The sequence below is a fragment of the Cinclus cinclus genome, chromosome 12 (genome assembly GCF_963662255.1).
Source record: "Cinclus cinclus chromosome 12, bCinCin1.1, whole genome shotgun sequence".
NCBI classification, from domain to species: Eukaryota; Metazoa; Chordata; class Aves; order Passeriformes; family Cinclidae; genus Cinclus; species Cinclus cinclus.
The window spans coordinates 18,658,581-18,801,343 of record NC_085057.1 but is presented as its reverse complement, the minus strand read 5'-3'; the positions used below and the strand labels follow the sequence as shown (position 1 = coordinate 18,801,343).

The 142,763-nt window shown below is 46.0% G+C and overlaps 2 protein-coding genes across 2 annotated transcripts; one reads left to right on the top strand and one right to left on the bottom strand.

Moving 5' to 3' along the window:
- The first annotated feature begins 38,948 nt into the window (after window positions 1-38,948).
- Window positions 38,949-102,319, top strand: FBLN2 (fibulin 2). Its single transcript, XM_062500633.1, has 17 exons — window positions 38,949-40,272; window positions 73,927-74,038; window positions 75,596-75,725; window positions 79,934-80,120; window positions 81,024-81,230; window positions 83,243-83,359; window positions 83,784-83,885; window positions 85,220-85,360; window positions 90,604-90,738; window positions 91,857-91,994; window positions 92,284-92,427; window positions 95,728-95,856; window positions 96,333-96,458; window positions 97,063-97,179; window positions 98,082-98,210; window positions 100,387-100,510; window positions 101,962-102,319. The coding sequence occupies exons 1-17, from the start codon at window positions 38,949-38,951 to the stop codon at window positions 102,317-102,319; spliced, it is 3,720 nt and encodes a 1,239-aa protein (XP_062356617.1).
- Window positions 102,320-114,483: 12,164 nt separating this feature from the next.
- LOC134048680 (histone H1-like) lies at window positions 114,484-115,242 on the bottom strand. The gene has a single exon (XM_062500605.1). It carries the CDS (start codon window positions 115,240-115,242, stop codon window positions 114,484-114,486), a length of 759 nt encoding a protein of 252 aa, XP_062356589.1.
- Between the last annotated feature and the right edge of the window lie 27,521 nt (window positions 115,243-142,763).

The following is a 142,763-nucleotide window of genomic DNA, read 5'->3' as shown; positions in this document are numbered from 1 at the left end:
TAATGACTTTTTTTTCTGATTAATTCAGCAAGAAAGCAGAGCAGATCCTAAAATTCAGGTGCCTGGTGCCATCCTTCTGGTAAGAATCCTCCAGCTGTGTGGAAGCTGCCTGCATTGTAACACAACCACGCAAACGCCTTGGTGAGGGTACCCAGCTGACAGATGCTGCCAGTGAGGCAGACTGGTGAGCGTCATCTTACCAAAACCAGCCCGGGCAAGACAAAACGTGCAACTCATTAAGCAACCCCCTATGATCTTCTGAGTTCCAAAACCTCTTCAAATCCGAGGAATTCCAGTTAGGAGGAGGGTTTGAGTTAGAAGGAATCCTGTGGTTTGATAGAGCAGAAGGAAGGAGAGCTGGAAGTCCCCAGGCAGGGCTGTACTGCACAGCAGTGGCTGGAGATGCTGCTGCAGAGATGGTCTCAATGTGCCTATGGACAACTCTCTGGGAAAAGTTTTGTTGCAAATTCTAAATCAACACAAATAACTTGTATGAGTTTCAGAAGCCATGCAGCCTCCCGTTAGTGGCTGCATATGTCACAGATGCCTGGTGAGGATCCTCTCTGTCACACTCCAGGTGAGCCTGCAGGGACCAGACAGCCTCAGCTGCTCCAGTCACAGCCACTGCTTCCTCTGATGGGCACCAGGCACTTCCAGTATTCTGTGGGTACCCCTGAAATTAGGTGTTTGGAAAAACTTGACAGTATGAGAATATACTGGAACATTTTTTGGATCGGGCTGTTGCATTACTCATGTGTCATTAATTCTCCAAATATTAAGGGAACATTTCCTAATACTGGGCTGTAGCCCGTTAAAGAGATACAGAGCAGCTTGCTCAAGTTAAGCCACCGATGTCAGACAGGGCCTTGGCCAGGCAGCTCCAGGGCAGGAGGGGAGGGAGAGCCCCAGGTGGGGCTGCTGCTGCAGGGAGCCCGGCTGAGCTCACACAGGTTCCTATTTCACACTGCAGACTGTACACATGCACGTTTTACCAGCCCCCACTGCAACATCTCATTGTTGATGCTCACATTGCCTCACTCCCAGGCAGGAACCTCTGTTGTCACAGCAGGCCAATTTAATGCTCTTTTTGGCATTCCATCTATAACTAAAACCAGCGCTAGCTTTGCCTGAGTTTGCAGGGAACGCAGCACTGATGGCATTGGCACTGCAATCACTATCTCTGGTTTCTAGTTTCTGCCATTCTGGTGAGATTCTCCTCTTTTCTGGCCTTAGAGCTGCCCTGACACTTCCACTGCATTTGTTATTGCCATGCCAGAAGCACAAACAGAATGTCAAGTGAGCCTCATTTACTCTCTTCTCTATGTTGGTCCAAAATGCTGTTACTCACTGCTTTACTGCTCGTGCCCCAGCTCCTGTGAAACTGATAGCTGGGCACAAAACTCCAGAACTGAGGGAGGCTGGGAGCATGTCAGCTACCAGCTGCTTTATTAAGTTATTTTCCTGGATGGGTGAAGCTGTCCCCTGCATTTTAAGGACATTTATTAAGATGGAGTGTGGAATTGGTAAATGACAGAAGAAGGGACCTTGTAGAGAGGCTACTCTGAGCTAAGCATGCATTCCCACTGCCAGAACTGTGTCATATTTTGTTGCATATAGGTAATATTTTATAAAAGAAGAGCCTTATAAAATCAGGCCTTACTCTACTGATTTACCAGGTAGCCTGTGAGTCTCCATAAGAAAGAATCAGAGGAATAAAAAGCAGTTATTATATGAAACTATTCATTCTGCATCTGTAAAACACAAGAAATACATCCCATGTGAATCAGTAAACAAAATATGTAAACTACCCAAGAACAGAGAGGTTGATAAATATATAAAATGCCATTTACTAAACAATAAATTGAGTAGCAAAGAAGTTACAAACCAATTAGAGTTATACACAAGGTCCTGAAAACTGTATAAAATGGGCTATAACATTAAGATTGGCTTTTTCTACATGAGAAAAGAAACTCAATCCCATCTGCTTACTATTGCAACAATATTCCATGGCTTTCTCTAGTTTTTAGATGCTTTGTAGGTAGATACCTATTTAATTACAGCCCGAGATGGACATGGAAAGTAAGAGAAATGGCAAGGGCCATGTATGCAATGAGGGGAGATCAGCTAGAGATGGCTGGCAGTGCCCAGGAGGCTGGAGGTCTGCAGCACGTGGGGCCTGCCAGAAGCTGCCTGTCTTCCCACGGGGCCCTGGGAAAAGTGGAGAGCTTCTGCCTTTGGGATCCACCGAGGATGGAACCAGCGATGTGTGCAAACCAAGCCATCCCCAAGAGGAAATGTTCACAGCTCTGCTTGGTCTCGCTGAGCTAAGTGGCAGTGGGTCTCTGAGCATTCCCCAGTTCCTATGGGACTGCAGGCTCCTGTCAACTCGAGCACCTTGAGCTGGTGCAGCCTCCTGTGTGGGGGATGCAGAAGCAGGAGGGAACAGGGAGTAGGACAGGTTGGATAAGCCAGGTAATCCCTGGGCTCCAGGGACTTTCCTTCTGTAGTAGAGTGAATTTTGCTGTAAAAACTTAGCATCCTTATTTGCCCTTGCATATAGAAGACACTAGTTTGGAGGGTGTTTTTTTTTTTCTTTCTTCTTTTATTTTTAATATATTTTAGTGGAATTGCTTATTATAGATATCCTGGCTGGCTATATGCAGAAATCTGAAAGGAAAGTATCTCTGCTTTTGGGAGCTGATGATTCTTTGTCACAGCACCAATTTCTTGAAGCACAACCAGTTTTCTATTTAATCCTTCTCATGTGTTATTTCTCTTTATGCTGCAATGTTGGTTTTTTTTATGGAAAGGATGCTCTTGTGTATCATGTACAAAGCAGACTTTAAATCAGAAGATAATTTCAGTGCTTACCAGATGGAATTTGGGAAGCACAATGAGGGCAGGTGAAAAGCTAGAAAGCCCCAGTGGCAGGGGTTTTGTGGAGCTTTTGAACCAACTCTCCATCACTACAACCTGCTGCACAGTTAAAGCTTGTCAGCAGCAATGGAACTACAGAAAGATAAAGTGAGAGACTCCAGTGGGAAACCTGAAGGTGGGAGGGAAGACTGTTCAGCACCATTTGATGAGCCAGGAAATTCAGTTTCTGCAGTTTTCAGGTTTTTTCAATTTTTTTTCAATTTTTTTTTTTCCAAATTTCAGTTTTCTCATCTCTGCCATGTCAGGTGGGTGTTAACGCTTCCACGTTGTTACCACCACAGGGATTTGCTCTGAAGAAAGAAGAAATCTGTGACAGCAGCCACAGCCAGGTGTCAGCAGCAGAGGACCAGGTGGTGCAGGGTGGTGCTGGAAGGGTCCTGCCTCCAGATCTGTCATCAGGCTGCAGGACAGGTGAGAGGAGAAATACAAATAGCCATGGAAGCAGTAAAGTAAACAATTTATATGGAAGATCAAAGCTGCTTTATTGTTTTTATCAGCCAGATTAGGGTGAAAAATGAGACATGCTTGGAGTGTTCCTGCAAATGTTGCACAGCTCTGGGGCTGTGAACTATACACAACAGCCAGGCCACCAAGCTCTCCAGAGTTCAAGGAGAGTCTGGAGAATGCTCTCAGGCTCATGGTGGGAATCTTGGGGGTCCTGTGCAGAGCCAGGAGTTGGACCTGACATTTTTTGAGTGTCCCTTCCAGCTCATGACACTTTATGACTCTCTGACTTGGTAAGTGGTGAATTACCCATGTATTTCCTGGGCTTGTGGGCTCAGCCTGGAGTCTTAAATGGCTGTGGCAGAACTTCCTTAGCACAGACAGCTGCTTCATTTCCTCAGTAGCTTTTCCAAGCAGCACTTCTTCCTTTCCCACCTTCCCTCTGTGGGCTCCGAGGCTGCTGAACATATTTAAGCACAGTTATTTAATGTGTCCCAGGAGCTGGCTTAGTCATTTAATGATTTTATGTATCTATAGCTCTTTTCCTTCAGGGAAGAGGTAAAATATCTGTTATTCTGTCACTGTGAGAGGCATGATCCTGTGGAACTCACCAAGGGGATTAGGGAACCTGCAGAGACTTCAAGGAAAAACTGTCAGGGAGCTTAAACCGGAGCTGGAGGTGGCCATGGGACCTACAGAGTAACTGCCCTGGGGGTTGCCCTGGGCACCCGGGAAGCATCTGTGTCCCTCAGTGTCCCCTGTCACAGTGAGCAGCACACATGGTGCCTGTGTTAAGCACCTGTGCAGGCTGCTCCTCCCTCCCCTTTGGGCTTTGCCCCTTGCTCGAGCAGGATGTGATCTCATCCAGCAGGAAGGATGTTTCTGTGAGCCTCACTGGACCTGAGACAACCCACCCAGAACATGAAAACCTGGAGGCCACGAGTCCTGAGGCACCTCCAGGAAATATTTGAGTTGTCCTCGAAGCCTTTCCTCTCCAAAGCCTCTGCTTGGCATGAAGGTGCATCTGACCTGGAAAGAGCAAAACAAAGATGATCATCACCTAAAACCTCCTTGGGATCAAAGACCTGCCCATCAGGCATTATCCATGATGTGGATAATTCTGAATATCAAGACAGCTCATCTAACACCCCCTGTCCTGCAGATAAGAAGTGCCAGCAGGGATGAAGGATAAATAAGTGTGTCATTAAGCTAATGAGACCCATATGCTTGTGCAGTTAAAGAAAAGTGAACTAAATACATGCAAGAGCCAAACAGCAGATTAATTAACCATGACAGACATCCTGAAATCATGTTGAAAAGGCAAATATTGATATTTCTCACGCTTTTCTCCTGTATGTAAATCACATCTCAAGAAGGTGTCTGATAGAAGAGAACATATTTTGCCTTTGAGCTCAGATGCAAACGAAGCAAACCCAGCTTGAGAGAATACCTGGAGGCTGCCGTGATTCCTGGAGACCACAGACACTTGGGAGTCACAAACCAGACTTGCCATCATGATAGATGCTGAGCCTGAAAGTCATTTATATGCAAATCTGTACAAATTAATCAGAGGTTTGTTTTTTTTTATTTTTTGTTTGTTTGTTTGTTTGTTTTATCCTAAAAATGCAAACCACACATTTATCTCCTGGGATCAAACAGCAAATGTTGGGTTTGGGGAATCCAGAAACAGTTGCAGTCAGAAAGCACTTCAGTACCAAAGAAATTATCCTCTTTCTTCTGTTTCCACATTACTTATACAGAAGGGGGGGGAAAGAAAAAAAAAAACTACCAGCATTAATGAGCTTGCTATTATTTTTCAGTAGAGGTGTAACTCAGGGAGATTTTTCACTCCTTTGTGAAAGGTTTGGCTACTCATTGCAATCACTTGCTCTCTATTGCTGCTGGAACTGACATTTATTACGTTGCAGGTCTGCAAGATCAGCCCACCTTTCTCCCCCAGTGACATAATTTAATTGGGCAAATTATGTTTTATACATAGTGCTGGCAGAGGGCTACGAGCCTCAGGCTCCCCTCCTGAGAAAATGCCAAAATCCCTCTCGTTGCCTTTGAACGTGGCGCTTCGAGTGCATGGAGCTCCCAGCTGAGTTGGTGTGGGGTGGAGCAGCTCCTCTGCCTGTGAGAGGCTGTCATTACCCCAGGCATGGCTGTAATAGCAGAGGCTCATGGCTGCTACTGCTTGAGAATAAGATTTGAATTGTGAATTTGGGGCCAATAGGTTTTAAGGTCTCTTCCAACCCCAAACATTCTGTGAATCTACAATATATCACATGCCTGGGTTATTGGGAGCAAGCTGAGGGTGCTAAAGAATGTTTGGCTTAAGGGCAGTCAGATGTGTTTTCTTATCTGCTTTACTTCTCATATATACGTATTTTTGCCTTGTGATGATATTATTATTTTTCTCACCACCCTTTCAGGGAACAGGAAGAAAAGAGACACCCTTTCCCTCGGCTTCCTTTTGGCCTATCTTCCTGAAAGGCCAAAAGCTGTGAATGCTCATCAGATGGAGTTCAACTGCCAGCGCCCTCCCTCCAGTGCTGGAGGGCTGAGCAGGGCAGCAGGTACGGACACGCTGTCAGAAACAGACTCTGCACCAGCACCCACAGCAGCAAGAGATGGAAACGTCTGGAAAAGACATTTGTGGGTTTCAGCCGAGCAAAGATTTTCACAAAACACAGTTTCAGGCTGGTAGCCCAGAGTTTACAGACTTTCTGCATGTTGAAGTGGAAAGGTAGAGCTTTAAAGCTATGAAATGATGATAACTGAACCCAAAATGGAGAAATTGAGTGTAGAAAGAGCTGTGCTGGTTAGCACCAGCTAGGGACTTGCCTCCCAGCTCCTCTGAATGATCTGATTACACAAGTTGTTGTTGTGGTTTGTGTTTGTTTTGTTTCTATCCCTGCTGTCCTGGGATTTGACCACATTGCAACATCTCCAGCTCGGTGCCTGCTGCAAAGGGCTCCTTGTGGTCCGCAGCGCTCCTCTAATCACTGAAATATGACCCAGCACGTGGGATTAGGGAGGGTGCTCCAAGTGTGACCTAAGTGCTGCTTCTCAGACACTTCTCCAGCCGAGCGCGGCACTACCCCGTGCTGGCATCAGCTGCCAGGCGATTACGAGACACTCATAACAACTCCCTGCCCTCGCTTCATATCGTGAAGGCATTAATAGATCACAACGATTGCCCATATCCCACTTAGCAGGTGGAAGGAAATCCCTCTCCTCCAGATAAAGTGAATTAAGATGGGAGTGACATTCCTGCTTCCCCGGGACTACGACAAAAGCTTTTTTACGGTTCAGGATACAGAAGAATAGTTGCATCTTCCCATTTCTTCTCACGCACCCAAAAGGTTCTGTTTGGGAGCTCCTATTAACCAGCCTCGTGAAGTGTACCATATGTTTTAGTCTTTTTTTTAATTACTGTAGCCTTTACAGCCTCAGCTAAATGTCATACCTGGTGCTTTGTTTTACAATTAAATCTCTCCTTTGGGGAGATCCTAAAATCTTTTTCTCTTGTTGCCTGTGAAGTGTAAAGGAGAACTGCAAATTTACATTACTCTGGGCTAACAACAGTTCTGTTTGGAAAATAAACTTTAAAGTATTATTATATCAAGATGTTTTGCATTAAATGCTGTGTTGGTGGCACATAACAAGAATGCAGGTGGTAAAGGATATTTTCACTCTCTCTTCATTGCCTTGCATAAGGCAAAGTGTTGGTTTATTATTTGAAGATAAAGGTCTGCAAAATAAAATATAAAAAAAAAGCCAATATCAACTCAGGTCTCCACACGTTCTAAAGATCTCACTGCTAAAAGGATGAATTTACATCTCAAGCAGACTGTTAGTTATTGCTGAAGGATTCGGATCTATTCACAGCTCTCTCCCACTCCTCAAACCCACGCACTCTTTCTGCAAAGACCTTTTTTTGCCCACTGATAAGTTTCATTAAAATAAAAACTAAAAAAATTTCTTAATTAACAGCAAGGTTAAATGTAGCCCTTCTGAGCCTCCTGTGGAGACTGCTGAAGGTCTGCTGGAGCACTTTCACTCCAAACCCGAGTGCAGGGCTGGGAGTGTGACTGTCCTTGGCTCCAGAGGCTCCAGAGCTGCTCCCAAGCTCTGACCAAACATCAGAGCTTCCTTGTAGGGTAGAGAAGGGATTTCCCCACACCTTGAGGCCATCCCCTCGGGTGGGATGTAGGGTGCTGGCCCTGGCATGGCTTGTCTGGCACCGTAAGGAGCTGTGGCCACTCATCACAAATGTCACCAGGCTTTCTGCTTGTGGCAGTAATTCCTAACTATGTTTTGTGCTACTCTGTGTACATAACACAGAAGAGGGAAATAGCCATTTTCCAGTTTCTCTGTGAGTGGTGCTGATTTGCCACAGAAGCATTAGCACTGCAGTTTGGGGGAAAACCAGTTTAATTTATTGCTGAGTAAAATAGAGATTATCAGAAACAAAAACATAAAACACCTTCCTCCCCCTCCTCTCTCCTGGGTGTCACTGGGCTGTTTCAGACTCTTCTTTCGTCACAGCCCTGTGGCATTTTAATCCTTCTCTGCTTCCTCAGCATCAGGAACAGGGAAAAGGGATCATTTTTGTGTGTGGAAACCACAAGAAATGGAAACTGCCATGCTGCTCTGAAGGTGTTTCCAAAGAAGAAAGCAGGAAAGCGGCGTGGCCACAGGGGTCTGTGCTGATGAGCAGCTAGCCCAGTGCTTTGGCAATCCCAGTATTCAGATTCACCTTAAGGACAACAATAAACAAACACAGTTTCCTCCAGGACCCTTTATTTTTCTTAGAGATGGTCATGGCTTACACTGGAGACCACTGGAGTGGGAGCTGTAAGCAGCAGGGATCTGCCCACAGCTGCCTGCAAACCTCTCCAGAGCAGCACTGCCCCAGAAACTGGAACGTGCTGGGGGAACAGACAGAGTTATTACAGGTCAAACCCTCACTGCAGGGGATTTTTTCCTATTTATTTATTTTTTCTTTCTGATGGTTATAACACCAATGGGCCACATTTTTCATCCTCTCTGGCACGTTTAATGAGAAACAGGGATATAGGAATATCCCTAAACAGTTTACATGTGTGTTCTGAATCTTGAAGTAAACACCCAGCCAAATTTCAGGAGAGAGACTGGAGACAGCTGTGAAAGGGGTGTTGCTGCTGTCTGATTTACAGGGTCAGCTATTCCCTTCAGCAGTAATGGGAGCCATGCCCAAGGTGACCATGGGCCAGCCTTTGGGTATGAACTAACCAGGGCTGCACAGCAGCATCCATAAATTCAGCAAGGAAGGAAGTGTTGTATGTGGATGCCTCCTGCATGGCTCCAGCCCTAGTGCTGCAGTTTCAGCTAGGGTGGAAAAACAGAAAATGAAACATCACAGTTGGGTTTTCCAGAGCAGGTAACATAAGGAGTAATTTTTAACTTTGAACTGAGATGATTTTGTGTGAACTGGGACTATTTGTGCAGGATGACATGTCCAAATAGTCCCTGTGGGGCTTGTGAGCTGGTTTTGTTCAGAACTTGGCTGTCTGTGCTGCCCAACAACAGGGATGTTTGCCTTGTGTTTCATGTGTTGTTAGAGATCCATCATGGCAGAAGTCAGAACTAACCAGCTCTCATGGCCTTCAGCTTTCCAGGATTTAATCATCAGGTTTCCAGACTGGTTCAAGTTGTTATTAGCTCCACACCTTATCCAATTTACAAAGCCTCTAATGTGAGGCTTTCCTTCTGGCTGGAGGAAGGAGCTGGTCTGCCAGCACTTGGTGGCTGTCACCCCTTCTCCCACAGCAGTCAAAACATGGCTTTACTTTTTGCTTTGGATCATTTGCATTTTCAAAGAAGTGAGGTGATAGCAATGACAATAACTGCATATTCAGTAGCAGCTCTTTAGTTTCTACCCCAGTTGGTTTAACAGAAAACTGGTTTTCTGTGGAAGAGGTGCTGTGAGCCTGAGGCTGGGATAGCAGGGAGCATCAAAGAGGAGCTTGTGCAGAGGGTAACTTCATGACATCTGGGGAAACAGCCATTCTGGTAGTTTATTTGTGTAGTAGGTATTTATTACCATTGCAGGATGTTGCTTGGCCTCAGACCCTGCATTCTTGGCCTCAGTGCAAACACTTTTATTTAAGCCATTCACCAGAGGAAAACAATGATCTGTGACGAGTAATTTCAAGGGTTTATGCACTCCTTTGTCAAATGGGACCTTGCTGTACCTTCCAGCTTGCCAACGACCCACACTCACTGGCAGCAGGTCTCTGCCTGTGTGGGCTGAGCTGGAAATCTCTCCTCAACAGTGACAGCCCCTCCTGTGTCCTGTGTATCACCTGGCTGGGCTCACTCTCAGCAGGCTCCTCTCAGAAATGCAGGTGCTGATTGGGACAGACGTGTGTCTGTGCGTGTGCGTGTCTGTCTGTGTGTCTGTCTGTGTGTGTCTCTGTGTGTGTTTGTGTGTCTGTCTGTGTGTGTCTCTGTGTGTGTCTGTGTGTGTGTGGACAGAGCAGCGCCCAGGACTGGAGGTGATGAGTCAAAGCCACAGTCTCATTAAGGAGGTGGTGTGAAGTGCTACTGGGATTTGAGATCCTGCTCCAGAGCAGGGAGCTGTGGCAGGCTTGAGCAGTGTTCCCCTCTGTGTTTGTGAGCACTGGAGATGAGACAGAGTCCTGTTTATGATTTGAGTGGTTTTGAAGGGCTGATGTTTCTGGTAATTTTCTGGTAGTTCAGTAAATGGGCAAAGGCAGCGGGGAACTCCAGACAGCAAAGCAGAACCTGGGAGATGAAACTTCCCATGCAGTGAAATGCAGAAATGGCAGATGGGAATCACACCTCACCTCAGGAATGAAAACACAATCCACTCATTTTGGGGGGGTAATGGAGTATGTTACAGGGGAGGTGAACTTGCAGCTGCAATCTAGGTGGGAATATCCAGGCTCATAATGATGCCTTCACACATTTCTAGACTTCCTCCTGCTTGCTGTCTTTCTTCCTCTCCGCATCCCCTCTGGCTTTCCCACTGGAGTCTCTCCTGTGTCCTACCCCCTGTTATACCCAGCTGACAGATCTCTGCACCCACAGAGGATCCTGCTGATGGAGCAGAGCTGGCTGTGGGTGCAAAAACTATAAAAACAGCCCACACAGAAAGAGCCCGTGGGCTCTGAGTCCTGGTTGGCAACCTTAAATGTTTGTGAAGTTCTGCTGAAATGGGTTTTCAATACTTTATCCTTACTAAATTAGGAGCATGTTTCAGAGTCAGAACAGCAGTCATGACTCAGGGAGTGGCTCCACGGGATGCAGCCTGCTGAGGGTCACTCTTATCTTGGGTGTTTGTTTTGTTTACAACCTGCATGTAATGTGCTGTAGCAAATCTAAAGTGGATTTTGACAGTCTGCATTAGTCACCTCATCCACCACAGAAAGAACCAGAGCTTCTTCCTGTTCCTTGAAAATTTTCAAGGTCAATACTGAACAGTTTCAAGAGAAAACAATAAGAAGAAATACATTGTTTCAGTTTCATCTTCAACTTCCTCACTCTCAAAATGTTCAGGTACAGAGGATCCAGTGAGAGGAACTGGGATGGCCAGGAGGAAATGGGAGATACCAGCAGGGGTGACTGGGGAAAGGTTTGCCCACTTACTGAATGGATGTCAGATTTGAGCCTCTATTTGGAAATCAGTCCAAATAAAGTGTGTTTGACATGCTAGGTTTGGGTTTCTTGGGAGCTTTAAGCGTGACAGAAGTGAAGGTAAGCAGCTCTGGCAGAGGGGCTGTTCCTGCAGCTATGGGGCAGCGGGAGGGCTCGCCTTGGCTGTCCTTGCAGCCTTTGCCATCTGAAGGATCCTCACTGAGGTGACATTTGCTGGCCTCAGAGTGCTGATTTCCATCAATTACCAGTGAAACAGCTGGAGAACCAGGAGCAGTTTCAAATCAGGCTCCAAGATAAAGATAATTTTCCTGCTATTTCCCTTGAAGAGCCTTTTGATGTTAGATTTGGGTATACTTCTCAGACATGGGCATTAAAATGTCAGAATCTGAAAGAATACTTTATCAAATACTGCTTATAAGTGCCCTTGCCTTGCCAGTACATTAAATTAATGGCAAGTCACTGTCAGGCACACTTGTTCCCGGCTTGAAGAATTAGGCTTTACTCTGTTTCACATGTACAACCTGATTTCCTCTCAGGGCACTGAATGGGTGTAGCAGAAAGTGAATGTGACCAAACACCTGCAGAAAAATTGATAATGATAAGGCTAATGATAAGGAAAGGGAGATGCCGTTTCCCTCCTAAACTGCTGGAGTGGGTCGTTTTCACACTGCAGGAATTTTCTCACGTTAGCTGCTTCTTTACCTTTTCCCTGTCACAAATTCAACTGTGCAGGTCCCAGCAAACCTTTACAAGTCCTGGTGATCAGAAATCCCCAGAATGGTGTGAGCTTCTCTGCATGGGCTCAGAGTATGCACAGACTGTCATTGATTTGTTTGGATTGAGCTAGTTGATTTCTCTTGTATGAAATGTGCTAGAATAGTGACTGTCTGGTATTTTAAAGCAGCAACATCTGCTGAAAGCTTTTCCTGTGTGAGCTGTGCATTTCTTATGTTTCCCAACCATACAATGCAATGAAAGGCACGCTGTGGAGTGGTCTGACTTTGGCCAAGGGGACATTGTTTTCTGTTGCTTTGTGACATCTTCCCAAATTCTGAAAAACTGTGGTTGGATGAGGACACGCAAACAAATATTTCAGTCTGAGTCTGCTCTGCTCCATAGCTATTCAACCAGAGTAGCACCACTTGAAAGTGGGAATGCCAGAGCCATGTGGAAGGGAGGGTCACAGAAGAGATGTGGCAAAACAGTTCCTGCAATTTACAGGGGCAGAAGAAAGAGGCAGAGGACACTCGTGGTGTCGTTCCCCGGTCTGAAGTTAGGAAGCTGTAGCTTAGCAATCACTAGAGACTTTATTTTTTATTTTTTTTAATCTTGGCTCTGGAATTTTAAAATGGCATATCTTCTGTCTTCTGGTTTGGTTTCTCTTCCTTGGGACTTTTATTTGGAAAATAAGTTGTTTCTAGGTGGGTCAAGGATTAACTACCCCATGTACAGAGGTTTCTCTGTGCTCTGGTTCCCTGCCTCTCCCTTGGAAGGGGGCAGTGCTACCCTCTCCCATTTGGTGCACAGTGCAGAGCTCAGAGCTTCAGGAGAGCTGGAGATGCAAAAAAAGGGCTGGATTCAAGTCCAATTTTTTCTCCTGAGATCAGACTTCCAAAGAGTTAGTTTTGCTTTCCAAAGCTAGTCCCTTAGTGGGTATGTGCTTCTCCCACCAATGAGGACGCCGGCCACGTCTTTGTGTGCGTTCACACAACCTGCCACATGCTTTCAGTCCCCAGATAATGTTGTCAGTTTTCTTTCATTCAGAAATGAGGGATATTTCCATTTAGCCTCACTTCATTAAATCCTGGATGTATTAGTTCTTCAGTGTCACTTGAAGTCAAAGCAAAATATTTTAAGTGATCTTATGTGGTTAAAAATATTGCTCAGAAACAGAGTAATTTTTTTACTTGGATAAATTGAGTGAAAGCACTGCCTGAGGACAGGCCACCACCATAGGGCTCCAATTTTGGGGTTAGGCTTAGGACTTCCTGAGTTTATCCAGGTGTGTGGTACACTAATGAGGTGCAGCTTGCACCCCTTCTTTGATCTGAGGAAAGATTTGGGCACCTGAAAGCTGCTGAAGTATCTCCCATGTTTATCAATTGGTCCGATGAGAGAATTTAAACCTACCTACAGACTTCACCTTGCTTAGGACATCATGGCTTTAAGAGGAATATCTGTTGGGTTTTTTTTTTTTTTTATTTTGGGAGCCTCCTGTAATTCCTGGTTAAGTTTTATCACAGTCCTAACTCCTTTGGTCTCTCCTGGTGCTCCTCAAACACACAGCTCAGGGTGCTGAGCTGACAGACGTGGGCTCTCTCTCAGCTCAGCACAGTCTCAGTGCAAAGCCCAGGTAAAGCATTACCAGCTCTGCTGCTGCCCTCTGCTCCTGCCACAGTGGGGGCCAGCAAGGGGCACTCACGGGCTGTCACCAAACCATTTAAGGGGACTGTAACCTTGCTCTCAGTGCTCACACTGCATCGCCACAGAGGGAGAGAGAACTCAGAGTCTTCTGCTCTTTCTATGCTTTCATTTTTCCTCCAGATGAAATTCAAGACTGTGTAGGAACATTTTGGGAGGGCTGGTTGTTTGCTTACAAAGCAAATAGCATTTTTCTCTCTGGCTAAAGTTACACAATGATTTTGTGTAGTTGGTCCATCCCTCAGGGTGTCCAGCAGCAATCGGCAGGACCTTTCCCACATACACTGTAGCATCACACAATAACACAGTCCCACTTTCCCGGGCACTAGCTGTGTTGGAGACAGGATACCACATTTCAGAAATGGAAACTCTTACCCTGCTACTTTTCCCTAATTGTATGCACATTTTGTCTGTGCAGACTTCAGTGTTGCCTGTGAATGGGAGTTGAGAGCCAGGGCGAACTCCAAAGTTGCCTCAAAATGTTGTATTTGTAGTGTCACAGATTGGGTCAGGCTGACTTTGCTATGAGGAAGAGGAGGAGGAAGGTGACCGAGGGAGATACCACCTCCAATTGTAGCTGTGGATTCTGCTGCATCCCTTGGCTCTTGGGAGGTACAAAGCTGGCAGCCAGGCCATGGATGCTCCACCAGCTGTTTGCAGCTGTCCCCAGGGTGCTGCAGAACTGTTGGGCTGCGGGCTGGATGGGTGGCCTTGGTGGGACACGCCGTGCTCCTGCTGCTCTTCCCTGCGGGCTTGGGCAGAGCTGTCCTGCCAACAGCTCTGGGGGCACCAAACAGGGTCTCTCCTTCCCAAATGCCTGAGAAGACAGAGGGGCCCTGCAGTGTAAAAACATCCCAGCTGTGTGTCTCAATGCTGCCTGCCCCAGGGACAGAGCTTCAGGGCCGGCCTGGCGGCCCGGCTGCGAACAGCTGGGACTGAAGGGACAGAAAGGCAGGGGGAAGCCCAAAGAGAGGTGCCAGAGCTCTGGACCCAGGACAAGCAGCTCCCTCTGGCTGAGCCCCTGAGCTCACAGCACAGCCAGTCTGGCCGGGAGCATCACGGCGTTATTCCTAAGACCCTCCATGCACAGATGCTTTCCCGATGACATAGTGTTTGTTGCAGGGATTTCGTTCGTCCCAGGGACTTGTCTCTAATTCATCCCAGGATGGGTTTCTATTAACAGTCGCTATTGCCTCATGACAGCGGGACTCTGCATGAACAGACCGGGGGCCGATCACCAAGCGCTTCCCGGGGGGTTACGGCCAGGTGAGTCTGGGGCCGCTCACGTCTCGGTAAGCAGCTGTGAGACAAAAAGAAATTGGAAAGCTCTTCTCAGAGAACATCCTCGAAGCCACCTTTAGTGGACAGGGCGAGGTTAGGCTGGGCAGAGCCAGGTGAGGCTCCTGGGCCCCGGGGCAGGCGCGGCGCTCACCTCTCACCCCCGGCTTTTTCCTCGGTAGCCGCGGTCCCCAGGAGCCCGTCTGGGGGCCGCTCCCGTCCCCGAGAGCCTCCCCGCACAGCCCATCCCGCCCCGTCCCGTGGTCCCGGCGTGTCCGGCCCCGCTCCGCCGCCGGGGCTCCCGTCCCGCCCGGCCGGTGTCAGGTTGGACAAACCCCGCCGCAGCTTTCCGGCCCCTCCCTCCGGCTCCGGGGTCCGCGGCCCCTTCCCCCGGAGCGGAGCGGAGCGGAGCGGAGCAGCAGCGCGGCACGGGCGGTAAGTGCGGCCGCAGCGAGCCCCGGGCGCTCCGGAGCCGCCGCAGCCCCTCGGCCCAAAGCCCCTTCTGGACAAATACGCGGATATTTCCTTGCGCTGTTCCTCCTCTCTCTCTCTCTCTCTCTCTCTCTCTCTTTTTTTTTTTTTTTTTTTTTTTGGTGTGTGTTCCTATTGGTTTAAAATTGTCAAAGGGGGGAAAAAAAAAAAAACAAACTTGCTTTGTGGATGTTTTCAGTTTAATGAAAACAACTCGCTGGGTGGAGGCGAGAGCAGCCCGCGGGGCGGTGGGAGTGTTTGCAAAGCAAATGTCACTTAGCGCTGGGGGAGAGCTGGCCAGAGTGCTCCTCAAACGCGTTCCCCTGTGAGCCTCCCGTGAGCCGGGCGAAAACCAAGGGGAAGTTCGAAGGGAAGAGGAGAAGGTATATGGCAGAGCTGAGAAAAGCGCTCTCTGCCCGCTTTTGCTGGTATGCTTGGATTTCTGGAGCGAGCGGCGTTTAAATGCACCGGGGAGGTTCGGTGGGACAGGGGAGGGATGTGCTGGGGAAGTCTGGGGACCAGGCTCGAAGGATCAGTGCAGAAATCGAGCACACGGAGTGTGTGCAGGGCTGAGCCGAAGCCAGCCGGTTCTCCCCCGTGCCCTCCCCTTTTCTATTCCCCTGTGGCTCCGGGCCTTGTGCAGAGCCGGGGTCAGGTCGGAGGAGGAGGGTTCGGGCACACGGTCTCTAACACCTGCCCGAAGGGCCGTGGAGCTGGTGCGTGCCCCACTGGTATCGAATTTTCTCTCTCAACCTTTGGTTTGCTTTGGAAAGGAAAGCTGCCGGTATTGCCAAGTTGTATTAGTATCGAGTTTGGTTTCTTTGCACCCACAGGCGATGAGTGGAGGGGCGGTGTTTGGAGTTGGTGCGGCTTTCTCACACATCATCAGCACCTGAGTTCTCTCCTTTCCTGCTCCTCCTCGCGACATATCTGTGCTTTAGGCATCCCGGTCCTTTCAGATGCAAAGGGAAGCTGTGGGCACATCCCATAAATGTGGCTTTACTTGTAACTTACGTCATTTAACAACAAAAACTACAGCTCGTGGTATACAGTTAATGGGGGTAAAATTGTCTGAGAAGATTTTAGACATAAACCCCTCTTATTAGTGGAATGGATAAAATTAGTTTTATTATGAAAGATTTTCCCCTAATGACAGAATGGAGCCTATAGATGCCAAACCCTAGTCTTTTAACTAGCTCTTCTCCCAAGTGGCGTCAGCTGGACCTTCAGAATCACTTTAAAGATAGTTATACCAGCGTTAATAAGGCTGATGTTGGCCTAAAAAAAAATCCAGAAATCACATTCTTAATTGGCATTGCTTTGTTGGCAAAGCTTTCACAGTGCTGCCTTACTCTTCAAGAACCATGTTATTTTAATTGCATCAATGTATTCGGTCACGAAGGCAGAGCTCTGAGCAGGGTTTATTGAGTTTAGTGTAGAGCCTGGAGCTTTAACTTCTCCACTAAAGACAAGAAACTGATGGCAAAGCCGTGGATCTCTTCATCCCTGGGAGCTCCTCAGCGGTCCCACTTCTTTGGGACTGCTTCTCTGAGTACACTGCATCAGGCTACTCTGCAGGTGATACTGGAATAAATAACAAACAGTAGTCTTGCAGTGTATATAAATACTAGGGAAAAAATGGTTTTCTTTCAGTTTAACCAGTTTTTGTGATTGAAGAGATCTCTTTCCATCTGTCTGTCTATCCATCCACTTTAATACCTTTCCAGTTGCATTAGATTATCATATGATATTGTATACTTCTAAATTTCTCTGATCTACTGGAAACTGGAAGAAATGGTGTTCTGCAGTTTTGTGCTCTGAGTGTAGGTGGCCTTTGATAAGTGATGATGGGCAGAGTCCCCCACAGTGCCAGGTGGCATTAAAGATGAAATTCCAAACAAAGCTCTGTCTGTCCTGTTCAGGCAGGAGTTCGTGGGAGGGCAACAACCACCCCCATCTCTGGGGGCTGGGGGGTGAGTGTGGCTGAGGATCAGCTGGATCCCCCTGGAAGAGGCTCCCAGAGTGTTCCTGAGTGTCGCTTGACTGCTGCACGTGTGTGAGGTGCAGCCCACCAGGCACCCCAGGCTGGGTTTTGGGGCTCAGCTGGTGGATGCTGATGGAGCAGCAGCGCACTGAGGAAGTGGCATCTTCTGCATCTGCTCATCTGTCTCTGGCTGGGATGAAGTCTTGGTGTTGTACCAGCTGGAAACTGGTTTGCTGGACAGGTTCTCAGTTCCAGGAGAGGACAGTGCTTGGGCTTCCATGCTGTCAGAACCCATCCATCACTGCTGAAGGACATCCCTTCCTCTGGATTTGCAGGAGCAGAGTGGTTACAGCCCTTCTGCTTGCACTCCATGATTTTGTGTCTTTGTTGTGTGTACTGGAAGCTCTCAGGGCTCCTGTTGCTCTCGCTGCTGTTGTGTCTGGTGACTCAGGTCTCACAGGCTGTGTGGAGAGTTACGGGGTGGAAGGGACCTTGGCTGTCCCTCTCCATCATCCCTGTACCCCCAGATTTTGCACCCCATGTAAACCAAGCCAAGCCTCCTGCCAGCCACACTTCTCTCCACTGCCTTCTTTCCTTAATCCAGAGAGGTGAGAAATCTTTACAGGGTTGGTTTTCTCTCTCAAACTGTTCTTTGGAAACATATCCATGCCTGGGAGTTTCTTCCCATAGTTTGTGGGTACGCAGTGGGATTTAGCTGCTTCTGCCAAAACCAGAAGTGTGTCTTCCATTCTGCAGAGATGGTGGTGGTTGCTGAAAGACTTGAAGTGGACACATGCTTTCCTCCAGCTGCATTCTGGCTGTTCAGCAGAAGAAACCAGAGTGCTGCTGGCTGGGGCCTGCCTGCCTCTTCCATCAGCCTTCAACCTTGGGCCCCCTGTGATCTTGGGTGGCCCCAGAGTGCCCTGGGAGCTGCCCTTCCTCCTCTGTCCCAGGGCTGAGTGTGCTGAGGTGTTTTTCTTAGTTGTATGCAGATCCCCAGTGACAGAAAGAACCACGACTCTTAATTATTGTGTCTCTTATCTCTTTTTCGATGTGCCACCAGCCCATATGTTTAGAATAAGGCTCTGATCTCATGATACGGGCTCATGCATTCACTTTTGTTTAGCTTTTCCCCCCATTCTCTTGCATTAGGAATTTGGATTTCCTTCCAGCTCACTGGCATAACATTAACCTTTCTTTCTGCTGGAAGTGACATGTTGCCTTTAATAACAGGGGCCTGTGTTTAGTATCCCAAGAGGTTCTTTCCAATTCCATGTTCATACAGATCAGCAGTTAAACAAAAGAGCCTTGGAAAACGGGTTTCCAAAAGGTGGTTTGTTTCCTCCTGCTTATGTTATTGTGGTCTTTCTCTTGGAAACCAAGCAGTTGAAACAAACTTGGGTATGAAGAAATGCAGCTCACTTGTGTCCTCCTGCTGAACATGACCAGAGCAAGACCAGACCCTTTGAGCTAAGTTTTCATTCTTCAGTGTTACAAACCTAACATATTATTTATGAAAATTAGGCTGCATTAATGACATCCCCTGGTTTGCATTAAGGCACAGGTACGTTCCTGTCTGTCCTGTCTGCTGACGAGCTCTGTGGATGGGATCCAGAGAAGGGAGAAGTTGAAGCCTTGTCCCTGGTGCACTGACTTCACCGTGCCGATGTGACCTGGTGTGGGCAGGCAGTGCTGGAGCAGAGATGTCACTGGCATTCACTGCTGGGTGCAGTGGAGCTTTCCTCAGCATGGTCTGGTTTTTATGAATGAAGGCAGGCAGGGAGTGCCCAGCCCAGCCCGGTGCCAGGAATGCGGTGTAGGAGGGACAGGGGCATGGCACAGCTGCACGGACAGATGGACAGCCAGCTGCCATGGGCTGGGCTCGGGCACTCCCAGAGAAATTGCTGCCAGCAAGTCTGAGGAGGTGCCCCTCCACACCTCACAGACTTTCTGCCTATTTTGGTAGGATTTTTTTTTTTGTGTGTGTGTGTGTGTGTGTGTGTGTGTGTGTGTGTGATCCTTGGCAGGAAACTTCTTAGTTTAGTTCTGGTTTATGCTCCTGACTCTACTCGCTGAGAATACCTTGGAGACAAGGAGCTAATTCTTTCCTGTATCCAGAAAACCTTTTAGTAACTGCTAACCCCTTACACCTGTACATGAAAGTCAAGAAAGGATCTTAATGCAGTTTTGTCTAGACTGGTGATGGAGAGAGAGAGAAAAAGCAATTCCTGGGGCAGGCATACATGACATTTTGGAAATAGAAAATACAGCCAGCAAAGATTATATCCCCACCAGAGCTGGCAGAAGTGGTCTTATGGGTGTTCTTAATGCACCTCACTGCAAATCCAGCCAGGTTAGCTCAAACCGCCTTTGTTTTTGACTTGAATTAGCTGAGTCTGCACTAGCACGGTGAATGTTCCCTCTGTCCCTCCTGCCAGGTGTGTGGTGGGGGACTACCAGCCAGCTGCTGGTCCTCAGCCAACTCCTGCTCCAGCCAGGGCCAGAAGACACTGTCTGTGTGTCCCCAGGCTGCACTTAATAACAGCTGGGCTGTTTGGGGCTCAGGGTGTGCCCCTTACACTCTGCTTGTGCTGTCCTAAATCCTCTCAGGTTTGTACTTGTCCCCCAGCTCATAGGTGTTCTTCCTGGGAAGTTCCACACATCCCTGGTGCTCATGGTGGGACCAGCTGAAATCCTTCAGGGCATCTCTGTGGTTCCCATTGAACAGGGAGTGACAGACCTGTTCTTCTACCTGAGCATCTGTGAACCTCTTGGGATGATCCTTAATATGCATGGACAGAGTTTTAGGGGATGTCTATGGCATCTGGATTCCCATGACAAGGCAATTTGTTTTGAGTTTCTGTGGCAATCACATTTGAAGTGTTTTCTAGGAAAAACTTCTAGGACTGATGCTTTTTTGTGCTATTCTCTGGGCTTTGGAGGTGAGGTTACTTATAAAAAAAATTAAGGTGAAAGCTGGAAAAACTTGCTGGTGTCATGAATCAGATCCGAATGAGAGAATACATTTAAAATTCTGAAGTGAAACCTTTTCACAGGAGAGTTACTTTAAATATATGTCTGGAATGGGGAAAAAAACCCACTTCTGAAAATTGTTTTTTAAAAAATAATAACATTCCACTGTTTAGAAATGACTAATTATTGTAACATGTGAGTGCTGCAGAGTTTCATCTATTCACAGCAGTATTTCAAATGATTTAAAGTTGTTTGTTCAAGGTTTGCTTTTAGTATGTCATTAAATGTCATGGATTTATTCCAGCTGTCTTCTACAAATGTATCACTTGTGAAGGATTTTGCATGGGAACAGGGTGCCAGATTTTAGTTTTGATAGCAAAACTCAATTTTGTTTTATTTTTAATCTAGTTTTTGCTTTGCTAAGTGTATTACCGGCTCTAAATGGAGTTGGCAGAGAAGGTGGTAGCAGCTCTGCTGGGCAGAGTTACTGGACTGGTGTGCACCTCCTGAAACCCCTGCGCCCGGGGTCAAGGGTGGGCAGCTTGTGCAGACCCCTGACCCCACTGACCACTGCCACCCTCCCCTGCTCTGGGCCCTGCTGGCCACTGCCTCTGCACAGGTCCCACGAGCCCTTCCTAATTTGCTTTAGGCAAAACCAAGTGGATTATCTCGGGCCACTAATTAAACTGTTGAAGATAATCCTGCTGCCTTTTGGGTTTGTCTCTTTCTTTCCTAGAGTGAATCAGAGAGGACTGAGAGGCTGCTCCTCCATCCATCTGAAGGACCCGAGCTGCCGAGCCTGCCCAGTGGCTCTGCCAGCTCTGTGAAGGCTCACTTTGTTATTTATTCAGTTTTCATAGCCAGGACACTCACATCTGGTCGCATGCCACGTTCTGTTCTAATCTCATCTGCCTCATGCGTGGAGCTCTGCCATACAATCAATACAACCTCCAGTCTGATGGTCCTGGATATAGGATCTTGGGTATGATTAATGTATAAAACTTGGATGGCCATTTGGAAAGGTTATAATGGGATGCAGAACAGATTGGTTTGGGGGATTTACCCCTCAGTTCTGAGATGGTTAAGTAGAGAAAATGGCTCTGCTCAGGGGAACTGCAGAATGCTCCGAAACATTCGTTTGCCTTTAGAGCAAAACCAAAAATGCAGTCTGCTTTCTGACACACTGTTTGGTTCCTGGCATGGCTGCCTGCATATCCAGGAGGATATGTCCTGTGGAAAGTGTGTGTAATAATTTGTGAGCTTTTGTAAAATGCAGATGTTAACAGCAAGAGTGCACGATAAGCAATCTCTCCTCGCTTTTATTAAGATGTTTGCATTCTTCTCAAGGTGTTGACATAGCACACTATGCCCTGGGGTGCTGCAAGTGTCTGAATATTTAGGATGTGTAGAAGAACAAGAACATTTAATAATGTCTCTCCAGTCTGGGCGAACAGGTTAACTTGAGTGCATCACTTCTATTCCTGCATTTAAATAGAACTGAAGCGAAGGAAACTCACTGGGGTTTACTTCAATTTACTAAAGTCTCTCTTTCTGTAACGATTTAAAAAACAAATCAGCACTTTATGGTGTTTGCCATGAAGATGAAGCACATGTCTAGACCAGCCAGCTCGTGTGTTTAATTCTTGGTTATGTTTCTGTGGTTTGGGGTTGCTTGTCTCCAAGGATAGAAACAGAGGTGTGTTTGTTGTGTGTTTGTGCAGTGCTGGGTACTGTGGCACTCTTAACATGCAGCTGCATGAAGTTCCATGTTGCTGCCACAGCTGGGGGATGTCTTTGCACTGGGAAAAACCTCACTAACTGGGAATTGGAACTTGATAATTGTGTTGGATATAGATGATCTTTAGGTCCCTTCCAACCCAAACCATTCTGTGAAAACAGGCAGTGAAGTGTGTTAGGCAAGCATGTGTGTGTTTCACATAATCTCCACTGGGTTCAGAATGAAATGTTTCCATTTGTTTTTAAGCCTGCTTTTCTAAAACTCATTTAAAGTGCCTAAATAACGTCTGCCATCAGTAATGTTTGTCCTTAACAAAGGACAGGACTCTTTTGTTGGTGACTAAGGTGGCTGCAGAGCTGGGTGCTCTCAGGAGCAGAGCCCAGGATTTCTCTAATTCATGAGTAACAACTTCCAGTTTTCCCTCGATGCTGTTTTTTTCCTGATGGGTAAATCAAGCAGGTCTTGTTTCCTCATTAAAAAGAAAAGCTAAGTTAAAGAAGAGAAATGCTTTCTGCAAAACATCCTGTTTTCATCTTTATTTAATTAGCAGGTCTTAAGTTGCAGAGTGACTGTCATCCATCTGACCTGCCTCCCATCCCCTCCCCTCTTTATTGACACTGATATTAGAAGTATGGGAAAACTTAGACTGCTGGCAAAATGGGTGGAAAATCAAATGTTTAATGTTTTGCTTGAACATTTTGTGGTTTCTCCTGAAATTCTTCGTCTGAAACAAAGGATGTTCTTTGTTCTTTATTGGGAGGCTTTCTTTTTACTTGAAAAAAAAATACGCAATGTCATTGTGGATTGCATAAATTTCTACAGAAATGACATGAGTTCTCTACAAAAACATGTTTTAAGACATGGAAGAAAAGGTGACAGCTACAAACTGCAAAAAAACCCCCAAAACCCAGACTGGTTTGATGTTTTTTGGCAGAATCTTACAAATACATTTAGAGTCAAAATGTTAGTGATTTGGAAAAAACTTGAAATAGAGTAATTTCACATGACCCCCTCTTGGAAGCTTCTAGGTTTTGCATTCTTTGCTCCAACACAATTCCCACTGAAGAAATACTTTAAAAATATGATTATGGGTTCTTTTAAAAAATGTCATTCCTTGCTTTTTGGGTAACTTCACTAATTTGTGTTTATGTATCTTAATCTTACCCTGATTTATAAGATCAAAACAAAGCATTCATGGGTTTGTTTGGAGGCTGGAAAGGTTGTGAACTGAACCATGAGACAGGCAGAACTGTCAGGCCCTGGGTGCTCAGCAACTCCAGCTGGATGTGGGAGTGCTGTGGGATCCCCTGGGCACCCCATCGCCAATCCCTTGGCAAACCCATCCCCTGGGCAGCTGATCCCAAATCCCTTGGGATCCTGTCCCCTGGGCACCTGATCCCAAATCCCTTGGGCACCCCATTCCCTGGCTCTGTGGCACCACAAGGGCTCCCTGTCCCTGCACAGTGGGCACAAAGGTCTGGGAGCAAGCAGTGTTGGTGGTGATCTGAAGTGGGGAGGAAAAGGTGGCTCAGGGACGATGTGGTGGTCACACACCTCCTGCCTTTCCAGCCAGGCTGGCTTTCACTGCCATGCCTCTGCTGTTAAATAGCTGGTAGTTGTCACTCCACGAGTGTTCCTTTGTTATTTGAGAATTACTGAGACACTTAATTGGCTGTTCATTAGCTGCCTTAGAGAAAAATAAGATTTGATTAATCATCATTTCAGCAAATTATAGCCCGTTCTGCAGGCTAAGGAAACCAGGCAGCGAAGAGCCGTGCAGCCTTGCCTGGCCTCACCTGGAGGGCTTGGGGGGGAACAGAAGTCAGGGGTCACGGACACAAGTCCGGGATGGGACCTGGGCTGCCGGGGGTGAGGCGAGCACCACGGAGTGCTCTGGGCTGCAGTGCAGGGGGTGCCTGGGGCTGTGGATTCCTTACAGGCCCTGGCACAGGGTGCCCAGAGCAGCTGTGGATCCCTGGATCCCTGGCAGTGCCCAGGGCCAGGTTGGACACTGGGGCTGGGAGCAGCCTGGGACAGTGGAAGGTGTCCCTGCCATGGTAGGGGTGGCACTGGGTGGGCTTTGAGGTCCCTTCCAACTCTAACCATTCCATGATTCTGTAATATAAACACAGCCATCAACAGAGACAACTATTGGCCTCCATTCCTAACCTTTGAGGTCACTTCACTTCCTTTCTGTTGCTTTTTTTCTTTTTCGTAAGCAATTGTCATAACTGATCGAGATCAAATTTCTGAGCTGAGATGTTGAATTCATCCTTGAAGAATATATATTTTTCTCTGAAATAATTACATTATTCTAAGTTTTACCTTACTGACATGCTAATTTCAAACAGAACTGGGTTTAGTAAATGATGCAGCAGGGAAGATAGAGCTCTCACCTTTGCTTTAGAATAAAGGTCAAGTGTTTGAAGACCGGAAAGCTCAAACATGCAGAATGCAGTTGTTAGAAATCCCACACAAGCTATTTGTAGATGTTAAATACCAGGGCAAGGATTTAACAAGCAGGTTCCTTACGTGAAATTGCTTTGCTGCCTTCTGGCCAAGGGTTAAAGTTCCCCCAAAGGCTTTCTGTTTTCTGCCATCTTTTTGTCTTACAACTTTTTTCTTCCAAGATCCCTGACTCTTTCTTCCCTTTAATTTCTTTTAGGGGCCCTCTCTTGGCTGTTGAAGAGCAGCTCTGCCTGTTCCCCCATCTGCCCAGGGCTGGTGGAGAGAGTAGCAGAGACCTCCCTCCCTTGCCAAGTGGGGCTGCCTTGGCCTCCCTGACTTGACTGGGCAGTGGTTGGGTCATTGACGATGTTGACATTGGGATTAAAGGGAATTTGCTTGACAAAACCTGGGGAGAGTAGCACAACCCTTGTGAGTTTGCACTTCACCTTCTCAAGCCCAACCACTCAGGAAATGCCTGTGCCAGGCTGGTGCTGGTTGTTATCCCTGGGGCTGGAGCTCAGCGTTTGGCACCTGAGCGTGGGGCTGGGGCTGGGGCTGGGCGAGCAGGGGTTACAGGATTTCAGGACTATTCTCCCTCTTCTCCTCTGCACCTTCTCAGGTGCGTTTGTGCTTGGCAGCTTCACAAGGGGTGCAGCTCTCCCCTGTGCAGAATTTGGGAAGAAGAGGAATTTCCTTCTTCTCTCAGTGTAGTGTTCTTGTCGAGCATGATGATAATTGCAAATTCAAACCAGAAGAAGATAATAACAATAGAAGAATATTAACAGAAGAGTTACTTGACAAAGTTTCGAGACTTGGTTTTTGGACACTGTCAATTGCTAAGCTGATGGCAACATTGGAGAGGAACAGATGGGACTCTTCCAGCTCGCCTTGTGTAACATCTTCACTGCCGAAGATCTCAGACCAGATGCCCAGGGCTTTTCTGGGTCTCGAGGGGCCTCACCAGAGCTACCTCAGTGAAGAGCCTTGACTTTGGCCATGGGGATGGTGGTGGTCCCAGCACTGTGGTGGTAGCCCTCAGCAAGGAGGGCTGGCCCCCTCTGTGTTTAGGACTGCTGTCCCTGCTGCACCAGGCACCCAGGGGAAGGCAGACCAGAGCCTCGGCAGCCCCTGGATGCCCCCCGGGCCTGGGAGGGGAAAGGAGCTGTTCCAGGGTGGGGTGGAGGGGGCAGCCCCGGCCTGCCCTGCCCCTACCTGGGTCAGGCAGCCCTAGGCTCAGCTTTGAAATGCGACGCAGCTTCCTTAAGCATTGCAGGGGGTAAAAAGTGAATTAACCATATCATAGGCACACGGTACTTCCCTGCTCAGATTACACTACAAAATCTGGGCAGTTCCTAAGATAGAGCTGGAGAAGGGGATTTGGGAGTGTGAGCAGCACTTGGAGCAGAGCGCAGCTGACATGGCTGGGAACAAAAGGTGACAGGAGAACTCGCCACATCTGCGTTGCTGCTCGTACCCAGGTCAGCACAAATCTTTGATAGCTGGACATTTGCTGCAAATTTGCTGGGAGGAGTGTAAAATAACTTGGAGTGCTGGCTTTGCTTTGTGCCTTGTGTTCTGCAAGCTGCAGAGCTTGTATCTGGCTGGGTTTCACTTTGATTTTTGTACTTTGTTTTCGAGATTTACTTTTTAACTATTCTTTAGGCTCTAAAGCTGTTGTTAAATATCTCCACTTTGATGCAGTTTAAAGACTTAAGTAGAGAGGGGCGGGTTTGCTTTGTTAGTTAAGGCTGCTAAAGCTGGGTCTTGGCTGCTCGTGGACAAAGCTTTTTGCTTTTTTACAAAACGCTCCATAAGCAACACATGTGTTTGTGCTATTAGTCAGATCTTCACGGGCTTTTTTTGTTGTTTTCTCCTCAAAGTGAGCTTCTTACAAAGTTATTTTTAATTCCACTTCTGGCTTTTGACTGGGAATTCAAAGTTTTACCTCACAGTCTGGAGCAAAAGTTAGGTTTGTTTTTGTTAATGCAAGTCAAGGAGTAGCAATGATTCACTGTGACAGACTGAATGTGAGCCATATGAACCGAGCTGCGCAGGCATAAAGGAGGATTGTGCTGCGAAATATCTCCAAGTAATTTAGATTTTGACGCACTTACCACTTCTCAAGTTGCATTTCCCCCTCTCCTCACACTCCTACCCTTCCCCCACCATCCATGGTCTGATGTGATGGAAAAATATAGGCATTGTCTCTGGGATTAGGAATGGCTGAACTAAAAGTGCTTTGCTTCTGCAGATTTTATTATAGCAGTGTGAGACCTTCCCAAGGAGATGGTAATGATTATGTACACTTCCATACAGGGTCCTAAATGATGACCTTCTGGGCTGAAAAAATTGAGTTTTGAGGTGATGGCTCCTATCCCTGTGAGCATGTGCTGGTCTGTGTCCCTGGACAGTCCGGGCTGGGCTCCTGTTCCCCAGGGTGGGAATTGCAGGGATTTGCTGGAGCCCAGTTCCCACAGCTGTGGGTGACAGGGGACAGGAGACCCAGGGAACTGGGCACGGGGCCACTGTGTCCCACTCTGGGGACAGCATTCTACAGGGCCGTTTTCTTCCAATTAAACACTATTGATTTCTTTTGTGTGTGTTTTGGCTTTTTTGCTGTAATTTTCTTCTGTCCCCCTCCTCTTTGTTCTGTGGTTTTCTTGTATGAATAGCAAATGAAGGCTGTTTTAGTGTTGACTCAGATGATGCATACTCATAGCACGACTTAATGTACAGCCTTTTTATTGATTAAATGTCATAGCATTGGGGTGTAGAAAGGAATGACCAATGGCAGTTCATTTCTGGCTGGGGTTTCTTACCAGTGAGTGAAAGGCAGAGTGTGGAGCTGTGTGTGAGTGCAGTAAGTGTAATACCTATAAAATAAGACATGTTTTAATGGCTCTTAAACTTGAAGATTGAATTCTGTTCTCTTAGGAAGCGTATCCTGCAGCTACAACAAACACACGCCAGGGGAAAGGAGAACAGAATTTGGTGTTGCAATGAATTTGTTATAACCCAGTTGCCCACTCTGAGTGTCTCTCCCTGAAGTTCTCCCACAGGATCCTGCTGGAAGTGGGGATTAAGCCAGACATTAAGGTCACATTGTGACCCACCTTTGCTGTTTAATGTCAAATGGGAAGTTTTAAAAGCAAACCAAAAATAGTACATTGGATGCTATTTTTAAGGCAAAACCCCAGCGAAATGTCTGTCATCAGGTTCCGAGCAATGCCTTGCTTCACTTTAACTATGAGCTATCCATTATATGTTCTTAATTTAAGGAGTGTTAAACAGTTTCTGGCATTACTGTGCCCCTGCAGGAAGAACAGATGGTACTTTTGAATGAGTTTTGCTATGGGATAAAATGTTCCAGGTCTTCAACAGATCATATCTTTCTCTAAGAAAGAAATAGATAGCATTTGTGTAAAGTAAACAAGATAAAGTCAAACAACTCAAAATCTCCTGCTGAAGGGAAAGAGTGCCTGTGGGCTGAGGTGGTAGTACAGACTGGAAGGTCATGTGGAAAGGTACTGCTCATTGTTATTTTAAAGGTGAACACCTTTATCTTTGGGAAACGTCCAAAAAGGGAAATCTCCTTTATCAGTCCTTGAGAGGCGGTGGTCAGGGTGTGACTGACAGGAGCCTGTGTATAACTAGAGCACATTATTTTTATATATTGATTGATTGATAAAGCTTTGGCTCTCTAAGAAGAGCATGGAAAGAATGAAAGTCCAGATCCTGACATTCCTTATTGTGCCCATGTGTAATGCGGCCACCCCCACATTACTTAGAGGAGCATTGCCATTGGGATGCACACCTTGCCCCCTTCATAGAAGTTTGTCTTGTAGGTGAAACAGAGGATTGGCAGAATTGTGAAATGTCACATCACTTTCCTTCTCCATTCCTCTGGATGACCAGGAACTGCTGGCATGATGGAATTCATCATTCTTTCCAGTGCTCTGCTGGGATTCTCCCAGTTGATCTCTAAGGGAACGATTGCTTTCTCCTCCCTGGCCTCTGCACTGTTATGGTCCACACCTGGTGAAGGAATATCCCCTTCAGTTTGTGTTCCTTACAGTTCTGTAAGTTTTGTTCATATTCCCCATAGAGTTCTCCTTTGCAAAGCAAAAAAATCACAGGCTCTGCAGCTTTATCTATCCCAAAATAAGGTAATTAATCGCGTAGAGTCTCTATATGGTGCATGATTGTGGAGTTCCCATCCCTGCAAGTGTCCAGTGCCAGGCTGAGCAACCTGGGGCTGTGGAAGGTGGAACTGGATTATCTTTAATGTCCTTCCCAGCCCAAACCAGTGTGGATTTCTGTGGTAAAGCTCATAGCAAAGAACAATCCATCCATCCCTCCCTCCCTCCCAATTTATTTGGGGTATTAATTGCCCTCTGAAGTCTTACCCAGCACTCCACTGATTGTAGAGAACCTCATCAGCGAGGTGAATTCTAGAAAACTGATGTTTAACTGTACCAGCGACCTGAGAATTTAAACTCCTGGACCTCTTTGTTGTGTTCTTGTTCTTTGTGCTTTGGGTACCCAGGATGGTGGTATGGGTCACTTGCTCTCAGAATTGAGTCTACAAAGTCAAAGTAGGGTTTATTACTGAAAGCAGTGAAGATCTTCCCGGTGCCAGGCTGCAGCTCAGTCTGGGTGTGCACGTCTCACTGGGCTGTCAGAGCGTTTCCATCACGGCGGGGTGAGGCAGGGTCCTGCCACAGGAAGGCTCCCTGCAGGTGCCTCAGCCCAGCCTTGGAGAGCACTGACAGGGCAGTCTGCAAAGCTGAAATACCTCCCACTACAGCTCCTCTGCTTTCCTTGGTGGGGCTTTTATCCTTCTTTTACTGTTTAAGAAATTGAATATTCTGTACTCTTGGGAGACTTTAGTTAATCTCTCATAACTTTTCCATCTTAATTTTCCTTCTCAGTCATATGCTGGACTGTACATAACTAATGTGGAAGGAAGGACTACAAACTCATTCTTTTTCTGTTGTACTAATTATTTCCACTTGTACTAATTATTTATTTCCCCTTGTGTGAATTATCCTTACAGTTACAGGATTTCCTCAGGTGGAAAATAAAATAGTTTCCTTCCCTTCCAGAAGATCATTGACCCAAAACATAAGTATGTATTTTAATGTGCCAAGACCAAACAAATTGTTCACACTAGTCAATACCACTTTAGGTGCAGTATTGTTTGCTGTGATGAAAATCAGATTGCATTTACTGTTTTGTCAGTGTGTTCAACAAAATCAAGATGATGTTAAAGGAAAAAAAGTATTCTTGTTTAAATTATGTGTGTGTCTGTAAAGTAACATATACAATTATTCCATCAGCATTTTTTGTTAATGCTGGTTTGCTGGGATTTCTATTTTGAATGTTCCACCTGTAGTTGCAAATGATCATGGGTTTACTTGCATTTAGTGATTGGGTTGCACACTTATCCAGCAGATTATACTAACTTCCTATGGTAATAGAAAATGTAATGTATAATTTACAAAATAAACAAGAGTTGATTTTCTAATCTCTGGTTTGTAGATTGAATATGGTGCAGAACCACAAATTGTTCTGAACATAGAAGAAGTGCACACATGCATCTGAAGGCAGAAGCTGTCTCAGTGCATTTGGACACTCAGCAAACTATCACTGAGTATGCCAGCTTGGGGTTCTGTGCAGAAAGAAGGAAAAACCTTTGCTCCTATCCCCAGGAAATTATTCTGCAAGTTAAGGTTACCCCCTGGAGAACTGGGATCTGTTCCCTTTCAAAGGAAGGGAGTCAGGATACAGGATTCCACATTTGCAGCAGGCAAAAGTGAAGGATAAACCCGAGGAGGAAGATGGAGGTGGTGCACAGATGACTTCTGTTAGCTCCACCTGGAATGGTTGTCTCTGCATGATGGGCTCCGAGATGGAATAGCAGAGCAGGCTTCTTTCCTTTTCAGTTTGGTACCCACCAAACCAAATTAATTCCATTAGCTTTTATGGAAAGTTTGCGCAGGAACACTTTGAATTGATGGATTACATCTGTGGCTGCTGACTGATTAGCAGCATGATAGATGCAGCTTCATTTACAGAGATTTACTTTCATTCATGAGGAAAAATTGAAGGTTTCTTTCCAGCACTTTTTTTTTGTGTTAAAACTTTTTGAAGTGCTCAACAAATGGTAGGCTTTGATTTCCATTTGTTTAATGCCTGTGGTAATTAACATTTCTATGAGAACATTTTAACCAAGTGTTCTAGTTTTTCCTCCATTAAAATAATAATTTTTTGCTTTAACTGAAGAATTTAATTGCTAAATAATAATAACCCTGATACGGGCTTTCTTTTGTCACCATATGAGAGGAAACTGTTCCCACGGAATGATCACTGCTGCTTTTTCTGGATTTTATTAATTTATAACTGGCAATATGCCTCGTGGTACGTCCAGTCCATTCTCCAGATATGCTCTTGTGTGCAGACCATGGAGGTTGAGAAGGCACGTGCATGAATGCTGAAACGAGTCTGACTTCCTTTTCTTTAGACCAGAGAATACGTGGGCAGATGCTCAGCCAGATTCAATAATTGGGCATTTTTCAATGCCCAACAGCTAGACTTTCACCATTAATCACGGTAGTGACAAAGTCAGGGAACAATCACAGAAAAATTATTTGCTACAAACTTGGTGTATTGCCATTTTGTTTTGACGCTGATTTGGAATTAATTGGCAGACTGAAGCAAACCCCTCTGAGTTCCTCTGGAGAGTCTCAAATGTGAATCCTCAGCTCTGAGGCTGAAGTTCAGGTAATGGAGGCAGCACTGCTCCTCTGGCTGTGAGCAGCTCTGCCTCAAAAGGTACAAAAACTGTGCAAAAGTACGACTGTGCATAAATCTGTGCCTGGTAGTGCCCTTCAGCCTTTGCTGTATGGAAACCATTGTTAATTATTTCCAAATTGCCCCATGGCAGCACACAGGGCAAGAAAGGCCACTTGCTAGGCTGTCAGTTAAGTAGTAGGCTTTCATTGGCCTAATTTGGATTATAAATGGAGGTGGGGGAATTTTCAGTTTGAACTGTTTGGAAAGACCTTCCTGAAATAGGTAGGGAATTCCCAGATCTTCCAAACAACACATTTCCCAACAAAAGTCTGTAGTGCTGTCACTGCTTAGGGCAGCAGGGTTCAAAGTGCAGAAGTCTGGATTATGAAAAAGAAACAAACCCAAAATTTAAATCTGCTGCTTACAGAGAAGTCTAAGTGGTGTCCGAGTTCTTTCGTGGAGGAAAGGAGAAAGGGGAGAGGGGATCACAGAGGGAGTGGGAATGACATCTGAGGTTTTGCATGCTGCTGTCCCTGCAGCAGGCTCTTTCCTTGGTGAGAGGCACTGCAGCCCTGCAGAGGGGAGCTCTGAAAACTGGGGGAAGGGCTGGAGCATCCTGGAGGAAGCTCAGAGAAAGGAAGCAGTGAGAGACAAATCTAATCCAGGATCTTGGAAGGATATGTTTGAGGGGTATGGTTATGAGACTCTGTGGGGGATGTGCTTGAGTTACTTTTGGTGGGAAATGGTAAATATCTAAATAATAGGGAACATCTTGGAAACTAGGAATTTGTTCCTTCCTGAGAGGGAAGAGAGGACTGCAACTCTTTAAATAAATGAGAAAGAATTCTTTCTTTCACTTATCAGAGCAGCCTCCAGTATTGACAGTGCTCACCAGAGCCAGGAGCTGGTGCTGCCCCATCTCCAGGCTGTCTCCACATGTGTGCGGCTGCTCGAGGTGCTGCGGAGCTCAGGGACCTGCCTGCTGCCAGAAGAGCTCTCCCTGTGCAAATTAGTTCATAACTTATGAGCTTTGACAAGTTTTTGTTGGCTGTGCCTTGGGAAACATTTTTGAGTGGCTGTTGCTGAGTTTGCTTTAATCTTTTCCCAGATTTCTTTGGCCAGTGTGGAAATAGCTGGATTATATAATTGTGTTTTTGAGGAGTATATATAGTCACCTGAAACTTGGTGATGTAAAAAGAAAAAACCGTGTCAATAGCAAACAAGTTTATTTTCACTCAGTGTAAGAGTTTGGCTGGCTCCTTTAGCAGCAGAGCTGTGATCCTGACCCAGCTGCCAGGACTTGCTGAGCCTCCTGTGCATGGTCCGGCGGGGATCTGGCCGTGGTCTGTTTGTCAGGGATGCTGTGGCAGGGATGCCCTGGGCCTGTCCCTGCTGCTCTGGTCCCTGCACAGTCCTGTGTGAGCTCTCCGTGTCCCATGTGAGCCCTTCCTCTGCAGCTCCTCAGCAGCTGCCCTGCTCCCACTGAGTCACTCTGGATCTGCTGCACCGGTGACTCCCAATGACACAGAATTTCACTCCTCTGGAATCCAAGTACCTGCCCTATTGTTTTGGGTTGGGCTGGGCTGGACTGAAGGGGAGCACTGACACAATAGCCCCAAGACAGGATTCTCTCTTCCCTGGCTCTATCATTCCCTTGGAAAAAGGCTACCTTCGCTTTCCAGGACTTCAAAAACCTTCAAACGCTGCACGTTCTGGAAAAATAAATCCCAGAGCTGCCTGGTCACTTCTGTTAATGCTTGGCTACTTCAGCTGAAATACCTCGGGTGATGCTTTTCCAATACTGTGTGTCAGATTCCTGTTAGGATTTGAGCATGGGGAACATCCTGGAAAGCTTCTGGAGCATCTCTGCCTGAGGGTGCTTCTGCTGGGAAGGGAGTTCTTATCGCAGTTCTTGGGGAGGCTGTGTGAGTTTTGTTCCCTGCTTTCCTCTTGTTTGTCTCCTCTTGAGTGTGCTGTTGAATTAGGTAAAAATCCTCCAGACTCCCAAATGTCCGTTTTTAAGAGCTTTTCCATGAAAAAGGGGTTAATGATAACTGATTTCTTACTGAAAGCAAAGCTGAGGAAAACCACCTGCAAAATGAGTCCTGAACAAGGGCTTGTTTAGCGTTGACAACTCCAGAGTGCTTTACTTTCAATAACAAAAAGCAGCTCGTTGGATTGGGATTTACCCTGATGTTTATCCTACCCCTCTGGTCTTTCTGCCCAACAGCTTAGGGACTCAGCTCAGCTCAGATTCCATTAATTTGCAGGCAGGGATGATGGGCCCTGGGCCTGAGTGTTGCATAAGAGCAGTGGTGGAAACACTTCTCCCTTTTCATTCATCCTCCTGGTGAATAGCCCTGCATTCCCTCTGCGAGGAGAGCAGCAGTCCAGTCCCTTCCAGCAGCACTCCCATCCAGCAGCCATCCCTTCCAGTGCCTGGTGAGATCACAAGTTTCCGGATTGAGAGGGTGTGAAAGGAAGATCTAATCCATGGGCTGGCGCAGCCCAGTAAGTAGTTACTGGGTTTAGGGTGTTTTTTTTCCTCGTTTTCATACAAGATTCAAACACTCTCACAGATTTCCATTTTCTCCTGCATTTAAAAGGGATTGTTTTTAAATTGTTATTTCCTTCCATCCCCTCCCTGCTTCCTCCCTCAGTCTAAGCTGTGACCGCAGGCAGCGAGGAGCTGCTGGCAGCTGCAGCAGCCCAGAGCTCTGGCTGGGGAGAGGTGTGAAAACGCTCAGACTGGGGAAATACATTCCCCTTGCTCCTCAGGATGGGTGTGCACATGTGCTTCTGCCTGCTGCCCCGCTTTCTGCAGAGCTTTCACCGCTGTGAGAAGAGATTCAGCCTCACCAAAAGATTGACCAGCACAGAGCAGGGCTGAGTTTGGTACCTGTTCATGTACAGCTTGAACCTGCAGAGCCAATTTCAGCTGGCTGGCACTGGCAGATCAGGACAATTGATCGTGGCAGCTCTGTGGGCTGATGAACTTGCTTTGTGCCAGCCCTGCGCTGGCTTTCCCACAGGCTTTTTCTGAGTGTGTGTGAAGCTTAGGTGTGGATTCAAGGGCAGGCTCGGGGGCTGCCTCCAGCTGCAGCCAGCTGTGCTCCCAGTACCCAGCACAGGAGGGATGGCACAGATGGCTGCCACCTTCTGCTTGTACATCAGCCTGGCACCTGGCCCCGCACACTTCCAGAAACAGAAGATACAGATCAGAGCAGCATTTCTGTTACTGTCATCACTGAAAGTGGCAATTTAGTGAGGGAGTGAGAGGTGGGACAGAGAAAAGAATTGCTCTGTCTAAACCTTTTCACAGAGATCTGCAGCTGGTGAAATCGCAGGTACATCTTAAAGATGGAAGTCAGTGGGTTCTCCTGCAGTGCACTGGGTTTATTCTCTTTACTGCTTTTTGTTTATAAATGGCTGCCTCCTTCTGTTCAGGGAGAATTTGGCAGAATGCTGTTGCTCCTGTGGGATCTCTCCCACATGTGCCCACCTTCTGCATGTCTCTGGGGCTCCCTTCACACAGAGAGGCTGTCTGGGTGTGAAATCCTTGCAGGAGAGTGCCTCCTGTCACCTCTGCTTACCTAGCATAAGCTTTCTGGTTCAGCACTGAAATGAAGCCATCTGGAAAAAGAATCTCCCAGTAAAATGCTCCTCTTAATTTAAAGAAGTTGCACATTTAAAATGTCTAGATCCTCTGCGGGAACACACTGGTTTCATCAACATTTTTGAGTAATACGTTTGAACAATTTTAATCAAGTCAACATTCTTCCTTTTGGTTTTATGTTATGGCTTTGATTGAAGTAAATCACTTGAAGTATATTGTTTTGCAAAAAATGTCAAAATTTATAACTTTTTGGCCCCAGACCGAATTGAAATAATGAAAAAAATCTTGAAATCATGTTTTATTCCCCTGCAAGGAGACAGGAATATGATGTTTTTCAGCCAGGACTAGTTATAATCTTGATGGCTGCTGCTGTTAGCCTTGGATGTCCCATCACAGAGATACTAGTTTCATCTGCTTTCCTTTCCCATGGAAATACGTGCCTGCAGAAAATGCTTATTTGGACTCTCTTTAAAGCTTGTTTTCCATAAGGTGTCTTTACTCTGCCTTTCCTAGGAATACTTTTAAAGAAGGAATTGAGGCATAAAGAACTGCGGAAGTGTGACCATCCATTGTTTACTGCTGCTTTACCTCATGTTTACCTCACTCACTCTCAGTCCAGAGCACTGCCCCACTCTTGCATGGGCACTCGTGCTTACTCAGGAGGCATTATGGGCACAGGAATGGCAACAACTTCTTTAATAATGGCCCAGTAAAATCTAGTAAAGTCAACAGGCTCAGCCCTTGAGCCAAAGCAGAGCAGGATAGATGGGTTAGGAAATTCCACAATGGACATGAATGGAGTTCTCCTGGGCCATGAAGCAGTGCATGAGGGCTGGCACAGGTGGCACATGGTTCCTTGCTGTAGAGCTCTGCAAAGCTTTCAACAGAGCATTTGAAATACATTTATTTTAGGTGTGCAGGGCTTAATTTGTCCTTCAACAGAACAGCAAAAGTCCGTGACACTGGTAAGAGTGGGTGAAGGATATTGGTGAGAGTACAAAGGAGCAATTCTCATTCTAGTGAAGCCCTTGCATGTTACCCCAGTTGTGTAAAAGGACATTAAGGAAAGCATGAAAATAGTTAATGGAAACAAATTATTGCCATAACATCTGCTAGTATTAAACTCCCCTGTCCTACAGAGATAGTGCATTTTTCTTACCCTCTTGGTTCAGACACCTTTATTTACAGCTCCAGCTTTTGATGGTGTTCCCCAGTTATGAGCTGCTGCTGTCTCCAGAGCATCGCTGCAGTGTTGGGGAAGGGCAGGGATCCAGAGGTGGAGCACATCAGCTGCAGGGCTGGCAGGAGCACAGCTCTGTGTGCAGGGATGGGGCTCCATGGGGCTCAGCAGCCGTGGCTGTGCTTCCCTCAAAGATGGTTTTCTCTGTGCCTGAAGCAAAGGCTGTTTCTCTGATATGTGCGTTTATGGGCCGGGGGGAGTGATGACTGTGGGAAACAGATGGAGAAAGCACAGGAAAAAGCAGCAGTTTAAAGGAATACAAATTTACTTTTTGTTGGAGTCATTGCACCAGAAATAAGGAGCCTCTGAGGAAGGAAAGTGAGCCTGGGGAAAGGGAATGTTGGGGTGTCATTGATGAAGGAAGGGTTATAAGGATTTCATCCTTATCAGTTAAGCTTGAAAACCCAAATGCTGAGGGAGGTGGAAAGGGCAGGGAGAGGAAGGCACGAGGGGACAGAGTAGGGCATGGAGCAGAAAGTGTGAGAGGCAGGGAGCAGGGACAGGGCTGGCCATGAGCAAAGGCTTTCCATGGGCAAGAGGCAAGGGAGCAAGGATGGGAGCAGAGGAAGGACTGGTGGTGACCTAGACAAGCAAGCAAACCCTTGGACCAAACTGTGGTGAGGGGGGCAGGAGGTGACAGCACAGGGGGTGCTCCTGTCACCAAAGCAGGACTGACCTGTGGCAAGCCCTCTGCTGTCCCTTAACACTCTCCCTGTGAGTGACGACTGCTTTCTGCCCCTTGCCTCAGCACAGGATCAGTGGGGTTTGTGTTGGGAGTCTGAGTCTGTGCTCAGGAGCTTTGGGGAAGCTTTACCTGGAGCTGTGCCCCAGCAGGGCAGCATAGCTGGCTGGGCTGAGGGTGTCACACCAGCTCATACCTTACCTGTCCCTGGTACAGGTGGTGCAGCCACAACAGAGGCTGCCAGACCAGTGCCTCTGACACCCAAATGGCCCGTGCTGGGTGCTGGGGCTCACTGGGAAGCCTGATGTGGAAGAGAGGATATGGCCAGGGCACAGCTGAGCTCATGTGCCTCCCCATGGGGTTTGCCCAGGGGACACACCTGCAGTGAGGCACCATGGAAGGGGATGTGACAAAATCCTGCTGTCAGCGCCTTACAGAAGTTACCTGTAGTTGTTCTCCCATTCATTATTTCCCAGCTAAAACAATGTGGCAATTACAAATTTGGATTACCTGGAAAAGCTGCTGAAAGCAGGATAAATTATTAATTCCCAGGCTGCATTCTGAAGAATTAATTTCAGCACCACATATTGAAAATTCTCATTCATGAGAAATAGCCTGATTTTTGAGAGCAGCAAGATTCTTCCAAGCCATTATTGTATTTTCTGACAATTTTATTTTTCCTTCAATCACTCTTCTTTAGCACACTCAGCTAATATACTCAAATTACTAGTAGGAAGCCTGCATTTGTATGAATTCTGTCTCTGTATAAGGTACTGAAGTAATTGGGATTCCAGGGCAGAACCGTGGAAATTCTTAGCACAGTTTTTCCATATCTTATCAGAACAGGCACACTTTCCCCAGAGCCTGGCCTCTTGTCAGAGGGACTGAGCAGACTTGTTGGGAGCCCCCTTTGAATGGGAGAAGTAATCTTCCTGAATGAATTTTCTGGCACAACTCCTCTTGCATGTGTGGTTCATTGTTCTGGGTGATGTGGCTGTATTTTACCCCCTAGATAAATGTTTTAGGGTTGTTGTTTTTTGATGAAGGGAGGGGTTCTGGGAAAATAATCAGATTGCTGGTTCTATAAGATTCTGTAGGCAAATTGTTTTTCTGTTATAAGTGGTTTTCCATGTTAATTGTGTGGCTTTGTGAGCATAATTTTGATATAAAGGACAACAGCTGATTAACCCTGGAACTTTTTGATGCTCAAAGGGCATAGTAATTAAAAAGCAAACCATTTGCTCTTCAGTGCATTTTAACAAAGTGTTATTATGTCAGTTCATGTATGTATAGATGTATGTTGTGTATTCATAGTATAGTAATTCACTAAAAAGTACTCCTGGTGGTGTCAAAACTAAAAGAAGTGGTTGCCAGTGGTGGCACATCCTCAGCTGTTGCAAATATCCTCCAGTGAAGTTGGAGTTGATCCCTCTGTGCGCCACAGTCTTGCTGTGGAGCTGTGCCAACCTCGGATCTGGCCCTTAATATGTATTACAGGATAGTTAATATGATGTGTAACCACAAAGTAACCGCAACACACAAAGAAGATCTATTTTAGCCCCGATGGAGCAAAGAAATAACTGTTAATGCTGAAGCCTGAAGTGCAAGAGATTGCTCAGGGGGGGAAGGAGGCTGAAAAAAAATTCCAGATTTTGAGTTCACATGTGTACAGACAAATTCTCACGTCCCAAGGCTAAGTTTTGTCTATAAAAATTCCTTAAGATTTAAGTCTTTGTAATTAAAACATAAAGAATAATTATCTTAAGCTCATATCTGCAGAGGAAGAACTGTATATTTACTTACTCTCTGCCAAAAAATCTTTTTAACTGGAAAGATTAACAAAAAGGCATTGAAGTATAAAAAGGAGCCTTCTTTTTATTGAAATATGTATGTTTTGTCAACAGATCCAAAACAGAACAGTCACAACCATTTTTTCTTCCTTTCTCTTTCAAAATAGGGGTGGAGGAACTCCAAACTTAGTGCCTCTGACGCTTGGAAAGCATTATGATTAATTTTTGTCCTTGGGTTTCCAGATGTTGGATTTCGTCCCAACTTTTAAAGACCTCTAATGTTTAACAGGATATGTGCTGAGTGTAGTCTTTAACAGAGTTTTCTTTCATAACTCCAGGATCTATGAGAAAAGGTAACTCAGGAAACCGCTGCAGATTCGGAGCGGAAGCCCCAGCCCTGCAGGAGAGCAGCCAAGGCTGAACGTGCGAGGTTGGACCGGAGCCGCGTTCCCTCGGGAAGACGATGGCCAGGGCCCGGAGCTGGCAGCAGAGCCCTTGGGATGTCGTGCTCCTGGTGCTGCTGTGCACGGGCAGCTGCCAGGCTCAGAGGGACTGCACGGGCGCCGAGTGCCAGCCGCTGGAGAACTGCATCGAGGACGTGCTGGAGCCCGGCGAGTGCTGCGCCACGTGCCTGCAGCATGGCTGCACCTGCGAGGGATACCAGTACTACGACTGCGTCAACGTGGGCTTTGTCAACGGCAAGGTGCCCGAGGGACAGTCCTACTTCGTGGACTTCGGCAGCACCGAGTGCTCGTGCCCCAAGGGAGGGGGCAAGATCAGCTGCCAGTTCATGCTGTGCCCAGAGCTGCCCCCGAACTGCATCGACGCGGTGGTGCCGGCGGATGGGTGTCCCCAGTGCGGCCGCATCGGCTGCCTGCACGAGGGACAGAAGTACGTGGCGGGGCACACCTTCCACATGCCCCCCTGCAAGGTGTGCCACTGTCCCAACGCCGGCGGGGAGCTGATGTGCTACCAGCTGCCGGACTGCGACGCGTTCTCCCTGAACACGGCCAGCCCGGGGGACGTCGAGGACGGAGAGCCCGAGAGGCACTACGACGATCCCTACAGCTACGACCAGGAGGCCTCCGAGGGAGACAACGCCCAGGTAGAGTCTCCAAAGAAGTACAGGAGTTACTCGTCCCACCTGGAGCACGAGAGCGTCAGCCAGGAGCAGGGCGAGGACTACGACTACCTGGTGGCCAGCGTGGCTCCCTCAGCGCTGGCCACGGCCCACCCCCACACTCAGGGCACGGCGACACCCGGCCCCACCCCGGTGCCCAGGGGCCCGGCAGAGCCCCACGGTGCCACGGAGCGCGGCCGGAGGCTGCCCCGCACCACGGCACCCTCCCTCCAGAGGGTGACACACGAGGAGGTACCAGCCACCACCGGGGCTCCTCCACAGCACACCACGGCCACCACCGAGACACCGCAGCACCTGGAGGAGCTGGAGAGAAGGCCAAAAGGGAACAAAGAGAGGCACGAGCAAGAAAGAGCCCCCCACTCAAAAATGAAAAAGCATGCCAGGAAGGAAGAGCCAGAGAACAGCATGTATCAGGGCTTGAAAGAAGTGAACTTTACAGAGCCGAGCTCAACAAGGCCGTCCCATGAAAGCCTCGGGGGGAATGATTTCCCCAAGGTGAAGTTCAGTGCAACAACCTCTCCTCCTGTGGCACTAAAGGAAGACCGTAGCCAGTCCTCCCCAAAGCAGTCGCAGACGCTGTATCGTTACCATCCTGAGGAGGATGGGGACCCCAACTCCATCCACGCTAACCCCAGGCTGCCAGAAGGTAAGAATGACCTTACCCAGTGTGAGTGCCTAGAGAACTCTTACTCATTGGTGCTCGTCCTCTGCTGTGTAGTTCTGGTGCTGCACATGGCCTTGAAATCAATGAAACCACCACCAACCTTCTTCCAGTCCTTCAGGAGGTGGTTTGTGTTTCGTTCCACAGAACAGGTACCATTTCACTGTTGCCCACCTTACTTTGATTTCACACACAGTGGATGGGGTTTTCTGGTATTTTAACTTCATTTCAAACGATGATTTATGTAACTCCGGCATTTTTCTTCAATTACTTGCTTTTAACTTCTGTTGTGATGTTAAAGAAACATCTTCCTCTACACAGAAGGATTTAATTAGTTATCTCCAGTTACCAACTTGGTGTAATCACATTTGTAGCTTTAGTCTTCTAATGGGAAGGAGGAGAAACAGTTGTGCTGTCACTTTCTAAATAAAAATATTTAGAGCACTTGTAGTATTTATCTCATGGTTGAAAGCCTGTCTGAGCTCATTACTTCAAGAACTTGAGAGATACACTCAAATGCCCCTGTGGGCTAGTAGAGAGGAAAAGGGCTCTTTCTTGCTTTATGTTTTTTTGGGGCTGGAAGTTTATGATGTTTATGATCAGCTGTGGCAAGTATACGTATTTTCTCCTGCCTCTGGATTCCTCTTGACATCTGCAAGGAATGTTGATTATACGCTTTATGCAATGCTCATTACTGTAATGAATGCAAACTTCATTGCTGTAAATTAGCACATATACAGCTCATATTTCCAATTCATTTTTCATCAAATCAGGAGCAGTACCTCCTCTTTCAAGATGTGGCACAAAATGTTCTCATGAGACTCAGCTGGGGGATGCTTGCAGAGAATACTGATGAGTCCCTAGGCAGTGGTGTTTCTCCTGGGCTCTGTAGGTAGCCCTTAAATCTTGAGCTGTCAAGTCCATCTCCTGGAGAAGTTTAAGGCAGATGGGAGGAGGAGAGCAGATTTGGAACTCGGACTCTAAGTTCCAACACCAGCAGCACCTCGTGGCTGTTAAAACAGAAAGTGTGCCAGGTGCATGGATGGAGATGGCAGCTTTTTCCTTTTCTTTTGATTTCCCTTTTATTTGCTCCAGCCTACCTCAAAATCTGAGCTGTGCATCAAGGCTGTGTATGATATGTGGCCCTGAGTTAGGACTGACACACAATAATCTGTTTTCTGATGTAACTTTAAAGAAGAGATGTTTTAAAAAATTAAATTTCCTTTTCTTTTTCTTTCTAAAAAAGGAAAAATGGGTGGAGCACCCTGAAATTTCCAATTAGAGGATTTGAGAAAGTCTGTCAGGATGAAAGTGTTCAGCAGCAGAGCTAAGTACTGGATTTTAGAGTCTGCTTGGGTGATTTGCAGTTTGTGATTCCCGGGAAATGCTTGGCTGAGACAGGTCTGGTTGGTGGGTGGATTGGGTTGAGGTGCCTGGAGCAAGATGTGATGGATGGCATGTCAGGCATGAATTGTTCAGCTGACAGAAGCAGGCTTGGCAATCACTGAGTCACATCTTCCCCTTAGCTGAGATACCTACAGTTTCCTTTAAATATTACAGAGGCAGAAATTAAACAGAAATGTCCCATGGGAGCAAGGAACTCCCTGACTTGCTGTAGATGCTGCAGCTCTGAGGCTGCTGCTTCCCTGTCCCAGGGAGCTGCTGTGTGTTTTAGGAGGCAGCACTGGTGCCACCACACCATGTCCATCTCCCACAGTCCTTGACAGGTGGGACCTGCCTGGCAGCCCTGATCTACCCCTCCATTCCCATCAGGAATAGTGGTGGAAGATCTGTGTGGAACTACAGTACCCTCTCCAGAAATGAGGGCTCTCTCTTGCCATGGCCAGTGCTCGTGCCTAGGGATAGCAATGTTTCCACTTGTTCTGCTCTTTTAATTGACGTGCTTGTGATTCATGGGAGCAGCTCCACATGTTTCGAGTAATAGAACACATACATCTTGTGTCTTTGGTGACTCCTGAGCCAGTGGTGGAGGGGGAATGAAGATATTTGTCAGACTTGAAAGAAAAATTAATCTCAGTTACAGGTACAGAATGGAAACATAAATTTTGTGCATGTATTTCCAACTCTAAAATGATGAAATCTACCAGAATTGCTAGATAACTTCTTTTCTCCCTTTGGGAATTATCAGCATGATGTAAACTACATCAATCCCCTGATTTTCAGAGCCTGTGGGGCTGTAGTGCTGTTCCCTAATGAGGCTGCAGCCATGCTAGCAGTGTGCAGGGTTTTGTTCAACCAGTTCTCAGCAGAGTGCTCTGGGGTACATTTCTGTGACTCTATGGCCATATTTTTATGTTTTGATAGTGTTTCTTTTTGCCCAGCATTTAGAAAAGTTAAGAGAACTATGAGAGCTTCCAGAGAGGCTTTCAACCCAAGTTAGGTGGCTGTTGCATTTGTTCCTCCTGTAGAGCTGTATCCTGCCCCCAGAAGTCTTCTGTGGTTGGATCCTGATGCCTTTGGCTAAAAACTTTGCTTTATTACTTGTATTTTACATATCTTGCTTTGGTTTTATACGTAGCTGAGTTTTCATCTGCCAGATCTCTCTGCTGGTTCACATGTAATCTAATGGTAGAAACAACATGGAACACTTTAGTGCTCAGGAAAGGTTAATTTCATGGTTTGGTTTTCTTTCTTCTTTTTAGCATTGTTCTTCATCTGTACTATTGCCCTGTGCTCAGCTACTCTGTTCCTAGAGGAGCTGTCAGAGTACAGCAGAGGTAATTACTCAGCTGAGGAAGTGTAAATTAAGTGCTTTCATCATGGGAAGAGATGAGATTAATGGAGGCTGTTCTCTTTATACAGTCTCTCTCCAAACATTGATCTTACCCTGTCACTTAACTGCAAGAGCAGCAAACGAAGGGAATTTTAATTTCTGTATTGCCTATTTCCTCATCCTAAAAATGCCCTGATCAGGGCAGGGCTGACTAAAACATATTTAGAGAACTTAGCATCAAATTCTGTTACGATTTTCCCGCTTCCTTCCATTTCCCATGCTCTTGGCAGTGGAGTGCTGTTCCTTGGGTAAATGTAACTCAGGTAGCAAGCAGCCTCACTGTGGATGTTTTATGATTTGCATTCTGGTTTGGGCAGGCTCAGCAGCAGTTTGGGTCTAGCTGGACTTGTCATGTTTCAGAGTGGAGGTGTTTTTCCACTTAAACTCCTCCACGACTGGTGATTTTTTTTTTTTTTTATCATGGAGGCTTTTAGAGATAAAGATAATTGTTCTTGAGCTGGAGTGAATTGCACCAACTGGGGAGCTGAGATCAGTGAGAGTGGCATTTATTGCAGGTAGATCCTGACCAGGCAGGAGCTACTGGGGGTCTCCTGTGAAACTTCTGAGGATGTAGCTGTGATTTCAACCCACCCATCCGCTTCATGTTTGCTGATTCTGAAACTTCTGGAAAAGGATGACCTTGAATTTCCGAAATGAAGAACAAACAGATCCACGTGCAGGCCCAGGAGTTGGACTTGATGATCCTTTTAGTCTTGTCCGACCTGGATATTCTGTGATCCTGTGAAAGCAGATCTTCAGTGAGGGCTTGGAAGCATTTCCTGAGCACACCCACCCTTTGTCCCTCTTACTGACTGGAGGTGGGAGAATGCTTGCATGGTCCTTCAGAAACAAACTCTGTTTGCAGTTACTTTGGTTTTTTTGCTATCAGGTGAATTGTTGTCTCATTTTTACTTGAATTTACCTCAGGCTTAATCCTGTGTTCTCTATTCCAGTCCTTTCCGTAACAGAAAGAAATCAGCTGTGAGCCCTCAAAATAGGACATCTGAGGAATAAAAATAAACCTCAGGAGACCAGTGTGCGAGGAGAAAAAGCCTCTGGGCCAGCAAGTGTGAATCAGCATGAATTACAGTCCCGGGTGACAGTGGTCAGGGGTTTCTTTGGTAGCTGGAGTTCTGAGGTAGCATGAATGACAGTAAGGCAGGCTGAGATACTTGCAGAAAGACGAAGACTAAAATGCTATAAAATGAAAAAATGTCTATCTGTTCTGCCAAAAATGGCCTTTGTACTTTATTAGGCAGCCAGATGCTAGTTTAGGAGGGAAAAAAGGAAATAATTCAACCATTTCTATTAACGAAAACATCCCATGTCTTCATTAATATGAATATCCCATATGTGGGGGGCTGATTCCCTCATGGCTGCTAGTGTGCAGCCTACCCTGTCCCCCTTCCCTTGTCACCTCAGGCATGGATTTGTGAGCAGAGGGTGCAGGGAAGACCCAAATCTGCCCAAATGACACAGAGGAGTGCTCTCAGAGTAATTGTTCGCTGACTCTGAAATAAACAGTAGCCAGAGTATCCAATCTGCAGGCACAGATGGCCAGATGTGACCTGGCTCTCTGCTTCTTCAGCTCCTCTGCTTTCAGTGGAGGCAGCAGCGGGTGCGTGTGCGTGTGCGGTGCTTGGAGCAGTCCCAGGTGAGGAACGGGAGCGGGCACGCTGGCAGCAGCCCACTTCCAGTGCCCAGACCTGTCCCAGCCAGGGCTGTGCTCCTGGGGTCAGTGCCGGGGCTTTGGGGTTTGTGTCTGCCTGATGGCTCTGGACATGTTGCTGCATGGCTGCTGCTTGCCTGGCTGTGTTTTGGGAGCTGCTCTGGGTCACATCCTGCTGTTGCTTTTCCAGCTGTCTGGGCTTCAGGGTGCCTCTCAAGAGCTGCAGGCTCTGCGTTGGGAATGTTATTCTTTGCAAGAATTGCCCAAACCCTCTTCACCAGTATACTTCTCCCACTCCTCATGTGCATCTTCCTTCTAAAACTGAGATATTAACCACAGGTCATGAGCTCCTGGCTACCAGTGTTTTTATGTCAGGCTTTTATGGGGTTATTTTGCCCCTTATTTTAAAGAGCATTTTACGCCATAGCTGTATATTGAGCTAGTTGTCTTTAGTTAGAGAATATAGGTTAGATGATTCTTTTTAAAGCTGCAAAGATCTGTGCAGTGGCACAAGCCTGGTATGCAGAATGCCAAGACTGGGTGCCGTGCTTTGCTAAAAGCTGTGTAGCCCATCATAGTCAGATGTCTGCTGACTTTTAAGAGCATAAATAATACAAGAAATGCTCAGATCTTGAGTTCTTTTCAAACCCCAGTACCTGCCAATCTCATAAACACAGATGTGTAAGAAGGGGGCTCTCCATCTTCCTATGTTACTCATAAAATTAAAGTAGCAGCTGCTGCCTTCAGTGTGAATTACTGGGGCCACAAGAGGCAGGTACAGTCTACAAGGTGGGACAGACATGTATTCCTGCAGCTCCTGCCAGCCTTGCCTCCATTAAATACCCTCTGAAGAGCACAGTTCTTGTCCCACACACAGCCCTGGTGTGGTGGTGAGGTGCAGTCAGACTTCCCTCTTCTGGCAGTGCATTATACCCTGGGCTGATGCTGCAGCACAGGGAGATACTCACATAGCTGGCTGGGAGTGTTCTGCATAAGGAAACAAATTGTGTTCAGTGCTGGCACCAGGGGAGCCTGCAGAGGATGACTGAAGGTGGAACTGGATGGAGCATTCACACCTGGCTGGGGTGTGCAGGGGAGAACATCTCCCTGCAGCACAAACCCAGGGGCAGCGCCTGCATGGCACAGGCTTTCCACAGGGACTCTGTGCACAGAGGGACTTCAGATATCCTTGGCTTCATGGGGTTTAGTTACTAAGACAGTTTAAATCTCAAATTGTTGCCATAATACAACTGGAGTTGTGTTCCAGCCTAGGATGGCATCAAAATACCGTCGAAAACCCATCTCATGTACCTGTTCTGTAGAGGTAAAAGTAATTATTTGTGCAAAGTCACTTCCATCCATGGTTTGCAGTAAGAACATTGAATCTCGGTTCTGAAATTCAAATGTGCTGCAGACAAAGTATAAAAATAAGATGGGAGTTTTCTTGTATAAATTAATTACCCGCTTGAATAGACGAGGCTGTTGGACTCACCAGGTTTCTTGAGGGGACTCCATTTGCTGGTTATTAATAGTAAGTATCCGAGAGAATATTTTTTTTGGTATGCATGGTTGATACTCCTTCAGAAAACAGAATTTAAATGAGACTTCTTTGCAGTAATGTGTCTGTGATTCTAATCAATCACCAAGGAATTAAAACAGACTCTGAATATAGCTCCTTGTTAGAGAAAGGAAAGTATAAGTAGTAATTCCTGATCCAGATTTTGTGAGACAATAACCTTTTGAATAGTTTCAAATATGTAGGCCAAATAAACGTAGCTTTCTAGCATATGCTTACTCATGAAAGGATTTGTAATTTCATTACCCTGGGCCTCACAGTGAGCAATGTCTCTTACCTCTCAGGGATTCTTAGGTAACATGCCAGCAAGTAATTGGAATTTTATAAAGATCCCCTTATGTGTGAGCAGGTTTTATGTTTTCTTGACTGTTCCCAGTCTGTGTGTGCTGTGCTTGAGATGACCAATTCCTTTCCAAAGCCACCAGAAAGTCCTAAATCACCATCCCAAAGCACCCAGGGTGTTCATGCTCAGCCAAAGGCCGGGAGAGGGGTAGGAGAAAGAAGTATTTATGCTGTATTTAGGGCCAGCAAATCTCCTCTGCACATTTTCCCCTTTACTGCCTTTGCCAGGGGCCAGAGAGCTGCAGAGCCCCCAGGAGCCACCTGCCTTGCTCCACCATTACCTGTTTGTGTCTGGGACACACCAGGCAAGCTCTCTGCAGGTGTGTAAGCAGCAGCATGCCAGTCACTGTGTCTGCAGCCGGTCACTGCCTGCTGGGTTTGCTGCTTTCCCTCCATCCTGGAATGCTCTGGTGGTGATGGGGTGGATAATGGTGATGGACTGAGATGGCTGTGAGATGGTGGCAGTGGTTCAGGTGGGTGCAGTGGGGTGGGAAGGGAAGCTGGGTAGGCAGGGTGTGCAGGGGACTGATGCTGGGGTTGCCCTGTCTGCCCTTCTCCAGCCCTGCCCTTTTCCAGCCCTGCCCTTCTCCAGCCCTGCCCCTGTCCAGTCCTGCCCTTCTCCAGCCCTGCCCTTCTCCAGCCCTGCCCCTGTCCAGTCCTGCCCTTCTCCAGCCCTGCCCATGTCCAGCCCTGCCCCTGTCCAGCCCTGCCCTTCTCCAGTCCTGCCCTTCTCCAGCCCTTCCTACACCAGAAATGGAGCCATTCATACAAACCCCCAGAGCAGTCACTCCTTCCTCTTGGTGTCTGAGTGCTGCTTGCTTTTTGTGGTGCCGTTGTGAGCCACACTGAGGCCTGTTGTGTTCAGAAGGGCTCAGAGTTGTTTCACCATGGTTTTGAATTACCAGGTACTAAAATAAACGTTTATGGCTTCAACAGCTCTGAGTTTAAAACCTTTTAACAATATAAACAGTTGCCTGAAAGGGGAGGATTTGCATCAGTAACTTTTAGAAGGTGTAGTAAAAGTTGGTGCTCTTGTGAGCTGCTCCTGTGTGCAAAATCTGTGTCTTAAAAATGAAAATCATCAGATGAGATCTCATAGCCTTACTGCTGCCATGCACAGGGCAAGTGACTCCTTGCAGCTGCAGTGACCTGTACTGCCCAAGGAACAGTGTGTGACAGTCCTGAACACCCTTCCACCAAGGTTACTGAATTGGGCATGTGAGGGTGGCTCAGGGCTAACGAAGGTGAATGCTTAGGATGAGCTTTGTTTTGTATGAGGTGACTCTGTAGAAATGTTATTTCTAGAAGCTTGGAGGAAGTGGGGAGGGGACTGCTGCCCAGCATGGGGACTTGGTGTGGCCAGGGCCCTGCAGCCTGGTGTTGGCCACCAGACACTGGGGACTAGAACAGGAACTCTTCTGGGAGAGCTGCAGGAGAGAAATGCAGGCAGACATGCCTCCAGTGGTGTAAGGGAAGTCAACAGGTTACCAAAATCCAAATCAACTGGAAAAGCAAGTGTGTGTTCAGTATAGGATCATCAGTGAGCGCTTTTGAAAAGGGGCAGAGTACTGCATGGGAAAAAGGGAATTTTCCATGCATTTCTTACATGGTCCAGAAAATTTTCAGCCAATTCGATGCAATATATTCTGGTCTCGGAATAGCACTGAGATGCTCTTTGTGTAATAATCCCCCTAGCACCATGTGAGGGCTCCAGTCTGGCACTGATCTGTAATAGCACTCACTTCCTTCTTACATTCTCTGTGAGCAGCAGCATCAGCTGTGCTTGGAGCAGGGCAGCTGGGGTTTGACTGGAGCTGGCTCCTAGGCAGGGGAAAAGAACTGAGAAGATGAACGAGCACTTGCAACAAGGACATCTGGCTGTACCTCAGTTTCCTTCTCTTCTCACCTCTCACTGTTTTATGTTTATTTCAGTCTGATTCTTCAAAGGCACTGTATGTGCTACTTGCTGGAATCATTTTCTGAGCACAAGTTAAAGTGATTAATATTAGAGAGTTATACATATTGTATGAAGTGAATCAGCTAAAGTGCTTCTTGTATTCCTGTTCTGACAAAGACATCCTGCAGGGACTTAAGAACCAATTACATTTTATCAGTGGTTTGTAGCACAGCATTTGTTACACTCAATAGCAAACCTCCTGTGTGCCAATGGCACAGGGAAAAGATGTTCCAGGCACACAAACCTTGCTATGGTGGGGAGGAGAATTCCCTGGAAAGCGAATGCTGAGCAGCAAAACACACCCTGTGCTCCGGCCAGCTGAGCTGAGAGAGCAGAGCCTTTATCTGCAGGGGACTCGTGCCCAAACTTGTCTGGTCTGTCATTCCAAAAGTGAACGTCGTGACTACGAAATGCAAATCCGTGAAAACGTATCTTTGTAATGAAAATGGGGCTTATATAATGGTGGTTTCCTATGGTTCTTTCCATAAGGTTAAAGAGTTCTTTTGTGTTGAACTAGCAGAACAAGAAGCTCTGAGCAAGTTGAATGGTGTTTAAAAAGTCTTTTTTTTTTTCTTTCTTTCTTTTAATAATGATTGTGAGATATAACTAGGAGGAAGACTTTTGGATAAGAGTGTGAAGGCAATGCACTGTGTGCCTGGTGATACAGAATGCTGTACACCCATCCCACATCCCTGCCAAGTGCTGTCAGGGTTTGGTTACCCAGCTTCCAGCTGATTGCTTTAAAGCTTCCTTACACCCAACTGTAATCCTGCAACTACATCTATAAAACCTCTTGTTTATGGCCTATAAGCAGCTGAAGATTAATATAGTTCTCCTTCTTATCCAAGAATTCTTCCTCTGCAATGTTCATTAATTTTCCTGGTTTTGGAATTGCTAGTAGTTTTCATTCCCAGATTCAAACCTACAATGTTCTAGCCAAATGATTTTGTAAGACATTCACTCTGAGGAACTGTTTTCATTGAAGATAAAATACACTTAAGTAATGTCTCATGTAATAATGATAAAATTTGTACTTTTCCTAGTTCTGGATCAAAGTTGATAAGTATTGTCTGAACTCATGGCATTGAAATAAAAAGAAAAGCGTAGTGACCATCAGTGATGGCTGGCTTTATATTAGAAGGTTCCATAAATGTTGAATTTCAGTCAGTTTGGATTGACTATGGTGGTTTTGCTGGTGGAAGATAAATACGGAAACTTTGCAAAATCTTGTGCTGTGGTGTCAGAAGTTTTGGACAATGCTTTTAAAGTGATGAATGTGCTGTGCATGCGTTCTTGAAGTAGACCTCTGCCTTGCTCAGCCTGTGGCCCTGGGAAAGTTTTCCTGGTGGTTCCTGTGCTCTTTCTTGTTCATCCTTGGCCCCCAGGGACAAGAGGAGCAGGATTGTGCTGAGGCGTGGCCAAGAACAAGTTGTGGGACACGCAGGGACTCTCACTGCTGTCGTACCACATTAAGATAACCAGCTGAGATGGAAAAAGAGCTATACTGCTGATTTTCTTATTCTTGAGTTTCACCAGCCAGTTAAAATGAACAGGAGCTTTTGGAGTCAGCCAGTTACCTTTGCTCTTCAGTGTGAATAATTTGGTATGTGGAGAAATTGTGGCATGTGGCGGAGAGGGCAGTTCAGGCTGAGCACTGGTGCACTCCTGTGGGCAGGGTGAACGAGTTGAACACTGCAGGGCTGAGGCTGAGCCTCCTTTAGCCTTCAGTCCCACTCTGGACCATGCAGAGAGCCAGTGCATCATCAGCGCTGCTGTTTGTTTGCACCCCTTCAGCCGTGGGATCTGACCTCTATTAGGTAATACTGAAGTCTCCTCTTGGTATGGTGAACAGATTTACACAGCTTTGAAATCTGACCCTGCTATTTCAGAAAGAGTGCTGGCTTGTTATTCAGCTTTTAAATGGAGTCAATAATGTTCCCTGGAAAAAGACTTTGAAGGTCAGACCCTGTCTTGTCAATGCCATGCTAACCCCATTAGTTTCAGTGAGGTATACACTCATTTTAGCTGTATTGCTCCTCTGACATTACTTTAAAATGGTGAAGGGCAACCGTTAAGCATTAGAAATTTTAAAAATGAAATGCTGTCTTAAAGAAAGAACTCCTCACATGTCAGATGGACATAACAACAGTTGCTCTCGCTTCACAAGGCTTCCTTTGCAGTAACAAAGCACTTACTTGTTTGTTATATTTTTTGGTCTGACTCAAATTCCTGTCCCAGAATTTACAGTTAATCTATAGTAAACGAATACCTCATAAACCATATGATCACTATGTAAATACATTATTATAGCCGTTTGTCCTTTTTGTTTGTAAATTCCCCAAAGTGAATGTCTGGGTAATGGGCGTTTATGGCCATGCAGCTGATAGCACTGAGCCCCTGGCACCACACGGTGCTGAGGGTCACAAATAAGCTCCTCTTCCCATGGCATGCAGGAAAGGACTTGATGCATGCTCATCCAGCATCACCAAACACATTCCTTTGGGAAAGAAGAGCTGGTGTTGATTGATTAATATGCTTCCCCCACTCTTTCCAGGGTCACAGAACTGAGATTTTCACTGTGGTGTTTCAAATGTGGCACAGACAGTTTCAGACTCCCACAGAAAGTTAATCATCCACTTGAACATAAATATCTGGACTACAGTCAGTTTTGTGCCATATGGCCAATTTTAAACCCAGAGGAATCACACGGTTTTTTTAAATATTTAGCATGAGAATTGTTCTTGTGTGCTTCATTCATACTAGATCAGAATGCTGCTTGTCTTGGAGAAAGTCTTGGCTTAGTTTGGTGTAGTCTTGGTACTAGTGAAGAAATCTTCACAGCAGTTTCCTATTTCCTATTTTAAGGGCAAGAAACATAAATATATATATGTAAATATATATAATAGTATCAAAGAATCAGTAAGGTTAGAAAAGACCTCAGAAGTGATCACATCCAAGCTCTGTCTGTCTCTCGCTCTCCTGCAAGGCTCAGGACAGGACAGAGTCCATTTCCTGGAGGGCCAGGGACCACCCTGCTGAGGTGGGGAATGAGCTGCTCCCTACCATGAACCAGGGTGCTTTCCTGACTCCCTCTCTTTGTTTTGACTGGCTGTTTGCTGCCACCTTGCTGAGATTTTAATTTTGCTGCTTGAATCTGCTCCATATACAGAAGCTGAAAGCTGCCAAGGCTGGTGGCAAGCGAGGGAACAAGTGTTGGTGCAGTGCAGGGGGAAGGCAGGTTGACAGTGGGTGCTGAGGATGTTTTTGGTGGAGTGGCCCACGGCACTCTCGGTATGGGGTGTGTGTTGCCTTATCTGTACATTGTCCCAAGGATGAAAAGCAAATTATCTGCTCTCATAACATGTCCCCTCTCTGCTGCTTCGTCACTTCTAGTGTACAGTACAGGTTTGTTTGGCACTGCCTCTCACGGGGCAGAGAAGGTAAAGTTTTGCCATTATTAATTCAGTATGTTGGTCTAATTAAGAGAAGGTGGCTCCATGGAGCCAGCTCAGGGGCCTGGCTGTGCAACTGGGGGAGAGGCAGGATAAAGCTGTACCCTTGTGTAGATGTGCAGAATGGGCTCTAGAACAGCACTTAAAGTTGGTGTTCAGTACAGCCACCACTCACATCGTGCAGGATGAGTGTGTAAATACAGCCAGCACTGATGGGCACAGTCACTGTGTGTGTGTGTGTGTGTGTGTGTGTGTGTGTGTGTGTGTGTTTGACTGTTGGGTATCAAATGCCTTTAAAGATCTGCAGAGGAACTTCTGGCTGTGTGCTGAGGCTGGAAAATGCCTTTATCTTGTTTGCCCTCTTTTCTTATTCCCTGGTAATAAGAATTGGTTGTTGACTTTCAAACTGCTGAGCAACTTTTAACTACTTGTGTGGACTAAAAACCCACCTTCATCAGATGCTAAAATAGCTCCTACACATTCCCTGAATTAGTCAGTGGAGCAGGGGAGAGTTCAGTTCTGCAGCAGTGATGGCTCTTTCCACAGTTGATTGAAATTGAAAATAAAATGTTTGTAAGCAGGAGTTTAAAAGTGGCAGAATTGCTCCACAGGTGTGTGGGAATGCTGGCTGGCTCAATGTAAACTTGGCATGTAGACAGATGGACATTTCTGCACGTCCTTTACAAGTGTGGTGCTGCAGAGGCAGGGCTTTGGTCACTGGAGGTCAAGCCAGGGGAGGTGTCCCCAGTGAAACCGGGAGCCTTTGCCCAGGGAGCTGAGCTGAGCCCCAGGGCTCAGAAAATCCTCAAAGTCATGCAAAGTAGGGCCTGGTTTGCAAAGCAAACACAGCACAGCAGATGCATTTGTGACTGTAGCTTGATAACAAGGATGTGTGAACAGACTGCACCTGGCTTCCTGCTTAGCTGCAGCACTCGCCTTCTTCCATATTCCTCTTCCATAACTGCCAGTTATGCAAATTGATTAATTCCACAGATTTCTGCCTTTTACACCAAGTCATGTTCAGAACAAGGAAGACCATTAATCTAGCAGGAGGTTAAAGTTGCTTGTAAGGTGTTGTGCTTATAAAGAAGATGAATAAACTCTTCCCAACATGGAAATTTATGCCTTGGATACCACCTACAAAATTAAAGGAGTGCCAGATTCTATAACAAGTTTCAAATAATCCGCTATTTGAGGGTATTTGTAAGGTTCCATTCCCTGGAGCCCCGTGGCTGCCCAAAGGCATCACCTTTCATTTAAAACATGTTTTTTAGAAAAACAGGAGGCTCACAGTTTTCCTCAGAGAGAAAAACTAAATCTCAAATGTTTAAAACCAACCAAAACCCACCCACCCTGTAAGGAGAGAGCAGCTTAAAAGCTATTAATTAGACTTTACTGTTTAGATGAGATGTTTGGAAGGAATTCCTCCCAGTGAGGGTGGGCAGGTCCTGGCACAGGGTGCCCAGAGCAGCTGTGGCTGCCCCTGGATCCCTGGCAGTGCCCAAGGCCAGGTTGGACATTGGGGTTGGAACAGCCTGGGACTGGGGAAGGTGTCCCTGCCATGGCAGGGGTGGCACTGGATGGGCTGTAAGAGATCCCTTCCAACCCAGACCATCCTGGGATTGTGCGTTCCATGTTTTTGCTCCACTGCTGTTGCAGTTCTTCCCCAGCCACCAAAGCCCCCAGGCAGGGTGGGGTGGTGGCAGGGCTGGGCTGGGGTGGCCAGGAGCCTGGGGAGCCCTTTCTCAGCAGGAACCTTTCCCAGCAGGGTCTGGGAACTCCTGTCCCAGCAGTAACTTTGTAAAGGTGATATTTGCACCGCCTAATTAGTGGCTTATCTGCAGTTTCTTCTGTCTTCAGAGTCAGGCTTAAAAACACCGAGGAGACGAATTTCTTGTGTTTGGACTTGGTTGTTTATTAACTCTTACCTAAAGTACAGAGAGTTTTGCAACACTTCTAACCACCAGCTAAAACTGAGCAAAATGGAAGTGAACCTAGCTAGTTACAAGGTCGTTTAAAGCTAAGTAGTCCAATAGAGAGTTAACACCTGTATTATTTACACTTTTGACCCAATAACCAAACACCTGTGACCTGCAGTGCAGACCTAGCTGTCCAACTAAAAACTTCTACCTGAAATCATGATAAAGAAGGAAGAAGACAGAAAAGAAACAGCGCCCAAAATCCTCCATCTTGCCCCATACCTCTTACTTGTAATCTAAAATCCTTAAATTTAAAGCCCTTCACCATGTGAAATTGCACACTTCTATTTGACTACACACCAGTGATTTTAACTCCATCACTCAAATTTGGAAGCCTTCTCCGAGGCCTCAGGTCAAAAGCAGTGTTCTCCAGGGGGTCAGTGCCAGAAAGCTCAGAACTCCCAGGTTTCTGGGATGCAGCAGAACCTCTTGCAGCAGGGTCAGGGAACACCTCTGTCTCCGCAGTTCTCCTTGGGTGCACCTGCAGCTCATGAGGTCACTGCAACAAGGAGGAACTGAAGAGGAGCCAGACAGCTTGAGGGGATGAGAGCCAAACCAAGGCACTTCTCTTGCTGAGACCCACAGAAGTCCCTGGAGAGGGCAAGGGAAGCCTTGCTGGAATGTTGTGCAGGGGAAGGGAGAGGAGTCCTGCTCTGTCACATCCTGAGCTATTAGAGGAGTGCCTGATGGGGCAAGCTGGGCTTTTTGTCGATTTAGCATTCAGCCTGGAGGTGGCTAAATAGGAATGGTGTAAAATAACCCCACAGTTGCCATAGATACTTGTTTAAATTGTAAGTAGAAATCTGGCCCAAGCTTGGAGTGTGTCCTCCAAAGCCAGCCTTGGAGTGGGCTGGAGGAGCCCCACAAAATGTGGTGCTGCAGGGATTCAGCCCAGGATGGAGATGTCTGCATGTGTTTGATGTCACCATGCAGCTCCAGGAAGGCTTTGCTTGGGCCTGGAGACTGGGAAGGGGAAAATCCTTCATGCTTTCAACTTCATGCTTTTCAACGCTTTCCTCCTTTTTTTTTTTTTGCCCAGGGAGTTCTGTAGGGCTGGGGGGGGGGAAATGCCGTGGAATGCTGCTTTCCTGGCGCTGGGTTTGGTTTTTATTTGTGAAATGTTACTGTGCAACAAAGCAGCAGCAAATTTAAAGTAGTTCAGCTGGATAAAAGCATCCTATTAAGGTAAATTTGGTTTATTTGTCCCAGGAATGTGTAGCAAATGCGTGTCTAATTGCAGATAAGGCAACTAAGCCTTTCATCTTCTTCCAGTGAAAAAAATAATGTGGAAAATGTTTTGGTAAAATGAGTGAAGGTCTTTTCAAGGATTTGGTTATCACAGATGAAAGCCCCACGGGAGGGAATTGGGAATGTTTCTCCCTGTCCTCCTGTTGGATTGATGTTTCAGGACAACTGCAGCTGTCTCTGGAAATGCCTCATTTTGAGATAATCTGTCCCTCTGCCTTCGGGGATCTCTGGGGTCATCTCTGGGTTTGGTCTGCAGTGCTCGGTGAGGATGATGAAGATGCAGGAATCTGACTGAAAAGTGCACACTTAGCAATGTGCCATTCTTCCTCCCCCATTTCTCGCTCTGTAGGTGGTAGAGAATTAGTGATTAATTACTTGCAGGCTGTGGACAACAATCACCCCCCCTTAAACCGTTTACATTTCTGGGTAAGGCTGGAGCTGGATATTCTTTGAGGTTCAGTCCTTCTCAAAATCTGTTGGAGATTTTATTTATAGTGGCTGTTCATCTTTCATACCAAGTACTGAGATAAATGTTTCTTCCCAAAGAGCTTTTATCTATTAAAAACCCCAAAAGTCTGTTCATCCACGTCTGCATCCCGTCACATACGATAAATCCCATTCATGCCATTCAGCTTCCCAGCCTGTGAAAAGGCCCAGTCAAGAGGCTTGTGCAACTGGGGAGTGCAGAACTGAGCAGAAAATCAGATCCAAGGTGGAGCTGGAGTTCTAGACTCACTTGGATACAAGAAATTATATCTAGCAAATTTCATTTGAATAAAACATTAATTTCCCATTATAAAACATAATGTTGCTCTGATAATGGTTCCTGTTTTGAGTAATCCTCATTTCCTGCGTCTCTCTGGTGACTCATCACAGCAGAGCTCTCATCCATTCTGTTCTGCAGATGCTCTCAAGCTGTGTATTCCCATCTGACTCAGCTCCTGTGTATCAGCATCTCCTCCCATTGCTGTGGAGCTCTGGGAATGTTTGCCTGCAGAGCCCTTCAGCCTCCCTCCAGCCTAAAAATGACTGGTGCTCCTGGCTGTGCTTTTAAATTTAACTCCAATTTTTAACAAGTGTGTGGTTAAAATTTCACATTTTAAATTTTCAGGTTGTCTCAAGTCTTGAGTCTGGAACTGAGAAGCCCAGATTGCAGAAATGTGTGTGTCTGTCCTTGTGTGTGTCTCTGAGAGGAACCAATCTTTCTTCCTTTCGGGTTTTCAGTGACTGGTTGCCTGTATAAAACATCCCTAATATGATGTGTGCCTTCTGCACCTCTAATTAAACTTCAAGGGGTTGAAAGTGAGGGGAGACTGTGCCTCAGCTGTCGCATGTGTAAGGGGGGGCTGAGCTGCTGCTACTAAGTTTTATAGCTAAATATAAACTTTTAAGAAGGCTGATGGGTGGGAGGTGAACTAAGCAACAAAACCACGGGATTCAAAGAATTTTTTGTTGGAGCTTGGAGGGCTGCAGTGCTCAGAGGTACCATAAGGTCCATGCAGAATGTTCCACGTGTGAATTCGGAGTCCCCAGAGATGGGGTAGAGCTCTGTGTGTGTGACAGGGGAGGTGCCTGGGGTACAACAGAGCTTTTCTGACTCTCTCTGACATTCAGGCTAAGGGAGAGGAGGTTGGAGGTGTTACCACGTGTCACTCCCATCAGAATTACCTGGCCATGAATAGATGTTTAATACTTTTCTCTGCTTCTTGTCTTGCTGCTCTAAGAGAGGTTTGGGCTGGAGGTTCATTCTCCAATTCCTGGCTAGTTTTGAGCTGTGCAGGGGAGTTTTCTTTTTCGTTTTGAAGTCAACCTCAGCCTCCTGTGAGCAAAATGGAGCCTGGTGTTCAATAAATGGTGCACTGCAGTGAATATACAATTGGTTGTGCTTGTCTGGGGCTTTCATTATTCAGGTTAAGCCCATGGCTTTGGCACTACCATGGAGCTGCCCTCCTGTCACCTGTACCACAAGATGTACCTGGGACTCAGTGCAGCACAGCCTCTACTTTTAATTGACTTTTCCACTTATTTCTGGCAGTTATTTAAGCTTCTTAGGTCATATTTGGGTAAAGTTTTCCTTTCCGTACTGAAAGCAGTTTCTAGTATTAAAAGTTGTGCATGGATGAGAGTTTTTCACTGAATGAATGATGAGAGAGAGGGGAGTTTTGGGACAGTGCCATGCTTCATATAATTCTTTAGATAGATTGTCATGAGGTGGTTACCTCAACTGTCAGTCTGTTAGGATTACATAACATTTTAAAATTATCTCCTTTCCTATGGCCAAAAAATGATTCAGCCCTCTTGCATATTGTATTACCTCGAGCTCTTGGTATTTATTACATATGCAGTCAAGAAAGTAAGAGTCTGAGGCTTGCAGAGATTTATTTAGGAGCTGTTTGCTAGTAATTTGGTTCATCAGAATGAGGAATTTATTTCTGAATTGTCTTTTAATGACCACATAAGCAGGTTTCTCTATCACTCTAAAATTGTGGGCTGGCACTTAAGGGCTTTGTTTTTACAAATGGAAGTTGTTATCGCTTGGATAGGAGGTATCAGACTGCTGTGGTAGTTTCCACTGGTTTTAATGGAGCTTGAGTTTAAGTACCCCAGCTAAAAGAAGGATAAGAACCTTTCTCTTTGGAGATATTTCTTTTACTGTGTATTTGGTGCTTGATGGAATTTATGCAGCCATAACCCTAAATGATTTTCAGTTCTATGAATAGTGACTTTTTACTTGGGTAGATGGTGATGGGACAAGGGGGAATGGTTTTAAACTAAAAGAGAGCAGGTTTAGATTTAATATTAGGAAGAAATTGTTCCCTGTTAGGGCATGCCTTATGACACCTGGTTTTGGAAGGGCCAAGGTAAACAGAGGTATTTTTTTGTGACAAGGATTTATGTGACTGAAGCAGAGGATGAACAACATGGTGTTTCTGTGTGGGAAATAAAAGTGGTTTATTAACTGATGAACTAGCTGGAATCTAACTTAGTGCTGCTGAAATGCTGCATATGTGCGGCTAAAGTTGTCTGGAAAGAAGGAAGGGAACTGAACAGAATTGCAGGAGGTGAATTCAGCACCTGGGCTCTCAGTCCCTCAGTGCGGGTGTTACAGATTCCACAGCAGATCAGAGTATCGTCTCCATTCCCGGGAAAACAGCCTCGGGTTGCACCAGGGGAGGTTTAGGCTTGATATTAGGAAAGATTTCTTCATGGAAGGAGTTGTCAGGCGTGGGAACAGGTTGCCCAGGCTTAGTGGTGAGCAGGGTGGTGGTGCTGGGCTGAGGGCTGCACTTTCCCAATGGTAATGATTCCCTGATTCCTTCTGCCAGAGCCTGGAGGCTTTTCTGTGGGATGGGATTTCAAAGCCAGGCAAAACTGGTGTTCCTCCTCTAGGCTCTGAATTGAACACAGTTTGTGAAACTGGAGCTTGTTTTAGAGACCTGCAGCTCTGTGGGGCATTTCTCTTTTACACGAGGTGTGGAAGGGAAAAAGGCAGAAGAGCAGAGGAGAATCCGTGTGCTGATCCAGAGAGGCCCCCAACAGCTTTAGTTTTGTTCGGTTTGTTTTTTTTTTTCTTTTGTCTAATTAGAAATTTAAAATGAAAAGTCCGTGCTGCAAAGCCTGTAGGTGACACGAAAGTTGAGGAAGCAGTGAGTACCAGGGAAGCCTGCACAGAGCTGTGTGAATTGCTTGCACTTTAGCATGCTCCAGTGAAAGGTCATTCACCCAGGCTCTTCAGCCAGAAAGGAAAAGGAAAAGCTGATTCTCTCCCAGTCTGGGAAAGCTACCAGCATTTCATCACACAGGGCTTAGAGCTGCCATGAGGCTTATGGAATAGAGATTGGGGTGATGGAAGGTGTACTCAGCACCCCTAATTCAGCTGTCATTCAGTTTTAAGGCTGCTCTTCCTACCAACAGTTAATGTACACAAAATTACTTACCTCTGGGTCCTGGGTTATGACAACGTCAGTCCCTACAGGTAAAAAACCCTCTTCTGTCATTTGCAGCTTGTGAGACCGTATAGGAAATAGGCAATGTAAATGAGTAGTGGGCTAAGGAGATAGAAATGGGCAAGTAATTGCAGCTTCCTCTCTGTTATACAAACACAGGCATATTTGGCAGTGCAAATTCTCAGATATTTTTAAAGAAACACAGAACAGTATATAAAGTGTGGGGGATTTTCGGTCAATATCCAATTTTAAGGAAGTCAGAAAGAAATACAGCAGTAGTACATGTAATTCTTACTTTTTTGTTGGCTTCTTGCCAGGGCATTGCTCTTCTTTTTAACCCTTTTTGTCCTTCTGTTTACTCCACTTACAATTGATTTACAAATTGATTCCTCAGGAATGTCATTCAAAAGCCATGTGGTATGAGACAAGGCAGATTTTCACTTTTCACACTGTCTGTTTAAGCTGTAGAAAGTGGATCAAAGACAGTGCATGGCTGGCCTCTTAGTTTGTTTTTTTTTTCTCCTCTGCTGAAATAAATTAGATGTGTGGAGGTAAATCATCACTTAGAGTGCTCACACCTGTATGCAGGTAGAGCCTCACTAGGGGTGCTCACACCTGTGTGCAGGTAAATCCTGACTAAGGGTGCTCCTGCTGGTGAGCTGCAGCTGGCTGAGCCACGTCTCGGCGAGGTGGGGATGTTGCTGGAGTTTGATAAATCCAGCAAAGGATGCGCATGGCTTCTCCTTAGCTGGGATGGCTGGAGAAGGACAACTCCGGTGGGGGGAGGTTGATCTGCTGGCCCCCTCCCAGCTGCAGGAGGAGTGCGGGCTGCTCTGGAGCTCTGCAGTGTCCCCAGCCCTGGCTGGGGCTGGACTCCCAAATCTGGGGTCCTGGACCCAGCACTGGGCTCCTAGTGCACAGGAAGCGTTCCATGGTGGAGGGTCATCCCAGGACCTGGGTGTGTCCGGCCACGCAGCTCCAGGGAATTTTGGCACTGCTGTGCAGAGCTGTGGCTGCACCTCCCCTCCCTGTGGTTTGGCACCAGCCGGGCTGGCAGGCATCACTCTGGAGAATGATGTGGAGCAGGAGCTCCCCTGGGATGTCTGGCCTTGCTGGCTGCAGGAGCCTCACCCTCCCGGCTGCTGTCAGAATCCAAGGGACATCAACTCCACCACGTCTTCGTCTTTTGCCATCGTCCCTGCACCCTGCATTGCTCAAATCCTGCCAGCTACAAAGAGGAAATGAATGTGGTTTTTGAGTAGTGGTTGGACTTGATGGTTTTAAAGGTCTCTTCCAACTGAAATGATTCTGTGATTCTGTAAAACATGAAAAATCACCCTTGTCTTATATGGGAGAAGAAAGATTAGAAGGGGGAATTTGTATGGCACCAGCTCTGGTAAGTGAAGACTACCGCTATTAAGAGATAAACCAGGAAAAAAATATCAAAACTACATGTTGCCTTGTGTCCTACTTTGAAAAAGAAAAAAAAAAAAAGTATTCTGTAAGGTAATGTGTGATGAACCCATTTGTTTATCTGAGGTGGGAAAGGAAGGAAAAAGTCATCTGAGGTCTGGCTGATGTGAAGATGACCTGATCTGTGCTTTACATATCTTTAGAGATGGGAATGATACTTCTTGCTAGCAGCCAAAACACTTCTTAAGGCATTGAGGAGATTTTTAAGATATGCATAAAGAGAGACTATTGTGAGTTAGACTTCTGGGATTTAAATTATGGCCATGTTGAAGGGAAAGCATCCTCGCCTTGAAGCTGTTCTAGTTAATGTCTGGTCTATCTGTCCTCAGAATTGAAAGTCATAAAATGGTTGCTAAAAAAGTGGATGCATTCTTGTGTGGAAGAATCAGGACAGGCTGGGCATTTGTGGAGGTGTGACTGGAGTTACAGCTGCAATCAGTAATTTAAAAAATTATCATTGATTATAGCTCAGAAAAATGTCAGGTCCTATGCATTCCTCCAGCAGGACTGCTGCTGGATGGTGCTGGGTACACAGTTCCTAAATTCAGTTTGTAACTTGTTTCTGTGCACCAAAGAGGATTGGGAAAATACTACATAAAGAGTTAAAAAGATTGAGTCTTTCTTTTTAGCAAATATCACTGGATATCAAGCAAACATATCAAGTTTAATTGACTTTTTAAACATATGAAGTATTTTGGAGCTATTGTGTGGAAATAGCATTTAGGAAGTTTTACCTGTCCATGGTGTTTCTGTTTGAGTTGGATCTACATGGTGCTGGCAGAGAACTGGGCCGTGTGGGCTTTTGGGGGGATTCTATTTGAAGGCAGTTACTGACTCTTGGGAATTAATGTAACCTTCTATGTTTAAATACCAGGGTGTTTTCCTCATTTGCAGTTGGTTTTTATGTACCAACTGTACTGTACAGAGGTTTGCAAAAAAAAAATAAATCCAAAAAAAATTTTTTTTAAATCACCGATTCTCAGTGACAATTGATGTCATTAAACGTGTTTGTGTCATTGTAAATTGACGTAAAGCCTTGGAAAGGTGGAAGTGGCTAAGCAGTTTTCCCACTCACAGGTAATTAGGCAACTATAACATGGGAACTTTCATAGAGATAAGAGGATGTGGAAAGCAGAATTGTATTTAGGCGGCTCGTTTTCACTCAGTTCAGTACTGAATATTACTTCCTAAGGAAGTCACTTTCCTCCACAAATCAAGTGCATGGAGTTGTGCTAATCATGACTTTAACAGATGATGGTGAGGAAAAGTAATTAGCCTTCAATCAGAAATGGTTTTATTTCACCAGGCAGTGGTGCTTTACGCTGCATGCACTGTAAACAGAAGTCATCTTAACATTGCTGGGAATTCATGAAGCTCAGGTTTCCATGTTCTCTCAGGTTTTTGAAATGTTAATTATTGGGTTGTAGTGCCAGTCAGTTCCTGTGCTGACAATGGGGATTAGAAGTCATTGAGAAGTCAATGAGGCGCAACACAGGAATGAGATCTGTTCCAATTGCATGAATTCAGTGCAAGTGCCATTATTCTGATTTCATCCCTTGGCTCCAGGGGCTGCACACAGGAATTGTGCTGTGGGGTGGTGCAGCACAGACACAGCACGTGCTGGTGTTGTGCAGGATGAGGGATCTGCTCTCCAGCACCTGTGGAGCACTAGCTTAGGGTTCATGGCATTTGGAGAGCACTCTGAGCACTGGTCCTGACTGAAAGCAGAACCTCTGCCGAGTCAGTGAGATGTGCACAGAGGTTTGGGGCTGGAAAAGGCAGACTGGGTGAGAAATGTAACATCAGTAGTGGTGGCTTTGCTGGACGGTTGTTTTGTGTCCTGACTGGGAGGCAAATGGATTGGTTTGAGGTTTTTTTTTTGTTGCTGGAGATTTTCTGAAGAAATGCGGGAAAAGAGATAGCGTTTGAGGGGGAGATAAGGAAAAAGGGTCAAGAAAAACAGGGGTAATGTGTACAGGTAGGAAAGGGAGAAGACTAAGGGACTCTAGAGAGGAAAAGCAGTAGTGAAACAGGGAATCCTTCTACAGTGACAGCTACAGGAGTCCAGCTGGACACAGATAACAATGTAAGTGCTGTAAGGCTGCTGTACTCACTCCTGTCTGTACCAGCAGCTGGGTCACTACTGCTTTTGTTACTATGGGGCCATCCTTATGTGACAGCCCTGCCTCTGCCCCTGCAATCTGCCTCACACAGGAAGATTAAAGAGGGGGTCCTAACCTGGAACATGTGGATGGCACTTTTCTGTTCTTGAAAATGGAATATTCATATTTTTTATGAGATCTTTTCTAACAAATTGCCTAGAAAGCTTGTGATCCCAAGAGGGTTTGTACTGGCTTTTGCCAGATAGCCAGTCTTTTCATTATAATGTGGTTGCAGAACATTTTACTCGAATTTATAAACAAACAACTCCTCCCAAAAGCAGCCTTGCCAATGCACTCTGTTGGTGGTCCAAACCCTTGCTGAAGGGAGCACAGCTCGGAGCTCTTGTCCCACAGCTTTTGAGCTGACCCTGGCCTGGCAACTTCAGCCTTTAACTGTGCTGCTGTTACAGAAAAACCTTCTCCCATGACCTTGTGCTGAACATCAGAGCCATAGGGACATTCAGACCTCAGAAAACTTTATCATGTCTATGGGAAGGAATTAAAAATCTTTAAAATCAGAATGCACCTTAGATACCTGTAGCTTGTGCTGGTTGGGTCAGTGAGCTTGCAGAAGATAAATGTGTTGGAAGTGTTGAGATTTTACTTTAAATTATTATAAGGATTCACCTATCTGATGTGAGAAGGGTTTCAGGCTATTGTTGTGGTTTGCAGAGACTGCAGGGATATGTGTTGATATGCTGTTATCACCATATATACCTCACCTTATATGCCATCTGTATCACCATATATACCTCACCTTCCCTTCACCCCTCTTCTTCCTCATTGTAGATTTACAGGGAGTAGCCAAGGATTCAGATTGTGACCTGCATTTCCAGCTCTGCAGTGGAGGGGAGCAAACCCTCACCTCTCCCCATGTGTGGCCCTGTTCCATGTGAAAGCTGATGTCTTGCAGTGCTTGGGAAGCAGCTGACAGTTCACCGCCGGTGTTTGTTGGCTGGGAGAAGCAGCAAGCTCGAAGCTGACCCTCTGCCCTGATGAGGAATGATGATGTAAGGATGATGATCCTTACAGGGATCTGGCTGGTGCCCAGCCCCTGCCCAGAATGTGCTGATCCAGGGCACCCCACACATTGCTCCCAGTCCTTCCCACTGAGCTCTGGCCAGCTCAGGGCTGAATGGGGCAGGGGAAGGTGGGGAGCAGTGTGGCAGCTCGTGGGTGTTAAGGGGCAGCCCATAGTGCCAGAGTTCATGTCTGCATCACATCAGGTTTCATCCCTGAAGTCTTGAAGGGTTTGAGTTTTTCTGCTGTAGGAGAGGATTTCCCATCACAGGGTTGAGTATTGAGATGAGGGTCAGTGGGTTTGAATGTGACCTGGAGCCTGGCTGAGGTAAGGAGGGTGCTTCTCACAGGAACCCACTTCCTTTCCTGCCTCCAGGATCCTTTGTGGGATGTGCAGGATGTGCTTCTTGGTTTGTCAGAGCCCGTTCTCAGGATAAGAGGACTTGAAGGAGATTAATAGGAAGAAATTGCATATGATGAGGAAAATGAGGGGATGCCACTGGCACTTTACTGAGATCTGTCGGTTACCTTGTCAGTGCTCCCTAGTGTTGCATCTTGCTTTTAAAGATCATTTTATATCCATTTGTGGTTGCGGACTCAGCAGAGACAGGTGTAACTGCTGAACCCAAATAAAAACACGATAAGATCTCGGCACCAAGAAGCCAAAATTGTAAAATTACTGGAGAGAGCAAATAGTGTGCAGGGTCCTGCTTCTATGGAGTAGTTAATAAAAGATCTGTTTCTATGGAGAAGTTTCTGAAATACCTATTTTGTGTTATTGAATTAAATTCTGAGAAAAATGTTAAGTATTGTGGCCTTCCTGTTGTGCTTGTGTGTGTGGGTGTGCCCAGTTTGGTGGTGCTCCAAACCCACCCAGAGCCCAGTGTTCCAGCCACTTCTATCCCTTCTTCTGGCTGATGGCTAAGCAAGTTATTGTCTTTTTCCAGCAATGTCCAGGCTTGTCTGCCTTTAAGTATCCTGACACTTTATTCCTTTCTTATTGCTGCATCACCACAAAGAGCCTCATAAGGATCTTATTTTCAACAGCCTCTGGGCAGCACTAAGGCTTTACTCTCATTGCTAGCTGTTAGCACCCTGAATTAGAAATCTAGGTAAAAAGCTTCACAATTCAACCATCCTGATATTTTGATCATTCAGGTATAATTTGCACAAGTGCTGTGTGGGAATGGATGTTGCTTTCCCAGCGTGTGGTTGAATGTTGAAAAAGAGAGAAACTGAGAAGTGCACTCTACTTACTTACACACAGGAAATAAAGACTGAGGTTTTTTTGAAAAAGTGTTGACGAAATGGTATGTGAAGTTCTATCTCTTTTAGTAGTTTCCTTTATTCTGTTTTAGGCGTCTCCTGCAGAAAGTAACAATATTGAGTCTTTGTGGGAGGGATGAAGAGACTCCTCCACCCTTCATTAGAATTTGCTGCCTTTCCCCCAATGCTCCAAAATACATTTAAATCACGTAATTGTAGCTTTTCACAAGTCAGTCCCTTTTCTCCCTTGTCATCTCTGATTCCAAACTGAAATGTGAGTGTAAGTGCCTTTACAAGTGGCTGCAGCCTGTGTTGTCCAAGTAGGAAGTGTGAGCCAGAGTGCACTGCAGGAGATGGAGCTCCAGCTGGGGTTTAGCTGTGCCTGTTTCAGGTTGTACATGTGGGGTGCAGAACCTGCCCCAGAGCACATTGGTCTGTCTCTGGCTGCTCAGGACCAGCAGGAGGAATCTGAGCTGAGCCTGAGCCTGGCTCTGTCCTTGCAGCTGTGGTTGTGCTCACTGCAGTGGTGAGTACAGAGAGGGAGCTCCCAAAAACCACTGAGTGCTGAAGTGGCTGAGGAAAGAGTTTCTGTAGAGACAGACAGGTTGAAGTGCTGCTCTTCCTGTCCACAGCATCCTGCTGGTTTTTTCATACTTTTTTACCTGCAGGTGTTGTTTGTTAGCTCTTCCCTGCAGGAATCCCTGTCCCACCTGTTCTTGCTGCACCTCAGACAGGACTGGGATCAGCAGTGGCCTTCAGCACGTGTCTGAGCTCCATCAGTGCTACTGCACTAAGGAGTGCCCTAAATATTAATATGTTTTTATTTATTCTGCGTATAAACAACCTCAGGCTGAGCTGGAGTTGCTCAGCCTGCAGAAAAGGAGGCTCAGGAAGAACTTTCTGGTTCTCCACAACTCCCTGACAGGAGCGGTTGGGCTCTGCTCCCAGGGAACAAGAGACAGGACAAGGGGAAATGGCCTCAAGCTGTGCCAGAGGGGTTGGGATTGGATATTAAGGAAAAATGAGATGAGATCAAGAGATGGAGAGGGTTGACAAGCATTGGGAAAGGCTCCTCTGGGCAGTGGTGGAGTCCCCATCCCTGGAGGTGTTCCAAAACAGGTGTGGGTGCAGCACGTGGGACATGGTTTAGTGGTGGCTTGATGGTTGGACTTGATCTCCAGTCTTTTCCACAGAAGCCTTAAGGGTTCTGTGATTCTGCATTCAAGGGCTTCGTGCCTGAATTTTTGGTAAAGGAGCAGGTAGTGCCTGTAGGCTTCCGTGGGCACGGGGTCAAAGCCCAGCTTTAGGTGAGAACAGCCACTTCTGGCTAAGTCTACAATTATTTTCAGGGGTTGCCTTGTTTGAAGGTGACTTCAGTAGCAGTGCTGGCAGGTATTACAGGAGAGTCATTTGTCCTGATGAATACATACCTGAGTGACTCACTGCTTTTAATTAGGAACCTAGAATTGAAACAAATCATAGGAATTTTGTGTGTGATCTGAGTGCTGTAGATTTTTGACCGGGAGGAAGGATTTAGGGGATTAAACAGTTCAAGTGAATGTTTCTCTTGGTCTGTTGTGGGTTTACACTGAGCTGCACCCTGGACAGTCTGAGCTGGAGGCCAAGCCTGAAGTGAGAATCAGCAAAATGAGTCACCCAATCCCTGCTGTGAGAAACCACAGTAACAGCATCAAACAAGGTGCTTCATTTAGAAGTTAAGACCTCCGTTTTCCTCATTTCTACCTCAAACCACTACTTTCTTAGGGAACTAAGCCCTCTTGCTTCCAAACATCTGTGGTTCTGAGGCATGCTGCATGGCAAAGGAGAGATTTCCTGCTGTGCTTCCTGCTAGGGCTGCTAAATTCCCCTGGAACAATCTAAACATAATTATCACCCCATTCATATTAGTATTTCCTCCTACTTTTGTAAGGGATAAAAGGAGGTTTGTTTCGTTGCTGTTGACTTAAGTGTCCTACTGAAATTCCTTCACAGTAACTGCTCTGGCACTGGGTGCTCCCTGAGGTTACTGGATCCAGGCAGAGCTGGGGGTAATCAGCTCTTCCAGCCTGTCATTAATCCAGGAAATGCCCTGGGCCATAATCAGTGCTGCTGAAATTCTCGCCCAAACCCTGATTACAAAACTTTGTAAAGCCTGAGGAAATGAGCGATCTCTTCAGAACATCATCATAAAATAAAGGTGAAATGTAATTTATGATTACAAACCTGACAAGGACTAGCAAGGAGTGCTGGAGGGTTCCCAGATAAGGAGATGGAGCTCTACAACAGCTCTTCTATTCAGTTAAGCATCCCTGCTCCCTAGGTAGAAACTCAGAGGTTTCTCTCCTCTGCTGTTCAGAACCTTTTTGTCAAGTGCTCAGCCAAGCAGAGCTGGAGGGCTCATTCTTGGACAAGCACACTCCCGGGGCTGTTCAGGCCACTGACTGCTGCTGTCATGTCGTTTCCTCTCCATCCTTACCTTCTCCAGGTGTGCACGGCTCGTGCTGTGGCAGAAAGCTGTGCTGAGCAATGTGGCAGAGCAAGTCAAACAAGCTGACACTAGCGGCTGAGGCTGAGTCAGGGGCTGAACCTGCCCAGTGTTTTCAGTGATGTTCTACAGAGATGAACGCTCACTTCACCCCTCTGATGAATTTTACAGTTTTTCTACTTCAGATGAATTGGTCATGAGGAAAATGAAAATTTTGGGGTTTTTTTCCTCCACATTGATTTGAGACTTTTTCTGTGAACAATTTCTAAGTGCGTTCTCCTGGGGAGCAGCTGAGGTTGTGTATTTTTAGCCTGTGGTGCATGTGTTGAACTGGTGGAAGTGGACTGGGCACTGGGCAGGTGCTGGGGATTTTCTTTTCAGTTGCCAGTTACAAGCCTCAAAACCATAAAGGCTCACAACAGCAACCTGAAGGATGTTTGCCCTTTGGGGTTGGCTTCACAGAGCATCCATCAGCTGCTCCCTATCCCATGTTTGCCCTGCTAGGGGTGCATGATGCAGATCAGATGTGGTTCAGATGTAAAAGTACAGTCCTCCTTCAGGCTTCAAACAAAACTACAATTTCAGTGTGACTGGTGTGAGAATGAATAATCTGTCTATATGGATTGCATTATTAAAGTGTGTGTGGTGGTTTTTAGGCAGTTGGGCTCTAAAATGGCACAGTAGCTTGGCTTGTCCTTGATCAACACTGCCAGTCCAAAACGAAGACCTTTTTACCTGCTAAACTTTTAAAATTTAGAGCAGAAACATGTCTTAATGGATGGCTGTCCCTAACACTGCAGTGTGTGGGTGTGAATGGGTAATGGTGAATTTAATTTTTCTGTAGATAAACACTCAGACGTAAGGGGAGCATATAAGCTACATGAAGGCATTACACATACATCTATTTGCTTCTTTGTGTTTGTTTGCCTTTATATTTTTTAAGAAGAAGGAATATTGTTTTTTGTATTTTAATTACCATTCCAACCCCTGCTCAATTTGTAATTGGTTAAGAACATCCTAGAAGTGCTTGGTTTACTCAGTGTTTGAGTTGCAGCAGATTCAGTGATCCTGCCTAATTTTCCCAAGTGTTCTGACTGGCAGTCCCTGACTACATTCCCTGATAAACACTGTTCCTCTGAATTTTAACTTTAAAATTAAACAGGGCTGCTGGGAATGCTTTGAAGAAAGGAGCCTACCTGGCCACAAAACAGTGCATGCGAAGAGCTTGCTCTCCCCAAGATAAAATTCTTCAGACAGGAATTACAAGGATAATCGGAACCAGGCTTTCCCAAGCCTCAGCTCTTTTGAAAGTTAATAGCTAGCATAAATATACTCCATGCAATATTTGGGGAAGGAGGGTTCAGGGGGAAAATACAGCCAAGGCTGTGATGATGGGCAAGAAACATTCTTCCTGCTCTGAGTTATTATTATAATTAGATAGAAGGATGCTTGTGCATTAACTGATCTTCTTCAAACTTCGTGACAGAAAGATACAGAAAAATGAGACACATTTTGAAACAGCAGGAAGAAGACTGCTTGGGTTTGTAGCTGGTGAAAAGGGTTAAAGAATTTATTTTGTTGTTTCTTACCCCGTCTTCCCCCCCGCCCCCCCCTTTCAACCTGGACCTAATAAAGGATGCTGTCATGGAAACGTTAAAGACCAAACATCGTCTAAATTATCTGGCCTCTGCCACAGGTAATAGATGTTTTGACTTACAAGGATTATCCAGAACTAAAGCCAGAGGGAGTATAAGGTTGCTATTCATTCACACTTTGAACTAAATCTGCCAAACAAGCCTGGCTGAGGCTGTGTTGATATATGTCTCCATTGTATGATGCACAGTAAAATGAACGTTCAGCTTGGGTAATCCAGGTTTTCATTGTGCCTTGGGGCAGACACAGCTCTCTATGTTTTCCCAAGCAAGCCAGCATAAGGAATTTATGAACAAAGAATCATTTAGGAAACGGAACATTTTCAGGTTGAAATAGAAAGCAGATGCTTCCCAAGGAGGGAAGGCAATATAACAGGAACTTGTCCTGGATGAGTGGTGGGATGGATTCCCAAAGAGGCATGGGTGCCTTCAGAGGATGAAGGAGTGCACAGAAAACCATTTTGCTGCATGAGGTTTGAAATGAAGGCAGGCTGCTCCAAATGTGAGGGACCTGCCTTACACTGCTGTGGTGATGGCATGGGAGGTGGGAATTGAACAGGGCAGTGAAAAAGGATTAGGCACTGAACTGAATCAGTGAGGTGTATGCAGAATGTTCAGCTCAGCCGGTATTTCTCCTGCAATCTGCTTTTCCATCATTTCCAAGGAGAGAAGCCTTGAAGACTGAGGAGAGCACGTGGGTTAAACCCCATCCTGAGCAGTGAGCTCACTGTGGTTTGGTCATGGAAACCCCCGAGCACTGCCCTCATTTCTGGGAGATTTAGAGTCAGACATGTCCTGAGCACTGAGGCGCTTGGAGGAGCCTGCAGGAACCTGCACAGAGTAAAACCCTCTGCTCATTTATCTGGGAACAGGTCCTGGGGAGAGCTTAGCCAGCCCCAATGACGTAAGTGATAACTCTGTTTGGAGTGAAAGCAGCTGGCTGTGGGGCTCTGCTGTCACTCTCCTTTCCCCTGGCTTTGCCAAGATAAATGTTCTTCTTCTCTTTACCTTACTCATTAAAACGTCTTCCCAACCATCCCAGATAAATCGAGAGCATGTTACAGTGCTCACCTAAATGGTGAAATTCATTGAGGGAATTTAATAAAGCCCCTTAGGCTGTTGATAAGATAGGAAATGACAACCTGTTAAGGGGTAAAGCTACAGTAGTTTGTTATTTATTTATTAGGGCTTTAAACGGTGAAGAGATTGGAGCAGAAAAAAGACCCACTGGAAACAGTTACTTTTCAGTATTTTGAGAACTCCACCAAGTTGTTCTGTGATGTTTCTGTCATTATTTTGCATAATACATGGTTCTATATTGTCAGGCAGATACTAAGTTCTTGTTAAGCGTTTATGCTGAGTGCAAGTGTAAATACTGTGGTTTTGGGGAAGATAAACTACTTTCCTCAGGTGTAAGAATGGAAAAGGAAGTCCCATGATAACAGCAAGAGCTCAGCTCAGTTTTGGGAGTATGACCTTTGCCTGTCTCACATGAGTGCTGATCCAGCAATTAACAGCTTGAATTAAAGGCAGCAGTGGAGAGATGTGGGTGCCCTGGCCCCAATGCCCTGGTCCTCCTGGTGATCCGTGCAGTGCTCTGGTTTACCCTGGCTTATAGATAGTTGGGTTTGGGGTTAATACTAGTTTTGAACTTCACCTCTGCCTGAAGTCATGTGATTCTATCCAGGGCCGTGCACTGTGTCTGCCTTACATTGTAGTTAAAGTTACTATCTGAGCCTCCTTAATGTCATGGCTCCTGGAGTAATTTTAGTAGAAAGGGAAATAATTGTGCACTCCTGGGTTGGTTGGTGTAATGGATTGGTCCTTGCTGCTCCTATTGTGTGAGGAATCACAGAACAGTTTTTGTGCAAAGGGGTTTAAAGCCCATCCAGTGCCACCCCTGTCCTGGGCAGGGACTCCTTCCAGTGTCCCAGGCTGCTCCCAGCCCCAATGTCCAACCTGGCCCTGGGCACTGCCAGGGATCCAGGGGCAGCCACAGCTGTTCTGGGCACCCTGTGCCAGGGTTTTAGCAGGCTCAGTGAGAAGTGCTGATGGCTTAGGACTTGTCTTTCTGCTTAGACAAAAGAACCACTTGGAACGGAATGATGGATAAAGCTGCTGACAGCTCAGTCAGGAGTGCTGCCTCCAGAATGGGCATTTGCATAACGAGTTATTCAATCGATGCAGATGCTCCACAGAGCTACAGACCTGAAGTGGGAGTGGGAGGAAGCAACGAAATTGGAGGTGTTAAAGGTGTGAAATGGTCTGAGTGGAAATCCAGGTGAAGCTGAAATCGGGGAAACTTCAGTGTCAAAAAAGGTCTGGCAAGAAACTGAGATTTTCTATCCCTTCTTGACCTTCTAGAGCTGGCTGATTTATCATTTTGGAAACATAATTTATGAACACTGGGAGGGAAAAAGGGGGGGAAAACTTATGAAAATCCACTTTGTCACCTTTGCTGCTCTAACAAACTCACGGTTCACTGTGACAGGGGGAGGAAATCATTTAGTAGCCTTTAACTGTGTGTTTTCCTCAGTTTGAGCTTCAACTAAACTTTTTGAAATACACAGATCCACCCACAGCAGAGTTTTGTAGCTGACTGCTGAAATTCTTAGCATGTAAAAGCTGTGTGGGTATCATGTGGCCATGGAAAACCTGGCTGTGCCCCTGGGTCAGCTTGAGGCCATCCCACTGCTGCTCAGGGCTGTGTCAGGCACTGAGACAACTTTAAAGCACAGGCAGGGAAGAGTTAAAATTATCTGAAAAATGTTTTTCAGAATATTTGAATTTACTTTTAAGTGTCTTTAAAAGACAATACACAATTTTTTGAGGTTAGGCCAAAGTTTGCTGTAGTTCATATCTTCAGACTGATGCAGAGTGATAACTGCTGGTGGCGAGTTTCTGGATTGCAAACAAGTGAGGAAACTGCTGCTGTTCTATAGTGCAGCCTGATGTAAATTGCCTTTTTTTCCTTAGTGAAGAAATCTATACATATCAAATTATCTATTATTAGGTGGGTTGTGAAATTACTTTAGGAAGTATCCAAAATTCACACAGTATATGAAAAAAACTCGGGACTGCAGAGTTCTCAAACAAAATTACTTTGTTTTCCATGAGCAGATGCAAATCTGCTTCTAAATCTGCTAATATCATGGAAGCCCCAAATAAACAAAGCTCTATTTGAATGTTTTAGTATTTCCAAGTGTGTTAAACACAGAGCTGAAAATCTCTGTACCCCTAGAAGCTCTGTGATCCTCAGTCCTGTGCATGTGTTTAGTTGTATATATTTGTTCTTCCTAATGGAGAATTAAAATACCATAAATCCATGCTAATGTCTGTGAGTCCTATTATGAGTTATTCCAGGTTTTAAAAAATTCCTGATGAAGACAAAATGCAGCAGTTTGTTTATTTTATGATAACTTAATTCTGGGTTTAATTATTCATAAGATCACAACAAAAGGCAATGTATTTTGCAAATATGACTGATTAATAGTATGACGCTTCAGTAGAGCAATCTGATATTGAATCTTCAGTGAGAAATTAGTAACTCGCTTTTATTTGAATACTAAATCATGTAGATTACTGCAGTATAGATAGTTAAATTCTGCTCTATTCTCATGTTCCAGCAAGAGCAACAAATGTATTTCAGCACTTGGTAAAATGAATGGACTTTCCACCGAGGGAGTGAATTAAAACTATGTTAAAATTTCACTGTTTTATAGCAGTGTGTTGTAATTATCTGGTACTGGATGTATTTCCTGCCAGTTTAACTGCACAGATCAACCCTCCAATGTCACAGAGCAACTCTTACACCTATTGCAGCTCTCAGGACTCAAGGATATTTTAAGATTGTTAATGTGCTGTATAAAATGAAAGCATTGCATAGTCTGAGGGCCATGTGCAGATTGTTGTGGTGCCAGTGCCCCGGTGTGTGAGCAGGATCTGGGCAGGGTGGGGGGACACTAATGGCTTTGGTCATTAGCCCCCTGCACCTGCGGTGGCCCCAGGTCAGGTTTGGGCTGTTCCTTCCTGAAGGCTTGAAGAGAACAAAGTGCCCTAAGTCTATGCAGTAGACTTATATATAATAAGGTACAGAGGATCCAGCAAAATCCTATCTCACTGCAACCTGCAAGTTTACACCTTCCATGGAAATCCACAAAGAAAAAGGTGGGAACTAGAGCAGCATTTTCCACGTCCATCTCTCTTACTGCATCTTAGTGCCAGTGTTTCACAGCCATGAAACATCTTGGGTGACATCTCCCAAACCCTTTTTATTGTATTTTTAAGCCAGCTGAACCATCTGAAGCTGGGGTACTCCATCTATGCTAACCCAGCCTGTGTAGTGTGGGCACTGTTAGAGCAGCATAATGACTAAATCAACTTGTATCAAGTGGTCAGGCGTGATTTTTCAGGGATTTTGTTCAGAGTTGTCAAATATGGAATTTTCTTCAAACCATTTAAGTCATTTATAGCATTTAAAACTCTTAACTTCCTTCTTCTGTTCCCCCCTGAAAGACATCACCAGTGATCAGTTATGTCAAGATGTTAAGAAGCAGTTATACGAAATCCATTCCATACAAAACAATCTAAAAGAATCTGTGTGTGTGTTTTGTACAGGTTCCACGAAGGAGTTGATTGAGAGCTGCTGTGGAGCTGGCCAGCAGTGGGCTATAGACAACGGGGAGTGCACAGAAATCCCTGTAAGTGGAATGGATGGTGATATTTGCAGGTACGTAAGGTAAAACTGAACATTTTTGGGTTAGCATAAAGAGTAGCCCTTGAGAAGAATGTACTTCGTGGGATGTCCTGGAGACTGGAAACTGTCATTCATTGTCTGAATTATTCATAGACTGGCAATACTCACAGCCAATTAGAAGCCAGGATTTCCCCCTCCATTTGCCAAAAATCTGATCTAAACGAAAGCTTTTTAAGGTTTCTTTTTGTCTCTCCTGAGAGCAGAGCACAGATTTTTGTTTCCCATTTTCTGCCAGTCTGTGGAGTTGCAGTTAAATGGGAAGGCAGAGCTTGGCTTCCCCTGGGCAAGTGCTAAATGCAGTGATCATCCGTGTCAGTGTCAGTGTCATTAAGGGATGTGTTTATGGTCCTCTGTGAGTGGCCCCTGGTTCTGCTGGAGGGGGGACCACACGCCTGACCCTGCTGCTGCAGATGTCAGCAGCACCTGGTCTGGGAGGGAGCCAGGTGTCCTCTGCACAGCAGGAGGACAGAGATGGCTGCAGGACAACGTGGACCCAGCACCCCACGAGCTGCAGTTCATCCCATTCCCTTCTCTCGAGTCTGGAGCAGCCTCTGGGGAGGGATGCAGACAAACTCACTGCAGACTCACATTCTCAAATGATCCTGTCATTTAGAGCAAAACCTTGGCATAATCCCTTTTATCAAATTCAGTATCGCTGCACCTTTCTGAAGTTACTGAGATTTAAATCCTCCCCCTGGGACCTGGTGTGACACAACTGACACATACCAACTGTCTGTGAAGTAAAGGCACATTAGCAATTCCAGCCTCAGCCTAAGTAGGTGCAAATCCAGTACATTAATGAGTTGCACCTGCACATCTGAGGCTGGTTTTAGATTAAAAAGCCAGATCCTAAATGTTTTAGTCCCTGTGAAGCTACTTGGATTTAAAGGAGTAAGAGATTAGGGTTCAGTTGTCTCACTTGTAAAATTTCAGTTGTGTCCCTGTTTTAAAGATTTAAGCCTGCCTATAAACATTATGTCTAAAGAAAACATTTTATGTAAAAAAGTATTCAAGTACGTGGCCTCAGAGCCTGGAAAACAAGGACAAAAACCTGCTGCTGCTACTGGGAGCTATGCCAGTGGGCAGAGCTGGTGACCCTGCCCCTCTCCAGCCCCAGGGCACTCTCTGTGCTGGAGCCCTGCAATTCCTGCAGCTCCCGAGTCTGCTCCAGCTCAGCTCACTACCTAGAGATTGTGAGAAGCAGAATCACAAAATCCCAGAATGGTTTGGGTTGGAAGGACCTTAAAGCTCACCCCATTCCACCCCCTGCCATGGCAGGGACACCTTCCACTGTCCCAGGCTGCTCCAAGCCCCAGTGTCCAACCTGGCCTTGGACACTTCCAGGGATCCAGGGGATAAATATACAAAGTAGATACTAGTTTAAAAAGTAGTTCCTGTTCAGCCAGGATAGTTTCCTGCGCCTGTTGGGGTGTTCCAAGACGGGTAGTTTCGGTGGCTCTGGGATGTTTCCAGGGGGTTTCAGAGAGCCCTGCCCCGGCAGTGTGACAGAGTGGTGACCTGGCCTTGCAGGATTGCCCAGAAGCAGTGCTGCGTGTCCACGGTGAGGGAGAACAGCTGCCTGGCCGGGATGCTCGCTGCCAAGGACGGGGACACGTGTGGCCCCGAGGACGGTGACCCCTGCACCGGCTCCTCCTACAAGGTGAGCTCCTCTGCTGCTTCTGCAGGTGTGCCAGCTGTCCTCACTGCCTGCCTCCAGCAGCATCTGCTCCTGCGTGACTGCGGGGCATCCCAAGGATGAAGTTGCAGGAATGTGGCAGTGAAATGGTGCTGTTTGCATTTCAGTTTGCAGCCCCTTTTAAAACTTCACAGTAATGTTATTTTGAATTGATTTCCATCTCCATTTCGTAGACCTTATTGGCTGTATTGCTTCTGCTTCCCCGCTTTGGAAGGAGCTGAAAAGTCCATTTTAGTTTTTTTATATCTATAGTGTAGAAGAACTTGGAAAATGATAGGGCACAATTTAATTGAAGATATAATGTGAAACCCATTACCGGGCAGTTTGCTTGGCTCCAGTGTTGAATTGTGGCCCCCTTTCCCACTTCCACACAATGCTGAACTAGAGGAACAAGCATTTAGATGATGATGGAAGCTTTTGTTCATAAATAGAGGCAAACCATTAATGTACAGCACAAACCACAAATCCTGAGCCACAGCCTCCGCTTAGATAAATGAGATTTGCTTTGTGAAAACCAGTGGAGCCAAACCAATTTAAAACCAGTTTGAAGATTCAGCAGCTGGCTTGTCCTGTTTTCACCAGAACAGTGCCTTTCAGAATTCATTTCCCTCTGATCATAATTTACATAGCTATAGCTCATCTTAAGTGCAGCTTGGTCGGCTCAGCAGGAACCTGATTAGTTCTGTCTGTTCTTGTGCACCACAGATTCTCACAGGTAATTGTTCACTGGAAAAGCAGAGAACGTGGACATCCACTGCAGGGTTTAAGGTTTAATTAGCTGTGCTGGTATGTCATCTTCAGAGCCACTGTTAATTTGGGTCCCAAGTCTGTCGTTAGAGTAAAAGGAGAATTTGTGCATTTGGGAGAAGACATTAATATGTCTGAAATGTGACAGAATTGTTATTCTGAGATTTTCACCAGGGGTTGTTTGCGTGCCAGGCAGAGCCAGGCTGTAGAGTCAGCTTTATTACACATGCCATTGCCCAGGCAGAGGTGGGGAGGGAGAGCTCCATCATTCCTGGCTGAGCTGAAACCAGTGACAAAATACTCCCATGGAATGGTTCCTCATGCCAGGTCCAATGGGATTTTTCCTTTAAGATAAACCATCTGAGACAGTAAAACTACTGAACGGCTTTGCTCACCTGTTTAGCTCATTTAGCTCTTGAGTCACTGCAGCTACTGCTTGAAAAAAAAATAAATCAATAAATATTGAGACTGTTGAGATTTTGTATTACTTTAGCATTATGGTATGTACTGCTGTAATACAAAATAATCCAACTTCATGCTGCTTTATAATGCTTTGTGTTACAAGAAAGGTTCTCTAGTTTTATTATGGTTAAGCATTGTTTCAGAGGGGATCTGGCAGAAGATGCTGGCAGTCCATAGTGGTGTTTCCTCTGATCAGTCTGCTCTTAGTAAATGCTGTGGCATAAATAAAAAAAAAATTCTCTGGTATGTGGAAAGATTCATTAACTGCCCCAAAACCCAGCAAGATACTTACACTGTTTTACCAAAAGCCAGGGTTTTACCTCCAGGTTACAAAGAGTTGTAGGTCTTCAGGCATTTTAGATGTTTTCACCTCTTGCTTCAAGGTGAATGTGGCAGTGCTGGTTTTGCAGATCCAGGAGTTCAGCCTGTGTTAAATCAACCTGTTTTAACTGTTACTTACTCTAACACAAAAAGCACAGCCTTAGGAATTTTTCCTAGTGGATGGAGACTCCACCATGGTAAATCCAATTATGCAGGATTCCAGCAAAGGAAGTTTTGAGGGGAATGAAGAAAGATGTGAGCCAAAGAGTGGTTCTCAAGGTGGGTTTCTCAATTGCAAGGCAAAAATAGTCATATTTGCTATTAAATCAGTTGTAGAATTCCTGGGGGGTTCAAAAAGCATCTAAAAAAAGGTCAAGGCATTCCAATTGTTGCATTTTAGGAGGAACTTTACAGCGAACAAGTTTTTCCACTGGAAAATTAGACAGTTTTGCTCACCTGGAAAATACGTGAGCCCAAAGATGTATGACTGATTTAATACTCTCTGTCATACATGCACACAGGATAAATTGTGAATCAAACTGTGACTGAAAGATGCCAGGGTCTTCAAGGCAAATATTGCATATTTTACAATGCTTAAGTAAAAGCATGTGTTATCTTGAACTTCCTCTGCTTTGCATATTGAAGGTGACAAAACTGAGCTAAAAGGAAAAAAGTGCAGAAAACTGAAATTTATTTTTTTTCTTCATAAAATTTTGAATTTGAGGGTTCTGGATTTGGGAAGGATTGCAAGAGGAATTTCTTCTAGCATGGCCACAATTCATTATTGCTAGATTATTTTTAATATTTTTTTGAAAATATAATTTAGCCTATTTAGTATGCAAAATAATTCATCCTCTTCAAGCCCCATACTGTAAATTTTCCACAAATGTATTTGGGCGTGTGAAGGGAGCTCCGTATGGCTGTGCATATTTGCAGATGTGAGTAATGTCTGCTGTTTATGATGTTTGGGGATTTCTCAGATTAGGAAGCAGGGCCATAAAACGTGAGCTGCAGCCATCAGTGCTGGCTGACCATGCCAGGCTGTGTGCTGAGTGTGAAATGCTCACAAAACCCCAGTGCTGTCCTGAAAAAAGGGACTCAGCAGAAGAGTTTCTGAGCATTGAGCTGGCAGGGGATGTTTCCCTGCTGGAGACAGGCTCTGAATTAATGGGGATGCCCACCTAGGATTTTTAATGATGAAAAGTGATCCCTCCCCATTTCCATACTCCTCACAACACTGCCTCTCTTATCTACCCTGCTCAGGTCAGGGATCTCCCTCCTGGGAGCTGCTCTGTCCTTGGGCTTTCTTTTGACACAGCTCCTGCTGCCAGCTTGAATCCTGCCCCTCACGTCCTGTGTCTGACACCTTTTCACAGGGTGAATGTTTGAGCAGAATGGAGCACAGATGGTTCCAGTGTCACTGTAAACTCGCAGTGAGTGGATGACTTTCAGAGGAGTTGCACTGGGAAAAAGATTCTGCTTTTCTGTCAGTGGAACAGATGTTTTTATAGCTAAAATACATGAACAAATAAATAAATGAATGAGGGGTGAGAGAACACTTAAATTCAAATGCACAAAGGCCTCTCCAGCTGAGGTGTGACCCCAGTTGTGTCTGGAGCAGACTCCCAGCTCCTTAGCTTCCCTACTTGGGGAGGTACCCACTGTGCACCCACAGCATAGACTTTCCGAGTTTGATATCCTGTATCTGATGCCCTTCTGTGCCCCGACTGTGCAGTAGATTTGTCTGGGACTGAGTAAAGCAGCACACAGTTTTTGTCTGCCACCTGCAGCAGAGCAAACTGCAAGAAGTGGGAGATGAATGTGTCAGCAAAGCTGCTGTTCAGATACTCTGAGGAAGGAAAGAAGAGGCAAGTAACTCATCAAATACAACCTGGCCTCCCTCCAGCCAGTCTCAGCAGGATGCTGTCCAGCACAGCCAGGTAATTAAAGGTCAGAGCAGGTTTGCAGGGCAGCAGTGCAGAGAGGAGAGGCTTTACTGACACCTGACAGGGCTGAGATGCTGCTGACCCTCTTGTCTGCACAAGCTACTTCTAGTTCCTGACACATTGCTTCAAACTGATCCTGTTTTGAGCTCTAATGCAACGAGGTGCAGATCTGTGTTATTTTTGTTAATAAGTTTTGTTCATACTACACACAAGCAAGGCTGTGAGCAAAAGCTGGGAGGAGCTGATCTTCAGGACCACTCCTTCCTGGTGTGTGGAGTTGCTGAAATCACTGGCACAGCCAGACTTTGTGTTTGTTGTGGCTGCAGTTGACCCGTTGGTGCAGAATGGCAAAAACAAGCACAAGTAAAGCCTTGATATTTACAACTGTCAGCGCTCCAAATGCTTTTCCAGATGCTCCACTGCTTAGGAAAGTGCAGATCGGTTCCAGGTGTGTGTGGGCTCATCCCTGAAGCTGTTTTAGATCGCAGAATAGAATTGTTAAGGTGGGAAAAGACCCCTGAGATCATCAAGTGCAGCTGTAAACCCAGCACCACCACCCTGCTCACCACTAAACCATGTTCTCAAGTGTCACATCCACACATTTTTTGAACACTTCCAGGGATGGGGCAGTTTTTTCCGTGGCAGTTTTTTCAGTGTTTCCGCGTGCTGGATGCTGATGTTCCCCTTGTCTTGCAGCAATGCTGTGATTGCTGCAGCCTGGGCCTGCGCCTGAGGAGTGAGGGGAAAACCTGCGAGTCCAACATCAACCTGGGCTACCCCTGCAGCCACGTGCTGCTGTCCTGCTGTGAAGGGGGGGATCACTTCGTGCATCCCGAGATCAAACGGCATCCTGAGCCTTTGCCAACCGTGACCCCTGAGAAGGGTGAGTGTCCACCTGTGACTGAGACACTGCAGACAAGGCTCTGCCTCTCACACACCTCCAGCGGGGTGCTGGAGGGAGCAGCGTCGCAGGAGCACAGCTGCTTTCCTCTAGATCAAGCACCGATTTCCTTGTTCCTAAAGCAAGTTGGAAAAAGCAAAGGACGTGTGGATGTTTCTCGTGCTTAAATATACCCGAGACCTCCCTGAGCAAGGAACTTTGGCTGTGTGTGTTCAAGAAAAGCTGACTGAGAAAATGTCCTGGGGTGACTTTCTGATGCTGAATTGTATCCTCATTCGTCTGTTTAGCCCAGAAATAAGTTTTGCACCTTTAAAACTAAGAAACTCACTTTGGGAATAACTTTGATGTCACAGAAAACTTTGTCAGACTTGGTCGGGAATGGAAGCAGGTGGTGTTCCAGCTTCGGCCAGTGTTTAAAGGCAGTAGGAAGGACAGCCATGTTACTGCTCAGTGCCTCCCAGGCTGCTGCTAATGCTAATAATATAGGAGAAAACAAATTGTGATGTTGGAAAGTTTCCAACCAAGTGGATAACTTACTCTCCTGAAATTTGAAATTCAGATGGGGCTCAGCACGGTACCTTAGTTCAAATTTCAGTGGCAATGGGGTTGTCAGTCATGTGAAAGGTGAGCTTTTCACCTGCCTTGTGGCTGTTTCCCAGTGGCTCTGTAAAATGCCTGTCCCTGCAGCCTTAGGGAAGGAGGAGGTGACCCTCCAGCACAGGGGTGTTACCTCCAAAATGGGTTCCTTCCTTCTTATCCTTGCAGTAAGTGTTTTGGGTAGATCTGACTTTTCTTGTGTGCCCACACACCCTGTTCTGTTCAGTCCCAAAGCCAGAACAGCTGCCAGCAGTGTTCTGCTGTAGTTTCAGAGGTGCTCTGCTGTAGTTTCAGAGAGGGAGGATCACCACGAGGCGCTGTCCATCAGCAGTGAGGCTGAGCTGTCCAACAGCCTGCCTGGAGATGACCTGGATGAGTGTCTGCTCTACGGGGGAGAGCTCTGCCAGCACCTGTGCATCAACACTGTGGGTTCCTACAAGTGCTCGTGTTTCCCGGAGTTCACCCTGCAGGAGGATGGCACCAGCTGCTCTCCAGGTGAGAAAAGGGACATGAAGGGCAGTATATTTATCCTGCACTCATCAACCAAGCTTTTCTTTAGTTTCTCTGCAGCTTCTCTGAGGTATTTTTTTTTAGTGGGTGTTGGTGCATGGACATGTTCTGTAGAAATTGTAAAATGTCAAGAAAAATTGTAATTTAGGAAACTCACTTATGCCTTATTTTTGTGTTTGGTGGTACGGGATAAGAGTGGTGTTTCTAATCGAGAGTGTTTGCACTTTTCAGAAGAGGATTTGTAAAGATCTTTAAAGAAATAACTGTTTTTCTCAGAATAATTTTGTATTTCACAGTTAGGTTTTCTTTAGATAAGTTTAGATAAACTTAACTCAGTTCAGACAGACAGCATTGCTTCCTGAGCTTTGATTTTTATCTAAGATCATTAACATCCTTCAGTGATAACAAACTCCAAGTTTATCTAGTGTGGTGGAAGTCTGGAAAAAAAGTCTATTGTGTTGTAATTGTTTTGATGTGTGGAGTTCCCCAATGGCATGATTTCAAGTCAGATAGCCCAGTAAGTTGAAACCTTGTATTAGTTACAAGTGCTTTGTGTTGTTTAACAAGCAAAGGCAGTGTTTCCATCCAGTGACAGAATTCCTTAGGCTTCTAATCCTCTGTCCAAGCCAAGCAATGAGCATTCTCTGTGTCCTCCTTCTCAGTGTGGTGTTACAGCATTTACCTCAAGACTGCATTTGACTGTTCCTGTGGCAGCTGTCTGCTCTGCTTATATTAAAATTCTGGGAAAGGAACCTAATCCAAAAGAGGCAAAGAAAAGTTCTTATTTTAGCACTGCAAAATTTGGCATGGTTGCTCACCTGGGGCATATTTGTGGTTTTCCTTTGCTGTTCTTCTCCCAGCACTGCCTTGGCCGAAGCTCTGGGTGAAGCATCTTGTGGTGTGGGACGTCATGTTCCTGCAGATGTGCAGGACTGTGGTGCTCAGGGCTGTGCCCAGGGTGCAGAGGGGTTTGCAGAGCTCAGCTGGGGAATTGTGACAGGGGCAGGGACACTGTGGGACCTCAGAGGTGCACGGCAGGGGCCAGGGCAGGGAGGGCTGGTGCTGCCATTGCTGTGGCAGGCTGAGGGAGGGGCAGGGAGGTGGTTGGGAGCCTCAGTGCATTTGTTTGGCTGAACCATATGTGGCACAGTGACCTTTCAGCTCCCCTGTGGCTGTGCACATCTTGGGCATTCCTGGGGAAATCATTCAAGCTTTGCCCCAAAGCCGGTGACTTTGGTTTGTCTCTGTTCCACAGCCTGTTATGCACCTGTGCTGCCTTCATTTATTTCAGAAAATCACTCTTCCTGTACCCCAAACCTACACTGCAGTCACCCTTAGTCATTTAAGGTTGTCACTTGTTTTGGGGCTCACACTTTGCTCCAGGTGACACTTGAACTCACTGGGAACCGAACACATTCCTCTTAAGGGAGAATTTAGCACCATGGACTTAGGCTTCTGCTTGGATGATACTGATAAACTGGGTTACTCTTATTGATGTATCAGAGCTCTTTTTCTCCTGGTGCCTTTAACATTACTGTCTGTTGAAAATATTAGTGGTAGACAGCAGCTGTCACGTTTTCCACTTGGCTGTACAAAAGTCATTCCAAAGTACCTTGTGCTTGTAAAGGTGTTTGTTGTTTGTCTGTGTTGAAATAGGATGGACAGGATAAGGTCAAAGGCTTGTTTTGAGTTTGGGGGTTTTTTCCATTTCTGAATGAAAAATTCATTCATTCACATTTTCCATTTCCTTTTCTGAATGAAAGACAACCACTGTATTTAAAATACTGCAAATGTTTCAAAAGTGAAATTAGCACTTTCTAGTTTATTCAGGTAGTTCAGATATTTTACAGAAGTGATTGTCAGCCAGGCTCTCTGATCTGTATCCGTGATGTTTGTTTCCTCCTCCAAACCATGATGGAGTGGGATGAATGGGATCACCCCTTGCCGTGGGTGTCTGGTGGGGATGGTGCTGTCACTGATCCTCCCTTGCCTTGCAGACCCTGACAAAGGACAGGTGACCAGGCTGGAAGCCGAAGCCACCGTCCCTCCAGTAGCTTCTCCCTCCCAGCCCATCCTCGTGGTGTCCTTGCAGGAAGAGCAGGACAAGTGCAAAGGTATGTTGGAGGTGTCAGCTGCAGAGGAATGTTTAGGGACAGAATAAAACTGGTCTCATCTCTTCTCCAGTCTGATCTCAATAAACAGCTTTAATCTGTTACCGCTGGCCCAAAGCTGAGGAATTGTCAGGGGAAACCAGAGGGAGGAATCTGAGGCTGCTCTCTGCTCCCAGGGTTATTCCCCAGCTGCTTCTCAGGCTGGGGTGGACAGTGCAGCTGTGCAGGGTGGTGTGAGCAGTGCAGGTAGGAGTGGCCAGGTATGAGGGCTGGGAGCAGTGCTCGGGGCTGCCTGGACAGGTTGGTTACAGGCTGATTCCCCTTGCCTGAGCTGGGATTGTGCCTGGCTGACCTGGCAGTGTGGGGCTGCAGCTGATCTGTGCTGGGGGGCCTGTCCTGATGTATTTTGCAATTTTGTGTTGTGCAGATAATGGCCCCTGCAAGCACCTGTGCAACATTGTGGAAGGAGATGCTGTGTGCTCCTGCATGGCTGGGTACACGCTCATGGCTGATGGGGTTTCCTGTGAAGGTGAGTGCTCGGGGTCCCCACAGAGCCATGGTTAAGGTTCCTCACGCCCCTGGGTGTTCCTCGTTTGCAGAACTGGGAATTGCAGTGCCATCAGAGAGACCGTTTGGCAGAAAAAAGCCCAGTTCTGCCTCACAGATACCCCCTGAAGCACAGAGCCGCTGTTACCTGGCGAGGTGGAGACAAGCCTGGGCTGGTGCTTTTTTCCTCTGACATTACAGGCTTTTTTTCAGCCTTTCTGGTTTCTCTTCCCCCTGAGATTCTTCTGCAGGCTCTGCATGCACAGCTGTGGACAGGCAGCATTCCTGCTGGGAGCAGAGCAGCCAGCAGGACACGGGCACCTTTGCTGTGCTGGGGCACCCTCAGAGCATCTGCTCTGCTTGCAAAGTTCCTCTTGCCTTGGAAACCTGAGCTCAGGGAGGCTTTGCAGCTGAGGCAGGATGTGCCATGGGAGCTGGGCCAGCTCCAGGTGTTCACTTGCTGCTGGAGCTCTGGCCTGCCCAGTGATGAGCAGTCAATTCCAAAGCTGTATCATCCCCATCCACATTACAGAAATTTTAAATGGACGTTCCTGAGTAGTGACAAGGGATGTGTTTACCAGGGAGGGTTTGGGGGTCAGAAGCAATGCCCTGTGACATACCTTAATTATAAATCTCTAAGTAAGGGAGCAATAACAGTGAAATGCAAGTAGGAGCTCCCAGTGCTCAGAATTGCTCACAAATGATCCACATCGCTCTTAATCTTAGACCTTATTGAATAACAAATCATTTTCATGAAATTACAGACAGTCTGTGAAGAAAATGGAATTTTAATATCACCAGATGAAATATTCACAGTGCACTGCTTACTCAAGTGTGGTGGAAGCTAATTTGATTAATTAATGTTAGAATCAAAAGGGGCATTTCAAGGCAATCGTTTTCCTACAGGAAATGAAAAAAATTATGTTTGTCAGTGGAAGCAGTCAGTTTAAACGTTGCCAAGGGACATTTATAATCTCTGTTGAAGTCCGCATCTGACGGTGAGGGTGGTGGTGCACCAGAACAGGTTTCTTTCAAGGAATGTACACTATCTCTGTGTGAACGCCTGCCTGTTTTTAAGGGTATTTCTTTCTGGCATGGCAAAAGTACAGGAGTGTGAGCAAGGACTGAATGATCTCCAAGGGTTTATTCCAGCCCTATTTTCAGCGTAACACTGCATGTATTACAGCCTGGTGCTGATGTGGGAGCTCCAGCACACTTCATCTCAGCATCCCCGGCGTGAAAGAAATGTTGTTTCATTTCAGGAGCTGTTCTAATGGAGTTCTGTTTTTCCCTCCTGGCTGCCCCGTGCTGCTGTAGATTTGGATGAGTGCCTCTCAGGTGCTCAGGCTTGTTCCAGCGGACAATTATGTGAGAACACACTGGGATCATTCTCCTGTGTCAGCCCCAGTGGGATGTGTGCAGAGGGCTTTATTCTCAACAGGCATAGGAAATGTGTTGGTAAGACGAGAGGCACACGCCACTCACCGCAGCATCACAGCTCTCCATGCTCTGCAACACCTCCACACCATCCGTGCTCCAGGCTCTCTGGCCATCCCTGCATCCGACATCTCAGAGCCAGGCAGTACAAACACGTGTGCACCATTTGCTCAGCCCTTCACCTCATGAGTTGTGTGCTCTTTGGCTTTTTCCCCAGCCACGCCTTCTCGGGGTGCAGGTCATGTTGTGCAGAAGCCCCAAGCCATAGGTGTGACCTCAGCAGCTCTGGTGGCTGTAAACTGAGCTGAGGGATCAGAGCAGCTGATCTCTCTGCACAGTTCAATGCTGCCAAGTTCCAGACACCACCAAACAACTAAACTTCAGAAATACAGCTCAAGAATCCACGAGAGTGTGGGCAATGGAAAAGATCCATTCCAAAGGGAGGGCATTTTAAAATTCACACGAGTCCTTTGTTAATTCTGGCATGAACTTCTTTGTGTAAAAGTCAAGGATGCATCATAATTCTGCTGGATCACCCCTGCTGTTTGACTTCATGTAAGAAATCAGTCAAGTTTTAAAGTGTATTTATGAGGATTTAATTTGCTTCCAGCATCCAGGGCCTCAGCTTATGTGAAACAGTTTCTTTTTTGGGTACTTTTCTAAAGGCCGGGTTAGGAGGGAGCAGCAGCAGCCTTGCCTGGATAAATGGAGCACCTGGGGACCTCCAGTTCATCCATGAATGCATCAGTGTCCATGACTGTAGTGTCTTGTGTGAATGCAGTGCCCTCTTCACCCCTGTCTCCTCCCTACATTTATAACACTAATTTCTGACCACCACAGCTTTGGTTTTGTTCCTGTCTTTAAAGCTCTGTGATCCCATCTGATTAACAAGCACCGTGTGGCATTTGGGCATAAGCAGGAAACCTTCTGCAGTGTCAGAATCCAGAGAAGAACTGTGACTTACCACGTTTTGGGTGTTCCTTAAATTCTTGACATTGGGTTTTTATTTTTCAGTTATTATTATTTTGAAATCAGAGGTACTGGTAAGAATGGAAAACTAATTAAATTATTTGGTTTCAATGAAATGACTGAGAGAACAGCACTGGAAGGAAGGAGGCCTTTATGAGGCAGCTCAGCCTGAGCTGAGGCTGGTGCTGGAGGTGCCCAGGGTGTGTGTGCCTAGAGCCTGCTGCAGCCACCATACTCCTGTGTGACTCCAGGAACGGCCCCTCTTTGATCTCTGCTCCTGACTCTTGCCACTGAACTCCCAATGTTTTCCCTGGACTGTGCAGGAAGGATGGATCTGTCCTTTTTCACCTCTCCCAGGAGTGTTCTGACACTGAACCAGTGCCTGTGTGTCTGCAGCTTTGGCAGGAGCTGCTGTGGCAGATGCCAGGTGCTTCCTTTGGTTCACGTTCTCCCTCTGCCCTATGACATTAGAACAGTTTTATTATGAATGATACCAGATAAACCTCAGGCACTACTCACGAAAGCAAAGACAGCTCTCATTTGTGAAGCCCTTCTCCCTCACTAAACACCAAACCTCTGTGTTCCTCTAAGGCAGGGCAGTTTTTACAGATATCCTTTTAAATAACCTAAAAAACTTTGGAAATTCTCTTCCTTTTTTTGGTGTGCTCCCCATTCCCATCCAGCTCTGCTCTGTGCGTAGTGCCAGCAGAACATCTGCCATGTTTAACATTTTTTCCTACTTTTGTAGTCCAAGGAGAGAGCCACAGGCATACTGTGGTTTGTGTTTTGCTCGCTGCCTTGTTCTCCTGGGGTATCGTTTTCCAGCGTGACAGCTTTTGTTCTCCACCTTGAGCTATCCCAAACACTAGGAGAAAACCTCTGGTAATTACAGTTTAGCATGGGATTCTAACTTCAGGTGCATTCAGAGGCAGACATCCAGGATTCCCAAAAGCCAGCCATGCACAGAGGAGTCACCAGCTGTTTAAACAGCTCTCACACGGCACCCCTGTATGTCTTTGGGAGCAGAGGCTGAAATGTCTTTGGGCTGGAAGCTCCATGTTCTCCATAGATAAGAGCCAGGCTGAGTGCTGCTTTTCCTGTGACTTTCAGGCGAAGTCGTTCCTACCACCCACTGCTCACTGACTGCTCTGCTCCTGTCTTTGCTGCTCTCACCTCAGTTTCCCTCCTGACAGGGAGCAGGACATGGTGTCTTTACTCCTGGACCCACAGGCTGAGGGGGTGCAAAATAACAAAGTGCCTGGACTGCACAGATGTGTCCCATAAAACAAACAGGACTGAGGCGATTTGAAGAGAAAAAATAACGAGAAACTCCAGATGCAGCACAAGAGAAGTCTCTATTTCACTTTTCTAATAGAAAGTGCATCAAAATGAGTTTTTGATATCAAAGTGCATATTGAAATAAATAGCACTAGGTAAATGTTGATACTCCTCTGCACAAATGCCAGCCCTTGGATGCAACAGATGTGCTCAGCGATGGTGTGTGTGTTGCTGTTTGCAACAACAGATCTGGGGAAAAAAAGAGTTATTACATGATTGCAGTTCATTCTGGGTTTTGCTGACATAAAGTGAGGAATGTTGCTGCCACACACACAGACTTAGTAGATTCCTCAAAAATTGACTGTGTGACTTGTTTTCAGTATAGTACTGAAGTTATTTTTCCTGTTTTTCCTGTTTTTGAAAGTAAATATCATCTTAGCCTCCCTCACAGCCTTAATTGGGTTGGATGAATACCACAGCTGGTCCAGTGTTGGAATTAACTGTGAGACTGAAAACATTACAACATTACTCCTGTTATTCCCAGTGCTCTGTCAGGCATCTGACAGATGACTTGTGGAGTTGGCTTCCAGGACAGGGAGGGAGACGGGCTCCTGGGCACTCTGGAATCTACAGCAAATTTAGGTATTTGTTTAGGAAAACAAACAAAACCAGGCATGTTTGCATGATAAATGACCAGGGGACTGTGGTGGGCTGGTAGCTGGCCTGATGGCACAGCCAGAGGTTCTGACTGACTCTGGGCAGGCAGAGCAGGGCTTTGCATGGCCATGGCTCAGGATTTAAGCCTTGCAGCTCAGCCCAGCTCACCGTCAGGTTTTAGAGCTTGTCAGTGTCTCACGTGCACAAAACTTCCATTGAAAGCAAGAATTCTGCATTGTAATCTGCCAGTTTCCATCACTTGAATGTCCTCAAATGTGTTCCAGCCAGTTCTGCATATTTTTTCAAGTACTCAGAGTTTTGATAATTGAATCAAAAATACAGACAAAACATGAAATCATATTAATTTTTTTCCTCTGTGAAATCACAAATCACTTTTTTAATTCCTGTTACTTAATATTCCACCTGCTGATCATGTAGAATGCCTCCTACCCTCTTTGGTTCGTGTTTCAGACAAACATTTTCTCTTTGACATGGTGCTGGACTGACTCAAGCACATGAGCTGCAGTGTGCTGCTGTCAGTTTGTTTGTGTGAGAGGCCTTTTCGTGGTTTGCAAGAACAGATAATCTCAGATCTGTGGTACAGACAGCAGAAAGTCTTGCAGTGCTTTGGGTACTGTTAAGTGGCCATCCTGTTGGTGCTGTTAAGTGGCTGGTTTTCTCTAAAATAATTTAAAAAAAAATAATTTTAAAAACAAAGTCTAAAGTAGGTGAGAGGGATCTACTACAGCACCTTGTATTCATCTCCCAGCATGTGAGGGGCGTTTGTTACCATCCCAGGATCACTTGTGAAAATACTCCTCACTCTCATGAATAGAAGCTGGGAAAGTGCACAGGCATTAGGGGGACATAACCCTGTAGGAACTTTGGGGCAAGCAAGGGACCTGCTCCTCTCTGGAGATGCTCAAAGTTTGTGTGGGTCAGGTAGAAAGAGATCCAGGGGATGGCCAGCACCATGCTGTGGATTAACCAACTGCTTTACAAAGCAAGTCTGCAGCATGTGGAGAGTAAGCAATGGCAAACGGAGAGAAAGAAAAAACAAAAGTAAAACAGGAATAAGCGAGAAGTGAAATGTAACCAGGCTAATGCAGGTCTTGCAAAACTCAATGCTTAACACCAGTTATGGCAGGGTAGCAAGAACTGAAATTTTTTGGTGCTCCCCCTCATTTCTTTGCTAGAAAACCAGCTGACACATTTTTAAAGACAATAATCTTTTCAAGTGGCTTTTCCTGTTTTCATGCTCCACAGGGGAAGTCATATATCTGATGTACTCATCTGAGAATGAGGTTCTACAGCCAAAATGAAAATCTGATTTAAACAATACTTGCTTTATTGTGTATGTATGAAAACAGCTTCATGCACAGAGCAGCCAGAGGACTGGTAATGGTTCTGGTCACATTTGGCTTTTGTTAGCTCTAGCAATTCCTAGCTTTATATAGAAGTGGGAACATGCGAGGTTTTGTGGAGGTTGGCAAGAAAATTTCTCTTCCCAGTCTCTGCCCCTTTTTGTTGCTTCTAAGTATTTGCTCATCATGCTGTTCTAGCTTTCATTATTAACATAAGCAAAACCTGAATTTGAGATGATTTCATCCAAGCCTATCAAAATGTGTCATTTTAAAGGTGTTTCATATTCCTTCCCTAATTGTACCATGCTCTGCAATCTTGTGTTCAAGTGATTTTTTAAAAGAACTTCTCCACTACTCCACCTGCAGAAATCAAATCTCTTTAAAGCTCTAAATACAAATTTACAAACTTGATTGAGCCATCCGGGTTCCTCTCCATGAGTTCCTGCATATCCAGTCCCAACAATGCATTCCTTAGGGAATAGGTACCAGCATGGTCAGCTCAGCAGGGCAGCCTCAGCTGCCATCCTTGGAGCAGTGCCACCCCAGCACCCCTGTCAGCCTGGCCTGAGGCAGCAGGGCTGGGCAGTGGCCTGGGCTGTGAAAGTCTGAGGAGAGGCAATGGACATTAATCCCCTTCTCATTCCCTTGTCCAGGAGTTCCCCTCCCTTCACCACTGGCGAGCTGTCAGTCCTGTGCCCAGCCTGCCTTTCCTCAGTTCTGTCTGTCCCTGGCCCCAGTGCCTGCACCATCCCCATGGTGTTTGGGAAGAAGGGAGGAGGAGGAAATCCCCCTGTGATTTGTGTCTCTTCAGTTGCTCTGTGCTAACTAAAGACCCTAGGCTACGAACATCTTCCATCAGAGCACTGTAACAAAGCCTGTATTGACTGTCTTTCATTTGAAAGTCTTTCTTTTGAGCTTTCTGCTCCTTCCAAAAGAGCAGAAAGAGGGAGATGCCGTGGCACCCTGTGGGACTGATCTGTTCTCTCTTTCTCACAGACATCAACGAGTGTGTGACAGAGAGACACACCTGCCAGAGGAGAGAGCACTGTGTCAACACCATGGGTTCCTTCCGCTGCCTGCAGGAGCTGAGCTGCCAGCCTGGCCACGAGCTGAAGGACGGGGAGTGTGTGGGTAAGGAAAGTGTTTTTCAGCTCCTACACAAAGGGAAGGGGTTGCAAAGCGTTTTTGTGTTGCTGCCCTGTGATACCAGTACTGCAGCTAAAAAAGGCTGCTCACCATGGAAGTGCTGGGCTTTGCAGGCTCCTCCTGCACATTCACTCATTTGAAATGGTTTCCAGGGATAACTATAAATTACTTAGAACATGGATTAAACCTTCTGAATTAGGGTTTGCCATCTCCCTGATAGAAGAATCCCCCTTAGCTCCTCTGCCTGGCACACCTAATGCTATTTGCTGGTGATTCTAGCAAAAATTCCCAGCCTGAATGGATCACGGGGCTGACAGCCCCATCCTTCCTGCGTTAGAAACTCTGTCAGCATTTATTTACATTTTACATTTACATTTAACCATTTGGAATGGTCACGGGTTTAAGAAGTTATTCTTCATCCCCCTGTCTTGGTCTCTGGAGGTGTCTAACAAAGAAGGGAACATCAGTGCTCACGGCAGCACAGGAGTGTGTAAGAGACACCGGGTCCTGCCGTCAGGGCAAAACTCATTGTTATTTGCACCTAAAAATTTTATGGTTTCCTGACAGCTGAGTAAGAGATGCCTAAGGAAAGAGCTTAGCTTTTGACACAGAACATAAAGTTATAAAATAGAAATTTTCAGAACTCTGTCTTTATAAACAGCTGTCATAAATGAAGCTTGGTTTACTTGAAGAGGCTGTTTTGTCAATGTCCTGTTCTGTTGTCCGATTCTAGAGCATTTCTAACATTTATTACTGATCTAATTTACTTTCTAGCCTTGAAATTAGATTATATACAGGATTATAATGCTTTCAAAATGTTTTACAGTAGCCTGTAAAAAACTGCAGATATTTTGGTATTTGGGGGTTTCAAGAAATGCTGTGAATGAGGCAATAGGGACCTGAACCAAATTTGCTGCAGGATCTGACAAATCCTGAAGTGATGTCCAAGAGCACACACACTTAACCCTCAGATTTCTCATTGGTAATACGTGTCTGTTGAAATATTGCCTCCTAATTTCCTTTCTGGAGGCTGGCTGGCCATGAAGGCCACTGAAAGGTAGAGCTGAACTCACCCCAGTGTGGTGTTTTGGTGTGATGAACAGATATCGACGAATGCGAGAGGGGAACTCACAGCTGCAAAGTGAACTTTGTTTGTCAGAACACAGAGGGGTCCTTCTACTGTGAGTCCAAGCAGCGCTGCATGGATGGGTTCCTACAAGACCCTGAGGGGAACTGTGTGGGTAAGTGTGAGCAGCACAGCCTGTGCCCTGTGCTGCAGAGCTCTCAGGAGTTGGGCATTGGCCCCTTGGATGTGAAGTTTTCCTCAAACCCTGATGCAAACTTCATGTCAACACTGGTGGCCATTTAAAGATGTGAATACTTGCATGTTGAAGCCATTCCCACAGCAGACCTTCATCAGCCTTACCTTTGTAGTGCAAGAAATTGAAGAAAAAGAAGGGACAGTCGAAAGAAAGCAGACCAGAAGGGTTAAATAGCATCTCTCACTGCTCTACTCGTTTTCTTCACCAGATATCAATGAATGCACGTCCCTTCCTGAGCCCTGTAAGCCAGGATTCAACTGCATCAACACCGTGGGGTCCTACACGTGCCAGAGGAACATGCTGAGCTGCAGCAGAGGCTACCACTCCAACGAGGAGGGCACACGCTGTGTTGGTGAGGGCAGGGCAGGGCCTCTCTCAGGGCAAAAATCTGTTTCACTTCTAAAGAGATGTTTGGGGTTACCTCCAGATTCCTAAATGTGTTTGCGGAATGGGAATTTTCTGTCCCTGCAGCTCCGGCATTTATTTGTGCTGCAGGATCCTGAAGTCTGTCATTGCTCCATGGAGTTTCTCTTGGTATGCTCAGCAACTGGTTTTGGCTACAGATGCGATTCACTGGCTTCCACTCTGGAGAGAATGTGTTTCAGTTACTTTTTAAACTCATCCTGTCAGTCAGGACCACAATGCCTTGGTGGTTTTTGTAGTACTTCCCTAGTACTAGAGTGAAGAGTGATCTGCAGCAAACGAGGAATGTTGGGTTTGGTAGCACCAAGTGGATGTTCTTTGTAGGGATGTTCTGTGCATAGTGTTCCCCATTACATCCACTTGTGAGGGTGCTTAGGATAAATTCTCACTGTGTGAAAAGAATTCGAATGAGAATATGAAATATTCATCTAGGCTGGCATGCAGCTTGATCCTAATTTGTATTTGTTCCAGTGTGTTGAGGGTGTTACTGACTCAGAATGGCAGATTTCAGCACTTGTTAGCATTTGTTTGTAAATGAGCACATGAGGCACCGAGGGCTGGGAGGCTCAGTCCCTGGTGCCCAAGGCAAGGCTGGCTGGGTGTTCTCAAAAATCCTGAAATCACAGTGGGGGAAACAAAACAAGAAATAACAAAGCAGCAGCAGTTTGCTTAGTGGTGATACCCCAGTGATTTTCACCTACCTTCACCTGGAATAAAGGAAGGATGACAGATTAACAAAATGTGCTTTGTAGTGCTGTGGGGCGGTGTGTTGAGAGCCATTATATTGGTCATGGTTAGCAACTTGTAGTGCACACCAGTGGTACAGCTAGACCCCATTTCCACTGATACTTCTGCATTTGCCTTCATGCTCTTCATTATCCTCTACCTCCCCTCATGGTTTTACCCCCAGGACTATCCAGACCATGCATGGCCATTGGAAAGGTGGAGAAGTAGCAGATTTGGAAGAAACAGTTCATGTGTGCAACTGAGGAAATTGAGAAAGATTCCAAATACTGTGTTTTGTAAGTTCAGAGCAAAGCCGTGCTGTGTTCTTTGCAGTTGGCCCCGAGCAGCACAGCTGTCCTGGCTGCAGTGCCAGTAGCTTTGCTCTGCATGCCCTGCAGACCAGGGCAGGGGTGCTGTCCCCATCCCTGGACGTGGTCAGGAACGTGTGGGTGTGGCAGTTGGGACCATGGCTTAGTGGTGAATGTGGTGGTGCTGGACCAACAGCTGGACTGGTGATCTTGGAGTACCCTTTTCCAGCCTTAATGATTCTGTGATGTTGTAATGGCTGGGGCGAGTTCTGTTCCTGAATTTCAAATTGATGGCACAGAAAGAATCCAGCTTTTCTCTGCAGTTGTTCCTAAAAAAAAAAGTGACTGTGTGTAAATCCATGAGAGAGGAGGAAATTGCCATTAATCCTCCAGCATCTCTGCTCTAGAGCATAGTGAGATAACACAGTGCACTGTGATTCCTGATGGCCCTCTGTGTCTGCTTTACACCACTGACAAGGCTGTGCAGGAGCAGGCATAAGGAGGCTTCTTTAGCCTGATTTTGGAAAAACATAATTGATGTTAATTGGTGATTTCTCTGCTTTTGCTGTGTGCACTCTGTCCCTGATGCTGGTCTGTGTTGCTTGGTATTTTTAATGGCTTTTTTTGAGTAGGCAGAGAGCACAGAGAAGAAGGAAGAAAAGCATATGGTCCTAATTTCCTCTCTCTGTGATAAAGACCAGTGTCTTTGAGGCATTACAATAGCTAATTACATTCCTGAATCAGATTTATTCACAGTAGTAAAAACATCATCTGCACATGTTTCTTCAGCAGAACAACACTTGTAGGGTTATCTCCTCTGTTTAGAGAATTCATCTGTCTTTAAAATGTTCAGATTTTCTGATTTAGCAAATGAATTATTAAAAACTGCCTCTTAGATTTAGCTGAAAACTGCTTTAAGTGTGAAATACGGCACAGTTCTGATGGTGTAATGCCCTAGAACTAATTGAAGTCTGAATGCAACGGAATACAGAACTTTGGACAAACTTAACAAAATGATTGCACACATGAATTCATTACAACTAAAGATGCTACTTTACAAATTGTTACCTGCACTAGATACTTCCTTGCTTTTGGTGCTACCTCTGGTTAAAAGGAAACGCGGACTCAGTGTTTCAGCAGAAATCTCAGTTCCTGTCAGTAATTCCTGCGTGGTGAGGAGCATTCCCTGCCATCCTTGACCCTGGTGCCAGCAGGGACTGTGTGGGTGCAGCCTTTCCAAGGCTGTTGTTTGATGGGGGACTGCCCAGGAACCCTCTGAAATGATTTAGTGCTCAAATTTATGACTTCAAATAGGGCAGTATGGTGAATTTCCAGCCTTAGAGATCCATCCTAATGATTATTACATGAACAGGGATTTGGGTTGTAAAAGTAGTTGAAGATGTGAACAGTAGGAAAAAAGCAGGATCTGTTGACTTAGGAAGTGGCAGAGCTTGGAATACTTGAAGAAATACACAATTGTGAGGGTTAATCAGACTTTATGATGCTTCTTGTCACAGATGGTAAGAGGGATTTGTTAGATGCTGATGAGCTATTTAGTCATGTAGCAAGTCTTGTAAATCAGCCTGTATTGAAAACTCTCATCTTCCTCCGAGGATGTTTAAATGAGATTGGAAATGATGTGTGTGAGTGAGAAGCAACTAATTTGTTGGTATTGGATTTTGGATGAGAGGCCGTGGGGAGTATCAAAATGGGAGCTGATTGAGAAAATAAAAAAAATCAACATTAGGAAAGAGCAAAAGGTAGACAGCAGGAGCAGACTGAGAGGGCAAGTGGGGATGAAAATAGCAGTTGCTTTAATTGAAGGGATGAGCAGAATTTCTGGCTGGTTCTTGTTTTGCTTTAAATGGCTTGGTGTGATTCATGGAACGGCAGAACATCAGGATGGGGGGTTTAAATGTCATGGTTTGATCAGAATCGGTCTATTTACACCGAAATGCAGAATATACTGGGAGAGCCCCACTGCAAGTCCAGTTACCATTTTCACTTTGGGGGTAATGCTCTGCTTTTCCCAAGTTTGACTCAGCTGCCTCTTAGAAGAGCACGGAGGGAGAAGTTGCTGATCTTTCTCCTGCCCAGTTTCTAATCCTGCTATTCAATGGACCTTTTTGTGTCTCTTTATGAGCACTGATTTTCAGCAGACTGTACTGAAGCAGTTGCCCTGTGTGGTTCTACAGATGTGGACGAGTGCCAGACTGGGGTGCACCGATGTGGAGAGGGGCAGCTGTGCCACAACCTGCCCGGGGGCTATCGCTGTGACTGCAAGACGGGCTATCAGTACGACTCCTTCAGCCGCAGCTGCATCGGTAGGTGGGGCACGGGAGGGGCTGGGAGCTCCCCTGCCTGAGCCCTGCGCCCCGAGGCAGTGCTCAGCACCATTGCAGTCCCAGTTGTGCAGCACAGGGCCTCAGGAAAGGATGGCATCACCTCCAGAGCTGGGTGCAGCACATCCAGAGCTCTGGCGCTCCCAGCTGGGGTTGGTTCAGCTGCAGGTTATCACCTAAAGCCATCTGCAGAGATGGAAACCCCTGGGAGTTTTGCTTCTGGTGCCGTGGGCATTTGTCTGTGTGAAGGCTCCACCACTCTCCTCTCAAAAGCCGTGGCACAGCACTTTGTCTTTCATCCTTCCCATGCACCAGTTGGAGCTGGGAGTCAGACAGCCTCAAACCCCAGGCTGCAGCACTTCACACTCTGCAAATCAGTCTCTTACACTTCCAGAAATACCCTCTGCATGTCGTTAGCTCGTGTCCCTCAGTTGATTGTGTGCTTGTTGTGCTGGCAGACATAAACGAGTGCTGGAACTACCCCGGGCGCCTGTGCCAGCACACCTGTGAGAACACCCCCGGCTCCTACCACTGCACCTGCTCCTCCGGCTTCCGCCTCTCCTACGATGGCAAGCACTGCGAAGGTACCAGCCTCCTTCAGCACGGAGAAGGCATTGCTGTGACAATTAGGGGACTTCAGAGAGGGCATTGTTGAGGCGGAATATAAAGACAGTAACCTTTGTGTGCTCAGATTTGCAGGCACTGGAATTGTCAGATGAGTGTCAACAAGTTTTTCCTTTTTCTTCCTTTCCCCATGAACTTCTTACTTTCCTTTCAGATGATAGGAGAACAGAACAAAGTAAAAACAGGAAACCATTCAAATTTTGATAAAGGTGAAACTTGGTAGTGACCAAACTTACAGAAAAAGATTTTGAGTTGAATGGAAAATATTTGAGATCGCCGTGATTTTTTTTTTTAGGGCAACAATTACATATTTTAGTGAACTGAAACCTATAAAGACTGAAACAAATGTCTGCATGTGTGTTTCCATTGGCATATGGAGAAATGAAATTCAGGTGCAACAGACATGCTCAGGCTTCTTGGCATTCTGCCTAGAGAGCAGAAAAAACAGGGACAAATTAGTCCTTCCTCACTCTGACTGGAAGTAAAGGTTTTCCGGGGCAGGGAAAGGTGGAAGAAACTGTTCTGAAGCACTATGGTCATCTCTGGGTTTGTTTATTGATGCAGATGTGAACGAATGCGATAACAGTCCCTGCAGCCAGGAGTGTGCCAACGTTTATGGTTCCTACCAGTGCTACTGCAGGCAAGGCTTCCAGCTGGCAGAAGATGGGCATTCCTGTAAAGGTAAGGTGCTGCCTCACAAGCTCAGGGTGTGTGTGTTTATCCTCTGCAGAAGAGCTCTCTGACCCTCAGCAGCCCCTGCTGCTGCAGGTGATGCTGCCACAGAGGCTGCATAAGGTCCCTCCAGCTACTGGACAGTGCTGTTCAGTGGGTGGAGCACACCTGTGGGACTGCACAGCCAGGGAGGTTGTTCTGTAATGGTTTCATGGGGACAGAGCTTATAACTGAAGAAATGAAGTGGGAAGATATTCCTGTATTGCATCAATGAACGCCTGCACTGCTGAGTGAAGGTTTGCTTTGCCTGCTACTCGTGGTGAATGAGGAGCAGAGTGATTAGAATGGAGAAAGGAAGGGTTTTACCTCTTCAGCTGAACTTACCAGCACTGACGCACTAGAGAGTCTCTGTTTAAGGAACGGTGAAGAAGCCAACACCTTTCATAGCACAGGGAAACCTGGCAGGAAATCCTAGAAAAATTCATTGCTGAAAGGGTAGTGAGGCCCCAGCACAGTTTGCCCAGAGAGATTCTACATCCCTGGAGTGTTTAAAGCCAGGTTCAGCATGGTCTCGTGGAAGGTGTCCCTGTCCATGGCAGGGGGTGGAATGAGCTTTAAGCTCCCTTCCAACCTAAACCAGTCTGTGATTCTACAATTCTCTCAATTACAGAGGCACCAGAGAGAGAGTTTTTCAAACTCAGATGTGCCCCGCCCTCATTATTCCTTCCCATGAGTGTGTATTACTTGCAGCCAGTATTTCTGGGAGCAGGCTTGTGTTCAGCATTTCAGAAAGCACCAGAGCAATGCCAGACTTCCATGTTTGCCCTCATATTTAGCAATGTATTATCCTGCAGCCTCCATTTGCAGATCTGTGTTTTGTTCTGTTTTGTTTGATTGTGTTCTTTCCACAGATATTGATGAGTGCACGCAGAGCGCCGGCATCCTCTGCACCTTCCGCTGCCTCAACGTGCCTGGCAGCTACCAGTGTGCCTGTCCTGAGCAGGGCTACACCATGGCAGCCAACGGCAGGACCTGCAGAGGTGACAGCACCTGGGGGCTGGGCCATCAGTACCCTTGGAATGAGCTCAGCCATTGCAGCTGCTCAGCCCTGTCTCCGTGTTTTGTCAGTCACTGTTCAAAAGGCAGTCTTCGACAAAGTTGCCAGATAATGGTATCTGCAAAGTCAGTTTTCCTGTGCTAGAAGAAAGTGCTGTGGCAACTCGGCTGTCAGCGTGAGCTAATTGCTTAAATGAATTCCCAAGGAGCCCACTTCATCCTTCAAACTGAGGCACTTGATTACTCACATGAGCTGTGTGTGCACCTTGGCACAGTGCTCAGTGGTTGGGGGTTTTAGAGGTGCCAGATGTAGAAATCTGTGGCTTCTTTTATGACTTACAGTTTTCTCCTCCAGAAAACTGGGAGATTAAATGTTGGAGCTGTAACTGGAATTTGGCCATCCAGCAGTGTCCTAAGCTTAATACTGCTGGCATTAATAAATGTTAGTGAAATGACAAGTACCCTCCCCTCACACACCCCTTTTCTTCATAATCGTGGAGATATCTTCTGGGAGTCTGGTGGTTTTCATCTGGTGTGCAGCTGTGTGGTTCTGAGCTGAACCCCCCTTTCCAAAGGATGCACTGCCTGTGTAACCTGATGGAGGATCTGATTACCTTTAGTACTCTGCACATTCCTGCAGTCCTTACACCACCTGCCAGGCATTTCCTGCCCTTGCTCTTTCAGGAACCCTTCATGGAACTTTGGTTATGTATCTCATGTGCTTGAATTCTGAGTGCTAATAGCAGTGAATTTGCTCTGTGTAAATCATGAGCAGCATGAGCATACTTAATCCTGATGATGGAGCAGTGAAGCAGATTAAATGACAATTAAAATCCTTTTAAAACATTTTAAAATATTTAAAATGTATTTTTTAAGTACGACTGCAGTAATAGCCACATACACTTAAATTCTTAGATAAAAATCACCTTCGGAAAACTGCAGCTGTAACTCCCCTGGATACATCCCCTTGTTTGGAGCTCTGCAGGTCTGTAGTTACAAGTCTGGGCAGGTGTGAGATGTGTCTGAAAACGTGGTCAGAGGAAGGCTGGGTTGGTATTGGCTCTGTTGAATGCAGGGAGATGATCCTGGTTTTCCCCAGCTAAAGATTTGGCTCCATTTGCTCATCATCTGACCAGTTCTGAAGAGTTACTGGTGGAATGTTCCTTGTACCCTTTTTTCAAAAGATGAACTGTATCTCATGGAGTAGTGTCTCAACATATGGATCTTTTTTGCAGAAACTGCCTGTGGTATTTTGCAGCTCAGCCAAAGTGGTGCAGGGAGTGCTTTCATGACAATGATTGCAATATGGAAGAAATTTTCTTTTCACCTACGGGCACTGCTGAGATTCAGCAACGGATTTACTTGACTTTGATTCTCTCCTATTTCCTATTGTATACTTTTCTTTGCAAGACTTTTAAAGCGGTCGGTTCAGTGTGTGAGATCAGTTCTCTTCCCAGGCGAATGGAGGGAGTGGAAGGCTATGGATTCCCTCAAAGAGTCTCTCCTCTGTGACAGTTGGCAGAGCTGCAGGGCCCTACACAGTCCACATGCCTCGTCTATTACAGTTTATTTCATTTTAAAGCCTCTGTGCATTGTCTAGACATTTGGGAGTACATAGTGTGACTGCGAGGGTGCTGCCATTGCTTTCTGCTCAGGCTGGATCCTTGTCCCTGCATCTGGTTTTCAGCATTGTCAGACCATGGCTTGGGCTTGTGGGTATGTTACTTAGGTAACCACGTTTATGCTCTGGGCCATAAAGTGTCTTTGAGCTTTAAGTGCTCTTTATTATGTCTTCTGTAATTGCATCTCATTATTATGGGGAGATACCCGTATTTAGGTTTTCCAAACTGTGTGCCTTGTTCTGAAGTGTTGTTTTAAGTTCCCGTATCTCACTTCTCCAGGATCCTGCAGGACAGCAGCAGCAACCACTTTGTATTTGCTTGCTTTAACTCCAGATTTATTTTAGTTGCTCTGCTTTAATCCAGAGCTACCTTCATGCACAGATGCATTCTTTTGGCACAGTCCAGCTTTCTCCAGTCTCAAAAAGTCAGTGAGAAGGTCCTGTTGGCTTTTAGCATGGGTTTATTTATTCCTGAAAAACAATAGGAATTAATTCTTACTTTTGAACTTAGAACATCTTTTTCTTTTGTATACTCTTAGATATTGATGAGTGTGCAATAGGAACCCACAACTGTTCAGCTGCAGAGACTTGCTACAACATCCAGGGCAGCTTCCGCTGCCTGTCCTTCGAGTGCCCTTCCAACTACAGGAAGGTGTCTGACATGTGAGTATGGCCTTGGGGCAGCACCAGAGCCAGCCCAGTGCCTCTGGTGTTACCTGGTGCTTACTTTGTGAGTGGGTGTGGATGCTAAGAGCTCTGAGAAGCTGCTTTGGCACCTGGAGCTCACAGACCTTCCCTGCACACATTTTGTGTCTGGTTATCCTTCCTTCTTCCAAGCCCTAGAGCCCCTGTTTACCCTCTAGCTGTTTTGGGAACAGCAGAGCCTGCAGTTCTCCTTGCAGCTCTAAAATGTCTCTGTTTATAGTTAAGTTTTAAAGTAAGATCTTCTGTGCTGTTTGTACACAGCAGGAGCAGCCAGGCTGCTCAGTGCTCCACTTTTACAGTAGATTTGGGGTTCCCTGTTTAATATTCAGATTGCAGTTCCTCAGGGAGTGTTGAAGGGGAGCAGGATACTGAGTTTGCCAGGCCACAGGCTTCTGGGAATGGCACATCCCCAGCTCCTCAGCAGCTGGGGCTCGGGAGCCCCAAAATCTCCCTACCCATTTCCTGCCTTGGTGGCTGTCAGTGCTTTGGGAACCCATATTTAGTTGTTTATAGCTTTAAACATACTTTTCCTGCCTTACAGAACTGAGCAGCTTTGCCAGTTGAGAAGTTTGTATCCACTCCTGTGTTTTTAGGTAGCTTTTCAAGGGGTCTCATTCTTATTTCCTTGGAGCAGTGTCCCACCCCTGCCAGTGATGAACCCCTGGCTCCCCTTCCCGGGAAGTTCCCCCTCCCTGGGTGCTGTTTCAGCCTAGCTCTGGCTGTTCTGGTGGAGCTTCCCCATGCAGCTCCCCACGCCTGTGCTCTGTTACACACTCAGAAATGCTCCCTGCCTCAGGCAGCAGTGCTCTGATAGTTAGACACTCAGAAATGTTCATGGGCACTGGGAGGACAGAGCAAGCTGATCACTCGCTGAGCTTCGGGACTGCTATTTGTCCTGATGCCTTTTGGGCTACCTAAAAACAGAGGCCAGACAAAATTAAGGGAATGAGAGCAGTTGTATATATTGAAGGCCCTTCAGGTACATTTAGGGCAGGCAAAGCCTCTCAGGGGCTACACCCAAAATGGATCCCTGGTCATGGGTTTTCACACTTTTATAAGTTTTGTCCATTTGCATACTGGGGGTTAATCCTCCAATTACAGCTCCAGGTAATGAAGTCATTTACCCTCCCCCCAACTCACTTGTGTTTACATTTCTTGGGGCCTGAGGCAGTGAGGTGTCCGTGATCCCCAGGCCTAGAGAGGAGTTGTTGTGTCTGACCAAAATGGGAAAGCAGCAGCCAACACTGTATATGGAGGACACTATAAAGAACTGCAGAATTACAGATAAATGAAAAACACAAAAGCTAAAAACCCTGAGGCATGTGTCTGATCCTTTGCAATGCCCCAAGGTTTTTATGCTTTTCCCTGCTGCTCCCTGGCCACTGAAGGTGCCTCATCCTCTTTCCCAGGAGGTGTGAACGCATCAGCTGCTTCAACTACCTGGAGTGCCAGAACACCCCGGTGCGCATCACCTACTACCAGCTCAACTTCCAGACCAACATCGTGGTGCCAGCCCACATCTTCCGCATCGGGCCCTCTCCTGCCTACGCCGGGGACAGCATTGTCCTCTCCATCACCAAGGGCAACGAGGAGGGCTTCTTCAGCACCCGCAGGCTCAACTCCTACACGGGCATCGTCTACCTGCAGCGCCAGGTCAAGGAGCCCAAAGACTTCCTGTTGGATGTGGAAATGAAACTCTGGCGGCAGGGAACCTACACAACTTTTCTTGCCAAAATCTACATTTTCATCACAGCTCATGCCTACTGAAAGCCTGTGCTGACATTGGATTTTATTGGTGCTATGCTCTTTAACTGTTCTACCAAAGCTTAATACCATTGAACTGCCATTTCATGTATCTAGCCTTCATATTATTTTTCTATCATCCCTTTAAACTTCCTTATTGGTTGTGTAAATTAAGTTAATTTTTATCTTTTTATGTTCTGTTTTCTTATGCAATTCTGTATATCATCATCTGCCAACGAACGAAGGAAGGGTTAGAAAGGCAGTACAGACCTTGTGATAAGTGCTGGCACCTTTTCTTAGCAATGATTTTTAGGTGTAATCACTTCTGCAGGGTATTGCACTAGAGAGCGCAGGTGTTCACGTGGGAGTACTGGGAAAAAACATGGAATTATTTCTGTTTCTGACACAAAGTTCTTGTTTGGCCTCACTGGGGTGTCTCTGTTGAGATGCTGAGTCCAAGGCCATCCATGGACACTGATGGTCACCCCACCTCCTGCTCCTGGGTTATTTTCCTCCTTACAACTTTCATAATATGTTGCCTTAATATATATATATATAAATAAAAGAAAACTCCACCAGTGAAAAAGCCTATGGACGAGTCTTGCTTTAGTAGGAGTGCTCACCTGCTGAATATTTGCAAGACCAAGGAAGATAAAAGCTCACACTGCCGTTTTTAGTGGTTGTCTTTAAAGGTGTTGGTGATCCTCTGCTCCTCACTCTATAATGTGTAAGTGCAGAGTTGAAGCTTTGTAATTCTTAAAGGAATGTCCAAGTGGAAATAATGAAATAATATTACTGCTCCTTATTTTAAAGCTTGGGCATGTCCCTGAGCAATAACTTGCGATTTTAGACAGAAAGGGGAGTTGCTTCTCTGCTTCAGGAAAATGCCTCCAGTGGTGTTGCCAAATGATGCAGAGAAAAATGCCAGTGAAATTGGTGAGTTGTATTTTGCTATTTAGAAAAGAGCACAAGCAAAGTTTTGAGCTCGATTTCCTCTGGTTCTTCAAGGAACTGGATGAAGTCCAAAGTTGGAGGCCAGATCTGGCAAAGCGTAATATAATCGAAGTATTTATCAGAATTTAGAAATTAATATCAGAACTTCTTTGTGGCTGTTTTCTTTTTTTTCCTTCCCCCAAAAGCTCCAGTGTTGCAATTTTCAGAGCTTCCTTTGTTCCAGCTGTAATTATTCTGCAAATGTTTTAAAGGAAAAACATAGCTACAAGATATGGATGTTTATTTCTCTGCAGTTTAATAATCCTAGAATCCCAGGCTGGATTAGACCTCAAGGATCATCTGATCCAACCTTTCTTGGTGAAACAATACCCTGCTCTTTTCTACGGCCAATCTTACTTTGATCGATGTGTAAACAAAAAGAAATTGAGAAATTAAATCTAACATGTTTCTATGCCATATTCAACAGTTTTATTATATTGTAAAAAAATTGCATCTCAAAATCTTGTAAAAAGCATCTCAAAATCACCTATATGGTGAAAGTTAATGTTCTGTATTCACTATATCCCCAGGCCAGTCTCTACCACTTCAAGTCACTACTTTAATTTGGATGTCCTTAAAATAAAGGGCAAATCTTTCTGTATGTCAGATCATAAAATCCCATTAGCAGGGAAAAATCATTTATGTTCCCCAGCTGTAAAACAAGGACTATCTGTGAGCTTGCATACATCAAACTTCTCTTTGTTTTTTTTTTTCTATAAAAACCATTTAGTAAAAGATCTTTTTCCATCCATCTTTTGTTTTTCCATAGGTAACAGTTTTGTAAGCATGTAACAGGGAAGTGCCAACTGAGAAACACGTTTGTGTGATTTGTCATTCCATTTAATTCCTATCTTACAGCTCCAGGCCTTCCAGATCCATCCCACACATGTTCAGGGGTGACACATTTCTCCAAGCCCCACTGGAGCACATCAGGAGTCACCAAACCCAAAGTTTTCCATCAGCATTAGGATTTGATTGAGCACAAATGATACCCAGGCCTCAACTATGCTTCTTGTCAGAGAACAAATGGACAAGTCATTTGTTATTACTGGGAGACCTTTTGCTGACTAAAACCAGCCACAGTCAATCATATTAAGGATCTGGCAAGTTTTAGCACTGACTCTTCATTTTCTAGACAGGTAATTGATGAAGAAAGTTTTAAGGAAAGGTTTGCATACTATTAGGAGGAAAATGCTCTGCTAGGAATAAGGCTGTCTTCATCTGTGGTTGGGAAAGGTTGGAAAGGGTTGCTCAGTGCAGCTGGTCAAAGCAAGGGGAAGGATTTCAGGAGGTAATTTCACATTCTTCTGCTTCCAGATTAACCAGAGGAGGGTTTTACCTTTTTCCAACCCAAAGAGTTGGACAGTCCCTGTCAGTTCAAGGGGGAGCAGAAGTCAGCACTGCACCCTTTGCTCTGACTTGGGGTAGTCCCCATGGCTGAACTTGAGCAGCCTCAGCCCCACCCACAGGGGGATGTGCTTTCATGTGGTGTCAGTGGCCTGGAACAGGAATTTTGGTCTCCTTCAACTGGTCCAGCTCCCATAGGCCCAGTCTCCATCTCCAGGAATGCTCCTTCCACTTTATTTGGCTGGATAACCTGTGCGTGTGTGTGTGTCCACATGCACAGGAGGTCTCCGTGGAAAGAGTTCAGGCCTGGGCTGTATTCCTTTTTCTTTACTTTTGAGTAGGTTTCATTTATTCCCTTTGCTCCCTTGTGGCCACCCCACTCCTTGCCTGGTTGAGGTGAATTAGGAACAGCTACACAAGAGCTGTGCAAGCTGATAAACTCTGAAGGAAGACAACAGCTGCAAACCTCATAAAGAATTGTAGCTGACTTGGGGCACCTGTTCTGTAAGTGTAAAAACTCAGATTATTGGTGTGTTCCCCAGGATGGAAATGGCCTTGCTGTGACCTGCCTGAGCAAGGCCTGCTCTGCTCAGCTCTACTTGCTCCTGCCTTGCTAAAATCTGACCTTTCTGCACTCTGCTATTGCATTCCTTGGGAGATCCAGTGATCCCAGAGACTGAACAAGACCAAATGAGCCTATGGAAAAAAAAGAATAAATGTTCCTCTGTGTGTTTGCTGGAAATTTGAATGGATCTATTCCAGAAAGAAGCATCAGGTTTTCTTTGGACTGGAATGTACATAATAGGGTTGAAATAGCACGACAGGGGTGAGAGAGATGTTTTTACCTTGTATTTTAAATTGTTCCCTTTCTGGAGCAGGGAGGAATGTTTGACAATCTCTTTGTGTGTAAATGTGTGTCTGTGGGTCACTGCAGGTGCTGGCCAGCCCATGCCAGCATTCCTGTGTGAGCCTGCTGTAGGGAAAGGCTTTGGATGGTTCAGCCTGAGCCTTGCTCCTTCCCTCACACTGGGGGAACAGAGCAGGGGAGGGAGCTGTTCATGGGCCGCAATTTTTACATTTCTTCCAAGATATCCCAAACAGACTTCCATTCTCTGTTATTTCTCTGTACCAGTTATTCAGGTAGTTATATCAATTACATCAGATTTAGGACAGAAGTAAATTTCAGACAGATTTATGGTAAAAAGCTGTAATAAGGGCCATTCTGTGATATCTCCAACTTGAGAGCATGAGAGCCTCTTGTGCAAAGGTCCCAGTGCCTCTGTCAGCTGAGGGCATCTTGGAGAGCAAGGGAAGGACAGAGCCCCCTCCGGCCCTGTTCCCTTGGGCAGCTCCTGGCACACAGATACCTTTGGCACACCCTGGCCATGAGAGGCACACACACACATTGTCCTTTTGTGTCCCTCTGTGTCCTGCAGACCTGCCTCACACCTAGGGAGATGTTTTACCCATTCATTTGCCTTATTTTGGCTTTGTCTTTCCATTGCTCCCACCCATGCCAGGGGACGAGAAAGTTCCAGCTGTGGAGAATTAGGATTCTGGAGTAAAAATAGACTTTGAGGTCAAATACAAAGTGTCTTCACATTTCCAGTGTTCTCTGCATCACAGAGACATTCATTTTGAAGTGGCCACTGAAAAGCAGGATTTAATTATATCTGGTTTCAGTGGTGTGAATGTGAAGCTGAAGTCACAAACTCGAGCCTTTTTTTCTTCTATTGCACAGTTCTTTCTCATGCACATACTCTTCCCATAAGCTGGGGCTCTGTTAGTTTGGGGTTAAAAATGACAACATCTGCACAGAATTTTCCCTTTTTAGCTGGGGTTGGAGAGGAAGAGGATGCCATTGTGGTGCCTGCCCTACACGCTGCGGTGGGAGGGGTGGGACCAGAGTCTTTGTACATCACTGAGTTTCTGTGTGGCAGCCAAGAATTGTGTTCAGCACATGAATGCACAGCAGGATGTTTGAGCTTCTTGGAACGTGGGAGGTGCCATGCTGATGGCATAGAGAGGCTGAACGGGTGGTGCTGGGGCTGGCCTCAGTCTGAGATCAGAGACTGCTGCAGGCCAGCCCCAAGGGACATAAACCCTGGGCTCACTCTGGGTGAATAATTGGTCTCAGGTGAGATGCCTTGTGCTTACAGGTGACCCTGGGTCAGGTTAGTGAGCCCGGAATGTGTGAGAAGGGAAATGAAATAGGTTCTGTGCAGGGTTCATTGCTACAGTCCGGGGGTCTGATGGTGTTCTTCCCCGGGTGTCGTGACCTTCCTGGAGAGGTGTCCAGCAGACACGTCCCAGCAGGCACAGGCACATCCCTTAGCAGTGAGTGACTTCAGCTCTAGTGATTCCCAGCTCTCCTGTGAAGTCACTCTCAGGCAACACAGGGATAAAGGACAGGAACCTTGTACAGCGTTCCACAGAGAGCAAAAGCCATTATTATAGGAGGCCACTGTGAAGAGTGCCAGGGACAAGTGATCCCTTGAACGGGGGAGAAACCGGGATTAGATGGGGAAGGCAGGGGTTGGGGTAGAGCAACAGGGCAAATAATCTGAGGGCTCAGGAACCAAAACAAGGGAAAAGAGACCAACGGTGTAGAGGTTATTAACATGAAACAGAGCACGATAGGGGCAGCTTTCTTCTCACCACCAACTATAAGGGTACTCCCTTGGGAGGTATGTATCTGGGGAGTCTTCTAGATCCTTTTGGCCTTCAGGCCTTGCTCCTCCACGGGAGCGCAGGGGGTTCCTGTGCTGAGGGCTTATTGTCCTCCTCACTTCATGATATTTAGTTCATTGCTAACAGTCTGTATTCAATCTTGCTGAAGAGAAACACTGATTATGGAAAGGGCCATCTGAAGGAGTTGAAGCTTTTCCCCAATAGAACAAGTGTGGAATGCTGTCCTTTCCGGGGAAGGGTGGCGAAGGAAGATGTAAAACCTAATTTTATTCAGGAATAATACTCCAGTGTGCAGAATGCTGAACTCTCCTCTGTGTCACCATTACTAGAAAGGAGTTGTGAAACACATTCATAACGCCAGTTGATCCAGTGTAAGGAAAATACATCCGAAAAAGGGACATAAATGCCTTGAGGGAATGGGAGGGAGGAGATACCTGTCTTTCTGTCAATGAGGGCTCCTGACAGCAGCACAGAATCCCCTGGGCTCCACTCCAGGGAGGGATTTTGGCTCACTCTGATTGCAGAGTTACTGGTTGCAGCCAGATGCACCACAGAAGGTGGTAGATCCTCCCCAGCATTGATAACCAGCAGGAAAATGTATGTGGAATGCTTTCATTATGGGGAAAAAGCTGATAATCTTTGATGAAGGACACTTGAGATGGAGTACTGCCATTCCTGGAGTCTGTGTAAACCATGGAACATGGAGGCTGAGTAAACCCCACTGGTGTTGGTTCCTGTCTCCAAAGGATTTCCCACAGCAGAACCAGAGATGGTGCTGGTGAATGAGTTGTTCTCAGGTGCCACAAATCTGCAGCTGGGCCTGGCTGTGCTGGGTGCCACCAGCACCTCCTGCTGACTCGGGGAGCTCTAAAAGCAAACAAACAACAAAAACCCCAACCTCAATGACTTTGAAAGCAATGCTTGCTGAGGAAAATACTTCATATTCTTGAGAAAGACTTTCTACAGGTTCCCAACAGCTGTTGATACAGAACTCCATTGAAGTGGATGGGCTGGGTGAAGGCACAACTTTAATCATAACTTAATTTTCCTCTGGGGAGAGGAACAGAGACACAAATGACATGTGCTCCTATCATTGCCTGAATCACATCTGGAAAATGCTGACATAAATAATGATGAAGGCCATTTAAAAACATGATTACTCCATGTAAGTACCTGTATTTTCTTTCAAAAACATATGTTTGCACTAGTAAATTAAGTGCTCAGAGGAGGGCGAAGGCTAGGCCTCCAGTCTGGGAGGACACCAAAGCCAACAGGCAGAATTAGAGCTGCCAGAATTCAATGTGAGGCTCCCTAGCCTTCAGTCAGCCTTGCACCCTGCGTGCAGGCGTGTTGGGAGTAGTTTGGGTTTTGATGGTTGGACCAAAAAAAAAAAAAAACCAAAAATGAAAAGGAGGTTTTCCTTGTGTTTTTACTGGTTTGGAGTTGTGAGTATGCAGAGAGGGAGTCAGTGAGTCCTCACAGCTCTACCATGGGTGTGTTGAGCAGGTGATCTGCACCTCACCTGGCTAGTCCAAGTCCCTTGCCAGAGCTGGTTTTCCACATGAAGTGTGGCCTTCCCAGGACTGTTAAAGCTCTCACCAACCTCACATCCCAGCCTTCCTATCCCTGGAAATCCAGGAGTTCACAGTTTATTTGGTAACTTTGGGTACCTTTAATGACCAACAATCACCATCTTTTTCTCTCAGGAATTCCACTTCCAGCCTGTCCTTTCTGCAGCTGCCTCATGTGGGTTCTCTTGCTTTTACCCCACTGCCAGGAGATCTTTGTTTCATCACTTCTCTCCCTTTTAAAAGAGCACAGGTCAGAAACAGAAACATCCACCCTTTTTTCTTGGTGCCTGAGAGCCTGCACCAGCATGAGGAGCTCACTGCCCTACTGAGTCTCTGAGGTGCCAGGCCAGATCCTGAGCAATAATATTATTCTGAACTCCACCATAGCTTTAAACTGCAGCATTGCAGGTTTGGAAGACAGCTGCTCTGTGCCTTCGGGACATCAGAGTGTGTTGTTGAATCAGTGCCCTGGGAAATCACTAATAAAGGATGAATTATATTTCCCCAAATTCCACTCTTTGCTTTTATTCTTTTAATACATTATGTTTATTCTTGCAGTGTTTTTGTAGAAATGTAGGGTTTAACGTCAAACATTTGCTCCCATGGGTTCGTTTTTGAGGGGTATTGTGATTTTTCAGTTTATGTCCTTCAGCATCATCTCCACCCCGGGGAACAGTGTGGGGCAGGGAGGGGGCACTGCTCTGGTGCTGTCTAGCCCAACTCACAGGTGCTTCAGTCAGTTTTGGGGACGTTGTTATTGCAGAGCTGCTTGGGTTTATTCTGGTGTGTTTGGTGGTGCTGTAACTGACTGGAACAGTGGCAGTGGAGATGTTCATGGAAATACACAAAAAACAGAGAGGCGGCAGAGGGATTTCTTCTTCTCTCTCAAGTGCTGGCACTAGAATGCTTGGAAGAAGAGTACAAGACCAGTTGTTACCTGCACACACCATTTTCCCAAACCTGGCAGTGGTGTATTTATCCCCTCTCCCATGACAATAACTCAGTTATTTTGTAGGTGGTTGTACTCCCCTGTCCAGGCAGGACAAGCCATTTCCAAATGCACATCCCAGTGTTTCATCATCTCTGTTGTACATTGCAGCCATCTCTTCACAATCAATAATGCAGAGATCTGCAGGCTCATTTTCTTTCAACACTGATCTAATTAGTTAATAAAATAATAGTCTCTCCCCTACCTCCTCCTACTTGTTTCCTCATCATTTCTCATCTTAGCCACTGAAGAAATATTTCCTCTGTTCTCATGAAAGGAATGCATTTACACTTGCCACAGTAGTTCAAAGACACCAAGAATATATTTTCCTTATGCTGGTAATTGCTTTTCTTGGTCGTTAGTTGATTAAAGTGGAGGAAATAGAGTGGGGGCAGTCAGACTAAATAATAGATTCAGAGTGGAACTGGGACTGGAGCTTCCTTGGGGGTTTTCTTTTGTTTTCAGAGTGCTGAATTATTCAGCCTCTGCACAGGGGCGCCTCCCTGGTGTTAGAAATGGGCCAGGAGACCAGCTCCTTTTTAAAGGCCTCCACTAAAGGTGAGCTCTGGGTGGGGAGCCCCAGGGGTCGCACACACGGCCGCTGCTCCCACCGGGCGACGCTGAGGAGGAGAACTCACAGCTTTGTGTCCCTCCCGGCAGAGCTGGGGCTTCCATCCTCACGAGAGTCCCTAGGAATACACTTACCAGATCCTGGTCTAAGAGTGTCTACCATCCAGGGGCTGTTCAGTCATGGCAACAGATCACGGCGGTCTGATGTTCTTTACTGTTCCGCCGGCTCAGGAATGTTATTTTCAGTCTTTAGTTTCAGGTTGGCTCGTTGTCCTTGGGGTCTTTTGATGCTGGATGTCTCTAATTTACATATAGCCTTGGGCACACAGACTCCTGGGAGCAGTAGAGGTGATACCCGAAGGAAGGGGATACAGGTACAGAGTAGGTGATGGGAAGGAATACAGATACAGGGGCAGCAGAACACGCCTTCACTTATCAAGGGATATTAACACTTAACAATGACAACAAAAGGTAGGGTTTAGAATTTTAACACTTAACATTCAATAGCAAATTAACACTTCGATTAAGAACTCATTAACACTTAATATTCAAAAGTAAACTAACACCTTAATCAAGAGTTCATGACTTTGGGGTGGGGAGTAACTGTAAAGTTACTGGGGTGGTTCCTCCATGGTGTAAATCAGGCACCTGCTGCTCCATGTGTTTTTTCTCCAGACTCTGAAGGAGCTCATAGCTCCAACACAGGTTTTTATCACAAGCAAACTGAGAAGTCTTTTTTCTTTCTTTTTTTTTCTTTTTTTTTCACCTGTCCAGCAAAATATGCAGGTGGTGAGGAAAAAAAGTGGAAACCTGGGGGTTTAGTGCTTGGGGTTTTTTGCTTGATATTTTGTTTGGAATTTTTTTAGAAAGGTAAAAGTTAAGATCATTCTTCCATGCTTTCTGGCACTGTTCTTGTTTGGAAAGCTTGTATGGAACGTGAAACTGAAACTTTGGATTAGCACAAACATTTTAAGGTCTTTCATCAAGTCTGTTGCACTTACTGTCAATGTATTTCATCATCATGGCTCTTTAATGAGATTTGGCTGGTGCTGGCAAGACAGACAGTCAGAAGTTCACTTCTGCGTCTTTTGGGTTTTTTGTGGGCCCCCCCACCCCGGTCCAGCCCTGTGAGCTTTGGCAGATTTGCTTGTCTCCAAGAGTGCCTAGACAAACCAGTTTCTAGATTTCTCCTTATTTGGAACAAGCGTCCTTATCGCTGTTGCCAAGAATATCCCAGGCTGAGAGGCAAAGGGCCAGGAGCTCGGTGCAATTGCTCAGAGGGCTGGAATTCCCAGGGAAAACTGGGGCTGGCATGAGCAGTGCCACAGGAGGGAAGGGGTTGAATAGGCTGTGTGTCATGTCACGAACATCATCTTCACAGAAACACTGGTGTCTTTGGGTGTGGAAACCCTCAAAGGCATTCCCAGTCAGGGAGACAAAAAAGGCCTCTGTCAGCTGTCCTCTCCAAACAGTGAACCCTGTTCCGTCAGGCCCATGTGCCCCTGTTCTGTTCCTGAGTCAGCCCGGTGACCTTCCCTGTCCCTCAATCTTTTGGTCACTTCCACCCTGTTCCCCGGGTGGTTCTCATGCCCCAACCCCACCCCTGTACTGCCCCTATGTCCCCTGGGAACTGCTCCCTGATACTTCTCCCCTTCCCCTGGACCCGCTGCTCCCATGTACTTAACCTGGACCCTCAGCACAGGCTTTTGCCCTTTGCCTCTGACCCTGGACTATCCAGACACGTGGCTGAAATAAACATCTCTGTGGAACCCATGCAAAGGCCCTTCCTGCTTCTTTACCTGCAAACACCGGAGCTTCCACGCAGCTCACAGTGACACCAGCAGCAGCGCCAGCCACGTCGTGAGCACCAGAGCCTCACACCGCCCCGTGAGCCTCCCTGTCCCCTCGCCAGAGCCGCCGGAGGGGGGAGCGGGGGGAACACTGCTGTCAAGAAGAATGACCCCAGGAAATATCTCCGCAGTGTAGGAGATGGAGAGACTGTAGAATTTGACATGGTACGGGGGAAAAAAGGGCCTCCAAGCAGCCAACGTTACAGGACCTGGTGGAGTTCCAGTACAAGGTAGCAAACATACACCAAACCACCCATGGCCTCGAAATTCCTCACACAAGTACCAAAGGGATGGAGCCCAAAACCAACAGCCATCAAGGCTCAGCGGCAGCCCCCAAAAGCAGGGATAGCACAAAACACCAAACAGCCGTCCTGTAACGAAAAGTCCTTTCCTGTATTTGCAGGACCTCTCCAGTGGATAAGTCACACTCCTTCGAGTGCCTTCCCCCAATCCCTATTGCTTCCCTGCCTCCCTCCCACTTTCCCCTTTTCCCATCCACAAAATAAGTCAAGCTCCTTTTGGAATTTCTCCAAATTCTACTACCCCTTGTTTATGTTCCCTCAAATTCCTACCTCCTTTTCCCCTCATTGTCTTCCTCATTGTCTCTCACAGCTGCCACATGGCTGTGAGCACATGGGGACAAGGGGACAGAGGCTGGGTTACCCACGCAGCAGCTGCTGCCCATCTGTGCCTGGAGTCTGACCTGGGAGTGTAGGTATCATGTGTTTGTCCCCTGTGGTATGGCTATGCGGGCACAGAGGCCAACCCGGAACTGGAAACCGTTCCCTGTTCCTCCTTCCCATGGATGCTGAGGCCTCCAGGGACCACCTGAGCAGTGTATAAATTCATTTCTGGGGATGTAAATTGTACCTGTGCTCACTGTAAGGCCACCTCACCCCGGCAGAAAGCTGCAAATGCTTTGGGTATAAAAGGTGCCTCGTTGGCTGTTGCAATGGTGGGAGGCAGAGAATGGCAGAACATTTGTGGTTCGTGCAGCAGGAAGAGTTTAATGGCTTACACATGATTGGTGTGGTGGGTTTAGTGTTAGCCTAAATTGTTAGTGTACTCACTAGAATTATTTATTCATTTTCTTTTGTGAGATAGGATTAGGAGGAAAGTATAATAGGCTTAAACTCTCAAGGGTATAAAGGAAAACTTTATTACTAAAAACAACCAGAAAATAAAAGAATTAGAATAGAACTTTTAGAACACTTTTCCTTTTCTTAAGCCTTTTTTCTTTCACACTGATAATGTATAGAAACAAATCAGTCGGTTTACTTTTTTTTACAAATAGGCTTCTTCCAGTTTACTTAGGGAGAGGAGACTCTCTATGGTGGCTTGTATAAGAAACAGGTTTTTTGTGTCCTCAATGTTATAGTGATCAGCCACTTGGAAGAATGGAAATTTGATTGTTACGTAAAAGTTCTTTTTTTTTTATTGACAGTTTTTTACAACTGTTATTGAGGACTATATCAATTTATGGGGTATGTAAGCACCAACTAGCACAATTGGTGCTCACTGAGCAATAGCTGCCTGTTTGCATTCCTGCCAGGGATTGGCTCTCTATAGCCAAACCCCTCCTCCTTTTGTGAGGCATACAGACCAGCTGTATGCTGTCACAGTTCCCCCTTTTCTGTTTTAAAATATAAAAGCCATGTTTATTATCTCTCTGCAGGGCCCCTTTGCAGAAAGGACAACAAACATGGTACAAGGAAAATGAAATTCTTCACTAAACTGACAAACCTAATCTTTCTAGCTATTGGTGTGTCCCATCAAGTTTTAGCTATCATGTCCAGGAGCTATCAAAGGTACTGTCTTGCTGGGTGGCATGCCACAGGTTAATTACTTACAACTTCAACATTACAAACAAACTTTAAAATGATCAGAGGTAACATTTAAAACTGTCAGAGACAGCATTTCCTTTTGCTTGTAACGTGTTTAAATGTCTGACTCTTGAGGTCCAGGTGAAGTCACAGGTGAGTTGCCATTCCAAAGGTCTCAGGTCTCCATCCAGCTGCTGCAGAGGGTTGTTACCCATGGAATATTGGTGTCTGTGGAAATACAGGCATACCCATGCCCCCAGGTGACAAGGTCCCCTACCAATACCTTAGGTTAAGGTACCTGGACATCACTAGAGGACTATAATGACAAAAAATGACTTAAGGTGACAGGGTTTATTTAAATGAGTAGGCTCTCATTTCTCTCAGTCATCTTTCTTGGCATGGCCATCTTTGCCTTGGCCGCTTTCAGTATGGCTGCCTTAGGCTTTCCTGCTTTGGGCTTCACTGCTTTTGCCTTAGCCAGGCTCTTGGCTGTCTTTTTGAGGCTGCCAGACTTTTTGGCTTTCTTGGGACTCTTGGCCACTTTCTTGGTTGCTGCGGCCGCCAGCTTCTTCACCTTCTTGGGGCTCTTCTTCACTGCCGCTGCTTTCTTGGGCTTCTTGGCTGCCGGCTTCTTGGGCTTGGCAGCCAGCTTTTTCTTTGGTGCCTTTTCTTTTGTCTCACCCAGCTTCTTGTTCAGCTTGAAAGAGCTGGAGGTGCCGGTGCCCTCGGTCTGCACCGGGCTGCCCTTGCTGACCAGACTCTTGATGTCCAGCTTGATGCATCTGCTGTTCTTCTCCACATCGTAGCCACCCGCGGTCAGTGCCTTCTTGAGTGTGGTGAAGGAGAGCCCCTTGTGCTCCTTGGAGGCAGACACAGCCTTGGTCATTAGCTCGGTGACTCGGGGCCCCGTGGGTTTGTGGGCTTTGGAGCTGCTCGCCGCCTCCCGCTTCTTGGCAGTGTCCTTGGTGCTGGGAACAGAGACAGTGGGAGTGGGAACAGGCACGGCCTCCAGCATTGTGCTGGCCGTCATCCATGAGCCAGTGAAACCACTAGAGCTGCCTGCTTGGGTTCTCGCCAGGAATTGGCTCTCCAGCCAAACTCCTCCTCCTGTCATGACGCATACAGTCCAGCTGTATGCTGTCATAGTTGGCCAAAAGGCCTCCCAGTCCTCCCTTCTGCCCTCAGTAAAACCATTATGGGAATTCTCCCCCAGGGCTGGTTTGGCTTAGGCCTTTCCTGGGGCTGCTCTGTCCAAAGGATGGATGGTGGGATGGTCACTTCCTTGGGAAAGGAGCAAGATTTAATTCCATGTGCTGGTAGGGATGTGATGTGACTGGGCAAATCAGCTAAACTCTACCTTTCTTTCCTCTCAAAAATGGGGAATATAGTATCCCTTATCCATGCTGCATGAATGCAAAAGTCTGATTTTTTTTTGTACAGTTCTAATAAAAATAAATGCTACCTAAGCATCTACAATATGAATTTGGGGTATTTCCTGTTTGCTTTAGTTTCTTCTTATTTCCTTTAAGAAAGAACTCAAACTAATTTTGCTACACCCACCAACTCTTTTTTTCTTGACATTTTTTTCTTCCTAGTAAAAGATTTTCCTAAGGATTACAGACTAATTTTAATGTGCACATACCGAACTGAAAGAACTGGTAACTTTTTCTTGTGCCTACTCAGAGAGCTGGCTCCTATAAATAGCATTTCACATGGCAGGCATACAATACCCATGCTCTGTGGTCTCTGCCAACAGTTTTAGCTATGGAAATGAGGTCAATATTCATCTAAAAGACATATTTTATTTGGAAACCCTTCTCTACTTTTTTCCCACATTGCTGTGGGAGGGGTGGGAAGTAGAGATGGACAGCAACTTTGTCCCTGGGAACAGATGGAAGGTGCAAAGCAGACATCTTCAAGAAGAGCTGACATTTTATGCACTATCAAGTCTGCAGGGAGAGATAGTATCGCTGCTGAGACATAATGATATACTTGGAAGAGCAGACAAGCTTTGCAGCGTGCAAGCTGAAAAAGCATTTTGAGTCTGATGCTTATTTCTTTTTTATCATTTTATCCCTATGTGCAGTAAAGATGTTATCTCCTCCCTCAAACCTTGTCTTGCTTGTATCCCAAGACCTCCATGTCCAAAATTACACCAGATTTGACTTTCCAACTTGTTTTCCATCCTTGATATTGTTATCTGCTTCTTCCCACTTTTAAGGCAATCCTGCATGTCCTGGCCATGTGACTTCAGATAAAGAGAGTAAGGGTTTATTTTTTATTTGCTGTCCTCATTGCTTTTACTGATGAATGTTTATTTATCCATCAAGTCAGAATAAGCAGCCGTTTGCACTGGATCCTAATTTCAATTATGGATATCCTAAGTATTTGAGTAATAATGTAATTGTTTGTATTAGGCTTTAAGTAACAGACATGAGTAAATAATGAGACAATATAAATATAAATCTACTTAATTATCCAAGCCTTAAATGACAGGCAATGATGCCTAATCTAAAAAAAGGAACTCATGCAAATTACTAACATCGGAGAGACTTCAGAAGGAATCTGTCTCTTATTTAATTTAAGTGGGTCAAATCCTGCAGCTCCTCAGTGCAGGGGAGAGGTTTGTTCAAGGATTTTAATGGACTACACCATGATAAATTGTGACAGGAAGGGGTGATAAATGCAATGTGTTGCTCATTAGGACCGGCAGAGATGGGCTGGTAAATGATGGGTAGAGATCTAATGATCTATTTGCAGAAGTACTGAGGAATAGTCAAGGTAAGGTAATATTTAAGGTAAGCTGTACATTGGGATGATACTAAGTAAGTTTGTGCAAAACTTGAGTCTCAGGGAGTTGAATCTTACATTATTTGTCTTCTATAGAAGCAGAAGTAATAGTAATAAGGAATAAAAATGTGTAACCAAACAGATTGCTTGAAATTACAACCTTCGAGATTTTCTTCATCAAAAACTGGCAGGAAGAATTTAGTTCTGGCTGGGTGTTTTCCATTAAAACTCTGAAAAGCTCATCTTTGGGTGAAGCATTAATAGGGAGTAAAGTGGAAAAGTGACAAAAGCCTTCTGTGTTTCCTGGGTTTCAGCACTTTGAGTTGATCCTGCGGCACTTGTGGGCCCAGCCCGTGGTGCTGTGCAGCTCAGATGAGCTTCCCTGGATCACCAGGACCCCAGGGCACAATCCCTGCTCCAATTTCCTCCTTCCCTGTCTGAAATGGGAGGAATAACAGCCCATAAAAACATTGCCTGTGCTACTGCAGCAGCACAGAGGAAGAGCCGACTTGGGAAGCAACCACTTTCCTTGCTTTGAGTGAGCTCTAAGGAGGGGTGATGGTGCAGCAGTGTGCTCCCAGTCTTGTCCAGGACAAAACTGGATTTGGTAACTGGGAAGAAACAAACGACAGCCACAGCTGGGAGGGAGACAGTGCAGGATGAGGGGGAAAGAAGGAGCAGGGAAGGGACCAACAACCTGCCCAAGGGAAGGAGCCTCCAGGGAAAAGATGACTTTGCCTTGATAGTCAGGGTCAAGCTATCAGAGACAACAAAACCTGTTATATAAAACTGATGCAGCTGTTCCAAGGTTTTGAGCACGCCTGTGCCCCTCAATTTATGTTCCATTCCCCAGGGGCAGTGATACATGTGCTGTCTACCACTCAGATGTATGAAGGGAAATGAATTTCTGCTCTCTGCAGTGGGGATCTGACTGAGGCAGAGGAGGGGAATGGGTCTCAGGACAATATTAGAGGTAAGTTTGCTGTGAGGACAGGGGGAGCTCTGCTGCATGCGCTGAATGGGGGTCCCACCACATATGGCTGAGAGGGAACTGGTTTGCAGTTCTCTCACTCCCTTGTTAACATTCACATCTTTGGAGGCTCTCGGGAGAGGATGGCAAACCTCAGAGCGTTGTGGAAGCTGCAGTTTTGCTGTTTCAATCTGCGTGAGTTTCAGAAGCAGCCTTCTCCCTAAGCAAGTATTTTGGTATTGAATTAATTAGCAGTTCTCGTACCACAGCACTTTGACAGGAGCTGCATCCCATACCTGCACCCCCTTCACCTTTCCTGGCTGCAGCCCCAGCCAGTTTCTCAGCCAGGCTAGGAGGGTGCCAGCACCACTTGCCTTGAGCCCAAATCCTGCCTGCTGTAATCCATTGCCTTTGCAGAGTTATCCCCACAATGACCTTGCTTCATTATCTCACTGCAGAACCTGCTGCTCAGTCAGCCTCTGCAAGGCTTCTGGGTCTGCTCTGGCCCTGGGACAGGCTGGGTTTGCAGTCTGGGGGTGCTCATAGGGTGCTCATGTGCTGTGTATTGGGACAAGGAGGACATCAAACACTCATTCCCTGCCTGGTTTTAGTGTTCTCTCTGTCTGGGCAGATGTTTCAAGTTTTCTAAGTCAGAAGAGAGGCTGATGGACACTGCTTTCAGTTCTGAATTGATGTAACTCATGTAGCCTGGATGCAAAACAAGGTGTGAGGACTGCTGAGGTGAGCTCCATGCTGCAGGGGTGTGCTGAGTCCACACTATTCTTTGAAACAGGCAGGCAAAAATTGCAGGGTGTTTAAGGGGGATCAAACACCTTTCCCACACGTTGGGCAGTGCAGGTCACCAGTTTTCCCTGCAGCCACCAGGCTGAGCCCCTCTGCTCTGAACCCAGGCTGGGAGAGCTGGGGATGTTCACCTGGAGAGGAGAAGGATGCAGGGAGAGCTCAGAGCCCCTGCCAGGGCCTAAAGAGACTCCAGGGGAGCTGGAGAGGGACTGGGGACAAGGGATGGAGGGACGGCACACAGAGAATGGTTTCAACGTGAAGGAAAGTAGATTTAGATTAGATTTTAAGAAAAAAAATTTCCCTGTGGGAAGAACTTCCCTGAGGGTGGGGAGGCCGTGGCACAGGGTGCCTGTTGGGGGTTGGTTCTTTCCCTTTTCTCTCTGTGGAATTTTCCCCATTGTCATGCTAAGATACCTGTTGACTGGGCCCTCTGGCAGGGGGAAGGGGGAAACCCCTTGAGATCCAGAAAGCCAGAAGAAGAGATGGAAGGCACCGGCTCTCCCCATTTTTCCCGTGGATTCGGAGGAGAACGATCCCCGCTGTTCCATCCTTGCCATCCCAGCGCCGGGAGGCATCCTCACTGCTGTCAGACCCTGCACTGCTGCCTTCTGCTTTAACCTGCCATCATCCAGCACTCTGCTGAGCATCGGGACCGACACCGTGAGAGGAGGGGTCTGTCCTCCATTATTCCTATCTCCGTATCTTTGCCTAAGAGCCCCCTTAATTCCGAAATTATAATAATTTGGAGGGAGGAGGGTTTACACTCTCCGTTTCAAAGAGAGGCTCCTGCCTTTCTTGGCAAATACCTGTCTTTCAAAGCAGGACAGTGTCCAGAGCAGCTGTGGCTGCCCCTGGATCCCTGGCAGTGTCCAAGGTCAGGCTGGGCACTTGGAGCTTGGAGCAGCCTGGGACAGGGGAAGGTATCCCTTCCCATGGGGGTGGGACTGGATGGGCTTTAAGGTCCTTCTAAGTAAACCATTCTGGAATTCTGTGATTTATTTAACTCTGGAGTTAGTTGCAGCCTCTCATTTCCATATGTATCCTTACAGTTCTGCCCTGTGGACTTTTGTCCATTTTGTCCCTGTGCCCAGGTCAGGCTACGAGGCAGGAGCAGGCAGGGAGCAGAGGGGCTGTGAGGCTCAGCCTGTAGTCAAACCATCCTGCTCTTCTCAGATAACAACATTGTGCCGAGGGGAAACTACATCTAAGAGTTACAGATAGGCCAGCATGACAAGAGCATCGTTAAAGCCTTTTGTTACTCCTGATGAATCCTTGCAAGAAGTGTTTCTCATTTTTAGAGGATAAAGGTCTCTTTTCAAAGAGGAGCATAATCTGGTCTAAACCCAGATAAAATTCACAGCAATAGACTGCATTCATCAGCACAAAGAGTCTATCACACAGGAAGAAGTACAGCCAGCATCAGACCTCACACCTTCAGGGCTTCTTTTGAGCTAAGCAAACTTCCAGCAATTTTCCAGCCAGGGATTAATTTCTGTTGTGATCTTGCTTCTCAGACACAACACAGCTACTCCTGGGGCTGTCAAGCTGGGGCTGAGCCATGCACCCCTTTGGGAGCAGCAGGGTTACAGGGTGGTCTCTCCTGTGTAACACTCCGTGCCCCCTTGAGAAGGGTGATCCAAACAAGAAACCAGTTTGCTGGAAGTCTTCCATCCAAACTGCTGGTCTAGAACACATCTATTTGTATGAGTGATCTAATGAAAGTCAAACAAAATTCAGAATAAGATTTCTTCTGCCAGAGGGGTATTCTTTAGCATATTTGAGAACTGTGCAGTATGACAAGAGGTAGGAGAGAAAGGGAACATGCTGGACTGAGTAATGGTGAACGTATTTCAGCTACTATAAATATGCAACTTACTGTATAAGGAATAAACAGCCAATATGAGGAATTATTTTTTTTTAACATCCTCCAGAGTGGTTATTTGTGAAAGATGTGCTTGTTGTGTTCCACTTGCATAAAAAATGTATGTAGGCAGGTTTCTGAGCATCACATCTTGCACAGGAGTTTGTGCTGAGGGAGTGTTTTTCTGTTTGGGAAGTGAAGAGTAGAGTGTGGGTTATTTTTAGGGGTTTTGTTATTTTTTTTCTGAATAAGGAAATTGAATGGTATTGAAGAAAATGGATTTTTTTTTTAAAGAAAGAAACTGGAATGGCATTTAAAGCTGGAGGATACCTTTTCCTCCCACAGCAGCAGGGAAGCCAGCAGACCCCCTATTATCCCAATACACTTACTCAGAGCACTGAGAATTGTGTAAATTCTTTACATGGATGTGCTTATCAAAATTTCTTCTTGGAGAACATGGTCAAGCATGGGACCAGGCTGTCAGGACAGTGGGGGAGTCCCCAGCCCAGGAAGTGTCCCAAAACACATGTGGTTCAGTGGTGAACAGAGTGGTGGTGCTGGGCTGATGGTTGGATTTAATGATCTTAAAAGTCCTTTCTGACCTTGATGATTCCATCATTCTGTGTTTGGCTGGAGGATGACACAGATAGGCTGTCCTATAAAATTATTAGGTACAAGTAGAAAGAGACTTCCACTTCTCAGTCTCTATTAATTTATGCAGCCAGTTTGAATTCTTTTCTCTGATATTTTCGTCTGATTGTCTTAATATTTAAATTTAAATTAAAGCCAAAGATAACTGGCCAGAAATTCTCACTTTTAGCCTATAGATGCTTCTGCTATCAGCTCTGGTGTGTCATACAGCAGCAGTGGTGCTGCCATGAAGGAGCTGCTGGTGGAAAGGTTGAATGGAGCTTTGGTGATACATGGCTCATAAATCTGAGGAAGTCAGAGTTCTGATTTACACTTTAATTAAAGCATGTATCGTACATATATTAAAATTCAAATGCTTAACTAATATAAAGGTCAATGGAATGCAGAAGCTGCTCCCTTCCTACATTTTTAATTTCCACATTTTGGTTCACTCAGTCAAATGTGCGCACAGAGCAATCAGGAAACTTAATCCAACAGTTTATAAGGAAAGATACAGTGATGTGTCTTAATCTAAATTCAAATTACTTTCTTCTGGGGAAAAAGTCATAGCTGTCAAAACCATTGCTGTACTAACTGTAAGTTTATCACTTTTGTTACATAATCTCTGGGGAAATTAGATTACAAAACCGGTTTCTTATTCTTAAGGCTTATACACCAAACAATAAAAAAATTGCCTTGATTCATAACCTGTTAGACTTCATTAAAAAATATGGAGCCTAGAGATTTATGAATATCAGTGACATTGACATAGCTTCATTTGCAAAGATATTACATCCATAGCTCTGCATTAATCTGTAAATGCTTATGAATGAGAACTTATTTATAATTGTTGGGGAAAAATATTTGTAGGATTTACAAGTGGTGTATGATTTATCTTGGGGAATTTATCATTTCAATTATATACAATTAATACCAGTCATAATTTAAGACTTCTGGTTGATGAAAGGCTGTGCATATTGACTAATTATCCTTCTTTTCAGTTAGACATAAAGAATGTTGTGCTTTGAATTAGTTTAAGAACTGCAGGTTTTCATCATGCAATAGCAATGGCACAGATCTGTTTTATAGGATATAGATAATTCTTGTCTCCTAATTAACTAATAAGCACAGGATTCAGCACTTGCAAGGGCAGAATGTCAGTGTGACAACTAAAAGCTTTTGTAGTGCATGTAGTACAGTTTTATGGTTGTAGGTGTTTATTATCTACCTGGTCTCTCCTTCCTAGTCTGTACTAACATCAGTTTGCAGCTTTATCTGAGGTACCTGCTTGGTCCTTTTCCCTGCTGAAGGGCCTATAGCACAGGGAAGTTGTGCTCAGCAAGGACAGTGACACCATCCACCCACACCTCTCTGTGTTCCATATCTCAGGCAGCTTCTTGCCCAAATTAAATCCAGTTGGATGTTATGGCACCAAAAGTTTGTTTCCTGCAATAGGAATGACTAAGGGAGAAATTTTCTTTAATCATGTAGTCCTACGTTCCTGAGACTGTAAGTGCCATAAGGATACAGCTGTTGTTCTGCCTCTGTATTCCCTGGGAAACTGAGTTACATTTGCAAATAAATTTGTTTCTATGTGTGTTTAGTATTTATCAAAGCACCGGTCCCAGGGAAGACTCCTCAACATCCATCCAATGTCCTTGACTTTGTGACTACCTAAATCCTGAGTCTGAAATAAGAAGAGGGATGTCCACACAGGAATATTTCAGCAATTTCTGGGAAGACAAGACAATGATATGAGAGTACAGGAGTTTCTTTTGAATGCATGATTTAGAAATGGGAATAATTATAGTGTCTGTGAATGCTTCCAGGCTGTTCTCTGGGTCCAGAAAGTTCTCAGTACAAGAATGACCAACCCAAGTTTTTGCAGCACGACAATGTCCCTCAGTTCTCTCAATGTCAAACCATTCAGTGCATTGCTAAAAATACTTTTGTTGTGCACAAAGCCAGCCTACATGAAAGGCTGGCGTGCTTTGAAGGTGAAAGCATCGGAGCTGCCTGCGCTGATTGACTACTCCAAAAAAGCTTTCTGCAGAGAGCTGTGCAGCTTTCTGAATGGATTAGCTGTGGCTAGGCTCTCACCCCTTTGTGTTTCCCTCGTGTATGGACAGACAGGCATCGCGGATTTATTGCGCTCGCCGCAGGCTCATTTTAACTTGGACGTGTGGACACAGCAAATGGCAGCTTTTAATTTTGCTTTTAAGTCTGTTTTGTTCAAGCATATAGAAAGTTATGCTCATCTTGTTGGAGAACTAGAGCCATGCGTGTGTCTGGGGAGCAATCAAAGCTGCTGGTATCTGTTTGGGTGGGTCATTAGTACAAAAAAGCCTGGCAAATAAATTAATGGTTCAAATGCTGCTAGTCAGTGTCTACATTTGTACAGTATTTGATCTGAGGTTAACAAAGGTCTGAATGAAAGCAATGCTTGACTTTAGGGAGCTTCCATTTCCCATTGCAGAGAAGATGCAGTGCTCTCTGGTGCAGCCATGGTGTTTCAGAGCACTGAGAGCAGGGGGTGACGTGCCGTGATGTGACACTGGCTGAAGGCTGGGGCCAGAGCTGGAGCACATCTCAGGACAAGGGACAGGAAGTGGAGGAGATAGAGTGAAAGCAGAGCTGAGGAGGAAGATGGGGGGAACCAAGCAAGTGATGCTGCAGGTGATTGTAGTCTTAATTAGCTTTTTTTCTGTAGCCATCATCCTACTGGGATGCTGTGGCAGCACTCTGAGGAGGCTGATGGAGTTTGAAAGTACCCTGGATGGATGAGATCCTCCTGAAATTTGTGTAAGATTTTGCTCTTTCTGGAAAGGCAAATAAGCTTCTCAAAATGGCAAATGTTTGAACGGGCTTTAATTTGACCATAATGTAAGTTATTTTGTTTTTTGAAGGTAGGCCAAAGTTAGGATTGAGTAAGAGAGATCAAAGTAAACTGGAGCTAAATGCAGCTGAGGGAAATGTGAAACTAATTTACAAAACCCCAAGTCACTTTATGATCTGAACAAGAGGGATCAGTGCTGGAAACAGTAACACAGTTCCTACATGGCAAAGCCAAGAGCACTGAGAGAAATGGTTCAGCAAATCACTTGCATATGAGTCAGTCCAGGCAGTACATGGTTCATCTGATAATCTGCTGCTTTAAATGTGGAGCTCAGTTGGCCTTTGTTCATTCATACTCACTGTCTCTCTTTAGTGACACTTTCAAAATGCAGTTTGAAATGACTTTGTAATATTGTCTTCCTAAGGACAATTACCTCTTCAGAGATTAGTGGTATTGTCATTATTCCTAAAGATAATTCTTATTGTCTAGAAGCCTGGACAGGCCTGTTCCTGTTGATTCAGTGTTGTGACTTGATGAAGTTTTCAGGCATCTTCTCACAACAGCCCATTGCCAAAGGAGTGTCCCAGGAGGGCTTAAGAGTGCCCTAAGGCTAAAGGAGGAAGACAAAAGCAGGGGAGGCCCACTTGTACCTTTTTTAAGATGCCCCTGGATCCCTGGAAGTGTCCAAGGCCAGATCTGACAGGGCTTGGAGCCACCTGGGCTAGTGGAAGGTGTCCCTGCCCCTGGCAGGGGTGGCACTGGATGAGCTTTAAAGATCCTTCCAGCCCAAACCAGCCTGGGATTCTGTGATCATGGGCTTTTCTCACTTGCATTAGTGAGATCACACAACTACCATCAGGGTCAGTCCTGAAACCAAAATACCTGAAGCTGGACACACAGGACGGTAGAGAAACATGAGAACACCCTGTAATGCACAAGCTGATCCCATAGTGATGCCCTTCATAGCATCCATACATGCTGTCTGTTCAAGACAGGGCTTTGGAATATTCTTAACTTGGCACACACATTCCAGATGCTGCATTTTGGTAGGTGCTGGTGGCTGTCCTGCCATGCTTCATTCCTCATGGAAACAGTACCCAGCCATTCTCTTCAAAATCCCCAGCCAGGTTCTCAGCCTAACAAGGAAGAGTCTTTGATAGCTGAGATGCTGAACATGCTGAAACCCAGCTGTGTTACCAAAAAGTATTATTTCTTCTTTGAAGATCCTTTCAGAAAAGCTGATGAATTAAAATGCTTTTCAGATCACAGAAGGAACTGAATTTCCATCTCGTGCCTCCCTCTTGCAGAAGGAGCCGCAGTCATTACAGGAGAAGCCAACGCCTGTCTGCTCATGATGGATGTGTACCAGTGAGAAGTGAAAGTTCCTTTTATTCTTAACAGCCAAGTGCCACAGTCAGAGTTTCAACCTCTTAATCAATCAATGTCAGCCACTGTCACAGTCCCTAAGCACCACAGTTAACTCTGCACTACCCTATTACTCCCATTACTGTTCCTGCTGCTGAACGGGCTCTGCTGCACAACTCCTTCCATCAGGAGATGGCTCGGAGTGGGTGAAAACACACTTTGCTGCAAAGACTTGCGGGGCTTTGAGCCATCCAGGCTCTCAGCTGGCTTCAGTGGGCAGGTGGCTAGGAAGGGAAAGTTTCTGCAGAGGGGACACAGCCAATGAGGCTGAAAGACAAGGTATTAATTACACGAAGGGAAGTATGAGATGTTACATAGTGATTCGTGTAATTTTGAAAAATATACCATGGGATCAATATAAACAAGGATACTAAACTTAAAGTAAAGCATGGACATGAGACAAAGGGAAATAAAATGATTTCATTATATTTGTTTAAATCAATTTGCTTGCTTTTGCTGTTGTGTATGTTTTTTGCCATTATAATTATGAATTGTATCCACTTTTTATGTATAAGGAAAATGTGGGCTTGTGTGAACATGAGCAGACTTGTCACTGCTGTTACCTGCTTGCTAGGAGTGTAACCTGAGATCATGTTCGAGCCTGGTCCAGACCTGGTGGGGGCTTGTAGCCACTGCTGCTTGAGTGGTAGTCAACATGTTCTGGCTTGCTCGGACTTGTACCCCAGCACGGTGGGCATGACACAGCCCAACAAGAAAGTGCCTGTAAAAGGGGCAGTGACCAGGGGTAGGACAGACGTGTTGGTGGAGCGCGGACTCCCCACGTCCCCAGTGCTGCTTGCCCATTCCTTATCAACTAATTAATAAATGGCTTTATTGATTGACCTACCCGATTGTGGTGAATAATTTATAACAGAAGGGAAGAAAAGAAAATCGAGTAGCATGAAATACAGCATTGTGGGTGAATCAGTCTGCTGTTGTTCCCGTGTCTATTGCTGGAATTACCCAAGGAGGCCAGGATGGGGATGGGTGGCACTCTGCTGCTGGAACCCTGCTGGAGTGTCAGGAACAGGGCTTGGACTGTCCTTCAGCTGGGCTGAGCAGCTCATGACCTACAGCTTTATTGCAATCTCTAATGTAAGGACTGAACTTTAAATCAAGCCAAACAGATTGCTTCTGTCATTTAACTCCATGCTGCAGCCTCACTGCATTGCTTGCACCCCTACCTTCATCTTCCTGATCTGGGACTGATTGCCCAAAGGAGTTAGGAAGAAGCATTGTTTTAAAGACACAGGAAAGTAATACAGGGCTCTTCTACGGGTTTGCACTTATGTGTGGTCTAGAATCTTTTTCCCTTGAAGAAGGAAATGTAAGTCTTAAAAAAAAAAAACACAGTTGCAGTGATAAAAAACTAATGGTGGAAAAATAATTTTCTACCTGACAAAGCAGCCTAGTTCTCTACTCTGAACAAAACCCTGAGGGATGCTGTGAAAATCTCAGTCTGTTGCCTGTTAAACCAGAGTCTCTGGGAAAAGGTTAACTGACAGTTTTTGTAAGGTTGGCTGGGAGATGGAGGGTTTCCACTCTGAATAACCTTGTTTTGGTGCCAGCACCTCTTCCAGCATCACATCCAGCAGGCACAGACACACGAGGCAATGGGAAAGCCCTGTTTTCTTCCCTTCAGACCCCACCCTCAGCGTTGCTGTGATGGTCAGAGTGGGGTTAAAGATGCTCTGAGCAGATTCCTGACCTTCTGCAGACAGTGACTTCAGGCTGTGCCTGGGTTCCCTCCTGGACACCCTCCTGAGCAGCCCCAGGGGCTCCTGTTCGTCCCTCCTGGACAGGAGAGGTTTGGCTGTGCTGTCTGCACAGCCCTGGGCAGGATGAATTCCCCAGTGTGCCCACTGAAGGCTGAAATCCAGCTCCACAAGGACCAGCCAGGTGCTGTTGCTTTAAACGCTTTTCATTTCTGTGCTCTGGAGCTCAGCACTGCCCAGGCTGAGGCTGCTGTTCGGAGGTGGTTCATGACCACCACCTAGTGCACAGCTCTGCCCCTGCTGCAGGCACCAAGGTGTGCTCTGGGTGAGCACAGCCCCACTCAGGTGGGCACCCTGCTGTGGGGCTTTTCAAAATTCCCACCCTGGGAATTCCATCCCCACCGTTCCACAAGAACTCCTTCCCAGTATCCCACCCATCCCTGCCCTCTGGCAGTGGAAGCCATTCCGTGTCCTGTCCCTCCATCCCTTGTCCCCAGTCCCTCTCCAGCTCTCCTGGAGCCCCTTCAGGCCCTGGCGGGAGCTCTGAGCTCTCCCTGGAGCCTTCTCCTCTCCAGGTGAACATCCCCAGCTCTCCCAGCCTGGCTCCAGAGCAGAGTGGCTCCAGCCCTGGCATAAACTCAGTAACCCCCCCTGGATTCATGCCAAGGAGTCCATGTCTCTCTTACGCTGGGGCCCAGAGCTGGATGCTGTGCTCCCAGTGGAGTGGGGACCTCCAGAGGGGACAGTCACCCCACAGAGATTTGGATTCGGGGAGGGCTAACTGCAGACACTCTTTCCTGAACAAAAGAAAAGTCCAGCTGAATATATGTTGTAAAGAGCAAGGGTGGGGTTAGATCCATGCTCCCCTGAGACACGAGGCACACATTTTTCTGCATAGATCAGGAGGAATTTATAATAAATTGGAGCCACCTAAACAATCTCCTTGCTGAAAGATGCTACTGATGGGAGTTTGGTTTCCTTCATCCTGAGCAGTGCAGAGCACAGCTCAGCAATCCCAGCTCTGGTTGCGGCAGGTTAATTGTGCCTTGGGATGTTGGCCAGCCCATCTGATTAGTGAGTTACTTATTTATTCAACACTTACTTCTAAAAATCCCAGGCAGATTAAAATTTGGCAAATGCTAGGCTGCTGAGGTGAGTGATGCAGAGAATCATAAATGGAACAAAATTAATCCAATTTTTTCTTGGAAACTTTGTAAATATGCATATTATATCATGCTCGAATCACAATGAATATAAAAAAGTAAATATTCACCAAAACACAGTGCTTGTTTACAGTGTATTCCCTGTAAATCCAGAGTTTACAAGGCATGTAAATCCTACACAGTCCCACCTCCACAGTAAATCAAAAGAAGAAGAATTTGTTGTGTGCCAGAAGCTACTTCATACTTCTCTGCAGGATGTTTTGCTAAAAGGAATCCTCCAGGGGAATCTGCACAGGATGGAGACCCTGCCCAAGAGGAAAAAAAAAAAAAGAAGAAAAATTTCTGAAGAATGGCATCTTAGATTTCAAGTTTTGTTTGTAAACTTCTTATTTGTACATTCTTATAGTCCATAGTCTCAAGGGGTTCTTGTTTTTCAACTTTTGTAAGACCTCTGGGCTCTGAGCCAGGATGTCAAGCTTCTACCTTAATTATTTTTTTACTGTTAAAAATAAATAAGTACACCTGCATCAATCCTGAAAAAACCCAAAACATAAATGCTGAGGTGGCTTGGATTAACCTGGGAAAATGTCCCCAGTTTTCATAGAATGCTCTTGCCTGCAAAGAATGAAAATATTATATAAATAAAGGGCATGGTGGTTTGTCTTATGGAGATATGACAGTGCCTTATACCCTTTAGAAATAACAAACCCCTCCAAGCTTCTTCTGATTTGACTGGTTACTTCTGCTCCCTTCCCCTTGGTTTTACCCTTAGCCTCAAATGGCTCATCTATGCTATTAATCCCAGTACCTGCTGTAAGAGTTCTCTGGATTGGTTTTATTTTGGAGGTGTATTTTATATTGTTGGGTTTTCTTTGGTTTGGTTTGGTTTGGTTTTTTATGTGTGCGTGATATGTTCAGTTTTATGGGGGTTTTTTTGCTTTGTTTTCTTTTTGTTTGTTTTTTTTGTTTGTTTGTTTTTGTTTGTTTCATTTTGGAGTTTGTTTTTTTGTGAGTGGATTTTTTTTCCTATTTCTTCTGTTGTTGTTGGGGTTTTCTGTGGTTTATTTTGTGGTTTATTATGTTGCATTCCTATTTTTTCTTCAGAAAAAAAATAGTTTAAATAATAAAAGAAGGAGGAAGGTAATGCATGGTTGAGTAAGGACCTGGATGGAATTGAAATACAGATACGAAATTAAGGTAATTTCCCTCTCTCTGGGTGTTGCCTTTGTCTCTATTTCTTATGTCTGAGGAGTAAAATCAGAAGGGAACCAATGTGGCCAGCATGTAAAGAGAATGAGGTCGTTGGGGGCTTTTTTGTTTGTTTTTTTTTTTTTTTTTTTGTTTGTTTGTTTGTTTGTTTTTGGTTTGGTTTTTTTTTTGCTAGAAATGCCTTTGGGTGCTCACCCTGGAGATGCAATGAATGTTCTGAAGGCTTCCAGCTAATGTTAAATTTATGTCTGCACACCCAGTAAGGAGTTTGCTTCTAACCCAGCTCTGGTTTTGATTAAATACTGAGGAAAAGGTGCTGTGGTCTTTACAGCTGCATACATTGATTTTAGGATTTTGTTTTCTCCCTGTAGTGACACTGCTCACCTGTCTTTCAGCTGCATGGAAAAACACCTGTTTTATTCTGCTGCTGACAGTTCTTACCCAGCAGTTTCACCTGCTGGCAGAGCTGGGTCTCAGGGAACCCCTGCCAGCTGCATATTACAAATAAACATTATGGATTTTAACGAGCAGTTCCGTGCCCACATAAATCAGCTGTCTGGAAGCAACGCTGCCACCCATCGGTGCAGAAGAGATTCCAATCCACAAATCTCCTTATCCAGCAAGGATCATTCCCTAGTACTCACTTTGCCAACATCACTAATTGGTGATGTGAAAGGAGGTTCCTGTATGTTGGTGATAAATAGATCATCTGCCATATAAAGTAGGCTGGTTCAAACTCATAACCTGCTTGCAAAAGAACAAATAAGTTCATCAACCACTTTCCAATATCAGATTTTCTAATCCCTAAGCCAGTCCTTGAACCTTTCACTCTAATTGATTTTATTCTTCCTGTAGCTACATGAAGTAATCATTTCCCAGTCTTCCTTTCTGCCTTTAAATCAGTTCATTTTAAATTTTTGTGCAAAGCATCTGTTTCTTCCCCCATATTTCTCAAGAGTCTGCAGTCAGTTTTCATAAGTGCAAAATAAATCATCTGTAAAAACAATACTACCAAGTTTGTGATAGATCACGTTCAGGGGCAATAAAACAAACCCAACCCCTGCATTGGCAGTGCTGTTACTGATGGCAGAGTGATGTGTTTTGTCATCTGCCTGAGCTGTGGTGGTTGTGAAGGGGAATCACAGAGCCCCAGACTGGTTTGGGTTGGAGAGACCTTACAGCCCATCCAGTGCCACCCCTGCCATGGCAGGGACACCTTCCACTGTCCCAGGCTGTTCCAACCCCAATGTCCAACCTGGCCTTGGGCACTGCCAGGGATCCAGGGGCAGCCACAGCTGCTCTGGGCACCCTGTGCCAGGGCCTCAACACCCTCCCAGGGAGCAATTCCTTCCTACTGTTTAATCTAAACCTGTCATGTTTTATTTTAAAATCATTCCCTCTTCTTCTGGCACTATCTGCCCTGAGAAACAGGAGTCCTGCACCCTGTGCCAAGAGAGCAGGAGGAGCTGGGTAGCAGGAGAGAAAGTCTGGGGGTTTCATTATGGTCACATAATGGATTTGTATTCTCCTGCCTTTCCCAATGCCTAGAACCACCCGGCAAAGGAGGAGCATGTGGCAGAGCTGTTTTCCTGTGCCCTGGAGGTACTGCTGGGCTCCTCTGCAGCGCTGCAGTTCTCTCCAGGTCTCTCCAGGTCTCTCACCCATCTGCCCACCACGAACAGCTGAGAGTTTGTTCAGCTCCTCCCTCTGAAGTCTTTAGGAGCCTCCGGATTAAGGTGGGGGTGCCAGACAAGCGGTACAATAGCAGCAATAACAGTCCAAGGGCATTTGTTAACTCCCCAGGCCCTTGGCTCAGCTTACAGTTTTGCAAAATGGAGATTTCAGTTTCAACTATCTACCTTCCCCATTCTCAGAGGAGTTATGTGTGTACCTAGTAGCAAGAACATCAGGAATCTAGGTCTGTATTAAAGAAATGGCCCCCTAAGCAGTGATGGAGACAGCTCTGTCTGTGCTCAGTGGGTTATTTTCACCCTCTGCCTCTTCAAAGCCTCGGGTTTCTGCAGACAAACCCACAGCTTCAGCCTGTGCTGGCTGCTGGTCATGAGCTCAGCCCCTTTTTCTCATGAGCTTTGTGGAGGGTGGTCAGTCAGCAGCCAGGGGAAGCTCAGGAACAGCTGGAAGGGAACTCTGAGGGTTGTTTCACTTGAGCCAGTTCTTTTGCAGCATCCTTTCAGATGTTCTCCTCTGGGAAGAACAGAACTGAACTCTAAGTAACAAGGGTACAGCCTGTACAACACCTTCTACAGTAATTTGCGGGGGAATGACATGCAGAAATTAGCCTTAAAACAGCTAACTCAGCTCTGGCAGCTTCCCAGGGGAACACTGGTGAGAACAACAAACTCTCCCGAGGACCTATCCCACTCCCAGCTCCTGGAGAGGCACGAGCTGTGCAGAGGGCTGATGTACGGGGACATGGATTAGGGCTCATCGAGCACCTTGCCGTGTATTTTGGCTCAGAGTTTGATTCCAAGCAGTCCTTCTGGGATCTGCCCTTAAGAGTAGCATCCTCTGAGCTCAGGGAGATGAGCCTGGTGCTGCCTGCTGAGCGCTGTCTGAGGGGCGTCTGCAGCAGGGGTTAAACCAGAGTGATGGCACTGCCCTTCAACTCCGTATGGGGAGGCTCCTGTCACTTATGAGCCCTCTAATTTCATTACTCAGCAAGCTGCTGAAATTGATTTTGGTTCTCCAGCTGTTAGCAAGGGTAAAATTACATTTTTACTAGATTTCTGGCTTTCAGCAAATTAACTTGGAGCCAATCAGGATTCTTCAGGGACTATAGGAAGGAGAACAATTAGCCAAGCCATAAAAATGCAACTTAAAAAACCCCTGCCAAATACAAGGCCAGTTCTTTATTTAGAAGTTTTATATCAGCATAGTTGTACTTATGTAAATTATTGGTGCAAACAAATATAGAAAATGCCTTTGCTCCCTTTCTGCAGCATGAATTTTAATGTATTTTCTCTAATTACTCGGAATATTCTACTTTTGGTTCTAAGTGAACACTGCTGTAACCACTTACCAAATCTCTTCCACATGATGCCTTTATGACTTGGGTCATTTTACTGTCATGAGGTATATCAAGCACCACCTTATCCTTGTTTCCAACCTCAAAACGTCCCAGGATTTGTCAGTATGTATTACTTTGCTTTCACTCCTTCTCCCGCCTCCTCTGCTTAGCAGTATCTATCTTTATTTTTGCCCTGAAACTCTTTTCCTCCTTTTCCCTTTGATTCTCCTTTGCTCTTCAGGGCATAGATTAATAAATGGCATAGTGCCATTTATTCTTGGCATCTTTTTGTGAGCCTGTTTCTGCATGTGTCCGCTTCCTCAGCTGTACTCTAGAAAAGAAGAAATCAAAACCAATTTCACCAGTGTCCCTGATGTAAAGTATATTCGTGGGGGAAAACCTGCGTAACCCTATTTAAACAAATGGAATAAATGGTTTGTGAGTACAGCAGGAAGGTGGCACAGGCCAGCTGAGGGAGGCAGCCTGCTCTTGGGAGCCTGGAATTCCAACCCGGGCGGGAAATTCCGGGATACGGCAAAGAAATCGGACCCGCGAGCAGGAAATTCCCGGGAAAAGGCGAAATCGGCTTTTTTTTTTTTTTTTTCTTTTTAATCAACAGCGGCACCTCGTGGCTGCTCGGGTTATTGCACACGGCGGGCGCTGCTGTCCCGCATCTCCCGAAAAATTCCTGAATTGCCGGGATTTCCCCGAATTCCCGCTCGGGGATGGGCGCAGGACCCCTCTGCCGCCGCCCCCGCCACCCTCTGCGGGTTTTTAAGGGGCAGGAATAGAGAATATCGCGTGTTTGTGGGGTGTGGAGCGGGTGGTGATGGGTCCCCTGCTCCGCATGGAGTGTCCCCACAGTGCAGGGCCCTGTGTCCCTCAGTGAGGGGTGTCCCCTCAGCCCAGTGCAGTGCTTCCCCTCCCCAGTGCCGTGTGCCGGGTCCCCTCAGTGGAAGGGATGTGTCCCCTCAGTGAGGGGTGTCCCCTCGGCCCAGTGCAGTGCTTCCCCTCCCCAGTGCCGTGTGCCGGGTCCCCTCAGTGGAAGGGATGTGTCCCCTCAGTGAGGGGTGTCCCCTCGGCCCAGTGCAGTGCTCCCCTCCCCAGTGCCGTGTGCCGGGTCCCCTCAGTGGAAGGGATGTGTCCCCTCAGTGAGGGGTGTCCCCTCAGCCCAGTGCAGTGCTTCCCCTCCCCAGTGCCGTGTGCCGGGTCCCCTCAGTGGAAGGGATGTGTCCCCTCAGTGAGGGGTGTCCCCAGGGCTGCTACCACACCCTGCCTTAGACCAAGGCTGTTGGTTCCCCTGGAGCACCCTTGAACCTCAGACACGTTTCAGTGTTTTAGTGCTGACTCTAGGCAGTGTACATTTAGGATAAACGAGTCTGGCCGTGGAGATGGAATGCTCAAAGGAACATGGCCACATGGGTCTTGTCAGAACTGGGCTGTAATCGGGTATTTTCCATGCTGAGAGGCCATGTGTGTGATTGCTTCATCCTTTTCCTTGGGACAGACATGTGCCAAGTATACCGTTGACCCTAATTGACATAATTTTTTTCACTAACAAATGAAAATAGCGAGGGGAAAAAGGAGGTATTTCTAAAGGAAACTTCCAGTATAAACTTTAAAAACTAAATCCTCTGATTCGGGATAAGTGATGTGTCCTGCTTCCTTTGAGCTGTCACCTCGTGTTACGCACGAGATGTGACCTGTGAGCAGGCACCTCCAGGACAAGGCAGATTACATCTGGGCATGTCAGAGGCCTCAGGAGTCGCTCAGAGCCAAGCTAAGCCCTGGATTTACCCCAGGCCTTCAGCATTTGTGCAAGTGGCAGCTCTGTGCCAGTCAAAAACGTGTGTGCTTAAAGTGATACAAGTTCAAAGCTGTTCCAGGGCGCCAGTGCAGTGTCTGCTTGGCAATAACAACGCAAATAGATCTTTGCTGATGCTGGTTGGGTCGTTCGTGCTGTCTCAGGCTTGGGAGCAGCAAACTGACCTGGGAGAGGGGCTGGGCTCTGCTCTTACTGCCAGTGCCCCCCTGCACGAACCCACCCTGCCGGGACCTCCCTCCCCTCCCAGAGCTGATCTCACACAGTGCCCCTGTCCAGCCTGGCTGGAGTGGGTGAATGATGACAGCTCAAAGGCTCCTCAGGCCTCTTTGCTCTGGATCTTTGGGGGAAGCAGAACTGGACCTGCTTCAAACCTTCTTACTCCCACTATGCACAGCAGGGCAACAATTTCAGTTGTGTGGGCCAAGATAAAGAACCACTTCCAGCATTGTGGGGTCCACCCAAAGAACACCCATTTATTGCCCTTTTTGTAATCAGAGGGTTCAGCAGCTCTGGCAAGAAGCCACGAGGGAAAAAGCAGCAACTCAGGTGGATCAGTCCTGGGCTGTTTCAGGCTGGACTGGTCACAAGTGCCTTGCAATGTGGTGAAAAACCAGAGGGAAGCTCTGGCTCACCTGTTTCCAGCAGAAGCTCTTGCAGTTGGAAAATTTCAGTTTGTGAAAATATTATTGTCTTCTTGCCTTTGACCACAGTGAGAGTTCCAGGACCTATTACATAAGGGAAATAGTTATCTTGATTGATAAATGCAAGCTGAGTACACATGGAACAAAATTCTAGAGAAATATGAAACCAAATATGTATATGATACGTAGAAACAATAGATACCCTATCATATAAATACCATATGTATCCTGTGGTATATATTACCATAATTTAACTTGCGTGTGCAGGAGAAAGGCAGAGCTTGGAGCCTGGAGAACAGAGTGGATCTTTCCAGCTGTCTATGGAAAAGAGAAGGTGAGGAATGTACACCATCCAGGTCGGTTTGTTTTTGTTATGTTCCCCAAGTGATGCTGAGTTAGAGAATTAAAGCCACTCATTTTGGAGGGAGGAAGTGTGTGGAAATCAACCTTCTCCCAGTGGCTATGCTCTCATTCAGAAAAGCTCAAGAAGGCTTTAAGTAGTTTACAAAGACCATCATGCATTAAGAGCAGCAAACACAACTCTTCATGCAAGTAAAAGATTCAGTATCCAAGAGGTAAAATTTGAACAGACTGTCAGAGTTTTCAAAGCCTTTGTATGGGGCTGAGAGATGAAGGCAGAGTAGCCAATCAGGCAGCTTAAAACGATTTTGAGTAACCCAGAGCAGCAATGACAGTGGAGTTTGGGTTCCTATGGCAGTGTTAAAGTGCTTCAGAGCCTTTCAGGTGATGACAATTTAGCCCCACCTCCACAGACCGTACACGTAGCTGTGATAATTGTGTATGTGCTCCACATTCACAGCTGGCTATGAGGAGTCAGGAGCTCCTGGAGGATGCCTGGAGACAAGTCTTGGGGGTGGCCTAATTGTGATCTTCCAGAACCTGAAGGGAGCCTGCAAGAAAGAGGGACAGAGACTCTTCCCAGGGGCCTGGAGTGAGAGGATGAGGTGGAATGGCTTCAAATGGACAGAAGGTAGGTTTAGGTTGGGTATTAGGAAGAAATTGTACCCTGTGGGAGATCCTGGCACAGGGTGACCAGAGCAGCTGTGGCTGCCCCTGGATCCCTGGCAGTGCCAAGGTCAGGTTGGACTTTGGGGCTTGGAGCAGCCTGGGACAGGGGAAGGTGGCCCTGCCATGGTACTAGGATGTAAATTCCTGCCAGGGAAAAAAGTGTTCATAAATCCAGAGAGCCAAAGGAGCCTCTTCCATCTGCACCAGCTGCTCCCCAAATCTTTGTCTGAGATTTCCCAAATCTTTCTTTGAGATTCCCTGTCCCAACAGCTCTTCTCAGGCAGGCACAGCTCCAGCCCTCCAGACCGCATGTGTTTATTTGCTTAGGAATTATCTTAATTGCTGTCAGACTGTGAGCTGGTCAGGCCCTGCATATCTTGGCTGCAGAGCCATTGTCTCTGTCACCCTCCAGGCTCTGGGGCTTCCTGGGGAGCCTTCTCTATGGTCAGGCCATCCTGAAGAGCCCGAGGCTACAAGACACATAAACACTTGGGAAGCAAGTGGAAAATGCCACTAGGAAACAATGGGAGCCAGTTGCTCCTGGGGAAGCTGGGTGTTGTCACTGGGATCTTGCCCAAGCCTTCACTTAACCCTGAGCCATTTTCAGGCTCCAGATCCCTGCCTGGGGACACGAGGAGCTGGTTCCTTAGAGGGCTCTACAGCGCAGCATTGGACCAGGCAGCAAAGGCACATCCCCTCCATGTGCAGGGCCACACTCAGCTGAGAGCAGTTTCTCCTTCTGCTGAAGACCAAGGTACACATTTCCTTCTGCTGCTGAGAAAACATTCCTTTAGAAAGGACCCAGGCTTGTGTGCTGCTCTGAGTGGCTCTCATGAGCTGGACTAGCAGCACCAGCTCTCTCAGCTGATTGCAGAGGACAGGAAGGGAGTTTTCTTGCAGATGTGGGACTCTGACACAGGCTGCTTTTCTTTGTTTTAGCAGCAGCTCTGTTCCCCTCCCTCGGGGTGTGTGTGTCCATCCCCACTGGTGTTACTCCAGTCGCACACGGTGTGAACGCTGCTCCAAGGAGGGATCCCTGCCCGTTTGAACGATTGCTTCTCTTGCCTGTGGCAGGAGCTGAGCAGGGCTGCGCTGCAGAGCTCCTGCCCTGGGCTGGGCAGGCTGGGTTGTGCCTTCTCCTGAGTGCACCCACAGGGTCACCTGGTGTGTCCTGGGACCCCTTGGTTCACACCAAGGCTCTGGGAAGTGACACAGTGGCTGGAGATGTGGATGCATCATCTCTGTGAGACAGGAATGCAGTTATTGCCATGATGCTCAGCCAGGAGTAACCAAATATTTGAAAGCATGAGGAACACCTTTAAATTCCTTATTAAAAAAACAAAAGTGAGAAGGAGAAGCCCAGAACTGGTTCCATCCCACCCCCAAGAATGGCTTCTCTTTGATTCTAACTGAGTAGGAAAGAATTGCATCTTTCAGTTGTGTAATTAGTAGTGCTGAACCCACTGACATTTGTTCGTATCTCACATATCACCTCTTCTCTGCTCAGTACAGGTCAGCCCAGCTGTGCATGTGCACCACAGATGAGGATGGCAATCCCACTGAGGGCTGGCTGAGCCTGCACTGCCCCTTCCAGAGGAAGGGGCAATTGATTTTCTGTGTGCCCTTCCTACCCTGGGCACGGGGGCACCGAGTGTGTCGGTGCTTTCTGAGTGTGAGCAAGGGCAGATAGGCAGGAAACAGGTGATTTATGGTTCTGGTGAGCCATCCATGGCTCTGACCCAATCCTCAGTTGGGTGATACCTCCTGTTATTAATACCCCCAGACTCTGGACATATTGCTGTAGTAGCCTGGGGTGCCTCCCACCCGCAGGAAAACGCTAATCTCCCCTCAGCCTTCTCCTCCCAAGGCCACACTCAATGTCTCTCGGTGATTCAGCTGCCAGAGGATGTTCCTGCAACAGTCTGCTCACGCCCTGTAACGTTTTTGTTGTTAGCTAAATATAACAAGGGTAATAATTCTACTGACATGAGGTAAATGGCGGTGTCAGAGTCTCTGCTTGGGATCCTGTATTATGGTGTGATAATGATACAATCTGATCCTATATTATAATCCATCTCTTCAAAAAGAGACATTTTTTTGAGTATGGTGTCTTGATGCCATATTGTACTCTGCTGTTAAATGTTGTTTAAATCAGTTGCTGGCTGAGTTTGGACAGGGAGTTTTTAAGCTCCTGTACCACACAGGGAATCCATGACCTCAACTTAGGGCTTTAGTTTTCACTGCAGGGTCTAACTTTCTGCATCGTTTTGAGATCTTGTATCCCTCATGGTGCTGTGGACCTGTGTGTCTGCTCTGAAATAAAGCACAGGTGCTGTTCTATACCCAGCTAAGTTATTCCTCTCATAGGGGCTAGTAAAAAACAATTTCACTCCTGACTGGGCATTTAATTTTCACAGTATGTCTAAGAAACTGCAGAGAGCTCTTTTTCTGCTCTCCAAACACACTGAGGATCAGCTGTCTTGGGTCTAATCAGTCATCATGCCATACTAATACACTTAGATACCTTGCAGACAGAAGCTCACATCCAGCCAGCTCCAAAGAAGCAAGGTCTCTAAAGAATTGTTGTAATTCGCATCTTCAGTGTTCAATTGAAAAGAACAAAACTGTATGTCTGTGATTCTTCTAATTATTTTATGTGCTTTCTTCTAGAGAAAAACAGTTTCATATTTTCTCCCCTCTCAGAATACCTGATTAAACATCCCAGAAACGAAGAATTTCCCTAAGAAGGTGCTCCTTAGTGTGTTATTAACTCTGGAGTACTTGCCTTGGTGGAGGAATGGAAATTAATTGGCTGGCTGTGAGCTGAGAATGCTGGCAGAGGAGGTTCTTTGTCATGTCAAAGGCGATAAGTTCTGATATATTGCACTGGCTGCAACAAAGGATTTGGGGCAAAGGAGTGTGCTTTGTACAGTGATTGTAACATGTGAAGCAGTGAACGGCTCTGTGCAGGCACTGCTCTCCTGGCCCGTGTGAGTGTTTCCAATGTATGAACAATCCAGGATAAAGCTGTTATTGCTGGAGCTGTGGGAGAGCCCACAACACCAAGTTAAAGGGCTGAAGTTAATTTGGCTGGCTCTCGGTGCTGAAAGGCAGCGTGGGTCGTGCCTCTAGTGGGTAAGCAGTGTCTGGTTTGGGCAGGATGCCCATGTGCACTTACAGAATAGGCTGCAGTCGGGGGAGCAATATCAGAGGAACAGGAGCACGCCCAGCCCCAGCTCTGTCCTTCCCTCTGAGGATGTGAGCCCCTGAGCTGTGCCAGGGTGCCCTCTGCCAGCCCAGGGCCACCCTGAGGAGATGACTGCTGCTTCCTCAAACTCAGGAGCCAGCCCCAGATGAAAAGAAACTGCAGGGACAACTGAGTAGCTCGAGGGCAGGGAGGCAAAGTATCTGCAGCAGCTGAGAAATAAGCCTGTGGGATAACGATTAGCTGGTCAAAAGAAGACACCGGAGCATCTTAAGTCTTTAGCCAGATAGAGGCCCTGTCCTGAGCACAGGATCTGCACTGGCCTGGGAAGCATGAAATCCATGTCAGAGATACCAAGGAGTTGAGCAAAACAGGCTGTTTTTCTCTGTCGGCCATCATCACACGAAAGAATTTACCTTCCCTTCTGACAGTAAGAGTCAGCCCTGAGACACTCAGGGGAAGCAAAAGCACATGAAATTCTTGTTCACATTTCTTCCCTGCATAGTTCTAGATGAAAAGAAATGTAGCTACAAAGACCAGAACATTGCAATGAGTATTCTGGGGAAACATAAAACTGAGCTCTTAGTGATAACTCCTGCCTTGCCAATAAGCAAATTGTCACAATATTTGTGACTGTGCTGCCAACAGCTCAGCTCCTCCAGTGTCCTTGCAGAAAGATGAGGGCTCAGGCAGAGGGTTTGGGCATGTTTGAATTGAGCACCTTAGCATGGGCATATGGGCAGACATTGTGGGCAGTGCTGTCAGCACATGGGTTGGGCAAGTTCAGGTGGGTCTGACTTCTTACTTAACAGGTACAAATATTTTTCCACAAAAATGAAATAAACTTTTTGATGAGTGTCATCAGCAAAAACGTGGAATTTTGAACCATAATTTGGCAAATGGATTGCATACATGGTTGGAGTCTTTGTTTTCAAAACTATAGATGGCACAAAACCAACAGCTGTGTCTAATGGTAATGTGGGACCAGATCAGTGCAGCCTAAGGTGGCACCCTGGCTACTTCTTAGGCTCTTCATAAGTGCTTTGACATGAAATTGAAGTTCACTGAGATTCACTGATGAAAACCTGTTGAATTCTTCACCATCAGATGACAGGCAGCATCTCTGTGGGCACGAAGGAGGGATGGGGCCATGTTCACCTAATGAAAGTGCAGTTTAAGAACTCCGCTCTCACTTCTGCTCTTGCCCCGCCCCAGTGTGAGCCAGTATCTCGAAGGTTTCCTCTCTGTGAGCAGCAGATCTGCTGCGGAGGGCTTTCCTCAGCCAGCTGTGACTGAGCTCGGTGCTGCCCTTTCCTCCCTGCGGCAGAATCAGACCCAGAGCCCTTCCGGGGATTGATTTCCAGGGCTTCTCATGGTTAGCAGTTGTGAGAGTTGACAAATTATTTGCTTCCCCCCCTCCCCTCCGCTGGTTTTATCAGTAAAGCTGTCCCAGTTTGACTGAGTGCCAAGCTGTTTTTCGTAATCCTAAGTGATGGGAAATGGACCAGAGACATTCTGATTGAATGGGTGAGGAGATTTACTGATGAACTAGGAGACAATAATCAGTGCAGGATCTGGCACTCACAGAATGCTTATGGTTTGTGAGAACTGCACTGATTCTAGGTTTTTAACATTATATTAAAAAATTCAGTGTTCTAATTGTCTGGAGGGACTAGTATTAAAGATCAGCACAGCTTTTTGGAAGTTTGCCATAATAAAAACAATAATGAAGATTATTATCAATTATTAAAACTTATTCAAGATGACTCTAATCTCCCTTTCCACGTCCACGTATGGTAAATTAAGGGAATAATTTTGCAGGTGGTTATAACTAATTTTAGTAGCATAATTATTAATTCTCTTTTTTCCTTCCCCTTCTCTACATCCCTGCGATTAAACATTAAATAGAGAATGTTTAAACATTCCTTTTGGAAAAAACTATGTCCTGTGGTGGGACAGGAATGGAAGCTCTCCATTTCTTATTGTACTTTATACAATCCTGCTTCTGGGCACAGCAGTAGTTTATCCAAAACCACAGTTGTGTTGGTGTGCAGGTACTGGTGGCACTTCCTAATGGCTCACAACGATCAATCAAAGGTTTTAATGTTCCAAACTAGATTCAAATGCTGCCCTCCCTTTACAGGGAGCTGTGTGGGATTACAGAAACTCCTTTTACTGTTTCAGCCATTCTGGTGACACAGAGAGGAAAACTGAGCTCATGGATTAGTATTTGTGCCCATCCAAGGCTTCACCTGCACCAGTCCAGTGTGCCCTTATGGGAAATATTGAATAATTTAGCTGATCGAAGGTGAAGTATTCAGAAATACGAGATGAAGCAAGAGCAGATTTTGACCTGTTATAATATTTTTTTCATATTTTTTGGTACTGACCATTGCTGTGGTGTTGGAGGGGCCTCCACCTTTGAGCAGTTCCACTCCAAACTGTAAGAGAAGTCTGACTCCTTTTGGGATATCTGTTGCCATGCCTCACGTGTGTGCTTCCCTTTTGGTATTTGATTCTGAAATCAGTCTTACACCAAGTATCCACTGGCTGTGCAAAAACCCTACTACTGTAAAAGGCTGCTGTAAAAACAATATTCACTAGTGCTTAGCAGAACTTTGCAGAAATTAGTGCTTATTTGGTAAGGAACACTGTCCTGTCTCTGTGTCTTATGTATTTTTTATTAATACCTGGATGTGGATTCTTCACAAAGAACCAGTTTGGTCTGGGCACTGAACGTGTTTGGTTTGGGCACTGGATCACTTTGGTTTGGGCATTGAAGGGGTTTGTTTTGGGCACTAGGACAGAGCATTTGGGTGTGGAGAGTGTCAAACACAGAGGGACAGTTCCCATCCACATCCTGAGTGCTGGTGTGGGCCGAATGCTGCTATGGCAGATTCACAGGTCTAGGTGCTGTAAGCAATAATCTCATTAGCTCCCTATGAAAGAATCTCCCTTCCATTCTCACTATTCTGCAGAATAAAATTAGTGTTCTCCTAGGCTTTGTCAGAGTGAAACAAAGGCCCTGTAGAACTAGAAATAATAACCATTCATGTATGTGCTGTGGATGAGGGGATTATGCAGGTTTTTAAACCCTGTTCTCAGCAGGTAAGACAATCAGACAAAAAAAATTCTTATTTTGTTTGATTTTTGCAAATAGAGTAATTTTAGCCTGTGACCTGTCTTGTTTTTACACTGTAGCCAGTCATAAAAACGGGCTAAAATATTTTGGTTGGTGGCTTTCTTTAGCTCTGCCTTGACCTGTCTTCCAGTTAACCTGCAGTTAAACCACTGGAGGGCAGGATAGAAACAAAGGAAAACGGGACTGCACCTGGTTCACAGATATTTGTGTGCAGGACTTTTATCTTCTGTATTCTGCAGCCCCACTTCTACTCATTACTGCCACGAAATCTTTGCACAGATGAAGTCCACTTGTTCTGAATAAGAATAAAAAGTTTTTATTTAGCATTTTTTTTTTATTTTTAAGTCAGATGAATAAGCCTC

What these genes read in the sequence shown, in the direction of transcription:
- FBLN2 (XM_062500633.1), top strand. Translation starts at nt 38,949, where the DNA reads ATGGCCAGGGCCCGGAGCTGGCAGCAGAGCCCTTGGGATGTCGTGCTC. An exon ending in GCACCGGCTCCTCCTACAAG is followed by an intron (nt 75,726 to 79,933) that starts GTGAGCTCCTCT and finishes CTTGTCTTGCAG; the next exon opens with CAATGCTGTGATTGCTGCAG. An exon ending in CCCTGAGGGGAACTGTGTGG is followed by an intron (nt 91,995 to 92,283) that starts GTAAGTGTGAGC and finishes TTTCTTCACCAG; the next exon opens with ATATCAATGAATGCACGTCC.
- LOC134048680 (XM_062500605.1), bottom strand. Translation starts at nt 115,242, where the DNA reads ATGACAGGAGGAGGAGTTTGGCTGGAGAGCCAATTCCTGGCGAGAACC.